Source organism: the organism of the source record quoted next, unplaced genomic scaffold (genome assembly GCF_019419815.1).
Source record: "Pyrus x bretschneideri cultivar Hongxiangsu unplaced genomic scaffold, Pyrus_bretschneideri_v1 Contig74, whole genome shotgun sequence".
Lineage (NCBI taxonomy): Eukaryota > Viridiplantae > Streptophyta > Magnoliopsida > Rosales > Rosaceae > Pyrus > Pyrus x bretschneideri.
In genome coordinates this window covers 770,363-904,210 of record NW_025999814.1, presented here as the reverse complement: position 1 = coordinate 904,210, position 133,848 = coordinate 770,363, and the positions used below count along the sequence as shown (strand labels likewise).

At 36.0% G+C, this 133,848-nt stretch overlaps 15 protein-coding genes, 2 long non-coding RNA genes and 2 pseudogenes across 32 annotated transcripts; 11 read left to right on the top strand and 8 right to left on the bottom strand.

Annotated features, from left to right (window-relative positions):
• The first annotated feature begins 3,529 nt into the window (after nt 1-3,529).
• On the top strand, nt 3,530-8,319 carry LOC103940591 (pyruvate dehydrogenase E1 component subunit beta-1, mitochondrial). Of its 2 annotated transcripts, XM_048574761.1 has the most exons (17): nt 3,530-3,686; nt 3,870-3,946; nt 4,047-4,112; nt 4,340-4,420; nt 4,530-4,556; nt 4,671-4,733; nt 4,937-5,023; nt 5,235-5,360; nt 5,545-5,678; nt 5,765-5,837; nt 5,957-6,022; nt 7,125-7,163; nt 7,239-7,363; nt 7,446-7,560; nt 7,753-7,858; nt 8,026-8,032; nt 8,070-8,319. In XM_048574761.1, exons 2-15 carry the CDS (start codon nt 3,896-3,898, stop codon nt 7,819-7,821), a joined length of 1,122 nt encoding a protein of 373 aa, XP_048430718.1. In that variant the 5' UTR covers nt 3,530-3,686; nt 3,870-3,895; the 3' UTR covers nt 7,822-7,858; nt 8,026-8,032; nt 8,070-8,319. The 2 variants fall into 2 exon arrangements, with proteins under 2 accessions (XP_048430718.1, XP_009349012.2); XM_009350737.2 differs by having other exon boundaries at nt 8,026-8,319.
• Nucleotides 8,320-12,548: 4,229 nt separating this feature from the next.
• Nucleotides 12,549-16,991, top strand: LOC103940592 (uncharacterized protein At2g33490). Of its 2 annotated transcripts, XM_009350738.3 has the most exons (11): nt 12,549-12,737; nt 12,956-13,028; nt 13,277-13,351; nt 13,523-13,584; nt 13,688-13,756; nt 13,947-13,975; nt 14,044-14,254; nt 14,341-14,586; nt 14,987-15,040; nt 15,544-16,531; nt 16,749-16,991. In XM_009350738.3, exons 1-11 carry the CDS (start codon nt 12,624-12,626, stop codon nt 16,757-16,759), a joined length of 1,932 nt encoding a protein of 643 aa, XP_009349013.2. In that variant the 5' UTR covers nt 12,549-12,623; the 3' UTR covers nt 16,760-16,991. The 2 variants fall into 2 exon arrangements, with proteins under 2 accessions (XP_009349013.2, XP_048430685.1); XM_048574728.1 differs by lacking the exon at nt 16,749-16,991 and having other exon boundaries at nt 15,544-16,602.
• A 233-nt stretch (nt 16,992-17,224) lies between these two features.
• Nucleotides 17,225-20,020, bottom strand: LOC103940594 (leucine-rich repeat protein 1). The gene is made up of 7 exons (XM_009350740.3): nt 19,676-20,020; nt 19,399-19,531; nt 18,939-19,010; nt 18,194-18,337; nt 17,948-18,019; nt 17,572-17,643; nt 17,225-17,461 (listed from the first exon to the last, which is right to left on the bottom strand). The coding sequence occupies exons 1-7, from the start codon at nt 19,752-19,754 to the stop codon at nt 17,380-17,382; spliced, it is 654 nt and encodes a 217-aa protein (XP_009349015.2). The 5' UTR covers nt 19,755-20,020; the 3' UTR covers nt 17,225-17,379.
• Nucleotides 20,021-26,854: 6,834 nt separating this feature from the next.
• LOC103940593 (zinc finger protein CONSTANS-LIKE 14) lies at nt 26,855-29,858 on the bottom strand. The gene is made up of 4 exons (XM_048574762.1): nt 28,686-29,858; nt 27,907-28,107; nt 27,180-27,436; nt 26,855-27,096 (listed from the first exon to the last, which is right to left on the bottom strand). The coding sequence occupies exons 1-4, from the start codon at nt 29,571-29,573 to the stop codon at nt 26,991-26,993; spliced, it is 1,452 nt and encodes a 483-aa protein (XP_048430719.1). The 5' UTR covers nt 29,574-29,858; the 3' UTR covers nt 26,855-26,990.
• Nucleotides 29,859-45,774: 15,916 nt separating this feature from the next.
• On the bottom strand, nt 45,775-47,059 carry LOC103940596 (GSH-induced LITAF domain protein-like). Its single transcript, XM_009350741.3, has 3 exons — nt 46,715-47,059; nt 46,460-46,586; nt 45,775-46,094 (listed from the first exon to the last, which is right to left on the bottom strand). The coding sequence occupies exons 1-3, from the start codon at nt 46,906-46,908 to the stop codon at nt 46,011-46,013; spliced, it is 405 nt and encodes a 134-aa protein (XP_009349016.2). The 5' UTR covers nt 46,909-47,059; the 3' UTR covers nt 45,775-46,010.
• A 7,210-nt stretch (nt 47,060-54,269) lies between these two features.
• Nucleotides 54,270-55,981, top strand: LOC103940597. The gene is made up of 2 exons (XM_009350742.3): nt 54,270-54,713; nt 55,401-55,981. The coding sequence occupies exons 1-2, from the start codon at nt 54,426-54,428 to the stop codon at nt 55,749-55,751; spliced, it is 639 nt and encodes a 212-aa protein (XP_009349017.2). The 5' UTR covers nt 54,270-54,425; the 3' UTR covers nt 55,752-55,981.
• A 5,544-nt stretch (nt 55,982-61,525) lies between these two features.
• LOC103940598 (leucine-rich repeat extensin-like protein 3) lies at nt 61,526-62,810 on the top strand. Its single transcript, XM_048574735.1, has 2 exons — nt 61,526-61,920; nt 62,528-62,810. Exons 1-2 carry the CDS (start codon nt 61,574-61,576, stop codon nt 62,574-62,576), a joined length of 396 nt encoding a protein of 131 aa, XP_048430692.1. The 5' UTR covers nt 61,526-61,573; the 3' UTR covers nt 62,577-62,810.
• A 242-nt stretch (nt 62,811-63,052) lies between these two features.
• On the bottom strand, nt 63,053-64,247 carry LOC103940599 (GEM-like protein 5; the record flags this gene model as incomplete). Its single annotated transcript, XM_009350745.3, has 2 exons — nt 63,053-63,473; nt 63,615-64,247. Coding segments are annotated over 2 exons (852 nt in total), but the record flags the coding sequence as incomplete, so codon positions are not given.
• Nucleotides 64,248-67,367: 3,120 nt separating this feature from the next.
• LOC103940600 (protein CYSTEINE-RICH TRANSMEMBRANE MODULE 13) lies at nt 67,368-69,040 on the top strand. Its single transcript, XM_009350747.3, has 4 exons — nt 67,368-67,524; nt 67,717-67,812; nt 67,971-68,211; nt 68,816-69,040. Exons 2-4 carry the CDS (start codon nt 67,761-67,763, stop codon nt 68,862-68,864), a joined length of 342 nt encoding a protein of 113 aa, XP_009349022.2. The 5' UTR covers nt 67,368-67,524; nt 67,717-67,760; the 3' UTR covers nt 68,865-69,040.
• A 1,960-nt stretch (nt 69,041-71,000) lies between these two features.
• Nucleotides 71,001-73,321, top strand: LOC103940601 (annotated as a pseudogene).
• Nucleotides 73,322-79,900: 6,579 nt separating this feature from the next.
• LOC103940602 (protein TIFY 9) lies at nt 79,901-82,579 on the top strand. The gene is made up of 5 exons (XM_048574790.1): nt 79,901-80,393; nt 80,587-80,724; nt 80,977-81,115; nt 81,393-81,450; nt 82,068-82,579. The coding sequence occupies exons 1-5, from the start codon at nt 79,986-79,988 to the stop codon at nt 82,102-82,104; spliced, it is 780 nt and encodes a 259-aa protein (XP_048430747.1). The 5' UTR covers nt 79,901-79,985; the 3' UTR covers nt 82,105-82,579.
• A 3,911-nt stretch (nt 82,580-86,490) lies between these two features.
• Nucleotides 86,491-89,346, top strand: LOC103940603. Of its 9 annotated transcripts, none has more exons than XR_007254715.1 (5): nt 86,491-86,773; nt 87,897-87,972; nt 88,198-88,303; nt 88,629-88,695; nt 88,907-89,346. XR_007254715.1 is itself a non-coding variant. In XM_048574694.1 (4 exons), the coding sequence occupies exons 1-4, from the start codon at nt 86,666-86,668 to the stop codon at nt 89,055-89,057; spliced, it is 342 nt and encodes a 113-aa protein (XP_048430651.1). In that variant the 5' UTR covers nt 86,495-86,665; the 3' UTR covers nt 89,058-89,346. The 9 variants fall into 9 exon arrangements, 5 of the variants coding, with proteins under 5 accessions (XP_048430651.1, XP_048430653.1, XP_048430652.1 ...); XR_007254714.1 differs by having other exon boundaries at nt 88,874-89,346; XR_007254713.1 differs by having other exon boundaries at nt 86,492-86,773; nt 88,887-89,346.
• Nucleotides 89,347-92,039: 2,693 nt separating this feature from the next.
• On the top strand, nt 92,040-104,368 carry LOC108866716. Of its 3 annotated transcripts, XR_007254749.1 has the most exons (7): nt 92,040-92,636; nt 92,729-92,810; nt 93,211-93,448; nt 93,524-93,649; nt 93,901-95,307; nt 102,545-103,618; nt 104,174-104,368. It is a non-coding gene; the product is annotated as an uncharacterized LOC108866716 (long non-coding RNA). The 3 variants fall into 3 exon arrangements; XR_007254748.1 differs by lacking the exons at nt 102,545-103,618; nt 104,174-104,368 and adding an exon at nt 95,696-96,358 and having other exon boundaries at nt 92,054-92,636; XR_007254747.1 differs by lacking the exons at nt 102,545-103,618; nt 104,174-104,368 and having other exon boundaries at nt 92,298-92,636; nt 93,227-93,448; nt 93,901-95,093.
• Nucleotides 98,443-102,532, bottom strand: LOC125472833. Its single transcript, XM_048574745.1, has 3 exons — nt 101,824-102,532; nt 100,742-100,801; nt 98,443-100,661 (listed from the first exon to the last, which is right to left on the bottom strand). Exons 1-3 carry the CDS (start codon nt 101,951-101,953, stop codon nt 100,549-100,551), a joined length of 303 nt encoding a protein of 100 aa, XP_048430702.1. The 5' UTR covers nt 101,954-102,532; the 3' UTR covers nt 98,443-100,548.
• Nucleotides 104,369-106,123: 1,755 nt separating the features above from the next.
• LOC125472805 (40S ribosomal protein S27-2-like) lies at nt 106,124-108,633 on the top strand. 4 transcript variants are annotated; one of them, XR_007254703.1, is made up of 5 exons: nt 106,124-106,678; nt 106,955-107,056; nt 107,159-107,187; nt 107,309-107,504; nt 108,359-108,633. XR_007254703.1 is itself a non-coding variant. In XM_048574654.1 (4 exons), exons 1-4 carry the CDS (start codon nt 106,487-106,489, stop codon nt 107,433-107,435), a joined length of 450 nt encoding a protein of 149 aa, XP_048430611.1. In that variant the 5' UTR covers nt 106,125-106,486; the 3' UTR covers nt 107,436-107,752. The 4 variants fall into 4 exon arrangements, 1 of the variants encoding a protein (XP_048430611.1); XR_007254701.1 differs by having other exon boundaries at nt 106,125-106,678; nt 108,293-108,633; XR_007254702.1 differs by having other exon boundaries at nt 106,125-106,678; nt 108,242-108,633.
• An 800-nt stretch (nt 108,634-109,433) lies between these two features.
• Nucleotides 109,434-111,667, top strand: LOC125472821 (annotated as a pseudogene).
• A 143-nt stretch (nt 111,668-111,810) lies between these two features.
• Nucleotides 111,811-113,930, bottom strand: LOC125472803 (ubiquitin C-terminal hydrolase 13-like). Its single transcript, XM_048574653.1, has 6 exons — nt 113,773-113,930; nt 113,433-113,589; nt 112,972-113,141; nt 112,548-112,836; nt 112,277-112,446; nt 111,811-112,177 (listed from the first exon to the last, which is right to left on the bottom strand). Exons 1-6 carry the CDS (start codon nt 113,798-113,800, stop codon nt 112,143-112,145), a joined length of 849 nt encoding a protein of 282 aa, XP_048430610.1. The 5' UTR covers nt 113,801-113,930; the 3' UTR covers nt 111,811-112,142.
• An 11,347-nt stretch (nt 113,931-125,277) lies between these two features.
• On the bottom strand, nt 125,278-126,864 carry LOC125472820 (ubiquitin C-terminal hydrolase 13-like). Its single transcript, XM_048574707.1, has 5 exons — nt 126,594-126,864; nt 126,146-126,315; nt 125,717-126,005; nt 125,447-125,615; nt 125,278-125,346 (listed from the first exon to the last, which is right to left on the bottom strand). The coding sequence occupies exons 1-5, from the start codon at nt 126,770-126,772 to the stop codon at nt 125,278-125,280; spliced, it is 876 nt and encodes a 291-aa protein (XP_048430664.1). The 5' UTR covers nt 126,773-126,864.
• A 3,514-nt stretch (nt 126,865-130,378) lies between these two features.
• LOC125472809 lies at nt 130,379-131,217 on the bottom strand. Its single transcript, XR_007254706.1, has 2 exons — nt 130,825-131,217; nt 130,379-130,744 (listed from the first exon to the last, which is right to left on the bottom strand). It is a non-coding gene; the product is annotated as an uncharacterized LOC125472809 (long non-coding RNA).
• Nucleotides 131,218-133,848: the final 2,631 nt, after the last annotated feature.

Below are 133,848 nucleotides of genomic sequence, written 5' to 3'. Positions count from 1 at the left end.
CATCATCAATCATTTTTGTTATCATAATCAATCATTTTTGTTATTCCGTAAAAAAAAACTTTATTTAATGAAGACTAAAATGACAAAAATACTCTCAATTTAATAAACAATAGAACAAAATTGTTTGACAAAATTTGAGGACATTTTTGTCATTTTGGTTCTTATTTAACAGAGATTTTCACTTAATGACCAAAATGATTTACGGTTGACAAGTTTAGGGACCACTTCAATCAATTTAAATCTTAACAACTAAAATGAGAAATTATACTAACTTCATAGATCAGTTTGGCTGAATTTTTCTTATTTATTTACAATTATTATTAATAAAACAGTTGCTTCCCTTGGTTGTTGAATCCACGTTGTCACCACCCCACAGTCCTTACCGACCTTGCTTCATTTTCCTTTAGCAGAATAACTCAGCCTACCCCATGCCCCTATTATTGCAAATATTAAGAGAAGAGGTATTGTCAACTTTTTACCCATTTTTTCCCATTTTGTTTTCATTTTTTGATACATAATGTTGACATGCGGAGGGCAAAATAGTAATTTTGTATCTTTTGAATTTTTTCCCTTTTTTTCTATTTTACTCTCACTTTTGATACACAATATTTATATAAGGATGGCAAAATAGTACTTTTGTTTGAAAATATTTACATAAGATAAAAAATATGCACTTATTAAGAGAAATTGTCCCACCATCGTTTTTTCATACATGTAAGTGAAATCATGATGTTTTTTTTATAGTTTAAATGAAGTGAAGTGGTTGCGCTTTAGGAGAAAGTGGGAGGAGGTGGGCAGTTGAAGAGGCTTTAAATTTGTATCATTTGACAAAATGACATCCATATCCATATTTTTCCTATTTTACCCTCATTTTTTTAGAAAATAACAATCATATACCTATTTTTCCTATGACAAAACAATAATTATGCAATACTAAGAAAAAATATGCACTTATTAAGAGAAATTGTTCACGCACACAAAGTGTGTGCTCTCTGCTAGTAAAACTAATAAAAAGATCTTTAAAACTTTGAGTTTTAACGATAAAGACTAAATAGAGGGTAAAGTGAATAGTATCATAATTGACTTTTTAGTGTAAAAACATGATTTTTCGTTAAAGTGAATACTACTGGGAGCTTTTCTTTAAAGTTCCCTTTTTTTTTTAGGAAACAGTGTACAATTTTCAATCAACATTGTACGGCCAACAAGAGATTTCCTTCGAGTAGAAATTCAAGTCACTTAGCATTATAGTCTAGTTGTATTCCTCTTCGCTTATAAGTAAAAAGTTTATGCTCAATTATTGACAAAGAAGAATTTGAACACATTAGTGATAACCCATTGTGAGGCTAAAACCACCTCATCCACTTAGTTTAGATAATATCGTTTGTTAAAAAAAAAAAAAGTAGAAATTCAGACTAAATGATATATGTACGTTATATTTATTTGAACGTTGCTACTTGAACCGCGTTTATTAATCGTATTGTTAATGACCTCTTTAATACAAGTAAGTCTCATATATTTAAGTAGTCACAACTCATTCTCTAGCAAAATATTGTTAGTTTCGGGGTAAGATCGCAAAGTTTTGGTCTTCGGTCTTATACCCAAAATGCGTCTTGCTAGAAGAGATATGATGTACACGTTTAAAATGCATTACCTTCCCTCAACCAAGCGACGAGATGTTGATGTCCACGCAGTGTCATTACCCAAGTGACGTCCAATCTATTAGAGAGGTGTCCGAAGTTGTTAATCCTTTTAACAAAAATATGTTTTTATTAATTAAAAGAGCATGAATACACCAAATTAGTCTTGTCACTAAAACTAAAGAAAAAGAATCAATATAAAAGTTATGAACACTATAATAAATTAAAACACGGAATATATATATTTTTTTTTGCAAAGCCTTCCATCCAATTTATCAGTCGCCCAACTTTCTCTTCTAAGTTTTTCTTCTATGCAAAATAAACTTTTACTGATAAAATAGTTACTTAAAAATTAGAGTAAATTGTAGTAATAATCCCTTAACTTTAACTTAATTGGAGCAATAATCTATCGACTAAAAATTCATTACCATTAGTCCCTCAACGTATCAAAACGTGCAGCTATGGTCCCTCAATTAAAAATCCATTACCATTGGTCTCTTAACTTTAATCTAACAGGAGAAATGGTCCCTCAACTTTAACCCAATTGGAGCAATTGTCTCTCAAGCTTTAACCCAATTGTAGCAATGGTCTCTCAAGCTTTAACCCAACTGTAGCAATGGTCTCTCAAGCTTTAACCCAACTGTAGCAATGATCATTCCAACATAACTCATTTTAACAAAATTCTAATGAAGTTGAAGAAAAAGGTCTTAGCTACACGTTTTGATAAGTTGAGAGACTCAATTGTAGTAATGGTCATTCCAACATAACCATAGCTACACATTTTGATGAGTTGATGGATCAATGATAATGAATTTTTAGTTGAGGGACCATAACTCTAATTTGATTAAAGTTAAAGGACAATTGCTACAAGTTACTTTAAAAATAATGGCTAAAGATATGAACCAGCAACGAAAATTGAAAGGTCGTGGAACTAGGATTCTCTTCGCTCATCTTTCCATTCTCTTTCATTTCCTCCTCTCACATTCTCTATTTTGTCTTTCTCTTTTTATAGAAAATTAATATAAAATATTAACGTGGCTTAACTACAATCGTTCAAATATGAGAAAAAGAAGAAAGAAAAAAAAGAAAAAAAAAGAGAGAATCCTTCTTCAAGGTCGCGTCACCAACAATTTTAACAACCATTTTATATTAATTTTTGAGAATTTTGAATTGTGCACTTGCACGGCATGTGTACAGATGTACAACATGCATGTGTACGACTCCGAATCTTCGTCAGATTCAGATTTTTTCTATAAGAATCTTAAAAATTCGTAAATTGTGTCCGTTTATCATATATTGTGTAGTTAAAAAATATTTTTATTTAAAATTAAATATAATAATATTTGATAAAAAATAATTGTATAATGTATGATAAATATACACGATTCAGAAATTCTCAAAATTCTTACAAAAAAAAATCTGAAAAAGATCTTGTTGGCATGTGTACTACTGCCAGCTGACATTAACAATCAATTTGAAAGCACTCCCTACGCTTTTCACGGCTGTTTGCGCCTCCACGTGTCCGGTTTCAAACCGCCAACCGAGATTGTCATTCATTTATAACCCTATATTCCTACACAATTACGCCTTTACCTTTTGTAATTAATTTTGACGCCAGCAAGGAAATTCAAGATAAATTGTGTTACTTAATTTTGGAAGTTTTAACGAAAAGTTACTGTTTACTTTAACGAAAAATCATATTTTTATACTAAAAAATCAAACATAGTACTATTCACTTTATCATTTATTTTGTCATTATCGTTAAAACTCAAAATTTTCAAATCATTTTCTTTAGTTTTTCTTTTAATTTTTCTATTTGTGGCTGGTTGGCCCTGTCATAATATATATTTTATTTTTTTTTTTTACCAAACCCGCTGTACTTGGCGGAATTTCCGAATAAAAAAACAAAAATCAGTGAAATAAAAAGTCGAAAATATTGAATAGTATTAAGCAATTGAAAGGAAGTCTTGACTGCTGCTGCGCTCCCTCAACGCTCATTTTTTACACATTGCAACTTCGATCCGATCCCCGCTCCAATCCGCCAAACAGGTTCGCCTTCCTCCCAAATCCGGAATCCCTAATATTTATTTCTGTCCGAATTTTGATCTGATATTTTATTTCCATAATTCCAGTAAATCATTTGTTATTCCTCCTCATATCTCTCAATGCTTTCACTGAAATGTTCAGTTCTTAAATCTTGTTTTTTTCTGAATTTTTTTTTTTTGCGTTCAGTGTACTTTTGTGTGAAAGAATCAAAGATGTTGGGAATTTTAAGGCAAAAAGTGGGAGCTGGAAGCTCGTCGGCTATGGTACACCCTGTACTTCTGCAATTTATGAACTTTAATTATATAAAACACTTGTTTAATTTATTATTATGTGATTTACTGCCTAATCTTCGTGATGGTTCAGATTTTGGGGCAGAGGATCTGCCCTGCCACGTCGGCAATGAGGGGTTTCGCATCTTCGGCGAAAGAGGTAATGTTAGTTCTTGATTTTCACTTGTTCTTATTGTTCATATACTTGAGAAAAACCCGTATTATTAAACTCCCAGTTTTCGGGGGATTGGTTTTCTGCCCATGTTTGTTGCAATCATGCTAAAGTTTCAAGTATCACTATGTTTTTCCCCAATTATGTGTTGCTGTAAAGAAGCTTATATTTTCGTAGGCATTTAATATATTTTTAAATGAAAATTATGCACACAGATGACAGTGAGGGATGCTCTAAACTCTGCGCTCGATGAGGAAATGTCCGCGGACCCAAAAGTGTTTTTGATGGGTGAAGAGGTGAGGATGGATGGATAGGGTTTAAGGTTTAGGTTGTATTTTTTGTGATTTGAGAAACCAACAGAATTTATTTTTGATAACCTTGATAGTTGCTCTTTCTGTTATGCAGGTTGGGGAATATCAAGGTGCTTACAAGGTTAGAATTGTTTACTGAAGAAATGCGTTTATTTATTTGTTGTGTTATCTTCATAAGAACTCATGTGAGCATACATGTGTCTAACAGTTTCCTTTTGTCCTCCATTGCATGTAGATAACCAAAGGACTTCTGGACAAGTATGGCCCTGACAGGGTTCGTGATACCCCAATCACCGAGGTTAGTCATATTACTTATAGTGCCGTGCTAATTCTCTTTTATTACTTCTGTGCTTGAGTAAAATCATGAATGTTCTTCCCTTTTATCTACGTGGCTTCTAAGGTTGAGGGCCTTGAGGCTTTGTTGGGCTGGTTCGTTTGTGTACATTAGTGTTAGTAGTTGATAGTAGTTGCTAATCTCATTTCTTTTTTTACCTTTTGCAGGCTGGGTTTACAGGGATTGGAGTTGGTGCTGCTTACTATGGTTTGAGACCTGTTATAGAGTTTATGACCTTTAACTTCTCAATGCAGGTTTGAGATTTTTTTTGGTTATAATCTTTGGAAAATTTTTATACTGTAGTTTTAATGTTATAGTCAGTGTTTGATGTCTTGGCACTGAAGATTCTTTGGGATTCTCTGAAAGTTCCATCCAAATGCTAACCGAAGATTCTTATCATCTGTCTAGACCAGTTGGTCGAATTTATTTTTCTTTAAAAAGACTCTGTTCTGGTGTTTATGGCAGGCAATTGACCACATCATCAATTCTGCTGCAAAATCAAATTATATGTCTGCTGGCCAAATAAATGTGCCCATTGTTTTCAGAGGGCCAAACGGTGCTGCTGCTGGTGTTGGTGCCCAGCATTCTCATGTATTGTTCCTCACGCCCTTTCTTTAAAGTCTATTTAATACTTTGTTACATTGCCATCTTTCATATGTTACCTTTTGTTTGTTACTGATCTATCATTTACCCACATCCACAGCGTATTTAGCCTTCATTTCTAAGTGAATAGCGAATGAATTTTGACAATTCGATGATATGCTTGTCGGTCTAGTGTTATGCAGCATGGTATGCAACCTGCCCTGGGTTGAAAGTTTTGACTCCTTATTCGTCTGAAGATGCTCGTGGACTCTTAAAAGCTGCCATCAGGGACCCTGATCCTGTTGTTTTCCTTGAAAATGAGATATTGTAAGTAATCCACCACAAGGATATTGTGATGTTTGTGTTTGTTATCAAGTGAAACGTTAAGGTCTTGATTCAGTTTTCTGTTTCAGATATGGTGAGTCATTTCCCATTTCAGCTGAAGTTCTTGATTCCAGTTTTTGCCTCCCAATTGGAAAAGCTAAGGTGATTATCAGCTAATGGAATGCTATCAGAAAATGATTGTTGATTCCACTCAGATTTCCAACTTTTTATGTTCTCTACCATCGATGATTGCCTTCTCATTATTATATAATTAAAAACAGATTGAGAGAGAAGGAAAGGATGTCACTATTACAGCTTTCTCAAAAATGGTTGGCTATTCTCTACAGGTTTGTTTACTATAACTCCCTCTTTGCCAGGATGTTGTATGCAATAGGACGTAATTTGATATTAAGTTAGAGCTGGATTGACATATGCATGCTCATTGGTACTTGATAAAATGACAGAAAATTTGAAATGGAAGTTGCGTGGAAAATTGAACGTAGCTTTGACAATAAAGACCTTTCTGCTGTTGTGAATATGTGATGGGGAACAGAGTAGGGGTGGGTGATCAGGGTTTTCGTATAGTGGGATGATAATGATAGAAATTTGAAGAAATAGGATATTTAGAGAACAAAGCAGGTTAGGGTTGCTGTAATCTTTAGAGAAACAGGGAAGAGGAGAAGAATTTAGAAGAAGATAGAGGAGATAACAAGGTACCAAGTTACACTCAAATTTTCATTCAATCCAAACCGATTTATAGGTTACAGCAGATAGGTTTATTTATTTCAATCATAACACTTAATAACTTCTAGAAATATGAAAAGACTCTTCAGAATCCTAGACGACTCTAATAATAGGAAGACTCCTAGAAAATTTTGAAGCCATTGCATTTTCCTAAGGCCCAATTAACTAGACACTTGATAATACTTGACCAAACTAATAAACCTTGATTTTGACTCTCAGCAACTACCCACACCTTCAACCTTGACCCAAAAGGCTTTAGCTTTAGAGTTGGCTGAATGATCTTAGGCTTGGGCCTCTGTAGATGATACTTGTTTCCTAACCAAAGCTGTAGCTACTCTATCCATACGCAGTTGTACTGGGTCACTTGATTATTTGAGTTAATTGTGGTTGTTGAAATCTTTGTTTTTGTGTTGTTCAAGTTGCTGGGTTTGTTGCTTAGATTTGTTCATCGTTGCTTAGTCTTTTGACTGCGTATTTCTCATCTCTTTAAAAAAATGGCCATTAATTCATGAATAATGGGGAGCGTCTGTAATCCCCCACTTTCCTTTTATTTTACAGACCAAAAACAAAAGGCCTTAGAGGGATGTTATAAGTGTGTTGTTTCTAGCCACTTTTACAAAATTCTTATTTATAGTCATTGGATTTCGGTCAGAGTGTCTATCCCTCCCTTACAATAGTGGATTAATTCTGTTGTTTGGTATTCAGGCTGCTGAGATACTCGCTAAGGAAGGAATCAGTGCTGAGGTAAATTTGTGCAACAGCACAATTTTGATAGTACTTTAGTAATAGAGACGGTATTGACCATTTGTGTTATTGTAGGTCATAAATTTGCGGTCAATTCGTCCTCTCGACAGGAAAACTATCAATGATTCAGTCAGGAAAACCAACAGACTGGTGACAGTTGAAGAAGGGTTTCCTCAGCATGGTGTTGGTGCTGAAATCTGGTCCGTCCATTTACTATTAAATGTTACCCTGCTGAGCGATTTTTATACACCTTGTATGCTAACACTGTTTACTTCTTAACAGTGCATCTGTTGTTGAGGATAGCTTTGGTTATCTTGATGCACCGGTTGAGAGAATTGCTGGGGCTGATGTTCCCATGCCTTATGCAGCCAATTTGGAGCGACTGGCTGTTCCTCAGGTTAGTTTCCCTTTCAGATTGTTATGGTTTGTATCCATTATAAGTGTATGGCGTATTCATGTAGTTCTCCAATGAAATAGGGTACTGCGTTGTAGTTGGTCCGTAGGTGCAACAGTCATTCAGTTGCTGGTTTCTTCCCATTGACTTGGTTATAGGCTGTGCCACTTACTTCTTGGTTATCTGTTTTTACAGGTCGAAGATATTGTTCGTGCAGCAAAGAGAGCATGCTACAGAGCTTCCTCATTGGCTGCAAGTGCTTAATTTTACCGCTTCAATGCAGAAATTTCTCCAGATCGAGGTTAGTTACAAGTTATTTTATGGTTCATAGAATGATTTGGTGCTACATGTCTACCGACGTTCTTCGCTTAAATTTTAGGTTATGCTGGGATTCATAGAATTTTTTGGCTTTTTGAGTTTATGCCAGTTTCTTATCTGTGTGATTATGTTGTTTGTGCTTTCTTTCAGGAAGTATAGAGACTGTACATCATTTCTCTCCTCATCCTCTGGGGAGGAACTGCTTGTCAAATAACCAGTAGAAGAGCATCCCGTGCGGGGAAGAACTGCTTGTCAAATAACTTGGGAGAACATTGACAAGGGCGAGAATATTTTTTTGACTGTTTTGTTTATATGTGTGGCTATCCACATTAAACCGATTGTGTTTTGGAAGCCATTTTCTGGGTTTCATGCACTTAAATTTCTGAACCACACCATTTTGTTCCGGCAAACGTCAATGTCCGCTACTTCAGTGTTTCCCTTCCAGTGGCTTTTGTCCCAGTTGGTGTGTTTCAGTTAATTATGCCTGATCGACGTACACTGCAGATGTTTATGATTTTAGAACCGAAACGAATCGTGAATATAAAATGTTAGGAAGGAGAAGGAAATATTTGAATTTTGAAATTAATGGTGCAGTTAGTATGATTTAGTTTTACCCACCAAGCTTTGTGCCTTCTCTTTGTTTTTGTTGAGCAGATAAAAAATGTTAAGAAACACGATGCCAATGGCTATAGAAGTAGCAGCAATTATGCGCACGGCATCCCCTTTCCCCCTTTTTTAATTGAAGGACGCGCATCTCACCAATATTTTAGCTTTTTATGACGCATCGAATCACATTTGAAAACAAAGATGTCGGTATTGTTGCAAATCACGTAACTGTCCTTTTGCTTGTACTGAATTTGATTGTTAGATCGGTTTCATAATTTGACCAATTTGTGAATGCTCCGTATTGTTGCAAATCTCTCTCAATTCCCAAATTCAAAACAATTTCATTTGTTTATTTATACATGTTGATATTGGTGGGTGGTATGGTACTGGTACCGTGGTGGGTACAAATTAAGTTACAGTACAATATCCCACTGAATTAAATAGAAATGTATGTGTTTAATTAAAGAGGGTGGTGATGTAACCCACTCCTATTTATAGTTTATATATTGAAATGCTTTTAACAGGCATTTTGACACTAATTTTGTAATGTATTTCAACAATCTGAACTGTTTATATTTGAGTACATTATTCGTAGATCATCCTTGAAAAAAAATTAAACAAATCCAAAACCATTAAGACATTCATTGGTAGTGAAGAAAATGAACGAATATGGTTCTAAAAAAAAAACACTAAATTTAATCAAACGATCATATTTTGCTTCGGATTGATTGATTTTTGTTGGACATACTCTTTGAGGTAACATATAAAGATATATGCTTTAGATTGTTGAAATACACAACAAAATGAACCCCACAAAAAACATGTGTCAAACTGTGTGTCTCCAAATCCTAACCTTATATGTGTATGAGACTCAAAAAAGCGCGAGTATTCCCAAATTCTAACTATGTTTTTGAGGTCTTGGGATGGTGGAACAGCTGACGGCGGCGGTTGTGGACTGGCTGGATGACAAACTCCTCCTCCACATATATAAACCTGCATGCACGTAACATGATGGTCACATGCCGCAATAAGTTCCAATCAACTCTTTATTAGTCAAATATTATCATATAATATATGTTTATTTACTTATATACGTTGTTTATACCAATAATGTACTTTTATACGTCGTTAAATTAATGCGAATGTGATTAAATATATTCGAATGTGAATTTTCGACGATGACTTTCTGAACCTAATAGCATCATTTCCAGCTGATTTGCAAGACTGCATCGAGCAAATGAATTTCGTTAAGGGTCGTTATCGTTTGTCGATAAAGCGTGTGATGATAATTTGTAAATTGGACCCAGAATTACATTCAAAACAGTGTGGAAAATGATCAATCATAGTGGTATGTAGATGATTTTCGTCGAAGGGGAGATGTAGCCTAGTAAGCACACACCAACTAGTGAATTTTGATAGAATGACAACGATGTGAGGATTTGAGCTGTGACTAAAAGTAGGTAAGAATTTGTTATTCATGACAGTCGGACTTGAGACCTGCCATTTATAAATGAAGAAAAAAAATATGATTTTCGCACGTATGTAGTTATAAACTGATATGCAGTGGGGGATGTGCAATGGGACAAAGGTGGTCACATGACCACTCAGGATTCGGAAAATATACATGTGAAGGTCTTCCGAGAACCCTTTTAATGTTTGGTATAGGTCACTTTTGTGCTCACCATCTAGACATATCTCGACATCACTCGGCAGGTTGCATCGAGAACACTCGATGACACTCCTCAAATTGCTTCGGTATAAGTCGATATCTGTTGACATGTGCGCAAAATAGTTCGGTTGATGGCAACAAGCCCACCAAGTGTTCAATGAAATGTCTTAGTGAATAAACTGAAACTTTTTTACGCACTTTGCGCTCTAGTTTCTTTTAAAAAACTGAGATCTTTAACATTGAGGCCCCTGATATTCAAATTTTGGATTCGCCACTGGCTATATGTGGGTGATTTATCTCCCTGACACTACATAACCAAAAGCAAAACACAAAATGATTGATTTTGTTGTTTCATATGAAGGTGCATGGCATCCACAATACCACAGCACGTTGTCAAAAGCATGCATGGAATGATGAGATAATAGAGAGACTTGAGACTTGAGACTTGCCCCTTAAGAAACGCGCATATATATTTGACCCTAAAAAGGTCTTTGCAGCTTTTCAAAAAAAAAAAAAAAAAAAAAAAAAAAAGGTCTTTGCATTTCCCAAATTCCACCACCGATTCCTTTCCCTTTGGCTTTTGGTACTCAACTCGCTCACGGGCTCACCCTCACCACCTTTGACGCCGCTATTTTTTTCAAACGCACACGCAATTTTACCCTCAACAGGTGTTCCACGCAAAAGATAGTACAAATAAATTAAACCAAATCGAGAAGGTTTTATGCCCATGTTGTCTAACATTTGTATTTATGTATTAAATAATAATATTTTTAGTACAACGATAATCTATGTTAAGGGTTGATGCTTTTAAGTTTAAGTCACATAATTGGTCAGTAATAATAATTAGTTATCGAATTTGTCATCAATGTGGGTCAAATCTGAAATTTCTCACCTACAAATAGAGATAGATACTACTAGCTAAGAAAATGATAAACATACATCATTTTTCTATTCAACACATTCCTTTAATATGTTTGTTGTTTTCATTTGATTCATTTAATATGATGACCATAAATAAAGAATAGTTTTATTTTGAGCTACACATTGTTGATTGAATATTTTCGCCACTTTAGGACACTTGGGCTATACACCTTATTTTGCTTATGCGGATTGAATAAGAATCAATTACAATCAAGTGAAATAAAATTTAAAAGTTAATTTTGTTGGAATTGGGGCTAAATTGGTTATGTGAAAATCAGATCTTATACTACTATACTATAATACTAATAACATAATAATATTATTACTTAGACCAGGTTGCTTGAGGTGAGTGATTCCTATTTTCTAAAAAATGGAGACTTTGTCGGGTCCACTTGAATTTCAACGATATGAACCTTTTATTTTTAAGTCTTTCCTAAATAATCATCTTTGCGAAAAATCACCCAAGTAAAAAACAATATCAATGTTTGATTAAATGGTTGTCATTTTAGTGTTTCTTAAAAGCACTGTAATCATTTATTTTCTTCACTATAATTTTAAATGTCTTAATAGTTTTAAAATGATTTTGTTTCCAAATTTTTTCTATTAATTGAATAATTTATCAAAAAAAAGCCCAAAACTCATGGGTTGAATTAGACTTATCAAAATTGAAATTGAGACTGTTTTAGTAGGCACATTGGAGGTAAATAGGTGTGTAAAAAGTGAAATTTCCAAAACACCCTTGAATTTGAGGTTTCTTAAATGGAATGGGGTGAAGTAAGACCAAATCAGTTAAAAAATGATAGTTATAATAAATAAAATGACACAAAACGAAAATTTGAAAAGATAAATTGAGACTAAATAACAGTTTCACGGCTAGTCCAATTCATAAGTTAAGTTCATATAACATTATGCATTAATAATTGAACGTTGGCGTGACAATTGAAATACATATAGGTATTTGATGATGATCGTAGAATTGTATAGTAGTCCCAAAAATGCAAATCATCTTTCAACGAAAAAAGAAGAAGCAACAAACGAAAAAGCAAGAAGCAACAACGAAGAAGCGAAAGCGAAAGCGAAAGCGAACGCAAATGCTGACGCACTGACTCGGTAGGATTCGTACCAGTTTAATTATTCTTCCGTAGAAGAAGACGAGTCAACGGAAAGCCGGTCAACCTCGCATAATTTTCGGATTAGCAGTTAATTTATCGCCACCCCAAGAGAAATAGACCAACTTCTCTTCTTCTTCTTCATCTTTCCGTTGGTCCTAATTTCCTTAATTGACCAACAAATTATTCTAATTTTCACATTAATTAATTAATCATAACCCAATTACAATCGTGATGATGATGTAATAAAGCACTTAATAAACATTTCCCAATTTACTATTAATTTGCCAGATTAACATTTTAGCCTTCATTCGTATTAAACTCCTTCTTCTTCTTCTTCCCATCGGCTGTTGAATTGAATTCGCGCATTTGCAGGAAAAGCTCAGAGCTTTGGGAAGACTTGTGGGGTAATTTCAATTCCGTGAATTCAAGAGGAAGGGCAAATGAAAACCTCTCTCAGAAAGCTGCGAGGTTTCGCACTTCACAAGCACGATGCCAAGGACCGAAGTGATCTCCGGCCGCTGCCGCACTTGGACGAGCTCGCCCAGGCTTCCAAGGTACGCCGCCGTCCCCCTCCTCGTTCCTTGCTCGGATATTTTACGACGACCCAAAACCAAAGCTTCCGACTTTACGACGCTCGATGCGTAAACCCCCAAATTTCATCAAATTTGGAATTGTAGGGTTTGGAAGCAGGGCGGAGTTGGTTAGTTAGGTTTGAGAATTGGTGGTGGATCTGAGGGTTGACCTAATCTAAAAATTGGGTTTTTGATTGCAGGATATGCTCGATATGAGGGACTGCTATGATAGCTTACTTGCTGCAGCTGCCGCCACAGCTAATAGCGCTTATGGTATTTCCATTTCTGTTTTTTCCTTTGGTTTGGTTTTTTGTTGGTATAAAATTATCATTTTTCTTAACTTATTTGTATGACTTGTACACTTTTATAATTCACATCAACTGTATTCTATATGAAACAACATTTATTAATTTTAGCTGATAATAATTGTTTCTGCATTCCTCCAATTGGGTTTCTAAATTTGATCATTAGAATGCTGATTTGATGAATAGTATTCTTATACATTTCCAATTTGTCTATAGAGTTTTCGGAGTCGCTGCGAGAAATGGGTTCTTGTCTTCTTCAGAAAACTGCACTAAATGATGATGAAGAAAGTGGTAAGATCAAAAGTTCCTTATGCGGATATTTCTGAGTTATCTTCAAGTAGTAAGCAAACCGTTGGACTTTGTTTCTCCCCTCTGGCATCCTGGTCACCTATAAGGTTTGTCTGGTCTATCAAATTTGAGGAAAAGTAACAAACCCGTTTTTACTTGTCAATTCTCTTGCAGGTTCAGTTCTACTGAAGCTAGGGAAACTGCAATATGAACTCCATAAACTTGTTGATAGCTATGTGAGGCTTTATCGTTTTATGTAAAAAAAAAAAAAACAAAAAATTTAAGAAACCTTTCATTGAGTTTGCTTTACTAAAATTTTCATTGTTGTGCATACTGCAGCGCTCTCATATATTCCAGACAATTGCGGTTCCATCAGAATCTCTTCTGAATGAACTTCAAACAGTTGAGGTGTGTTTGCTTGGGCTCAATCATTTAATAAGCTCATACAAAGTGTTGTATATGCATTTCTATGCACAAATTCTGTACAAGTGTATCCAATCTATGATGTAATTAACAATTTTACATGGGTTATTGCTTCTGGGTGCACATATTATTCGCATAATGTTAAGATGATGTTTGTTCTTTGATGTTGATGCAGGAGATGAAACTACAATGTGATGAAAAAAGGTATTCCAAACAATATTTGCATATCTGTTTTTAGTTGAATGTGTTCTCATATGGCTTATGATCTACAGAGATGTATATGATTTTATGATAAAGAGATACAAAGAAAAAGGGAGGTCAAGAGGTGGTGGGAAAGGAGAAAGCTTTTCTATGCAGCAAATACAATTGGCTCGCGATGAATATGATGAGGAGGCAACATTATTTGTTTTCCGGTTGAAATCTCTGAAGCAAGGACAATCTCGTAGTCTTCTCACGCAGGCAGCTCGCCATCATGCTGCTCAGGTTTTTATTTTTTGTTTCCTCCCATTTTTATTGTTGTTCATCTTAGTTAAAGTGCTCTTACTCCTTTTGTTTTCCTCTTGAAACAGTTGTCCTTTTTCAAGAAAGCACTTAGGTCTGTTGAGTCAGTAGAGCCACATGTGAAATTGGTAACTGAGAAGAAGCATATTGATTACGAGTTCCATGGGCTAGATGATGAAGGGGATGGTGACAACGATGATGATGAGAGTGATGACAATGATAGCTTTGGTGTGAATGATGATGGAGAATTGAGCTTTGACCTTGAAAAACATGACCAAGATCAAGATGTTTCTACTTCAAGAAACTCAATGGAGGTATTACTTCAGTGGAATTTACTTATGCTAAACTGCATTTGTTCCCTTGAAAGGCATTTAAAATGGAATAAAAAATAGAGCTGGTAAATCCAGCTGCACATGCATACAACTCATAAGCAAGACATGGACATATATATCTGTTGTGCAAATAATGGTGTATTAACCAGATGAATATTGAAGGAAAGAGTATAAAGAATAACCAGAGTTTGATTTTTCTTTTTGGTCTTTTGTCATGGCGAATGCTTCTATTGGTGTAAGCTAGAAAAATCTTATTCGGAACCACTTTGGTAGTTATTGTTGTGGACGTGGTGACCTTGTTGTCATGTTTTACTTTCAAGTTGCTGAAACATTTTGTCATGATTATTATGTTACTTTGACATGAAACGTATCTGTAATGCAGTTGGATCAGGCGGACATTACCTTTCCCAAAGTAGCACATGTAGAAGCTCTAAAGGTAAACATCTGCTCTGTTATCAATTCATCTATTCGCAAATATTTCAGGTTTGTGTCATGCACTTTGTAATGCACTTAAAATGCATGGTTGGATTTGGTTGGTCCCATAAAAAATAAGACTATAATTGGAATTAATCTATCATATCCTTTTGATTGATTGCATGAAGGTAAATTCCTGCAGTGGTATCTCTGTGCGGATAACTAGTTTTAGAAGTTCGTGTATTTTTATCTAATCAACAGTGTCTTGGTTATATAACTTAAGGCTGTACTGTAATCCCCTACGGTTGTTGACTGGTTTGGTTCTTGCATGTTTTCAGCTCTGCCCATCACATGCTAAATATACAACAGTCAAACTTCTGTTATGCAGTTGTAGAAACTGTTTAACTTTTTACTATGCTAAATTCCGATGTGGATGACTTTTTGTTTATTTATTTATCTTGAAAACGCTTCACATTTCCAATTTGTTGTAGCTTACATGTCTTGTATCGTTTTGCCTACTTCCAGGACAGACTCTGCAGGAATTCATTTTCATTTAAGCGTAGGGGAGTCAGCCAATCAGCTCCGCTCTTTGCTGAAACTAATTTAGATCGAGCTGAAAAAATGAGACACAGGCAGCCATCATTCTCACAGAAGTTCCACTCATATGTACTACCAACACCAATTGATAAGAAACCAATTTCTACTGGATCAGGTATGCCAGTGCCCCACACTGTACAGACAACTTTAAGTGAGCGAACACAGAATTTGTGGCATTCGTCACCCTTGAAACCAGGGAATGAAAAGACGGGAGAGAAGAAAGTTGCTGGAACCAATTTTATAAATGTGCCGTCGGTACTCAAAGAGAGCAACAATAATATTGCACCTTATCGATTACCCCCTCCTCTCCCAGGTCAGGTTCTGTTTTCGGGGCAGGATCCACTGGTTGCTTCTGACTTAAAAAAAATGAAAAGGCAAGCATTCTCAGGTCCATTGACAAGTGAGCCATGGGCTTCCAAACCTACCCCCTCGTTCCAGCACCAAATGTTTTCTGGACCTATTTTGCCCAATCCAGGGTCTCAACCTCTGTCAACTTCACCTAAAGTGTCTCCAAATACTTCGCCTACTTTTATGTCCTCTCCTAAAATAAGTGAACTTCATGAGCTTCCTAGGCCACCGGTTGCCTCCAAGGCTTCAAGACGTGTGGGTTTAGTTGGTTATTCAGCTCCCTTGGCGCCCAGACGACAAATGCAATCAGCAACAAATAAAACAGTGGTGTCACCAAAAGCAGCTCCTCTGCCAAAACCTCCTCGGGTCCTTGCTCGTAGTTACTCTATACCTACAAGGGATCATACAGCGGGGGAATTCCATGTAACTGAACCACAGGAAGCTTCCCCTACCCCTATTCCTGAAATGCCAGACAATTCACCTCCTTTGACTCCAATAACCTTACCTAACACAGCTAACCCACTGTCACCCAGCTCTGAGATTGTCACGCGGGCTGTTCAATTCAGAGGTAATTTGAACATTCTTATACCCTTTCTTTTTTATGCCGCCAAATATGAACGTTGAGGTCGTGTTCTATTAGACTAACGCTATTATGCACTTCATGACTGAAAAGCAACTTCTGGGACTAAATATTTATCAATTTATCATGCACCTTGTTCTTCAATTACTGTTGTTGTGGCACCGAATTACTTGTTTCTAAGTCGAAACATATTCGTTGAATGCAGGCGGAGACTGATTAAATTCACCGGCGGCGACATTTGTTTCTAACTAGGCAACAAACTGTTGTGGAGAGGTTCAAAAGATTGCGTTCTCTTCCACATCTAGAGGTGCACGGATGTAAATATATCTTTATTGATGATATTTGATGATTTGTCAGTTTTAGTAGCTATTTGCACAGATGTAAATATATCTGAGGAATTTTGTAATTCATCCCCAGCAATCAAGTGTTTACTCATTTTTTTATGCAATCGTAGATTGAGAATTCTTTTATATAATCGTAGGTTCAGAATGATCATGTATTTTGGCAACAAATAGGGGTGAGAATTCCGGACATGCCTAACATGATTAACACTCTCATTTTTCGACGGGTAAAAGATACCCATCGACAAAAGTAACCAGGCTCAAATTGAACCATTTCCACAAGCAACCAGGCTCAAATGGAGAATATCTGTGCTGAATTAGTGTGAAGACTCGCTTGATGTAGTAATTAAGTTGTAGTAATCACATTGATTAGTGAAACACAAAAACCCTTCCCATAGATTAACGGATTATCTAAATACAAGTGTAGATTCCCAATTGCTAAATGGCAACCCTTTGTTGCCTTTTGGGTAGCAGTAGTAGTGGTGGTGGCACACATCATTTGCAGCTTCCTCTGGTACTGTCATATCTCACAAATCCCATCAGTTCTGGCCCTTCCAATCTTGGGTTATTCTTGAAACTGCACCCAAACAAACAGTAAAGACACAAAACCCACTAAGAATCCAGCCTCCAAAGTCCAAACAAACAAAGAAAAATAAAGGTTATTAATTATGTTTGTGTGTTAGTCACCTTTCTTCTGAGAAATTGGAGAAGGAGCCTGTGGTTGGGAAAGTACCACACAAATCGTTGTTGGATACATCACTGCACAAATCATTTAATTTAATGTAACCCTAATGAGTTAGAAGGAGAAGGAAAGGAGAAAGGATTCTCGTCAGATCCTCTAATCATATCCGTTCATTGTGTATCGTGCGGTTAGTTTCGTCAAGTACTGTTTATATTCAATTTTAAATAAAAATTTTACAATAATTTATGACCGCACGATTTGCGAGGAACAAATATGAATTGAGGATCTTCGAAATCCTCACAAAGAGAATCCGACGAGGATCCTCTCTCGAAGGAAAGTAATGAAAGGTTAATGTGGGGAATGCATAGAGAAATGACTCACAGTATCTTGAGGCTTTGAAGTTTGGTAAGCTCTCTAGGTATGCTTCCAGTCAATCTGTTACCATTCAGTCTCCTGCATGCAACGTACTTACATGAGCTACTAAGCAAAGGGTATCTTTTGATATAGAAAGTCGTCCATGTACGAGTGGGTAGATTCCAGCCGTTGATTAATGGCTGAAATAACATAAACGAACACTTGCGCATGGGCGACTGACCAGTGCATTGTCTCAGATAAATTATTGCTTACAAGAATTTAAGATTGGAGAGGTTGGATAGGGAGGGTGGGATGGACCCAGAGAAGTTATTGTGGTAGAGATCCAAGCTCACAAGGCTCTTCAATCCTCCAAGTTGTTTTGGTATAGATCCCATCAAGTTGTTCATGTACAATTCCCTGTAATACATACAACAGACACACACCAACCAATACTTTCTATCAGTCACTAAAACTAAATGCTCTCGCTGATCACAAAATACAGGAAAATCTAGAAATATATCATTAAATTCTAAAATTAATGGTGCATGATGATGGTCCATAATCTGACGGTGATGGACTGTCTGGCTGGTGGGGTTGGTGACATTAATAATTTATTCGGAAAGAGATTATTTCCTGATCTCTTTCACCAATGTCCCAGATCAAGTAATTAGAGTCTTTGAAATTTGATCCAACGGTTAAAATTATTATAACTGTTAAAATGGTCTCTGTTTTAAGTCGTTGGATCAAATTTTAAAGATTTGAATCACTTTATCCGAAGACCTTGGTGAAAGAAATCCGGAGAAGATCTCTTAAATTCCACCTCATATCGATTGAAGTTTTTTTATGAATCAATAAAACCTTCACCAGGTCCACACTACAGAGTCCAGACCGACTCACTTCCAAAGAAACAAGAAAAGTAAGAAAAACGAAAGGGAGCTACTATCGACACTTGGAAGAATGCATGGCGATTTTTTTTCGAACGCTAATAACGAGTTCCGAATAAAATTGCGAGACTCACAGGTACTGAAGGCGCTCGAGCCTCCCCAACTCGGGTACAAGATTGCCCGACAGGTTTGCATTTCCAAGGTCTCTGCAACACATTATTTTAAGCACTAATTACTTCATCTGTATAGAAATACATGATTAAGTTTATAATACAAACAAAAATTGCAACCCAAGCAAAAAAATTAAATAACCAAGAACTTAAGCTTAATAGGTTCATGATAATTTGCGTTCAAACCAACATAATTTAAAAAAAATAAAAATAAATAAATAATAAAAAGATGAAAAAAGCAACAACCTAGCTCATTAATGTAAAACAAGTAGAAATCTTTAGAGAATCTAACAAGCAGATAAAAGTACACAACATATCTAAGCCAAAGCTATAATTACCAAAAAGTAAAAATAAAGAAAAACTTGAATCAAATTTTAAAAAAAATTGAAAAAATAAAATAGAAGAAAGGGAGTAGATGAATTACAGTCGAGTAACCCGATTGTCGCCGTCGCAGGTGACATGAAACCAAGTGCAGGGATCAACCAAGGTCGGATCCCAGCTCTGCAGAACACTGTTCGGATCCTTCACAGCTTGTCTCAAAGCGTACAAAGCATCTCCTGATTATTCCATTACAAACATTACAAGGGTTTTAACACATTAATTAATTGGAGTTAACATCTGAATATATAGTCTAAAAACATGTGTTTAAGAAAGTGATTAACTAATAAACTTAAACAGTTAAACTTGTTTTGCATGTTTACCTTCTAGGTTTGCAGTTGCGGGTGACAGTAGAACAAGGGCAGCAGCAACAAGATGAAGCAGCAAAACCCAGATCGCCATTTGCAACAGAGAAGCTTATTATTTGAGAGTTGGGGTTGAAACTTAAAAGCTGAGCTTACTGGACTTAAAAAGATTCAGAGAGATTTCTGATTTATGGGAGAGTGAGTTTTTACTTCTTCCTCCAAAGCACAAAGCAAGGAATCAAAATTTGGTGGGGGAATTTATAGAGCCCATAAAAAGGAGAAAGTTTTCGTTAAGAAGGTGAGATTTTTCATGTGTCTAGAATACCGACGGTACGCTATATGTTATTATATATAATTAGATCAACGCTTAAAATAATCTTTTTTCAATTGTATAATGATACATGGTGTACCATTTCATGTTTCGACACATATCATTATACAATTGAATAAAACAAAATTCAAGTATTCCTCTAATTATATAATAACATATAGTGTTTAGCACCGTGCTCGAGTCAGATTGAAAAATCTCTCTCCTTTGTGCAAGGAAAAGTAATTACCAAAGCTTTAGTGGCGTGGGACTTTGTATGGTTCTCTTTTTTATTCTATATCTTTATATATAAAGCCAATGGCTCAATGAACAGTGTTTTTTTAGTGTCATAAGCTTCGTTATAAAGAACTGGACAAAAATGCTCTTCAAATAAAAAAAATTCAAAAGCAATCCAAAATAATGCATCAAATGTGACATGAGTATTTTGGTCATTTTAACAATATTTTTTTTAATAAATAAATTTTTTTGTACAATTTAAAAAAATAAAAATAATTAGTACCTCACAATAGACTAATAATAATGTGATTCAATTAGTTGTTTATTAAATATTATTTTCTCTATTTTTAAACACTTTCAAAATATCTTAAGAGGTGTGTAATGCCGGTTATAATAAAAGTCTTTTGCACACGGATAATAATGTGATCAAAATTAGTTGTCAAATGATTTTTTTTTAAACAAACGATATTATCTACAGTAAGAAGGAGGGGTGGGCTTAGCCTCACAATGGGCTAGCAATAATGTGATTCAATTAGTTGTTTATTAAATATTATTTTCTCTATTCTTAATATAAATTCAACAGAGATCGATTTTATTATGTGGATTCAACTGCTTTAATTGGTTTATAAGGGATTTCTTTTAGCATGATCTAAGATTATTCATTTCCTTCAAATATTTGACTTTCCTTTTATCAATTTACGTATATAAATACATTTAAAACGTGTAAATTACGTATATCATACAATGATTTAAAAAATACCTTCGCATGAAGATTAGTATTTATATTCTTGCTCGTATTGTTCATTAGATACCCCTATCTTTTTCTCAATAAGACAAATCTGCCCATCTCATTTTTCCTTTTATGTTTTGTTTTGGAGCTAACCTTTTGTCTCATTCCATTTGCCACAATTTGCAATCGAAATTGATCCCTAATTTCTAATTTTCTATAATCACGTGTTGTAAGTCGCATAATTTTCTAATTCAAGTGCTTCTTCGAACAAAAAAGTGATATATGTAATTTTGAAAATATTGCTTATACTACAGATGACAAAGGACTATTGATCTAGAGGTAGCTGCTTTTAGTTACTTAGAGAAATTTTGGGTTCTACTTATCCAGATGTAAGAGATTTTGAGTTTTGATACGTACCTCATTTTATGGATGACTTTATTGTGGTGGCACAACTAAAAACGTATGTTAAATCTAATTTAATTTTTACAAACTATTTTTCTTACATGTTTTATTTGTTTGTAACATTTGAATTGAATAAACCAAAGTAGTATAAAAAACACTAAAAAACGAAAGTGGCATAAGAAAAAAGGAGTGTCCCGAAATGATTTTGTTCCATTCGGACCATTCCCTCCCAATGTGTTCAATTTAATTTTCTATTTTTCTTTTATGTGTGAAACCTGACGATAAAAATGGACAGGGTAGAGGTTTGCGTGCATGGCAGCTTTGAAAAGAGAGATGGGTGGGAGAATCCAGACATATCTTTGAACCTCTGTCGGAACCAAACACAAGACTTAACACTTGTGGGACGGACTCACACAACAAAACTGCAGGGACGTCCCCATAAAGTCACAAAAAATGTTTACAGTGGTGCAGTGCGTAAGTATTGAAGGATGATGATGTATCAATATCATGTAAGATTACTGATGCCGCAACAGAAGGAGACTTGTTAGAAACTGATGCTTTGGTTTTTGTTTTATTCCCCAAGGTTAAAGCATAGATAGGGACAATTATAAAGAGCATATATATAAGCATTGGGGAATAATGCAACTTGGAAATCTGTGGTGGTCGGGAATACCTCTATACAGAGACTATATGCTTAATTTATTATTGTACACAGTAGGCATATATAGTACAGATTTGGATGAATATAAGTACATATTTTATACCCACATTCGGCATTGAGAGGCCTGCTTTTAAAGGAACATAGTTCCATTAGCATTACCAAAGTCAACCAAATTGCACCAAGCAAAGTTCTTGACCTCGGTTTATTTTCAACTTTAGAAGAAGCTGTTTCGATTCTCAAGTATGCACAAGGTGTTAAGAATAATGTGACTGTAAACAACTTAAAGAAAGAGGTACAATGAAAATTGATTTGCAAAATTTTGATTCATTGCAATCAAGAAAGAGATACATACCATGACAAATTTCATTCATTATCACGGATATTTGACATTTATATATTGGAGAGAATTCCCCACTACACAATTAATCACATATTTAGAGAAGCCAACATGACAGCCGATGCTTTTGCTCTTGACACATAACAATAGTCAGTCTTGTATTTGATTTGCTAATTTTTCTCATATTAATAATTTTTAAGTTACTTTTTGATAATTTTGGAAATAGAATCCTCTACGTATTCTATGTGTAAATTTTTTATCTTTCAAAAAACAAAGAAAACTGATTGTAAATTGTGATTCTTATATATTCTATTAACTGAAATGAAAGGAGAAAACTGCATAATGCATGTTGACAAGAGATCAGTATAATTTTTTTTTTATTATTAAAAGCGATATCCTAACCATTGATATGATCGGCCACATGCAAGACATCAACATAGTGAAAATACTACATCTTGCAAAAGTCGACATAACACATAAATATGCATAGACGGAAGACCCTATAGAAACCCTAATTGGTGACCCCAAAAAAATGAGAAACCCTAATTGCAACAATGGTTATATACACAGGTCGACCGTAGAGAAATCCTAATTGCTAATTATTCTAACAATATTGACAATATTGATGATTGAGCTTTGAGCCAATATTCACTGTTAGAGAAAGAACCCATATATACTTACAATCCAAGTTTTCGGTTCATTTATGTGATCACAAATACACAATCGGCAGTTATTTGTTTTGGAGTTAGTAATTATATATGGAGTATCTGGTCCACTCTGCATCTAAGAATTATTACAAAGGTGTGGTGATTGTTGTAGGCATGCATGTGAAACTCGTCTTTTAATGGAATGGCTAGTGTGATAATATTAATAGGGGTCCATCTTCTAGTTTAAATTAAGAAGTCTTATCTTATAACTTTTTAGTATGATTTGGAGTATAGTACATATCAAAATTCTCATAAACATTGATTTTTTTTTTTTTATCAAAGATTCAATAATCGATAACACCAACAACTTAAAATTCCAGTGGATACTATACTTTGAAGAATATTATAACTTTCGGTCTTATTCTATCTTCATGATGAGTCCATGACTTTTCTTTTGGTTGATCCGCGACAACATGTGCATGTGTGTTTTGTAGGGTTCCATTCATTACATGCATATAGAGTAATATAGAGATGGGTGGGTGAGAGTGGGACAAGGCAAAGACCTTCTTGTATAATAGACATTAGACATGATTCATGCATGGTCACTTCCTTCTCCTTAAAAGAAGTGACTTGACCAACCCAAAAGCACTTAAATCGCAAATCTTCCCCCACTTTATTTTTTCACTTCATCATAGAATTGGAGAAAGGTGGAACAAAGTAACAAACTATAAAAAAAGCCATCCACTTAATCTTCTTCAAACGGAAAAAGCTTTCTATATATATGGACAATTGAGTGTATAATCACTACCTCACGAGTTTTGAATTGTCAAAAAGTTTCCCCCCATTGTCCCCGGTGATTTTGCGAGACTCATGAATTAAGATAGGATTTAGTTTTACTGATCTTGCGAATCACATTTATAAATATAATTCAAATAATAAATTTAATATATGTGAAATTCACATATTAAAATTTTCATCAGCAGCAAATAAGATTCAAATAGTAGTAGTCATTCAAATAAGTCTGTAATTTATCAACTCGATTCAAAAGTAAAGAGAGAGAGGATCTTGCCGGTTTCTTTTTGTGAGGATCCCGCAGATCTTCCGATCACATTCGTTCATCGTATATCAGGCGGTCAGTGTTTGTTAGGTATTGTTTATATTCAATTTTAAATAAAAAAACTTTACAATGATTTCTAACCGTATGATATACGATGAACGTATGTGATTGGAGGATCCTTAAGATCCTGACAAAAAAGATCCCGCGAGGATCCTCCTGGAAGTAAAGATACGCGTTTGGCAGTAGGGATTTGATTTTTGAGATTGAGGTGGAGGGTCATGATCATGATGCATGATACAATTGATTAGTTAAATTGAAGAGAAGGAAGAAGAACAACAAAAAGTATCTTTATAATAGTTTTGAATAATGCATCATATTTGACCGAGTGACATGCTAATGAAAAAGGCAAACAGTTTCCCGCTGCTTTTGACCTTCCCTACTCAAAATTTGATTTGTAGTTTTGTACTTTATTTGCTTTAGATTATAATGCTTGCTTGATCATCCAAAGTCACCTTTGCTAGTTGTCTATGGGGTCTCTTTAGTTCACATTTCAGAATGAAAATAAAACAAAGCAAAACAGATTAAGGTCGATTTTTATTATTCATCAAGTTCACATCTTATGTCACATTTAGTGAAAAATGAATTTTCTTTTCTTTTTACTTTTATAATAAAAGAAACTAAGAATACACTATACAACACAACCAGTTCCAGCCATCACAATTATATTGATCTGCATTCACAACTCAAACTCACATAGTCAAACATGTATGTATTTTGGAGCTGCAACAGAAAAATGACCATTATATTATTGTCAATATAGTTACTGATATGTATAATCAAGGTTACACATACGATACATATAAGATTAAAAATCTGACCAAGAAGCCGATGAAGAAGCTATGAAACCATGATCTTCCAAAGCTGACGTTCTCCCCTCTATCAGTTTTTCAATCAACTAACAATAAGTTTTAGTCCAAGAATGAGTGGGATAATAAGTATATGCCACCTTTATATAGACAAACAATTCCTATGATTCTTCCATTAGAATCCTTGTAGGAAACCAACATTTGTCTCCTAGTTTTAATATCAGTGAGTAATTTATGATTCAATTTCAATTTTAATCGTATGTAAACTAGGACATCCAAACCTCTTTCAATACGACTTTTCTGAACTAATTTGAACTCAAACCTAGTTCAATAAGACCTTTCTAAATAACATAGGCTTAAGTTTATTGGGCTTTCGGAATCCCAAGTTTCATGTTGGTATTCTAACTCGCCATCTTCGTTTATTTCCGAGCTTTACGATATTGTATTATTCTTGTAATTGTAGTCCCATTAATACATGCCAATAAAGAAGAAGAAAAGAGTAAGGAGCAGATCAAACTGACTCAGCTATAGAATTTAAACTAAGATCAATAAAAAATAACTTCGTAGTAATAAGATACGTAGTAATTTGTTTGATTACTTGTTACCAAAACTTCCAAGGGAGGCTAATTAGTGGAAGGAATTTGCAGCAATAGCAAGGTGTTGAGTTCAATGTCAATAAAACCACTTACACCCTTGTAACACGGTACCAGCTGCATGGATTTGGCGACGTTGGATTCCAGTCCTGGAGGACATTTTTTGGGTCGGCTAACTTCATTTTCCAGACATTAGAGCATACCTTCCGAGTTGCAACCCACTGATGCAATGGCTACTGCAACCGCAAGTAGAAAACCAAGCCAACCTGGAAAACACATCAGTTATACAAAATGATAGAATCTAAGCGGTAATCAAAGTAGAGCTTGAATTGTTCCTTTTATAGAGGAACTGGGATTTCATACGTAAGATAAACCAGCATTGACATTGATAATTTAGTATATATAGATGGGGATCCCTTAAGGACACCGGTGTTGTTGGGATTATGAAATTGGCGACCACTGGAATGCATCAGGAATTAAGGTTGACGGGAGGAAAAGTCCACAGTCATCTCTCAAAAGTTTAGGGAACACATCGCACATCACATGTCGTTATTTCTTTCGACTTTTCAATTGGCATCGAATAATAAATTTGAGATACTGCCATCACCTCGAGATCCCTATTAATGAGTTAATGTATAATGATATATAAGACCAAAAACCAATAGAAGAATCAGAGAAACTGTGACCAAAATGCATAGATATATTATTTATGCATTCTGTATTCTTTTCTCTATTTATTTTTTTACTTTTATTTTTTCATTTTGTGGTAACTGCAAATCGTATATAGCAAACACCCAAAAAAAAAAAAAAAAGCAGCCGATTACTAATGGAAAATGCTCATTCTCATAGAAAACGAGAAGAGAGACGTTATAGACGTACATGAAACAAGACTGAAGGTGGCGATGTCCTTTACATAACACATGTTGCCATGTTTTTTAACTTCCCCAACTAGCGACCCACAATATGTTATAGACACCACAACCTCAGGTCCCCGTTTCATTTAAGTCTTAGAAAACGAAGGAATATCAAATAATAAATTGTGAGTTTTCGACTTGTAAGTCGAAGCCGCCACCCCGTAGATATAAACTGTAAACCAATATAAAAAATAGAGAAATTGTGACCAAAATGTGTAAGATCTGGTAAAACTTCCGAGGGTGTTTACTAGTTCAATGGAAGTTTCTTTGTCTTTAGAATGACAACTTGGATTGTCTTCTCTTTCGATTCCTTGGCAAGAATCAAAGTGTTGATTTTGTATAAAGTATTGTTTTATTGGATAGCTTTGATTCTTTTCCACCTATTGTCTTTGTTCTGGGAGAGCAGTGGAGCTGTTTATTTGCAGGCATGCACGTCGCAGACAAAATAGACAGAACAAACAAATAGTATTTGATCTCATGGAGTTAACGAGTGCATAATTATACATTTGCCTAGCGACGAAAGTAACAAATATTTACAAACAAAGAGCTAGGAGAAGCCCAAAGTCGACATGGATCATGGATCTAACCATCGGGAGCCTCGGTAGTAGCCTTCACAAATCGACCCTTGACTCGCTTCCTAGTATCAGCTCTTGCCTTCCTTGACTCGTACCTTATGTGCTTCTCATATCTGTTCACAAAAAAATGGCACAAGTCCTGTTATACAGTGATGGTGGGAAGGGTTGAGTAGAAGAAGATAAAAAGGAAATGTACCTTCGGGTTTTCTTCTTCTCTTTATAACGAAGCATGGCGTTGCCTCTGTTTTGTGCAAGCAACTCCATGTCCGCCTTTGTTCCTACTGTTCTCAGACTGTCACCCTTCATAACAAATGATTGTTCCATAAAATTGATGTCGGTAGAGGAACCAGAACATTTGTCTTCGCCAAATACCGACCCTGATGATGGCTGTCCAATAGGGACGTTGCTGCTTGCGGATGTTGCTGGACCCTGATGATGGCCGTCAAAATTCAACTGCAGCCCTCACAATTAAAGAACCAAAGTCATAAATGCTTCAATATCAATGTCTAAAATATGCGAGTTCCAATCATCAAAAGACAACTTGCAAAGTTTAACACTCATAAAGACTTCTGTTTACAATATTCACCATTTTGTGCCATTCAGTAATAGAACATTGGTTCATTACTTGCTACATAAAGATTTTGAATTTCTAGTTAGATTGCAGAAAAAGCAAGAGGGATTACCACATATGGAACTTATACATCTCTAAAACAAAAGTGAGGTTTAAATCACATATAGGGGGTTCTAGAGTGTATTGATTTCGTAACATTTTCCAACTATGACCACTAGATATAGAAAGCTGTCGAGATTGATTGGAGTACGAAATACTTGAACATGACAAAAGGTTCCGTATGAGAACAGTATGGTATTGATGTATTTACAATGCCTCAGTGAACAAACAAATGAATACAGAAAGGACTTACATTGAATTTTATGTCCTCATGTCCAGTAGGGCAGTTCACCTGGTACATTTCTCTGAACATTTTTGTATCAGTCAATGATGTTTCTTTCACAAGTTCGCTAAAATTCTTAATCATAAATCCTGAATCGTTTGAACCATATGTGACTTCCAGTGGACCTGACTCTTCATGATCCCTCAACCGTCCTAAATTAAAATCCCATATCTGCGAGCCAGTAGCAAGTTAGCGTGACTATCATATTCGCACACATCTTATTGTAATGGAGAACTTACTATTAATGCTAATCCATTAGTTATGCAAAGCCTTCACAATTAAGGACAAGATACTATAGCATATAAAACCCTTAATACTGGAAAGGAATTGAGTCCTATCAAAGCCAAAAGATAACTTGCAGAGGAAGTAAACAAAAACAAATTGGGAACCACAAGAGGAACGAGTTCACAACTGAAATCTCATCGACGAAAGGAACTAATTTCTTTGCTCTTTGCTCTCATATTCCACTATATGAAGTTCTAGAGTTAGGTGTAGACAGATGGTGGAACTAGTAAGAGTGAGAGTTGTTCAATATAAAAGGAAGGAGTGTGATAAGCTAGAAGAGAAACGCAAACACAGATTAAATATGCACAGGTGAAATCTCGGTTAAACCTTGCTTCCATTGTCTTGTAAGATTGAAATCTCGATTAATTATGTAGATTCGTTATCAATGTGTTTTGACTAAAGCTCAATTCAGGAATTAAGTTCAATTGACATCAAACAAACTAAAAGCAAATTCAGGATGATACCTGAGTGTTGTGTCCATGGGGATTGCTATCCCACAACATGTCACCGTCACGGTTCTCTTCCGGCATCATGAGCAGAGTCGTAAAGGGTGTTTGCTGCTGCAACACTGGCTGCGAAGCAGCAGCTGGAGCTACAACCCCGTCAACACCTCCATTCTCATTCCTCACATCAATTGAAGCATGCCCTTCCATATTCTCACTCCCATTCTCCTCCTGCCAACCATTCCTTGCTGGCGTACCTGGCACCAAATTCTCAGCACCACCGCCTCCACTGCCACCTCCACCTCCACCATCCAAGTCTCTCTTAAACAACTCCAGCAGCTGCTTCTGTATCCCGTGCTTTTGTTTCCCGCCTATGCCCCCACTATTCTGTCTCTTCATTTCACCAGTCGGGTAAACGACGCAGTTCTGGTTGCGATTGGGCACCATCAAGTCCTGCAGTCCAAACCCGTTCCAAGACGAATCCATGGACGGCAAACCCATATCCCAGTTCTGGGACTGCAGGTCGGGTCGAGCCGGCAGAGTCTTGTCCTGGAGATCCAGACCCAAAAGAGAGGCGAGCTCGAGCGCCGAGGGGCAGCCGGAGAATCCCTCGAGAGGGGTGCGATCGTGCGCCGGGGAGACAGAGCAGCTACCGTGGGCGTCCCAATCGCACTCCTGGCAGAGAACGAGGTTGTCGGTGGAGCAGCGGACTGAGACGGCCTCCGAGGCGCAATTATCACAGATCAGAGAGCGCTCGTGCTTCCGGGAGAGCAAGTTAGCGGAGTGGACGAGTTGGTCGCAGAACAAGCAGAGCTTGGCGGAGTCTGCCCGGCAGTAGAGAACCGCCGGCTGGTCGCTGCAGAAATCGCAGGACACCCCTTCTACACCTCCAGATTTGGGGCTCACCATTTCTATATCCCTAATTTCCCACCTACCAGTATCTACCAGTATCAAACTACTCCAAAATTTGCAGAAAAATTCAGAGTTTCAAACTTTGAGAGAGATTTTCTCAAAATTCAGGGAGCAGAATGAATTATGAGAGCAAAAAATGACTAAATGGAGTGTCTGCTTTTCCATTTAGGCTTCGGATCGCGATGCTGATATTTTTTTACTATTTTATTTGTTGTTTAAACGGAAATGGATGGAAATAGGAAGTGGATCGTACGAGTATGAGTAAGAGCAAATCATTTTTACTATCTATGGGGAGGTTGCTGACATGCTCTGTTATTATTAAAAGGCCTCCGGGAAAAAAATATCTTAGAGATGGAGCCCATTCGAATAAACTAGTGATAACATCGCTATCGTCGACCTTTTTGCTGCGCTGTCATCTACATTGGCATGTTAATTATTGTTAAATTTCTTTTTGGTAAATTTTTTTTTGCACCGTCTTGAAATTTTTTTTTCTTGGTCATTGGGATTTTTAAAAGACGAAGTCGAAAAGAACATAATATAGAGACTCCGATGACGAAGGTGGGCAAATAACAACTGCTTTATAAATGGGACATGTACAAATGAGACTCTATTTATGCATACAACGTATGAGTAAAGATTCTCATCTATACTAGAATGTGTTTTAACATAAGAGTTAAGACCATACAAAAAGACCTAAAAGTGACCATACAGAAAGATCAAAAAATTATAAATGAAAATTTACCTGCCACCTCCTCGGCCGCATAATTGGTGGCAACGACCAGCGAACAAATATAAAAAATAAAAATCTCTGTAGAAAGCAAAATTCAAGCTTATTCGTCTCAACGCTAGTGAAAATGAGCCATATCTGCATATCAAAATAAACAATGCCCATTCCAATTGTCACAATTCTGGTCCTTAACTGAAAACAAACACATAATTGGCATCTAAATGCTCAAATCCAAGCTAAAATGAAAAAATTCAGGTGGTGAAACACCAAGTCAAGGAGACCTTAGACATTTGTAAGGGTGACAACATATAGTTGCCTTAATCAAAGAGAACCATGGATAAAGCAGCGAATTAGTGTTGAAATGATATCCGTCAAATCTGAAGGGGATGTCAGTGATGGATGTAAGTGGTTGGAGGGTTGATTTGAAATTATGGGCAGAGTTTGAGCGAAAGGCCCCAAATCATGGCGTAAAAGTCCCAAATCAAAGGTTTAATACCTTGAACAATGAGCAAATTGCCTAGAGATAGAGCTCCATCCACACCACCTATAAAAGGTGGGTTGGTCCACCGTTCCTTGACGGGAATTTGGGCCAATACGATAAAATAAGTCTTTCACGCTGATGTTCAATGATTTGTTTGATATACTATTATTTTAACATTCTTGTTTGATCTAAGTTTTTCTCTTGATAAAATTTGAACATTTTGATCCTTGTGTTTTGAAATTTAGCGAAAAGAACTCCTAAACTTCGAGAGAAAATAAAATCTTAAACTTATCAAGCCGTAATCACCAACACCGTCTCCTCACTTGCAAATAGAAGGTTTTAAGTTCAACTGTTGTATAATAAGTTTGATATCCAATTATTGTGAATTCAACATTAGTGTATACTGTAAGCAATAGTTCTTCAACTTTAATTCAATTGAAGCAATGGTCTCTCAACTAAAAATCCATTACCATTAGTCCCTCAACTCAACAAAACAGTGCAACTATGGTCTTTTTCGCCAACTCTATTAAAACTTCTAGTCAAAATGAGTCATGTGTCATTCATGTGAGGCTAAATTAAGGGGCAAAGAGGAAAAGTCAAATAAGAAAAATTATATCAATGGTCCATCGACTTTAATTCAACTAGAGAAATGATCCCTAAACTTTAACCCAATTGGAGCAATAATCCCTCAACTTTAACCCAATTATAGCAATAATCCCTCAACTTTAACTCAATTGTAGCAATAGTCCTCCAACATAACTTATTTTGACATAATTCTGACAGAGTTGACGAAAATAATTATATCTACATGTTTTGATGAGTTGAAGAACCAATAATAATGAATTTTTAGTTCATATACAATTGCTACAATTTACTATGTAACATTATATGCCTAGATTACTTCTCCAACCTTCACAGTACATAGAATATCAAGGGTGAGCTACGTAAGGACCAGTGGAGGCACGTGCCCCCACTGCATTTGTTGCCATCATGTGCCCCAACTGCATTTTTTTGTCATCACATTGTGTTTATCTTATGTTACCTAAGTACCCTTAAGTAACATCAACACTTTCACGAGGCTAACTATGTTATCCTATTGAAAAGGGGGGGGGGGAAAAAAAACTATGTTCTATATTTTTGCACGATATTCTAACGCCAAACATGTAAGGGTAATATTTAGGAGTTCAATTTTAAAATTAACTTGTGTAAATCAAACGATATGGTTGTTGATAATTGAATTATAAATTAAGTGTCGATTAACATACTTATTTTTTATTAGTGGCACGTTATTTATTTACACATTATATTGAGTACTTAATAATATTGTACATTTTCACATCATCTCTTTACTTATGTAACTCTATGTGTATTTGCCTTGCAAAATCTTAGCTCTTGTTTTTTAGAGTTGTAATTATAGAGGGCAAAATAGCTCACGCACACAAATTGATGAGCAAATAATACGTCCATTAATTGAAAAATAACAAGTTTATAGAGTGTATATATATACTCAGCTTGCTGCACACACTTGTGCTAACAACATATCATAACCATCTAACTGCCTATTGACAGTTGTAACAAATCTAACAGATTACAATACAAGCTAAGTTTTATCTTTTAAATTTTGATCCTTAATATGCCCCCTCAAACTGAACTGAGGTATCCAAAGAGAAAGTTTGCTTCTGAGAAGGAGAAATCTAGGCTTTGGCAAGGATTTTGAATAGACATCAGCAATTTGATCCTGAGAACAGATAAACTGCACTGATATGGCTTTGGAAAGAACTTGCTCTCAGATATAGTGATAGTCAATTTCAACATGCTTCGTTTTTTCACAAAAGACTAGATTTTTAGCTAAGGAAATTGTATAGATGTTATCACATCATAGTTGTGGAGGTGCTGGAAGAGTCAAACCAATATCAAATAACAACTTACAAATCTAGGTGATTTCTCCAGCTGTATTTGCCAATGATCTGTACTTAGCTTCTATAGATGATCTAGCCACTGTTGGTTACTTTTTAGCACTCCAACTAAGGAGATAATTACCCAAGTATATACATAAACCACTGGTACTTCTTCGATCAATAAAACACCATGCCCAGTCAGCATCAGAATAAGCATGAATACTGAGAGATTTGGCATTCAGAAAACCAAAACCTAAGTCAAAAGAGCCTTTGAGATATCGCAGAATTCTTTTGACTGCTTGGAGGTGTGATTGTCTTGGACTGTGTATAAATTGACACACAAGGTTTACTGCAAATGAAAGATCAAGCCTAGTCCAAGTCAAATATTGCAAACCACCAACTAAATACTCAGTATGATAAAGAGTAATGGAGATAAGTGATCCAATTTTAAGGTGCTCAAAGGAGTGGCGGAGGGCTTAGTATCATCCATTTTGGCTTTTTGCAGCAAATTGAGTATGTACTTTGTTTGAGATAGAAGAATCCCTTTGGAAGACCTCTTGACCTTAAGTCCAAGAAAGTAGTGCAAGGGGCCAAAATCCTTGATGGGAAACAAGGAACTAAGATGAGAAATGGTAGCTTGACAAGCTTGAGAAGAGGGCCCTGTCACTATTATGTCATCAACATACACTAACACAAACACTAATGCATTAATCCTTTTTAATAAACAGAGAGTGATCATTTTTAGAACTAATGAAACCCAGAGAATATAGAGCACTATGCAGTTTGTCATACCAAGCTCTTGGAGCTTGTTTCAACATAAATAGAGACTTTTGTAAATGACACACATAAGTTGGTTAGTTGGATCTTCAAAGCCAGAGGGCTGCTTCATGAATACATTTTCAAAAAAGATTATCATGGAGAAAAGCATTACTAGCATCAAGTTGGTTTAAAAACCAATCAAACTGAACTGCCATGGTCAAAAGAAGCCTAATGGTAATAGGCTTTGCAACTGGGCTGAAAGTATCCGTGTAATCCAAACCCTCTTGTTGGTGAAACCCCTTTGGCCATCAGCCTTTTTTTTATATCCAAAATACCCATTTGCAGCCTACAACATTTTGAGATGGGTGAAAATGAACCAATTTCCAAGTTCCAGTTTGGAGAAGTGCATTGAATTCTTCTTGCATAGCTTGTCTCCACTGTGGTAATTTGGAAGCTTGAAGATAGGTAGAAGGTAAGTAGTTTGGGGAAACATATGATGGTAAAGGATGTTTAGTGGAAACAAAGCTTTAGGTTTATAAATTCATGCTTTGGATCTAGTTTGCATGGGATGAGTATTAGACGGGGGTTGAGATATAATAGGCTAAGTAGATGATACAAGGATAGTGGTGTCTGGGATTGAAGGTGAAGGACAATGAGATGATAAAGGTAAAGGTATAGCAGAATGAGATGAAAGAAAAGGTGGAGGTGTAGGGTGAGAAATAGTTAATTGAGGAAAAGTAAGGGTAGTAGGAATAGTAGGTGAAGATAATAGTGGAGAACTTTGAGTAGAGGATAAATCTGGAACTTTGGAATGGAATGGAAATGTATACTCATCAAATTGGACATGTCTGGAAATGTAGACTTTCTTAGTATGTAAGTCAAGACATCTATAGCCTTTATGATTGAGGCTATAACCAATGAAGACACAAGCTTTACTTTTAGGCTCCAATTTAGATGAAGTATATGGTTTTAACCATGGAAAACAGCTATAACCAAATACTCTTAGAGAAGTATAATCCGATGACTTTTTAAACAGTAACTCATAAGGAGAAGGATGATACACAGTAGGACAATCTATTAATGATATACATGGCTGTGGAGAAAGCCTCAACCCAACACACATGTGGAACCATGGAAGCAGTTAAGAGGGTTCAAGCAGTTTCAACCAAATTCCCATGTTTGCGCTCAGCATACCCATTTTGTTTTGGGGTGTGAGGGCAACTTAACTGATGATGAATACCATTATCCTTGAGATAAGTAATGAACATAGAATTGAGATATTCTACCACCAGAGTCAGATCGAAGAGTAACAATTTTATTTCCCAACAAGTTTTCAACAAGAAGTTTGAAATGTACAAATGTAGTAAACACATCAGATTTACACTTAAGAGGAAAGAACCAAGTGTACTTAGTGAAATCATCCACAAAGATGATATAGTACCTATATCTTGTGATAGTAGGAACTAGTGAAGGTCCCCACACATCTGTATGCAAAAACTCCAAGGGTTTTCAAGAAGTACTAGTTACAGACCCAAAAAAGAGTTTAGAACTCCTGCCTAAAGCACAATTAGAGTAGAAAGACTTGGTTATACTAGCAGATACATGAATGCTAGATGTTGAAGTCAACTTATTTAACACTTTGACTGAGGGATATCGCAAGCGTTGGTGCCAAACATCCTGAGATGTAGTGATAGATGCAGCAAACATATGTTGATTTCTAATAAGAGGGAGAGATACAGTGATAGGATAAAGCCATCCCTCACAAAGCCTTTAAAAAGCATCATTTCTGAAGAAATATCTTTACAGTAAAATGAGAGGGATAAAGGTGAATAGAGCACCAATTATCAATGGTAAACTGATTAGCAGAGAGTAAATCTTGTTTCAAATCAAGAACATGTAATACATTATTGAGATTAAACGTGTGAGCATATGTATGAATTGTAGAAGAGCCATAATTTAGTACGGGCAAACATTTGCCGTCACCAATATAAACTGTTCTAGACCAATATATGGCTCTAGATTTTGGAGATTGGCATATGAATTTGTCATGTGAAAACTGGCACCAGAATCAAAGAGCCAAGTAGGAGAACCAAATTGAGAAGACTTGGCGCTGGCACACATAGCAGATTGAGAAGATTTGACGCCAATATTAGGATTCATGCACTGAGGACATTGAATTGCTTCATGATTATATTCACGATAGAGTTGACAATAAATCCTTCTTCCAGAGCAGCATCCACTATTATAGGTTTGGCTTTGATTGTGTGGACGATTGTAATTCTGCGCTGATTGTTGGATCGATAAGTGGAGAAATTGCAATACATTCCACGAGATTGAAACTGCCTAGGGTTGGAAGAGTTGCAATCCATTCCATAACCTTGGTGTGAGTTGACATTGTTGAAATTCTGAGCAACACATGCCTGAGGATTAGGGTTTGGCAATGGCGTAGGAAGAAAGTCAACAGAAGATGATCCATAGGTCGAATGAAAGGCCTGAAAAGGAGATGGAGATACTGATTTCTTTCAATTTGCCAATTGAATTTCTTTGCTCAGTAACAGTCCATGAAGCTCATCAATTGTTGTAGATCCAAGCCGAAATTGAATTGCATCGATGAAGGAGTCGAATTCAGGAGGAAGACCATAAAGAGTCATCGAAATCAACTCAGAATCCTCAACCGAAGCACCAACATTTGCAAGAGCATCAGCAATATCTTTGATTTGCTGAAGATAAAATGTAGTAGGAGAATCACCTTTTGTAATATTGCGAAGTCGAGAACGAAGGTCATGAATATATGATTGAGAAGAAGCTGCAAGACGCGATTCAAGTTCGGACCAAAAATCACGAGCAGATGTGACTCCAACCGTGTATGGAATCAGCGATTCAGAGATAGTAGAATTGATCCAAATGAGAATGTTTTGATCATTTTCAAACCAGGCGACATACTCTGGATTCAGTGTGGTTATGCAATTTCCGGTAGAATCACAAAGAAACTTCGGTGGAGTAGCCATTGATCCATCAATAATTCCAATGAGATTGTACCGGTGGAAGATCGGACAAAGAGAGCGCTCCCAGTAAGGTAATTTGTTGTAGTAAGCTTGATCGGAACAAGTGATCCAATATTCTGAATCGTGATGGATGAAATCGAAGAATTGCCAGATGAATTAGGACACAGAACCTCAGTAGGAAGGAGATGAACCTGGGAACCAGAATCGGAGGACGGAGAAGGTTGAGTCGCCATAGCTAAGGTTTGAGAAAGAAAGCAAAGGAAGCGAGGAAGCATGGGCATCGAGAGAAGGTCGTTAGACTGAGGCAATTAATACCATAATGGGAAAAGTATTTTCCATTAATTGAAAAATAATAAGTTTACCAAGTGTATATATATACTCAACTTGCTGCACACACTTGTGCTGACAATAGATCCTTACCATCTAACTGACTATTGACAGTTGTAACAAATCTAACAGATTACAATACAAGCTAAGTTTTATCTTCTACATGTTGATCCTTAATATTGTCGTTTCCATTTTGTTTCAGTAATGTAATTGTGTCTTATATATTTCATAACACTATTTGACTGGACGATGAAGATTAGTCTACCGTAGAATTGGATTGGTTTGCGACTCAGCGGATGAAAAGGCAAAATCTCTGTTAATACGGATTCGGGTATGGGAAAGCACGTGACTACATTGTGGGAAGAACGAGGACCCCTTTAATTTAAGATTAAGTTTTGATAATTCTATTGACACACTAATATTTTCTTTCCACACTTTTTTTTTTAATTTTCGATCATCGAATTGGTTAAATTGACGAAGTTTAATGATAACAAATTAACGAGAGTGTGAGAACTAAAAACAGTGTATGAATAGCACTATCCTTAAGTTTTATATCCCTTTTTAATATATGAAAACAAAGTTGCCAGAAAGTATTTCAAAAGAATGTTACTCACAATATACTAATAAGTACAAGTAAATATTGAAACATGAAAGTATATAAGTATTTCAGGAATCATGAGTCTCTATATTTAATTTTGTACATTTAGCTACATTTCAATCATTTTCATAATGCAATGAATTAAAACATGACTCATCAAAATTAATAGTTAGCTCTAATTCAACGTTGTTAAGTCTACATAAAATTAAAAAATAATAAAAATTAAAAAATTAAAAAAAAAAAAAAAAAACTAGCAAAACCTAAGGCCTTCCTCACCGTCTGCATAAAAATCTAACATCTGTGTTTGAAATTATATGAAATTCAATGAGATAAAATTCTATGCAGATTTGGGATGCTAACTAAGTATTAAATTTGGGTGGTGCTATCCACACACTTCTTTTTCCTCTCACACACTTATCTTAATTTTTTGATGTCTAATCATGTGAAAGAAAGAAGATCAATAGACAAAAATTAATAAGAGTGTGAGAAGTAAAATGGAGTGTGAGAATAACATTACCCTAAAATTTAGTCAAGCCTAATTATCAAAGTATGCAAAACATAAGTGTGCCAAATAGGAAAACTAGTGAATGTTTAGCGAAAACAAAACTAAAACTACTTTTTGTTCATAAAAATAAAAAAATAAAAAAACTAAAACTACTTTAGACAAATTAATTGCAAAAATATGTTTTTTATATGAATCATGTATGCTCTTATCAGTCACTGAATGCTTATAGTTGTTTAGAATGGTGGTATAATTAGACCATCTCTAATGATATTTTTATATTGGATAATACTAAGAAGACAAAATTTGTAAGTTAAATGATGTATCAGCATAGAAATAAGTATATTTATCAACGTTTAAGTAATAAATCAATCATCAACTTCTATATTTTTTAATTTTTAAAGTTTTATTTATAATTTTCATCTTCTTAACATTACTTTATTATATTTTATAGCTTTTAAGAATATTGAGAAATATTGTGGACATCACTCACGCATCAGTTACAATGTATTATTTATATATGAAAAATATTATGGTACATCAATTCCTAACACGATTCTCATTCCATTTGTAAGGATTTTAAAGATTCTTGAATTGTGTCTGTTTATCGTACATTGTACGATCATTTTTATTAGATACTGTTTATATTTAATTTTAAATAAAAATTAAAATAATATTTAGTCGCACGATTTAATGAACATAATACACAAATTTCTAAAATCTTCACAAAAAAGATTCGGATTCCATCAATTCATACTTTTTAGCTTTTTATGATTAAAAAAAAAAAGAATAACGGCTGCTGATGTCATTGCTGACATCAATTGTTGTGTTTTTTAATTCCAAATCAGTGGACAAATCAATGAGGTTGCATGATTTAAGGTTTCATGCGCTACACCGAAACACTGCAGACCATTCTCTCCAGCAAGAACACATAGGCAGACCCATTGAACAGTGTTGGGATTGAATATTTTTTTGGAAAGGGTATCCTCTTGAATCCATTTCACTAAATTCACAAAATCCACTCATCCGGATAATTAAAATTTGATTTAATAACTAAAATTATTATAATTTTTAAAGGAGCTCCTGTTTATAATTGTTTGATCAAATTTCAATAGTCCGGATGAGTAGACTTGGTGGAAGGGATCTGGAGAGGATCCCTTTCTTATTTTTTAGGTCGACGGACCAAAAGTCCACTTTAATAACACCGTTACGTCCATACTTGTTTTCAAACTCACACTTCTTGATGACAAGTCAAAGGCCACACTTTTTGGTGACAAGTATTTTGGCTTGCACGGCCCGAAAACTTGGCTCTGATATTATGTTGAATTTTTCTAACAAGTTGACAGGCCGAGAACTCCACGTCACCAATACTATTCGTAACCTTAATAATTACTACTTGACTAATTCATCAAATGTAAAATTTTATTATAAAAAAGCTCGATATTAATTAGAATAGATACATTATATTTAAACTCTCTCTACTTCCCCTCACCAACGCGGGGTAGTCAACAGTTGGCGCGAAGGATAAATTGTTTGCAGTGATAACACTTTAGCGTACTGGTTACATACTTACATATAAGTTTTTTTGTCAGTTAGTGTAAATGATTTTACAATTGTACCGGTCAAATCATGAATGACGATGAAGTGAGGCTTTGCTGCCTTCTCTTATGTCAGTCTGCGGTGGTCGGCATCCACCGCCGTCCTAGAATTTCCAGCAGCCTTCTCTTAAGTCAGTCTTTGGCGGTCGTCCTCCACCACACCGTCCAACCGTCCAGGGAAAAGTTCATTTTGTTTGCTAAGTATTACCTTTTCGTTTTTAATTTAAGAAGATAATTTTGATTACATTTTTTTTTTTTTTGTGTGAAGATGCTCAATTTTACCCGTTCATTTAAAGTTTCATATGAAAGTTCCTGACATTTTTATGTATGTAGAATATCGACACGTGCTTATGTTATCAGATCGAACATCTGAGTGCAATTATGACAAACATGTATATATGTAAGCACTTGGTATTGTTTGCAGGAATGGTCATTTGCATGTAAACATTGTTTTGTGTTCATTGAAGACTCGCTATACATCTTTTTCACTATAAAAAGGAGAAAGAAAGAGTGCACAAATGAATGCTCCATCAAAGTCTCCATCTTCATTAGAAAGAGTGCATGCCCAAGGTTCGGTTGCGCCTTACGAGAAGTACTTTGTACGCATCGTGAATAACCTTGATATCAAAAAGCTCGGTTCTCTCATTCTCGCTGCCACTATCCAAAACCAATTTATACACACCCATAAATATCAAAGTAATTTGATTTATGGATTAATATGTCCTTTGGTGTATATATGCGTACATGTACTTTACATCTATTAATATACATTTTCAAAAAGAATTATATTGTTATATTGATTTTTTATTCAATCAAAATTTTGAAAAAAATTCCATATTTTTTGTTGGCCCTTTTTTTTTTTTTTTTTATAGCTCATTAGATGTGAGATTTTAAATACCATAAAATCTCAAGTTTTATTCTTGACATGAAAATATATTAATATTAATATGCTGAGGTGTACAAAGTTAAAGAACTTTGATCAAAAATTTAAAACGATTAAGGTTTTAATCAATGAGTGTTAGTGGCGAGGAACCACATCAAAAGTCTTCCTTTTAGAGTTGATCATAATTTGTCATCCAGGGCAAGGATTTTCCTCCTTGCTCAATAATAAACAACGACGAGAGGTACACAATTCCTAATGACGATGGTCATATATAGGTAAGGGCCTGTCTTGAAACGCTGGAGGGCCAAAAAAAGTTAAAAACAACACATAGAAATCTCAAACCAGTATGATTACGTATGAGACACAGACCACCTTATATTCATTGGGTGCATTCAAAAGGATTTGCCCAAACTTTATCATCATTCTTATGGGGAATATAATTGTTATTGAAGAACATGTTTATATATATATATATATATATATATCGGTCCAAATTTCAAAATTGAACAGGATTTGTCCAGCGATCATGTCCTAGTACTGACGAGGTTCTGAAAGCAGAGAAGACTCACTTGTGAGTGAAGAAAATCTAGTTGGGGGTGAATTTGGTGATCTTTAATTGCCGAAGACATGACTGTAGGCGACAAAGCAAATCTTGATAGGCCGCAAGCAACCAAGGTGGGAATAAAAAGACCTGATTGACCATACAAGCAAGTTTACACGGCAAGAAGAAGCTTATACCTAAGCTGGCCTGTAAATGTCCATAAGATATATGCTTGACACGTCAAGGCTCCAGGCACTGTATTTTTCTTCTTATTCCATGGCAAAAAGGACATCCAGAAAGATGAAAAGACGAAATTGTGTTCAGAAAAATAAAATGGAATTTTAAGGTTCTTTTATTGAGAAAGCTTGGTATATATATATTTAGCTAGTGTTCAAGCTTTTAAGCGTTGAAATCCCGAAGAACTTCGAAGAATTCGTATCATATATCTATATATATATATATATATATGTGATATATGTGTGAGTGTGACACTTATACAAGTCAAAAGAAGTTATCATACCTCACAGCCAATCACAATATTACACATACCCCTTGGACGCAACCCCAAAATTGAAAAGATTAAGGGGCCACTGAGACGTGCTTTTCATGCTTTGCTTTGGTGCAAAGAGATGGACTCGTTGATTTCTCGTGGGGTGGACATCTGGTACTGTGGCTTTCGGTTGACACTAAATGTCGGAATTTGGAATAATGTGACCAGTGGATGAGAAAAAGAATGGAAGAAGAAATAACTCAATCCAACAGCATTTTATGTTACGACTTGAATCAACTTAGCAAACCCAAAAGGACCACGTATATTTTTGGAAATTTTGTTCCTCGCAATCTCAATGTCCATCGTTGACCAAAAAAAAAAAAAAATCTCAATGTCCATCTCCCAAGTCCAACCCTTCAAAGTACAGGTCAAATCCATTCTCACTCAAAAGCTCCAACTAAAATCAAGATTTAAAAAGGAAAAGAAATAGTGTTTAGTATGTATGCATAAAATTAAATATGACAAATTCAAATTTAGCCAAGTTGGTTAAAGCATATTACTCTTCTCTTTATATTTAAATTTGAATCATCTTCACTATAGTTTAGAAACATTTAGTATAAAATATCATTTGTATTGAACAAATTAAATGTGTCCCAGACACCAAATGACATGAAATCAATTTCCCACGCTCGGATAGCCTTTGGAAAGGGCCAAGAGGCAGGCAGAGTGGGGAGTCTGAGCAATGGCAGAGTGACATGTGATCCGTGCTTTTTTATTTTGGAGATAATGAATGGAACTTGATGGGGAGAGAGGAAGTGCATAATTATCAACGGATAGATAGATATCGAGACCCATCATTGAACATGGACGGCCTACGTTGGGCCATGCAAATCCCCTTCCCCACGAGAATATATTCCACGACAATATAACTTTGATGATTGAATCATGCAGAATACTATTTCTTTTACGTACAGATGTAGTGATATATGAATCTACTGCAGGTCGCTGATTGGCTATAAATAGAGGGCTCAGCACTCAGGAGCATTTGCATTGGACCAAGACGAATAGATATATATGCTTATATTATATCATAACTGATGAGGGAAGAAAGGTCCTACATGAGGATAAAGAGCCGTGTTTTGTAGCCAAGGATGACTTGCCTGCAACCTCCCAAAGGCCTCTGAAAAATTTATATGTACTGTGAGAGATATGCTTGGTTAGCTTAGCCACTGTTAGCTAAGCTAGCTAGCTAGTTTGCTAGGGTTTAAGAATCCTTGTGTGGTATACAGGCAGTCTCCTTGGCTATCGAGACAGGTTCTTTTCTCTCATGCTGGGCCTCTTCTTCCATGGGTCTCATGCCATTTTCTACCAGGATAAGAACTTCTTAAGGAACTCTCAAGGAAGAAGAAGGTACATATTTGATTGTTTTCCTAATATTTGTTGTGACAATTAATTAGCATTTTTGTTGATTTATCGAAGACTAATGCAGGACAACCTTACGCTTTTAGTTGGTTAACTTTTTGCGTGTAATAGGCAGTTAAATCGTATAGATTTGTTGCAATCCTAAAGCCACGCATGAATGAGAGCATGGGTTGCTGTAGTCTGCAACTCGACCTTTCCTTGTATTTTTCATACGGAATTTGCTTAATTAAATTCTTGTTTTGCTTGTGGTGACTTATGGATCCTAATGCTCGAGATCTTTTGGTCAACAGGAGCAATGTGGTATCCGATATATGCTTTATGTTGCAATGTTGCATAGATTATAGATTAGATGTGGTATATAAAACTAAATTTTTGAGAAATCGTCAGAATTGTGTTCTACTTCGGTTGTGTTTCGTGTTTCCTTCGGTTGGAGGAGTTTGAAAGAAAGGATTTGAATATGATCAAAGGTCTAAATTATCTATACAAAGGAATGAAAAAACCTGGAAAACATTGTGTTCAATGTATTTGAAAGGGTGGTGATATCCACATACCTTTTTTTGCTTCCCACATACTCCTAGTTAATTTTTATTTGATTTTCTTCAATTCATTTGATTTAACAACCAAAAATTTAAAAAAAAATGTATGAGAAATGTGAAAAGAGGAGTGTGAATAGCACCAGCCTATTTGAAAAAATATGATGGCCAAACAATCCAACTTGTGGAACATACTACAACGGCACAACCCTAGGTAGCGAAGAGTCGACATGGAGGCACCCAACCTTCTCGTTAATGTGAGTTTTTGGAGAGATCAGCTTGCTATCCTACAGAAACTTTCGTCATTGCTTTACGGGTGGGTCTTGTAGTAAATTCGGGAGCATTTGAAATCCATTTATTTTCTCTTTATATACGAATTGTAATGATACACAAAATTTTATCTTTTTTTTAGAACTTTGGCGATACGATGGCAATTTATTGATATGAAAAAGAAAAAAAAATTTGACATAATCAGGCTAGACATAAACTTTACCCCTCATATGGTAGAAAGCAAAATACAAGAAAAAAGAGGAAAGACATACATCTTACCCCTCTTGAAAAAGAAAATACAAGAAAAGGAGGGAGCATAAATCTTACCCCTTTTGAAAAAGAAAATACAAGAAAAAGAGGGGGACATAGGACCAAACCCCTCTAAAATAAAACCTAAAACGTAAGAACTTGTAAGACAGGTGGCAAAACAAAAGGAAACTCCAAAATGATTAGGTAAAAAAGAAAATCATACATCAAGAAGGGTAGATAAACATGTAGGCTAGCATGCCTAAGAAATCTGAATGTAGAAACGGAAGAATCTCTACAGGAGGAGCAACATGCAAAACAAGGGAAGATGAGACAAGCCATAAATTGACTAATTTGTTGGTAGCTGTATTCCTGTCTCGAAATGTATGACAGTAACAGAATACCATATGCCCTAAAATGGTTATTTGAAGTTTGAGGTGTGACACAACTCTCCTAGGGCTGCTGTAATTTTTTACTAAATTTTAGGGTCTCATTTCAATTAAATTTTTAATTACCGAATCGGTAAAACCATTCCAATTATGACTTGCTCATTAAAAACTTAATTAGATTAAGATTCTTAAAATTTATTTGGTTTAAATTCAATAATGATTTGAGCATTTGATTCTCAAGATTATCCTAAATGGTTTAGAAGAAGAGTTAAAAATTGAATTTTAATTTGGATCCCTATCTTGTAGAAAACGTATCCCTACAAGAAAACCTACTTAATTTGCTCAACTCTCAAACGAGTTCATGCAAGTTCAAGGTGTAAACAATCATACTACTAAAGCATTCAAGTTCATGTGTATCAATCAAAGTTCGATGTTAAAAGATGTTTAAAAAAATGTTTTGGTGAATTTAGAGGATTTCATAATGTATTGTAGGCCGTAACAAATTCAGTCTCTCCCCTTGCAATTTTGAAGAAATTGACTAAAAATTCACATGAAGTTTATGAAAGTCCATTAGAACTCCATCATAAGATGTCAGGGCCTTCAACAACGCCCATGGGCTAGCGTTCGTCTGGTCTCAAAGAACTCTCCGTTTCAAAAATTTTGGTTTGAGATAAATATAAACGAATAAGCTTCGAGTATTAAGAACTTATGCAAGGTGCTTGTAACTCAATTAAGAAAGAGCATTTCTTGCACTCCAAGTCCTGAGTTTGATTTGCGCCTCTCCAATATCATTTGTATAAAAGTTAAGAAAATTGGTAAGATAGAGAATTCCCACCGTTTTCAGTAACTGGGACTCAAAACTCTCTAGTCCTACCCAACTTCTCAACTTTCACATCATTCTTAGTTTTAGGCTTACTTTCACACCTGACATTGTCGATTTGAGATTTTGAGATACCGAAGCAAGGTCCAAACCCTAAGCTAATACACACATTTCCTTTGGTTTAAGCACCTACACTGCAAGTCTGCGAGTACAATCCCTTTTCTCATGCTGTTTTCCGATGAACATATGAAAAGCAAGTTCCAATGATAGCAACTTGAATCACAACTGATGTACATTCCGATCTCATGCCATAACAAGACATCTGTTTTGATAATTGACAAAATTTGGCACAAGGTACTGCATAATTTGATAATATAGCTTATACTGCAGTTGTAATCATCGGAACGAGGCAGGAAGTTTCACATAATCCAGCATCCCAATTGCATGTAATGTGAACTAACCATTGCTCATGATGATTGCAATATTGCTTTTCAAGGAATGCTACTTTCAAACATTCCTATAGTTCCTAACCATTTCAAAAATTAGCACCGTCGCGGTTGAACAAGAAGTGCAACATAACCCTGCCGAGAACTAGACCCTAAACACTAGACCTCCGAGGACTGGTTCGGAACCTTATTGATGAACCTAGCATGTCCCTCAAACAACTCACAACTCCCATAAAAACACTTGCAACACAACAGCATGCACGTACAAAATTAGCAAAAGCATTTTATTAAAAGCTTGCACATATTTAAAAATTACAGTCAAACTGCATTATTATGAAGCCAAGCCACCATTTTTCCAAACTCCATATAGATGCCATAGCCAAATAGTAGTTCAATGCAGCATCTTAAAACTATATTTATCTACTAACACATCTTTAAAGGTATACGGGGTTCAAAGAAGCAGAGAAGAAGCCGCATACAAAGTGTGAAATACAGATCATCATGCAGGCAGTGCAAAGCTGTGCTCTGTCCAGTGTGGAGGATCCGCAACAATGCAAATATCCGACTTCTCAAAATCAGCAACCTACAATACAACCCATGTCGAATTTCTAAGCAAAAATGAGAAGCAACATAAAAATTTTGAAAGTGCACAGCACAGAGCACTCATAGGTGGGTTTTCAACCGTGTTTGGTAGAAAAATTGAAAGTGCTTATGGGTCATAGAAGTGTTTTCAGAAGAAGCACCGCACTCTTCCAGAAAGCACTTGAACTTTTCCAGAAAGCACTTAAACATTCAATAAAAATTTCGATGTGTTTCTAATAAAAGCCCATCCAGCAGAAGTCCTAATGAGCAAAAAATCTAACATGTTTCTAATAAAAACACGTCTAGCAAAAGTGATTGCCACCGAATTAGCCCCAAATGTGTCCTGAATAGAGAGAGTCGTCTTACCTTCTCTTGGCAACTGGGACAGTAATGATACTTATGCCAGAGGCAGTCACAGGAAGGCATAAGAAAGCAACATCCAAGCATCATAGGCATCATACAAGCCACCACAGATGCCACACTCGGCTTTGATCTGTCGATTCATTCAACACCAATAAACATCAATCAAACATATCTCAAGTTTCAAACTTTGAATAATCAAGAACACAAAATCAAACCCAAAATCCCAATTGCCCAAAGGGATCAAATTTTGTTATTTACCTGACTTGGGTGAGTCCGGTATCGCCACAGTAAGCGCAGTTGAAGGGAGCGGGAGTGTCTCTGTAAAAGGTCTGGTGGAGAGGGACGCCCTTGGGGTCGCCGTAGACGGCGTTTGGCGGGATCATTCCGGCCTGGTGCGGATTCTGCACCGTGTAGACTGGAACTCCCATCACCGGTTCGTCCACCTTCGACATCTCTGCCTTTGTTCGTGACTTATGAGTGCGATGAAATCCCGCGATCTTGTGAGTGGTCTGGTCTGGATATTGGAATCGGAATTGGAAGCGATTCGAGGGAAGATGGAAATTTGGTTTTCTTGTGGTGACTAGAATGTCCTTGGGCTCTATCTATCAATGGGATCCATTGAGTTATATATCTTCTAGAGAGAGTAGTGACTAATCAAACCCGCGGCCCAAACCCCCCAACAATGAACTTTCCAAGTTTTCTTGCATTAATTGCCTCTCTTATCACATCCCTTAATCATCTTGAATCAAATTCTTTAATTTACTTATCAGTTGTTGTAAGCCTATTTAACTGAGAACTTATAGAGAGGGAAAGAGGGGTGCCGGCAAGGAGAGAAAGAGAATTTGGTGAATTTTGAGATGTGTATTATCTTACTCTCATTGTGCCTATAAATCGCTTACCTTTTAGGTGTTACAACTAAATCATGACACTATCTAAAAGATATCATAGAATCTTATTAGGATTTACACAATTACATTCCTAACCTAATTAGGACAACAACACTCCCCCTTGAGTGTGTAAACACTCAAACAAATTGTCGCATTAGGTATCAGTGATAAGTAAGTTTAGTTGATGAAGTCGTCGGCACAATGGCGAATATGAGTCTCAAATTAACAAAAGGATGCATTGGTAGTAAAACTCACAAAATCTTGCTATGGTAAAACCCGATATGGGAATAAAACCTATAAACTAAGGAGAAACGTGAGAAGCATGCATAATGTCAAAACTAAACGTCTAAGGGATGAAATTAGGACACGTCACAAGGGTCCAACCATCCCAATATGGATGCTTTGTTAAAACCTAGTTAGGTAGCAAACCCAGTTGGAAAAAATCCTTCTAATTGTAGGAAAAAGAGTACATTAAGATCGAGTAAATATACTTTTGGATATTTTTGATAAAACTTCCAAAAACGAGAACTACATCAATTCATATCAAATAATTTAAGTATACATATTCCTTGGACGAGCTTTTGAATAGTAGATTTTGGTTATGACTTCGTCAAGAGATCAGCAAGGTTGTCCTAGGAACGGATTTGCTTGATTTCAATGTTTTGATACTTTTGTTGCTGACGTGAGAAGAAGAATTTCGATGCAATGTGCTTGGTGTTGTCTTATTTGATGTATCACTTCTTAATCTGGTCGATACATGTTGCGTTGTCTACATAAATCGTTGTAGGAATGTCAACGACTAAAGAAAAATCTTCGGTGTTTCAAATATGTTCCAATACTACCCTCATCCAGAAGCGTTCATGAGTAGCTTCATACAGGCCAAGAATCTCAGCATGGTTTGAAGAAGTTGCAACTAAGGTTTGCTTGATGGACCTCCAAGATATTACAGTGTCTCTAACGACAAAGACATAACCCGTTTGAGGGTGTGGCTTATGCGAGTTAGATAAGTAACCTACATAATGTAACCAACATGGTGAGAATCAACCAGAGGACCATAAGGGCGGCGGTTCCTCTCAAGGATTTGTATAGGTAGAACACGCCCAATATGTCATACCTTTAAGGTAGCAGAAGATGTCTTTAACACCAGTACAGTGTCTGCGTGTAGGCGTATTGCTATATCTTGGCAAAAGATTAACAGCAAAGGAGATATTCGGTCTAGTGCACTAAGGTAAGTACAATAAAGCACCAATTGCACTCAGGTATAGAACTTTGGGCTCCAAAACCTCCGTAATTTAGTATAACCTCATGCGTAGAACAGTTGAGTAAACGATGGTCGGATCCACATTTGGCTCATTACTTTGTGCCCATTTCCTCTTTTGGGGTTGTGAATCATTTGAAGCAATTGGTCTACCACACTTCAGGGTAGGAGCATATGATTGACTAGCTGCCAATGTCCCGGGCCACACAACAGTTGGGTTGACCTCCATTCCTGAACGGCTCGTCCTTCCTACGCCATATTACGGCGTACGTTGGTATGTTTATCCTTGCAGGTGCATTTGCAGCAAGTATTATGATCTCGCCACCTTTGTTAAATCGGTAAAAGTATTTGATATGCTTTGAGCAATGCTTTATAGATCTAGAATACGATGCACTTAAATTTCAGACTAGGCAGTTCCGGGATCTAAATGAGACATAGTAAGGGGTAATCCATGACAATTTGAGGTATTCTTCAGGAACGATAGCATTCTTATCTCCCTCTAACGAAAGGAAGACTATCTCATCGAAATGAGAATCCACAAAGCATGCGGTAAAGAGATCGTCTATCAATGGATCAGTAAGAACTAAATGTGTATTAGCCACAAGATTATATTACTTTACATCCAAAGGCTTAAATATTTGACAAGTTAATAAAGCAAAACAAAAAAAGAGTTTTCTAATGGTTCATGGATTTTAAATTGGTTTTGTTTTATTAAGTTGTCAAATATTTTAAATCTTTGGATCTAAACTATTATAATCTTGTGGCTAACATGCATTTAGTCCTCACATGTCCTCATTTTGAGGACCTTAGGAGAGCATAACCACAAGAAAGTGATGCATGAGATTTGGTGAGTCCTAGTTTTATTAAAAATGTGATGTAATACACATATATAGTTTCTCAACGTTGGATTCAACCATAATCCCTAAACCCGCCAAAGGACTAAAAATAATCCATAATAATACAAATATAGTCAGATGTAAATTGATTAAGAAAGCATATTTATAGAGAAGAGCAGTTTAGGTGCCGTGCAAGAAGCTTTATGGAGCTGCCCTTCCAATAAAACAAGGTTTGTTCCACAATATGCATATTAAAAAAAAAAAAAAAAAAACAGTATAGTGCGTGCGCACCCACCAACACCACCAGAAGAAGCAGCAGCAGCAGCAGCAGCGAGGGGCACGCCCATGGGCCAAGGCCACTAGCAGTCTAGCACTTGGGCATGTTCCCTTCACCCTCAAATAAAAATGATAAAAATAAAAAAACTCATCGCTATATGTGCAGAGAATGAATTGGAAATCTCAATAAAACATACCATCATTATTCTATAATCTTCCTTTAGCTTTCATCGCAATTAACCTTAATTAATAACTTTTTTTTCACTCAATTAACTAGTTACGCTTACCATATTAAAATAATGTGATGTTGCAGCAGAGAGGGACTGCATGTGTTGTACATATTTAGCCGTTGTCTAGCTAAAGTTCTCACATGCTCAACACAACCAAACCATATTTGACCGTATACGTACGTACCACATGCAGATGCAGTATGACAATTGACACTCAGTTGTATCAATGAGTTTGAAATAATAGTTCTTGTATACATGTGTATGTATATTGTTTGTTTTGTCCAATTCAGATGGAGCTGATTTTTTTTTAGGGTTACGAAATTTCCTTCAATTTGACGCGTTTTATCACGAAAACTGTGAAGATATGTTCATCTTCTTGTTTACAGAAATTTGAAATGAATTATGTAGATTTTTTTTAAAGGATGAATTTGAAAAATGGATTGCGATGATATCCGTGATGGATTTCTGAATCTGCATACAAAAACAAAAGCAGTGGAACATCCCAAGGACTCCTTCGCTTGTCGCAGCAGCAGAGGGAATATTAATGGAGAGAGAGAGAGACGGGGTGAACTGCTGCTGCTGAGATGGTGTCAGATACAGGAGGAGGAGGGAGGACTGGTAAAAGTTGAGTGAATAGATTCCTCAAAGAGGAAAAGTCCGAGTCATATTGGGTGTCGAAGTTCCCACCAGTAAGTGACCAGACTTACCTTGCAATATTGCCAACGGCCCCCCCAAAACCCATGAGCCTCATAAGCCATCACGTGAACTTGCATATACATCAACAGAAAACCCTAATCGCTATCTTGCACCAGTAATATTGCTGCCTTTCTTCTAACACCATACATGATGAAAATAATAATGTTTACACATTAATTTTCTCTGAAGGTCCACTCACGCTTCGGTTTATTTTTAAACTTCTGAATCAAATAAAACAAATAAGAATTAAATTATATAATAAGCAGAGTGTATAAAAATAAGAAAACTTTAACGAAAATATCCTGGTACGGTTAACTCTAACAAAAAATCTCATTTTTAGACTAAAAAGTCAATCATGATACTATTCACTTTACCCTTTATTTTGTCTTTATTGTTAAAACTCAAAGTTTTCAAGTTATTTTCATTAGTTTTCCTTAAAAATAAAACAATGATGTGCAGAAATTACTTCTAAACGTAATACACGTATAAATACTTAATTAGTTTTAACAATATTTATTTATTTATATTTTTTTAACAAGCAATGTTAGCCTCACAATAAACTAGCAATAATGTGGTTCAAATTTGTCATTGACGAAAATCGAATCTAAAACCTCTCACTTATCCGTAAACAAATAAAAAATAATACCAACCACGGTACCAAAAGCAGCATTTATTTATTAATATTAGCTTAGTTATATAGAGGAACAGGCTTGCAGCTCCCCCAATACATTCGCTCTTCCTCTGATCTCTTACTTATATGCGAACTCGTCCTTTTGTTTGTGTCCACTATTTCACATTCTCATCAAATTTTCTACGAGTTTATTAAATAATTTGTCTTGAAATAAAATAATATACTGTTAACATTCTCTCTTTAAAAATGTTAAAGAATCTACATTTTTGTATGAAGAGTTAATATTTGAATCTTAATTTTATATTTCATTAAAGATAGAAAAATGGTAGAGAAATTATATTTGTGTACCACATTGGTGTCTTACTTGATGTGGTAAGTGATGTATACTTGACACGTCAATTTATAAATACTTGACCAGTCAATTAATAAATTCTTCTGATTGACTAATAATTGTATGAATCATTTGCTAGGTACACTATTGTATTATAAATGTGTGATCTCCCTCACGTTACTCTTAAAATAAATACTAACTTTAAGAGTTGGAAATTCAGAGTAATTTGACTATCAATTCTCAAGTAATATATGTGGTCCTACACTCCTGAACTTATGATATTTACTGTTTATAATCCTTGATTAATTGAACACCATATGCCTAGGTTTGACTCTAACGTCTAAGTTCGAGTTCTGGTGTTAGAAACCTCCTTTTGGTGGGCGAACTGTAAATATGAAAAAAAAAAGGGATTGAGACCCTCTTTATAAGTTCGCAAAGAAACTTGTGGTATTTCCTAACTCTAAAATAGGGTAACATCCTCTACCCCTAAACTTGTTTTTGAAAAAGGATAGTGCTTTTGCTTTTTTATTCATGAAGGATTTCATGGTTTGGCTGTAATAGTCATGAATAATAAATCTAAATACCATGTTTTGACTTTAAATTCATAAACTTTACAAACTTTAGGGCGTGTATTCAATTGAGAATTTGAGAGATTTAAATGGATTTTATAAATCCATGAATTTTTATGGAGTTTAATTGATTTATAGGGATTTCATGCAAAATTTTGATTCAATTTTGTCGAAATCTCATGGGAGGTGAGATTTGTGGATACTTAAAATACACTATGAAATCTCTCAAATTATCTCTAATTCCTCAACTTTTTCAAATTTTTTAAAATCAAATTCTAATTGAATACACCTAGAATGTTATAAACTTTTTTAAGATCCTAATTAAATGCATCCAGATTTCTAAGGATTTTAATAAACTATCTTAAAATTCTGATTGAATACACATTGAATTTTAGAGAATTACTTAAAATCCTGTTGAATACATACAAGAAATAAAATCCCTCAAAATCTCAATTGAATAAACCTCCCTTCATGTGTGAGACGAGACACCCACGGAATTGCTCTAAGGCAACTAGGATACATTGGACTTCAATCGCTGGCATATGTCATGAATACATTGTCCATAAAATGATTTCTTAAGTCTAATTCATGCCCTCGTCCTAACATTGTTGATATTTATATGCACATAAATAATATATTTCATAATAGTCAACTTGTTTTTTTCGGGTCAATTACGTGTTAGTCTTCAAATCATATAAAAAGTGAGAAAAATATAAATATTTGTGTGAATTTAATACTTAATTGTGACTGAATTATTATAATAATGTTGTTGGATAAGAAAATTTTCTTAAAGTATTTCGTATTTAAGCAGGATACTTTATATGTCATAAGCTAAATAAAAAAACACACAAAAAAAATCATTTTCTCTACTTATATACATTAAGTAGTATCTAATTTATATAAATATGAGTAAAATATATATTTGATGTTTAATTGCGACTGGTCTTTTAATAAGGGGTCCACACACCTTATTTTACTTCTCACACACCTTTTTAATTTTCAACCGTCGGATCGAATGAATTGAAGAAGATCAACGGACAGAAATTATTAAAAGGTGTGTGAGAAGTAAAATAAGTTATGTAGATATCACATTCCTTTAACAATTGCGTAGCTCGATAGTAGGTGAATGATTTTGTTAAAATATATGGGCAGTCCGCGCGTGGTCGGACGGGCTGCCAGAGCCACGTCCCACCGTTTCAAAACCCCACCTTCTTCTTCTTCCTTTTTTTCTTCTTTCCGGTTGCAGCAGAGAAAAACATAAACTGTTTAATTGTTAAAACAAAGTTCCGGCATCCAGTTTCGGTAATTGCGTTTTTACTTGGTTGTCTTTGCTTTTCTTAATTTAGTTAAGCCTCCCGAGACAATTCCGTCAGCTTTACTTATTAGCTTTTTCAATAATATTACGCAAGACTAAATAATTAGACGTCTCGCTTGCTTGCAGATGTGAGATTTTCAACTAAGAAAGTGATCAGTGAGAAAATAAAAGATGAACTGGCTAAAATACTCGCTATTTGTTAATTTCAATAAAAAATAATCACTTTGGTACGGTATATAGGGTTAAATTTTGGGGTTTTGAGTTTGTTTGCTCGTTGAACAAGCACTTCTTTTCATAAGATTTTTCACAGTCGTTTATGTGAGTTTTGATTTCTATATATACAAATCAGTTATTTTGAGCTTGATTGCCATGACACAATTGCCATAGTGGTGGGAGTTTTATAAGAGTCAGTTCTGTCTATCATTTATGACTCTAATCTAATCAGGTCATTTATTGTATAAAAATCACACTCGTTAGTTTAATATATTGAAATCAGTTTCATCTAACTAAAATTTTACACGTTAACAGCTACAATTAAATCGGCACACAGCGTCATGCCAATAAAACAAAGAATTTAACAAAAAATTTCATAAGTTTTTATATGACATGTAAAACTATCTTCCACGCGTGTTATGTAAGTCTCGTCGTTTCATTGAAATCTCTCCACACTGTAAAACGAAGTTCTCTAGCCGGGTCCCATCTGGTACTCCCTAACAGATTCCCACGCGCATTTACAGGGCGTGAACTCCATCATTATTATTCCCAACTCCATCTATCTGTTTGTGACTGCCCCCCTTCCTCCTGTTATATTTCCCTTTCCAAAATCACACCTAATCTCTCTCTCTCTCTCTCTCTCTCTATTGTTTGTGACCGGTGATTTTGTTTTGATTGTTGAAGCTCATTTTTGCAATCATATCCTAGGATTTTGTTGCCGAGTCAGATGACAGCTCCAAACATGGCGAAGATCGCCGCTTCTCTGGAGAGGTCTCTCCAAAATTGCTCCCTAAACAACCACAACCACCACCACCACAACCACAGCAGCGGCGGCGGCGGCAGCATCACAGTCGACGGCGAAGGACAAGGCTCGAGCGTCACTGACGGGGTATTGGCCGCCACGGGGATGCAGGGCAGGTCATCGTCTTCAACCTCATCAACCTCAGACGCCACTTTAGAGCTCAACTCCCATGTCTCCCTTCCATACCATTGGGAACAATGCCTCGATTTAAAGGTTGATTTTTCGTTTAAATTTTAATTTCTCTCTTTTTCCCTGTTGATTGTTGGAAGAAACACAATCCATTAATTAGTTAGTATTTTTTTTTTCCATTTTTGAAGCTTCAATAAATGCAGTAAACACAGCAGATCTTGCAACTCCTTAAATGAAATTCCTTGTTGTATTTAATGCTTTATGCTCTCTGTAATTTCGTTAATTTTTGCATTTAATGCTCCATGCCCTTTGTTATAAAATCTCAGAATCAAGAACTTTTCATACCAAAAATCCAGAGAAAGGGAATAAATGGTTTTTTATTATTTTTGATTTTATCAAACTTTTACTTTAGGCGATAGGAAAAAGAGAAAAGCTTTACTGGGTTTGACCATCTCGTGTTGCAGCAATAAAAAGATATAAACTTTTTACTTTTCTGTGTTTAATCTTTTGTCAGATTTTCGTCTCCTGGTTATTTAGTACATTTTCTTCGAAGAGTAAAGGCAAAACCTTTTTCTGTTTGAATAATTGCATTGTCTCAAACAAGAAAAAAAGAATATGGGTTCAATCACATGTAGTCGTTTTCGAAATAAAGTTTACATATTGTGAATTAATTCCTTCAAAGAAAATAATTGTGTTCTTGAAGCGTTTTATATAAAACTTATAGTTCTCGGGCGTTTGTTTTTAATATAAAGGTTGATTAATTATTTGCAGACAGGGGAGGTATACTACATAAACTGGAGGAACGGGATGAAGGCGAAAGAAGATCCGAGGACAAGAGGAGAGTACAGTGGAGATTTCTACTACTCGGAAGAAGATGAAAACAGCTCGTATGACAGCGAAGAGTCTTCGACCGAGTCGTCGCCATCTTCGTGCAGATACGAGCAGCACCAGCAGCCGGTAGAGAATCTCAACAGCAACAACAATAATAATAATAATGTGTTGGTAGTGGCTGGCTGCAAAGCCTGTCTCATGTATTTCATGGTCCCGAAACAGCTCGAGGACTGCCCCAAATGCTCCGGTCAACTTCTCCACTTTGATCGATCCGAAAATGGCTCCCCATGATCATCACCCGCTCACATTCATTTTCTTCTTAGTTTCTTAGTTAATTTTAATTTGTTTTTAATCATGTTTTGGCTTTTTTCACCTAGAACAAACCCTTTTGTGCTCTGAGAATATGAAACTACAGACAAATCACAAATGGGTTTTTAGTTTTTAGTATTTAGTAATTTTGTAGTTTAATTTGTTGATTGCTTAGCTCCTTTATTTTATTTTATTTTATTTTTTCTTGTCAATTATTTTGGAATATTGAGGGAGGCCATGGGAAGTGGAGGAAGAGAGGAGTCCTACAGTGCCAGCATAGCACCACAAACAAGGTCAATGGTACAATAGTTGGTAATGATTGCGACGTGTAGGTTTCCTTCTCTTTTATTCCATGAAAATGATGAATCCATGATGGTCTCTCTTTTATTTTATGTTTATCTTCTCATTTTTCTATATTTTTTATCCGATTTATTCGTTAAATAATTTATTTTTGGTAAATTAATTCGTTGTTATTAATCAAAGTACTCGTTAATTATCATGCGAAGCTCCCAATATCTTTGAATTTTCCTTTTGGAAGAGGACAGGTACTAATCAATCGTACGCTTTTGTATTTGGTAATTTTTCTTTCTTATCGATTGATTTGATGTCAGTTTATCATACTAGATCAGGGCAGATTCATGAACATCCTGTTATGGTGTCAAATACAAGGGTTTTCTCCAACAAGGAGGTATTTCAGCGGCTAAATTGTGACTGTCAAATTTTAATCATGTAAATCTAATCGTTTCCTACATTGGTGCTTATCATACACTGATGGATTATAAAATTATGGCAAAATTCGGTGCATGTTTGAATGTGGAGTGTTTGATAACATGCTGGATTAACAAAAATGTTAAACTTACTATATTTTTCTTACCACATTTGTATCACCTATCTAATATTATTTTATGCTTGTAACGGCCAAAATAAAGGTGGTCATACAAAACAATATTTGTCCACACCCCACATCCAAATTCAAAGGTAAAATCTCTCCCTCTTTCCATTTTCCCTTACAACTCTTTAATTCGAATTATTGGTTAATTTTTGTTTTCCAATTGAAGTAACAAACGACATGAGTAATAAGTATTTCTCTCTCTCTCTCTCTCTCTCTCTCTCTCTCTCTCTATATAGATAGAAATAGTCTTTTTGCAAAGTAAAGATAAAGCTGCGTATGATATACGTTCTTTCCCGACCTTCAGAAAACGAAAAACCTTGTTAGTTTGGAATCACCCTATATATAGCCCAACAATTCCAAAGTTGTGGATTGAATTTGCACGCGTGAAAGTACCGGATGGGGCGGAGTGGAGTTCGACTTGGTGGCCAAGGTAGGTGGATAAAGCGATGGCATTGGCATGTAGCTCAAACCAAAAGCTTTTGGAGTTCTGGTGACCAAAAATCTCACAAATTAAAATAAAAGTCAAAATTTAGGCTGTCCAAACAAATAAATTGTTAGCCTAACCAGCCACCATGCCTAAATGCCTATGCTGCCGATCGAGCTGTGTATGTTTAGGCTTTTTTTTTATTTTTTTATTTTTTTTTTGGAAAAAGCCTGTGTATGTTTAGTTTGGTCAACTGCTTGACACAGGAGAAAGAAAACCATGTAACCGTACTGTGGAAGAGATTAGGGGCACGGAAGACAAACCCTGTCGACATAAAATTCTCAGTCCCACAATATCTTTGCCTTTTTTTTTTTTTTTTCACTGTCAAAAGATGACAACTTTGGGGGTCCCACTCTCCCAACTTCTCCATGATGTGTCCATTTGTCAATGATGTTTTAACTTTTAATTGACCCTGTAATCAACTCAATAATTCTTTAGTAGAAATAATTTGGGCCCTTTGACCTCCAAGCCATTTTAGTCATTCACTTTTTTCTGCCGTATGTTGTAAGTGTTGGTCGATGATTTGAGGGAAGGTGGTTTGTTCTTGTCATTGCGTCTTTATGTATTCCTACGTGACAACTATATTTTCATCCACAAGATTGGACATATCATCCAACAAAAATGTTAGAGAGATATTCGTACATCAGTAGATTATATTCACACATCCCAAATTACTTCTTTCATATTCTTTTAATTTTTTTAATATTTTTCTATCAAGTGTTAGTGGTGTGTAGAAAATATTAAAAAATTAAAAGAGTGTGGGAGAAGTAATTTGAGGTGTGTGAATATAATTTCTCCTGTTTTTATCTCTGCATATCTAGACATTCTTAATTAATTTTATAGCTAACTACATTTTACATCTTTCATGTTTGGGATGATTTTAAAATGGGACACGAGGTTTCAATTTTCTCATACGGCTCCATTAGGTTTTGAAAATATTTGAATTTTCGTTGAATTGATAACCTAGTTATCATGAAAGCCGTTACTAGGTTGATATATAAGTCACATTTGCATCACATTGACTAAAAAAATTCATCAATCTATGAATAATTAGGCATTCAAATATACAAAAGGTGTAAATTGATATGGTTTTTAAAACCATAAGAGGCAATGTCAGAAAATTAAAACTTCATGACCTAAAAATCACCTCAACTCTTGACGATATAAAAGGTGGTTAGCCCTTAATTTTATCTGAATTAAAGAAAAATCAAATGACATCAACGAACGAGCTTATTTGAAGATAAAACAAGTGCAGGAGTCATATCTTAAAAGTTGAAACGCTTGTGTTGACCCATGAAATTTGGCAAGCACAAAACGATGAAATTAAGCCCAAACAGCAAGAGAGAGAGAGAGAGAGAGAGAGGATGGTGAAGCCATGGTTTACCTGGCCTAATACGGCAGTGTTGGAGAGAAACCAAAGTTAATTAGTGACTCTAATTAAGCAAAAGGCACACTAAGTAAGCATATCCAATTAAACCAAAAGGCCCACTAAATAAGCATACTTCCATGTCACATCTTGCAACCCTAATCCTGCACCAATTTTGAATTGGTGTAGGTAAAAGTTACAAAGAAAAGCAAATATCTGAAGCGAATCCAAATATCTCTTTCAAAACTTTACCTGCTGCAAATCACAGGTACCATGTCCTTATTTTGATTCCACCAGCTGCTAAGCACACCACAAGAAAGACTGCCTTTGGAAATAGAGACATTTTTTTGTATAACTGAGATATCTCTTGTAATGTTTATGCTAAAAATAACAAGTAGCATTGAAAAGTAACTCGCGCGCCCCATCAAGATTAAAAAGTAATTATATGATGCTGTATATGGTTCTCATTTTTAATAATAGCAATACTAGTTACGTGATCATATATGTGGGTGTTATGTTGGAAATTCTAGCTTCGAAGTAGAATTGAATAGCAGAAGTTGAACTGCATAAAAGTGTAGAATAAATATCGACATATATGTGGTGTGTGAAAGCGAAGGAAGAGGCTGTGACAAGTGACAAGGTGTGGTGCAGGGTGCAGCTAGCGGTTGGATGTGTGGACGTGAGGCCCTCCGTCCTAAAAGATTCGAATTTCAGAGAGAGGGAGAGAGAGAGAGAGAGATAGTGATGCTTAATCAAATTGGTATAACTGAAAGAGATCAAGTAAGTAAGATGCATGGATGCGTATGGTCCAAGAGGGAGGAGTAGTACTACCAGTGATATATATGGTACATACGGGGTCTGAAGACTGGCGGGTGTGTGGGGGCAAACAAAGGAACCTTTCCTGCAGGCTTTCGTTGCCAGAAACCAGAAAGGAATCTATGCGTCGATCGAAGAATGCAGTGAGTACTGTGGAGTGTGGACTGTGTAAAAAGAAGGAGATGAATTATTATGCAGCTAGGAGATGAAAGGTGAATTATTATTAGAGGAAAGAGGACTTTAAAGATATATCGTCCTTTGTGTCTTGGTGGTGAGTTGGTCAAAGACAAAAGGACTGACAGATACTAGTAAGTACTGCAGGCAATTTGATAAGGACTCTCTTAACTCACTCGAAAATTCTATTATGTTCTAGTGTACACATGCACACCGTTTGAATAAGGCATCAAATAAACGTACAGATAAAGATCCAACAATCAAATATTCAAACGCTCCAGTGATTTGAATAAGGCATTGGATCAAGATGTGCAATTAAAGATCCAACGGTCATGAATTCAACCCACACAGATGACAGTGTATAATACATATACACAGCTCAGTTGTCTATTTATTTACCATCTCTCTATATGTTTTCCTTTGTGATCTAGACGTTTCTCTGCACAAATGGAATCTCTGTCAATCTGTCCCTCTCTCTTTCCCTATCCCCCGTTTGTTTCTTCAATTTTGCATCTTTTCCCAACCCTCAATTACTAATACACATCACTTAAACTAATTGGACAAATATATTCAGTCTATTCTACTTAATATTGTTAACCCTTTTAGCTACTTTCAATGTTGTTAACCCTTTTCATGGATCAAGCCATGCAATTGTTAATTTTACGATTTTATTATTTTAATTTACACTAGAAGAATGTGATGTTTGAATTCAGAACGCAGTGATTTAAAGAAGAATATTCCTAATTATTAAAGCAATTATTTTAAGAGAAAATTTGATTGAATTTCAACTTCATTAGCCACTATCAGTGCCTGTTCGAACCTTAAAGACTCCCTCCAATATCCATCATTCTTCCAGTCCCATATATCCTTCCATTTCAAGTATATGTTGGACCCCAATTTCCAATATTAGTTTACGAAAACAATATTGGGTTATGTTACAGCGTGTGACTCTCCAAACTACAACTAGCCATGTACAAGAATGACGAAAAAACCAAAGATGGTCCATTGGGCTTGCCCACCTTGGATGAGTCCATTTGCCGGTCTTCCTACTTAATTTTCACGAGTCTAAAGAAGGTCCAGTGGGCTTGCCCACCTCGTAGTTTTTTAATTCATATTTTCTATTTAATTTTAAATATTAAGAAAGTTATTTAGTACTACAGTCTAGTGATATTCTTTTTCACTTGTAAATTAAAGGTCTTAGGTTCTATTTTTCCTAAAGACAAATTTGGACCACATTATTGTCAGCCTATTATGAGGCTAAGACAGCCCCCTCTTAGTGTAAGTAATATCGTTTGTTCAAAAAAAAAAAAAATAATTAGAAACCTAATTTACAAGTTTCATATGCCTCACACTCTTTGGGTAGCTGACTATACTAGCAGGAGAAGATCTAAAATGAGCATTATTAAATTTTAGAGAAGTTGATTGAGGAATGTTGCAATGTTGTCAGCTCTTCGTATTTTGTTTTCTTTTTCATAGACTTATTTCTCTGTTTTAAGCATCTAAATTTCTAATTATTGTACAATAAAATAAAGGAAAAGGATGTTGAAGAATGCAGTTCCCACGTCAAAAACTTAACAGAATAGATTGTATTTTATATTAAATGGTTTCGCTGCTAATCAAACCAATAAAACCTTAAACATATGCCAGATTATACATGCGATTAAGTTAGAATAATATCAACGCAGTTAGTAGTGAACCATTAACACATCTCTTGAATCTTGACTAAAGAGCCATTTTTAATCTTTAGTCATTGTGGTTTTGGTAAAAAGACAGATTTGTTTTTTATTTCTTCTTTGTAATTGGTAAACGATGGAGTGTTAGGTGTCAAAGAAAAGTGACAGTGTTTCTTGACTGATAGGTGAAAGTCTGTTGAGGATGGATGTTAGGTTAAACTCGTGGATGACTTTTGACTTTGATCGACCTGGTGCAACACCAGCTTTATTTATTACCCGGATTTTCATGGGGACGGAAGATGGATACTGTGATTAATCAGGTGTAATGTTGAGATGAATGCATGTGGAAGAACGTTACCAAAAGAAAAAGGGCTTGATAATTAGTACTTAAGCAAAGCAATGAGGTACCAACCAGTTCCCGGTGAACCTCCGCCTCCCCCAGAGTACGGGCAGCCGCCACCGCCACCTCCACCTCCACCAGAGTACGCGCCACCGCCACCTCCACCAGAGTATGAGCCACCGCCGCCACCTCCACCGGAGTACGGGCGACCACCACCTCCCCCAGTGTATGCGCCACCGCCGCCACCACCAGACTACCCTCCCCCTCGTCCTCCTCCTCCTGGCCCTCCACCACCTGGCTATCAGGGTTACTTTTATCCTCCGCCGCCGCCAACCACGACCCCACCACCGCGGCCTTCAGTACAAGACAATGATGGCCCTGACTGCGGTTCAGTCCTTAAAGGCTGGTATGTACACGCTCTCCCTCTCCCTACTTCTTTCACTTGCTAGCTTTGAGTTCGTTCCATTAATAGTTTGATCATATCATGTTTGTCATGAACTGAGTAATTGTGTGTTTTACTCTTTTGCTCCTTTGCATTTCTCAACTTTTTAAGGACAAAATAAATCTAATTTCTTGATGATAATCAGCTCCAAACTTATAATTTATAGTAAAAACTGAAATTATTTTCCAATTGACACTAGGATTAATTACAACAATATAACAAGTTTTCATTTTCTCATTGCTTATGAGTCATGACAATCATATTTTATTAATTTTTATTTCTATTTTCATCCAGTTCCTTAACTTAATCTAAATTATGAAGAGGGGGATTAGAACTTTGGTGGATATCCAGTGTGACTACGTTAACTTAACCTAAATTATGAAGAGGGGGATTAGAACTTTGATGAATATCCAGTGTGACTACGTTCGCGTCTGCAATTAAGCTTCTACTTTTAAATGCCTAAATTCTAGATTGTAGGACAGTAAAATCTACTTTTTGGCTTCCTTAATTTGTTCTTGTTCCACTGCTTCACCTCCACTGACCCCTTCTGTCTTGTATACATCGTTTTCAGTTTGGCTGCAATTTGTTGCTGCTGGATATTGGACGCTTGCTGCCCTTAGGCCATTACATACTACATACATCTGCTCGACAAGCAAGCACATTAACAATAACAATTGCACGGAGATAATTAAACAGGGGAGCGCTTTTAGGATATGAAACCCTTGTGCTTACTTTATTTATGCCCAATAAAACTACCCAAATTAGGGATCTTATCTTAGATAACCTCAGTCCGATTCATACTTAATATATTATTTATCATCATAATAATAATAATTTATATTGTTGATTTCAAATACTTATTTGAGGAATGCGGAAACTCCTGTATAATTAATCGCTGTGTTAAAGCAAACTTAGCTAATTGATGGCCCCTTGTTGCTGCTGCTTGTTGGAGAACCGCTAGCTGCTAGTCGGCAGAGGATATATGCATCACCTCTTGTCTATATGTAATTCTGGTTTCGTCGTTGGATAAAAGTGTGCATCTTTTATGTAGTTATACATTATATATAAGAGACTTTAAAACTTACTCCATACTCCGAACACTCGCAATACCGTCACGTAATTTTACTATTTCACTAAACAAACGCTATAAACATATATAATACATGAGGTACAGACGAAAATGAACCATCTACTAAACATACAAAGAAACAAATCAAAGCTAAACTACGTAAACAAAATCTGGAAAGGAAGATGACGATCTTAAGCATCCAAAACGTGAAATCTTCCTTCTAGTTGTTCTAGCCAGGAACCGGCTGCACTTGCTGCACCGCATTCCCAGCAGCTCTGAAATCTGCTACAGATTCGAAGATGTGATGGGATGCCTTGTCGAAACTAACAAAACCCATAAACCAGAATTCATGGCCATCTGTGGTGACGATCTGAATGTACTTCTCCGGCGGATTCTCTTTCATCACCACAGGGTTCACGGTGCTTATATTTCCCAAAGGTATAGTCACCTGTTCAACATTAATACAGATTTACAGTCAGCTCAAATCATAATGTTAAATCGCGACAACTGAAACTTTACAAGCATAGTAAAACATGGCTCAAATTATAGAGTAAAACCATGATTGGACAGTTAATTTAAAGTTATTTACCTTGTAGTAACTCCAAGTTGCTTGTCCAGACGGAGCAGTAAAAGTCAGAGGACGATCGCTGCAAAAAGCCAGTCTAGCAGTCGACAGATACTGAGTCCCGGCAACCGGCCCCGTCGACGTCGAAAGATAACAGGCAAACGTCTTCTTCAACTTCTCGTTCGGGTCAGTCGCGAAAATCTGCTTAAACAGCGACTCGAATCCGCCTTCGGATAAGGCTTTCGCCGTCAAGTTCACCTTCCCCCACGCCGCTTCAGGAACAGAGGGCCCCGTTTTGAGGTTGTACCAGATGTTCCTGGCCATGGTCTCCGCCTTAGCGCTCCAGGAATTGAACGCTTGGATAACCGGCTCAAAGGGGTTGTTGGTGGGTTTGTCGATCGGAGAGTACTGGACGTAGGGCTGCTGGTGGGGGATTTGCTGGTGGTCGGCGGCTTTCCATAGGGCGGCTTGCTGGTTGTCTGGGTGGACGTTCGGGGCTGCTGGGGTGCCCATGATGTGGGTCCCCCATTTCTTAGTGTCCTCCGCCTCTGGTGGTGGTGGTGGTTGCTGAGGGGGCTGTTCGGAATCGGGGGTGAGTTTGTTCAGGTGTGGCTGCCATGGTAAATTGGACGGAGATTGGAGGGTAGAGTTGTAGTGTGGAGATGATGAAAGATGAATCGAAGATATTTGTTTGGATTGCGGATTGAAAGGAGGTTTTTATAGAGGAAGATTGAGGATTTTGGATGCTTCCGGGGGGAAGGAGTTGCGGGAGAGTGGATTAGGAAGAAAAGAATCTCAAAACAGTCGTTTTTTATTGGGTTATTTTGGTAATTTGAAAGGGCAAAGGATGCTTCGAGTTCCCCGTTACAAGATTAGTTCGTCCTCTGTCACCGACTCACCGTCATATAGCATTTGTGATCGTCTTTTTATATTTATCCTATTTTAAGTTTTATTGCTAGCAATCTTTAGACTAATATTTCTATTCGGATATTTTCACTTTCTTCATAATTTTAAAAAAAAAATCTTTAGACTAATATTTCTATTCGGATATTTTAAGTTTTATTGTTATACAGCCGCTTACAATTAAAGAATCTTTGAATTCGAATATCATAATTGAAACGTTCATTACCATTATCTAAAAATTATATTTATAAAAAATTTATTCAATTTGAAAATTATTTATTTATAGGTGTTAAATGACAATAGTTTTAATCAAGTAATATATTTACAATGAAATGTCTTTTTATTTTATACATATGTATGATTCAAAAATCTTTAAATTGAATTTTTTTCTTTCTTTCTTTAAACTAGCATATGGGCACACACAAAGTGTGTGAGATAATTTTTTATTTTTGTTTTTGAAATAGAAGGAGAGAGGAATAGCGTGATAGAGAATGTGGGAGTGGGAAGGTTTTTTTTTTTTTTTTTTAAATTTTATTTTGATTAGAATATATTAGGATTACATGTATGTGTGGTTTTGAAGAAAAAAAGGTAAAATTTGATCGTATGAAATTACATTTCTACCTCATATTTCTTATTCATATTCTGTTTTATTTAGATGGTTAAACTGGTAATTTTATAGGATTTTGGTTGACAATAAGTGTTTTATTAATTAGTAGAGATAGTATAATTTTTAAAAAATTATATTTTAAAATAATAATTAAAAAAAGAACAGTTTTAATTAGGACATTAGAAAACAAGTAAGTCCCTATGAAGAGACATAAGTATTAGGAAAATTTTATTTGAACCCATCTAACTTATTTCTACACTCAGCTTACTCTTTATACCCATATTGTTTTAATTAAGCTATCAATATCTCTTTAAACCCAAATTTACTACCTCAACTACCCACAGAAACCCAATTCAACATGTAAATTTATTTTTATACCCATTTGAAAAATAAAAAACCAAAATCAAAGCATTCTCTCCTTGTCATTCTCTCCTTCCAACAATTGCTTTTGATGGCCATTTAGTAATACGGTCTGGTGATATTCCTCTTCACTTGTACGTGAGAAGTCTTATGTTCAATTCTTGCCGTAGGCGAATTTGAACTACATTATTGCTAGCCCATTATGAGGCTAAGCCCACCCCCTCCTGTAGATAATATCGTTTGTAAAAATAAATAAATAAATAAAACAGTTGCTTTTGATGGAGTCTCCATCACCCACTACAACGTTGCTCTGCATGACCATATTTGAGTTGGAGAAAGGCCTCATTGAATTTGAGTTTCATCCAACTGTTGTAACGTTCTTGGGAGGTCCGCATAAACAACACTAATGAACTTAAAAGATTTTCTAATATCTTTTCGATTTATCAATCTGCATATATTTTATATGAATTATATGTAAGTTGTCATTTTTAAGAGAAACTTAAAAGATTAGAAAGACGAAAAAACGAGAACTATTGTGATGTCAAAGAAAGAAGTATTAAAAAATAATGAACAAGTACACAAATGTAAATTGAAAAACCACATTTTCTTTTAACATTATGAGTTTATGAACACCACATTAAGTTCAACCAAAAAAAACCTTCAATATCATGTGATTTCTAACTAATCAAGGAATTGTCAACACAAAATTCAACCTTGTCAGATAATTAAAAGCATGTGACCATAATGTACTTGGTTTAAAATCATTACTGACGGATCTAATCTCAAAACTCATCCCGGAAACAAAGTGTTAATTAAATTAAATAGGTATAAGCCAATTTATTGAGTTTTGTGAATAGAACGTAGAAGAAAAATTATATGATGATTAGGATTCGATTATTGGATATGGGTTTATTGATAAGTTAATTATTTAATTTACCCTTATAACTATTTATCCCACATATCTTCCACATTTTAATATAATTGGTATCCTATATTTAGTCTGGGTCCAAATAACCTTTTCCTAATTTATTATTAATAATAAAATGTGACATAGGGAGGGGCATGATCTAATGTATATTCTAAGATACTAACGTATTAACAAATTGGGGGTGGGAACCACGTACTTTTTGTTGTGTGAACCACACAAACCCGATGGTCCCTCCTAATTTTTCTGTTGCGCTCCTCGTGTAACTTTGGAGTTGTACAAGGTAAAAAGACAATGAGTAAAATTAAGTCGGCCGAAAGAATTGGGCCCCTCCCCACCTGTTCACGATATTTCGCTTTGGGCCCCAACCACGCCCTCACGGTTTGTTTCTGGGAACTTACACGAGAACTTCCCGATGGGTCACCCATTCTGGGAATGCTCTCGTGCGCTACTCGCTTAACTTCGGAGTTCCTACAGAACCCGAAGCCAGTGAGCTTCCAAAAGACCTCGTGCTAGGTAGGGATGAGAATATACATATAAGGATCACCCCTGGGCGATGTGGGATGTCACAAATATCTTTAATGCTTTTGCCAAGAAAGTAACGATGAAAACAAAAAATAGAATTTCAAAAGTACAAAAAAGGGTTTTTTTTATTTTTTTTATTTTTCCTGTAATACAACACCTATCATAGAAAAAGTGAGAATAATGCAAGGATCATGACAAAGGTTTGTGCCACTGTTTACCATATCTTATATGCTTAGGGTACACGTAATATTAGAGAGATTAAATTTTTTAAATCGAATTGCATTTTTTTTTTCGTTATATATTGGGCAGCTGCCACGTTGCGTTCTTTTTTGAAAAAATGGCATTGCGAGGACGGTGACAGTTGGAGAAGTATGCCTTGGCCAAGTGTCAAACTTTTTTCAACCGACTGATGACACCTAAGGGAATGAAATGAGCCCTTCCAAATTCCAATCCAACTGATATTTCCTGAAAGTTGTTTTTTTATTAGATCGGGCAAAGCACGAAGCTTCTTGGCAGTTTCCTCTACGTACGCCAACGTTATTATATCAGTGAGTCGGCGATTAGGATAAATGGTGCGCGCAGATAAACGTTTGCATTAACTGGATCGACGTAACGTAAGATCCCAGCTTAGTTTTTTAATTTGATTAATTAGATCCTTATTGCAAATAGAATTTCATCAATGGTTAACCTGTATGGAATTCCTACTAGGGTTTTAGATTTGATGCTTATATAAACCATAATCTTTGATTTATTATTTTTGTTGTTTTTAACTTTCCGTTGGACTAATTCTTTACGTTTAACTTTAGTCCCTCCCATCTGGTCATCTTCTACAGTTGGATTAAGCAAAAGAATGAGTTACAACGTTGTCCATGTTCAACATGAGCAGCATCATCTTCCACCAGGCAAGTCACCTGCTAATTCTAAATTAATTTCCCCCCATTTATTTGTGTGATTTAATCCATTAATTTGTGTGGTTTGTTTGGTTTAACTGACTGAATTAATTGGTTTAATTTTAAAATTCTTTGGTGGTGGTTGTGAGTCTGTGACAATGGAATTTCAGGGTATCCGCAAGAGTATCCTCCGCCGCCTAATGACTTTCCACCTCCTCCGCCACGGCCGGGATTCCCAGATCCCTATCCTTCTGCTCCGGGACCTTTTCCGCTACCCCATCATCAGGAACATGGATATCAGGGTTACTTCTATGAGGGCTACCAACCGCCACTTTCGGCTGCCCCGCCGCCTCTCCGCCCGTACCATCGCTACCACGAATACGATGGCTGCTCTTCCCTCCTTAATGGCCTGTGAGTCTTTCCGTCCACTTCTTCGATTTATGCCGTCCAATTTACTTTTTATTAATTATTTATCAAATTGATTGTGAATTCCAAACCTTTTAAAATGACTTTTATGAAAATGTTTTTCAAACAAATTTTTAGTAAAAGTACAAAATACGAAGTGAATCATGAAAAATTTGAAGTACTTCTAAAAAAAGCATCAGTTATGTAATGTTGAAAGTACTTCGCAAATGAGCACCAGTATGTGACGTTGAAAGCACTTCACATGCTTTTAGAATTTACAAACATTTTTTTTTAAAAGCACTTTCAAGCAAATGATGTATCTTTTGTGCTTGAACCGCATAAATTAGTGTTTTCTCTTATCTATCCCTTAGTCATTCTCCAATTGATTCTTACTTGTTAAATTTCTTTGGTGCCCCATTACAAAGTAAACTGGGCTTTTCTCTAACGATTAAAATATTGAGTTTGAAGTGTTTTTCTCTAATTAGATTATCGCAGCCAAATGCCGTATTTTCCTTGGGAATTTGATGCTTTACTTTCAATGATTGAAACAAAAGTATCGGTTTTGCTTTGTTGATTGATGTCTCCGTCTTGTTGTTTACAATTTGTGCAGTTGCGCTGCACTTTGTTGCTGCTGCCTGTTGGAGAACTGCTGCTTATAGGCCGATCGAGTATATATAAATATAATTGTGCTTGTGAAGCCAAAAAACCTGCAGCGTGTCTGTATGATTGGATTCTGTTTTGCTCCAATTCCATCAATTTGTATGTTAAAACTTTTTGTTGTTAAACGTTCAACTTCAATAATATATTAACAAGTACATTCATTTTTGACAAATTACATATTCTTGTTATCTATTATATGTGTCTATATATTCATTCTCAATTCATTTCATTTTAATTATAATTAGTAAACGAGCCATTAGGTTATTTAAGTTAGAGAAAAACAGAAAGACATGGGAAGTTGCAAAACCCCACACCACTCCTACAATGCAGAGGCACATAATAGATCGATATGAACACCACGCGCTGTGCCGTAATAAAGTCGGTTGTTGCTGATATTTTCTTCTTGGTTCTTTCTTCTTTTTGTTTTATAATCTGAATTCAAAGAAGGAAGAGATAAGAGGACCCTATAGAAACCATACGTACATAGTTGTAATGTTTCTCTCTTTCTGATCTCTCTCTCCTACAATTTGTTGGAAAGCCCTTGGAGTTAGTCTTGAGGCGGAGCTCATAGCCTTTCTTGCTGGTCTGGAATTTAATGGTAATGGAATGGTAAACAAGTTTGAAGGGATGGCAGAGAACGATTGAGGCTCTATATGGAACTAAAAAACTAGTGGATATAGTTCAATTTGGAGTTCTGAGGTATCTTTGGTGCTGAAATTAGAGTCTCTTCCAATGAAGGGCTTTATACCTTTGCGCTCTACATAGGGTTATAGATTTCATCACTTATGCACCATTGGATTAGGTTATATTGTCTCAATCTCATCGTTAGATTTTATTTCATAACAGTCATTGGCCTAAATTATGTCTCATTTGTTGGTTTATTTCTTTAATTGGCACATTCTCCGACATGAAACAAGATAAGATTTCATTTCATGACAAATTAACAACCATTAGGTTGGATTATCGTATCTCAATCTTATCTGTTGGTTTATTTTGGTCAGTTTATTCTTCTGATTAGCACATTCTTCGAAATCGTACAAGATAAATTTCATCCGTTTATGTTTTGGGTTTGCACCTCTAACCTATCAATATTAAATTTCATCACTTTTTTTATGAACTTTTTAATCTAGAAAATTAAGCACAAACATAGTTTTCTCTTAATCAATCAATAACATAAACAAAATGGCTGTTGTTTGTTTATGTTTTCTTAGTCAAACAAACAGTTGAAAAATAAAGAGAGTTTTAACGAAAAATCCATGGTACTATTCACTTTAACGAAAAACCACATTTTTACACTAAAAAGTCAATCATGGTACTATTCACTTTATCCTTTATTTTGTCCTTATCATTAAAACTCAAAGTTTTCAAGCCCTTTTCATTAGTTTTCTTAAAAATTAAATCCTTAAAATCATGTTTTGAAATAAAAAATGTGACCCATCCTATGTTAGGATCTTTGTAAAAGTGGGGCAGCAGGTGACGAATCATAGTTGTCCACCATTTATGGGCACAGAGGATGATAGCTGAGAATTGCACCCTACATGTGGTCACAATCAAGCAAATTCACAGCTTACAAAGTATCGAACCTAGATATTCCATTACAATTTGTATCACTTGAACTTCATTAGCAAGTTAACTAAAGTTTGATTAAATCACTAAAAGCTTTAAATGTTTTTCGTCTAATAAAATCCAACAACCAAACATATAGATAAAGATGCCCCTAAAAAGGTCGAAGTGTGGCGCACGTAACCCTTTTTAGGGTAGCTTAGACAATAAAAACATTTTAGACAATATGAAAGTAAAAATTGCAAAAGTGGTCATTTATCACAGGATGAAAAGGTTTGAATCCTTGCATAACAGCGTCAGTTCAAATAGAACGTTTGGCCAAAAATAAAAAAATACAAATAAAAAAGAAAGTGAAAATTGTATTTCTTCAACCAGCCTGTGACAGTTCACACAGAAAATTTAATGAAATCAATTTCAGCTTTTCCGTTTGTAGAGATACTTTTTTCCTTTTTCGTATTTATTTTTAATTTTTGTTATAGATAAAATTCAATAAATCTCAAAAGAAAAATATAAAGCAGTAAAAAAATTTAGAAATTCGCAAAAATAGCCGAAAAACGTGGCGCCCAAGTAACGTTCTATTTAAATTCGGCATTTCAGGATGAAAGTTCTCCACACGCGCTCGCCTCCGTGACTCGGTCGATCGGCGATTTTTCACACAGCTCACAACCATGGCTCCTCCCAGCCTACTCGGTCCTCCAGAGCTCAGCAACCCCACCAAGACCACAGCCGAGCCCGAACCCCCCACCGGCGAACCCTTGGTCGACTTGTTGGTCTCGGATTTCAACAACAAATCGATGGAAGATAAGCCCGAGATGGGCCTGACGGAGAACGAATCCGCCACCTACGTCTCCACCGGCAACCCCTGCCTCGATCTTTTCTTCCACGTCGTTCCGGACACCCCCGCCTAATTACCTGAACGAGCAACTCGCACAGGCCTGGGACCAAAACGCTCTGACCACGCTCAAGCTTATCTGCAACCTCCGAGGCGTGCGCGGCACCGGGAAGTCCGACAAGGAGAACTTCCACACGACAGCGTTTTGGCTCCACAAGCACCACCCCAAAACCCTCGCCTGCAATCTCAAAGCGTTTGTGGAATTCGGGTATTTCAAGGACCTCCCGGAGATTCTATACCGACTTTTGGAAGGCGAGGACGTGCGGAGGAACCAGAGGGAGGTGTGGAAGACCCAAAAATCGTGCGTTGGAAATAAGATTCGGACTTGGGGACCGTTCAAGAAAATCGGGGGGAAATGGGAGAAGAACCCCGTCAAAAAGGTGCTGACGGAAGAGGAAAAGAAAGCGAAGCAAGCGAAGTTGAGGGAGTTGGCAAAATCGGAGAAGGAAAATGCAAGCAGGCTGAGGAAGGAGAAGAAGGTCGCCATGGCCAAGAAGGCGGTGGCCCGGTACGAGCACGATCCGGATTTCAGATTCCTGCACGAGCGCATCTCGGATATTTTCGCCGAGTTTCTGAAGGCCGATATGGAGAGTTTGAAGTCGAATCAGCGCAACAAGATCACCCTCGCGGCTAAGTGGTGCCCTTCGATTGACTCCTCCTTCGATCAGGTCACTCTGATCTGCGAGAGCATCGCGAGGAAGGTTTTCCCGCGCGAATCGTACAAGGAATACGACGGCGTTGAAGAAGCCCATTACGCGTACAAAGTGAGGGACCGGCTGAGGAAGGAGGTGCTGGTGCCCCTGAGGAAGGTTCTGGAGCTTCCGGAGGTGTACATGGGGGCCAACGAGTGGGGTTCAATTCCGTACAACAGGGTGGCGTCGGTGGCGATGAAGAATTACAAGAAGTCCTTCTTGAAGCATGACGAAGAGCGGTTCAAGAAGTACTTGGAGGACGTGAAGACAGGCAAGGCGAAGATTGCTGCCGGAGCCCTACTGCCCCACGAGATTATTGGGTCTCTAGGGGACCGTGATGTTGGGCAGGTGGCGGATCTTCAGTGGAAGAGAATGGTGGAGGACATGTTGAAGTTGGGGAAGATGAAGAACTGCTTGGCTGTGTGTGACGTGTCCGGGAGCATGGAAGGGACTCCAATGGAGGTGTCGGTGGCGTTGGGGCTGCTGGTATCTGAGTTGAGCGAGGACCCGTGGAAAGGGCTGGTGATCACATTCAGTGAGAATCCTCAGCTGCATTTGGTGGAAGGGGATGATCTGATGACCAAGTGCCAGTTTATGAGGGAGATGGATTGGGGGATGAACACTGATTTCCAGCAGGTGTTTGATTTGCTGCTGAGCGTTGCGGTGAAGGGGAATTTGAAACCGGAGAATATGATCAAGAGGATTTTCGTGTTTAGTGACATGGAGTTTGATCAGGCTTCGCCCAACAGCTGGGAGACGGATTATGACGTGATTCAAAAGAAGTTTAGGGAGAGCGGGTATGGTGATGCGATTCCGCAGCTGGTGTTTTGGAATCTGAGGGACTCGAGGTCTGTACCGGTACCAGGGAACCAGCCTGGGGTGGCTCTGCTGAGTGGCTTCTCTAAGAATCTGCTGAAGCTGTTCATGGATAATGACGGGGAAGTTCGACCGGATGTTTTCATGGAATTAGCCATCTCGGGAGAAGAGTATGAGAAGCTAGTTGTGGTCGATTGAGTGATGAAGCAACGATGAGTTGAGTTTTGCATGATAATAAAAGTGAGAGGGAGAATAGAAGTGATGCAATGCAGGTACTTTCTGTTTTGTTGCAGAGTTTTGTAGAAGGATAAAAAGGAGAAATGAAAAATGAAATTGTATGTTTTTAGTGAAGTTGTATATCGGGTTCGGGTTCTATGTTGATATCTGCAATTTAGAAGATGTTAGAATCATCCAATAAGCTTGAATTTGTTGGTCTTCTCTGATGAATATTTTGATGAATTTTATGGTGGGCATCTTACAATCCCCTTGGTAATTGCAGCGTTTTTGTTCAGTTCTGGCGTGTAGCTAGTAGGAACGGAACAAGTGCCTCTAAACGTATTCCCCAAATTACATGCCGTTTATCATGTCATTTAATCACGATAACCAAATAGAAGTAGAAACCTGCAATTTGCAATTCATTATCCGACGAGTTTGAAGAAGTTGAGGTTTCACCGTAAAATCAATTGGCGATATGAAGAGTAGCCTGGCTACTTATAAGCACAAGCAGGGTCCTTTCTCTCATCAATGAGAGATTCATTCTCAACACGTCCCTTTACGTATAATGAATTTTCACGAGTCGGGTGACGTGGGACACTTGTGGTCATTGGGCAGCATATGCAAGACTTATATGAGATTCATTTTGTAGAGTTGAGCTGGTTGTATATGGACTGATGAAATGAAAATGAAATCATGTGTTTCGGTGGATGTGTCTCTTCGTTGTTGAGTTTTTTTTGTAGATTGGAATTGGCTCAGTCGTAGCTTTTTACATTCCAGAGTCTAGATATCTCTCTGACAATAGCTTTTGTCAAATCATTTGGATTATGTTAGTCTTTGTTGTGAAAAGTGATTCTGGAATTGCTTTTTAATTTTCTCTAACAATCGTTGAATTTATTTAAGGGCTCTAAGTGACGGAGCATTCAATACTCCCCGAGATTGTAGATATTTTGCAACGGATGCTTTTGCCTAAAATATAAAAGTAAAAGAGACACATTTTCTTGTTTCTGCTTCTTTGGGCCATAGGCTGGGGAATCCCTGGCCCTCTCCGCGGCGGCATTTTCATAGCAGCCCAGAATCTGGTCAGTACACCGATTTTGGAATCAGCCCATAAGCTTCTCTTTTTTGTCAACAAAGCTCATAAGCTGGGTGCATGTGACCATTTGATTTAAGGAAAATTAATGAAAATGAATTGAAAACTTTGAGTTTTAACGATAAGGATAAAATAAAGGGTAAAGTAAATGGTACCCTGGATTGACTTTTTAGTGTAAAAATGCGGGTTTTCAGTTAAAATGAACAGTACCATGAGCTTTTCGTTAAAGTTTCCTTTGATTTATCTTGTTTTCATAATAAGTTGACATGATCGTTAATAGGTTAGGTCAGTGTTTGTTCACGAAATACAATAGTGATGTGTTATCTTTGTGAAATATATATGTAGTTTTTAGCTTACACTTCATTTTTTTTTATCCATGCCTTTTGATCAATTTCTCTTGGACACTTGTTACGTAATGCAGTTTACATAAGGTTTTTTTGGTAATTGATTAAAATTCAAGAAATAATTGACAACTAAAATAAATCAAGAGAGTAATCCACTAAAATTAAAATTTAAAAGAAAAATTGATAGCTCTTTATAAATTCGACGAAAAATCAGTTAATACAGCTTCATGAATATGTAGTAGTGAGTGGATATTTATACATTCAGATAGATCAAGCACGTTAAAATTGCAATGGTGTTTGCAAGAACAGGTCTGACAAATACAAGACGCTGCCACTTCCAGTTGTTGGCTCTCTTCCGTCACCCAACGGTGTCATATAAAAAGTAATGGAGGCCCCCTTTCGCACTTCACACCTCTATGACCGTGCCGCAGGCACGTTGTTTCAATGTTACCTATTGGTACACTTTTATTCTTTTGATATAAGGAATAGAAGGACAGGAGCGAATTCAAGCGGGATTTTAGTTGTAAGAGTTAATGCTTTTAATCAATTGTGTGTAAGAGCACTTCCATCGTGTGCTCCAGCCTGAGGGACAGGCTCAGGAATAGGGCTTGAATTCTTGAGTGATGAAGCCCAGTGTGTGCTGGCAAGTGAGCCCAAGCAGGCCCAAGGGAGAGGCCCGACGATTCGTGCCGGCCCAAGCACCCGAAGGAAGTATGACGTAAGGGCGACGTTAGCCACAATATAAAAATTAAAAATATTAATAAAATTTTTAAAAATGAAAACCCAGGCTTCGAACTCAACGACTTTCGTCGGAGTTCGTAGCCAAGGCTGATGATACACCCACAGACAAATGGCAGAGACTAAACCCAAGGGTTTCAACTCGAAACACATAAAAAACCAGAGAATAACTCAAGCAATTGAAGTAGGGCAATAACCTCATCTGGGTTTGAGCAATGGAAGCTTGAAGCTCTCGGCTTCAATGGTGGATCACCCAAATGGTGCTTTGATGATGCATGCAAGGATATATTCGAGTTCCTCTCATCCAGGGGATTGAGATTTCAAAGTTTGTTAGTTTGATTTGCTTCGGTTTCAAAGAAGAGGTAGGATGAGAGCCCTCAGAGCTGAAGAAAGAGAATGAGAGAGATTAAAGAGAGAGAGAGAGAGGTTTCAAAAATGAGAGAGAAGGGGTGTCGGTAGAGAGAGAGAGAGAGAGAGAGAGAGAGAGAGAGTAAGGGAAATGAGAAAGGGTAGGTGAGGGAACCGGTCAAATGAAAGGGACAAAGAGAGTGTTCTGGAAAAAAAATGAAAAGGAAAAGGAATAGGAAAAAGGGGATAGGAGAAAAATTAAAAATTATTTTGTATTATTATATAAATAAAAAAAATACTAATATTTTATTGTCTATTGGCATGGCTATTGAAGTGCAACGATGAAGATGCAAAATGCGATTACTGTTTATTAAGGGCAGTTATTGTTCACTAGGATGGATAGCATAGTGTATTGCCTAGGAGGGCCTTTCTCACGGTGGAACTGCTCTAATGTTGGTATACAGTTTTAGCTGATAATACTTGTGCTCACTCCATTTATGCACTTCATTGTCAACGAAATGTGATGCATGTGTTTTAGCTGTACAAATATCGTAATCATAATCATTTATTTTTTAATCACATCATTTGAAACATAACAATGTGTGTTCGCTCTCTTACACTCAATTTTCCATATAGATTAGCGTAGTTTAAACTATTAGTTTGCTAAACCTTTTAGTCATCCATATCTCTTAAACAAATGAACGATTCATCATGATAATTATACTTTGTGCCGAAATTTGATTTGTGCCATACATTTGAAGTGTATATGAACTTTAATTTGAGTGATTTTATGTTGCAATGGTCTTAAACAGTCTTAAAAAAAAGGAAACTAATTTTGCGTATAACATTTTCACAGTTAAAATACATTTTGCACAACAAAACGAGCACATAACTAAGTACATTCATAAAATAAGGGAAATAATAAACATGCACATTTTTTATTTGTTAATTTTGTTCAATTTATCTAATTGATAATAATAATTAAGAGCAGTGTAAGAAATTGCAAGTCGCTTGTTCGAATCCACGTGTGTTAAAATCTATCCGGTAAAATAATGCAAGTAATGTTGTTTTTATATTTCCGAAAAAAAAAAAGAAAAAAAAGAACACACAAAGGAGAAGTGATTAGTCAATAAGGATTTTTTTTTTTTCGTTCAAGTCTGAGATATCCCACATCCTGATGGGCAAGTAAGACTAATATCCAATAAGGCCCATAAGGCTAAAGACATTACAGTCCACTTATGGTTACACTCAAATGACACACGTTCTTCTCAAGTTTTTAACCAGAGAATCACTTGTGTTTTTGCTTGATTTGTAGCTCGAACCTAATTGGAAAGTACTTAATTTGTGGATTTGAGTTGTGGTGTCAGTTTTGATTCGAGCTTGGATCATTGTGTTTTCTAATCCAAATCAAAACTATATTTGCAGAATTGGCGATGAATTGTAATTTTGAATTGTGATATCTGTTTACTTCAAGTTGACTAATCGCTTTGTCCTAAGTTATAGTTACATGTTCTCTGCTCTTTTTCTTTAACCCTGAAATTTTGCCCCACGTAATTTTCTTCAGAAAGGTTCTTAACGAGATCCACATTAATAATGTGCAAAGCTTTTACTGAAGTATAAGTATTTTGGAGGGTTTTGTATTTTAGTTATAAGGCTAAAAATATACTATTGTTAGGCAACATTTGTTTTTTAAATACAACTTTAATTATTGAAATTTACATTTAAAATTTGTACCATCTTATAATATTTAAGAATAAAACATTTCTTTCGACCAAAAAAAAAAAAACTAAAACACGATTTCAATTAGAAGGTAATCAAATACCTCGAAACAGAAAGGGATCTCTGAATTCTTTCTTTCTAATTCATAAAATTAAGAAATTCGTACTGTTAAAATTTGATTAAATGATTATAAATAGATGTCTACTTTAAAAGTTATAATAACTTCAATCGATAGATTAAATCTCAACGACACAAATTCTCTAATTTAATAAATTAAGAAAAAAGGATCCGGACCCTCGAAACGACTTAAACACAATGACATGGAAAAAATGTTGATGTTGCCCGTTACACTGACGCATCACATCACAACCAAAACACAATTCGCGAAGGACGATATGGCCGACGACTTTTGCCGTCACGTTAGCAAATTAACCGAAAGTGGCCTACAAAATTGAACACGTGGTTACAGTTCCCCGGGAGATTATGGTAACGTGATTTTTGACATTACCTGTTCCTATTCCCGATTTCCCCTACACCTTCCTTTCGCCAACCGTACCTTGAAAATTCAGCATCCCATTTTATTTTATTTATCTTTTGGTCCTGAAACTTCATGCTATTTGCAGATCGACAACGATATCCAAATTTTTTAAAGAGAATAATTTTTTAGGTCAATAATTAATTTAAAAAATTAGGACGATTTGCTTTACCTACTTTTTGTACAGCCACCCCAAATTGTCAAATTTCTATTAATTAGTGCTCGCTCAAATTGTTGACGAACCAAGTTTAGATTTGTACATGTGCCTTTGGATATCACTGTCTTGCTGGTCAGTGCCTAAGTATCTAATTCCTTAACCAAATAATAAACGTGATTAATAAAAAGAAATTAAAAATTCATGCAAGTTGATTTTGTTAATTTATATTATGTCATGAAGGCCAATTTTTTTGTTGTAGTTGTCGCCCATGTTGGTAGTTATGTGGACGATGCTTGTTGTTGAGGGAATGATGATATCGAGCAGTGCTTGTTTGACTGTGTAGTGTTAGGTTGTGAGTAGTGTTTAATTTTTTTTGATACGGTCAATATTTTTGTGAAAATATTAAAAAATTAGAGAAAGATACGGTAAGAAGATATGGAGTTTAGCTTCATCTCATATCTGAGAAAATCTTAAATTTTGATTAAAATCGGTAGATTTCATCAATATTTTTTACATATCGATTAAATATAGACAAATTGCCATATTAGAAAGAGTTGCTAGAGAAAAAATGTATAGCGTCAAGTGGGGAGTCTCCCATTTGAGCAAAACACTCTTTACTTTTTTATCATAAAAGAAAAGGCAATTCACATACTCAAACACCAATAGGTACCTCTTATGCCCGGAAAGCAGAAGGAAAAGTAAAAGAAAGAGACCATTCCAAAGCATTAAAAAAACATTGCTGAAACCAGAGGGCATCTAGAAAAGCAGAGAGACCATGAGGTTTTACTTTGCCGACGACCAAGTCTCAATACCTTGCCGGCTAATTCATTCTCAAAACCATGAAACTTTCCAATTAATTAATTGAGAACAGTTTGATTCAAAACACACGGGCAAGCCAGTGAACAAGGGTTGTTTTTATTTGTTTTTTTTTTTTTTTAAATTTTAACAAACGATATTATATACGCTAAGGAAGAGAGGTGGGCTTAGTCTCACAATGAGCTAGTAATAATGTAGTTCAATCTCGCCTTTGGCGAAAATCGAACCTAAGACTTCTCACTTACAAGTGAAAAGGATTACCATTAGATCGTAGTACTAAGTGACCGTTTTTATTTGTTTTTAGAATTGTTAAAAGTGCTTTTGCAACGGAAAAGAATTTAGGCAATTAGCTGAAATCAGTTTTTAATACTTGATTGCAAAAATGATCAGTTTTTAGTAAAGATGACATATAAATCGTATATTGATGCATTGATATAATGACGACAATCACATGGTAAAAATTTATCATTTCTGCAACCAAATCTAAAAAACTGATCCGTTCTAGCTAATTGTCCAAAAACCTCTCAGGAAGCTACTTAAGTTTGCATAAAAATTTCAACATGTTAATAATGAAAGCACTTTTATCACAAGACTTACGAGCAAAAAAACTTTTAACAAAATAATTAAACATGAACCCGAACATGATTCGTAAACAATAAAACAGCAATTTTCTAAATGCATTCCACACTTTCAATTTAACTTTCTTATGTAACAATACATAATTAATTCAAACTCCATACCCATCTCAGATTTATGTAAGTTTTTCTCTTGACAATACGTGTTGCCCAACGCTTCAGCATACAAGTGATGAACGACGACAACTGCCAAATTGCCAAATGGACCATGCCCACTTGAACCCCGGTACACAGACAACTAACACAGCAGTAAGTCCAATTCATTTATATTTTATTATTTGCATTTATTGATAAAAACCTTACTTTATGGATAGCGCCTCCCCGTGGAAGACGTGTGCTTACATAGCATTCCAAAAACATCCTCTCTCTCTCTCTCTCTCTCTCTCTCATCACTCACATAGCATGAATCTCGTGCCCCTTAAAAGTCGCTCCTCTCTCTCCCGCCTTTGTATTTTAATAAGTTGCTCATCTAATCCAAACATCCCCAACCCCAACATTCCTCCAAATTTCAAATTCCAAACCAAACTCTTTCAAGCAATTCAACAAACACCTTCTAAACATGTCCAGACCCACCGTTGAGCTTGATTTTTTCGGCATGGACCAGCACCACCGCGATGCCCCCTCCTCCTCCTCCTCCTCCAAATCCCAGTTCCAGAAATTTCTCCACCGCCCCAAAAGCTTCCGAGGCATTCACACCGCCATGTCCAAGATCAATCCCGAGGCCTTCAAATCCGTCATCGCTTCCGGCGATGCCAGCCCCAGTGTTCCAAATCCGGGGAAATCGTTTTCGGTGCCGTCGAGCCCCAAGGCGGAGCAAGTCCCGTTTTCCTCGTTGCCGCTCTATGTTCCCACCGGCACTTCCGTCTCTTCTTTCACGGCTGCTGCTTCCGAGAGCCTTCAGGAAACGAAGCCGCTGACGATTTTCTACAACGGTACCGTTTCTGTTTTCGACGTCCATCGTGACCAGGTTTGTTTTTCTTCTTCTCCCCTTCTCTCTTTTTTTCATCGTGTAAAGGTTTAACACATTTTCATCACTCTAGCAAAATGTCATTTGCTCTTCTTTTTCTCCCCTTCCTAATTAATAGGAAAAATTGTTTTTTAATTTGTTGATATTTAGTTTCTAATTCTGATTAATTAAATGACTGGGTTTTGTTGTGCAGGTGGATGGCATATTGAAGCTTGCCTTACAAGGAAACTCCGGCAAAGCAGCAGAGGCATCGGTAGCCGTCGATCCAAAACTTGCTTTTCATCCAAGCGAGCAGCATCAGACTCAGCAGCTTGTGGATCCTCGTGACAAGGTCTCTTCTTCTTCTTCTTCTTCTGCGCTTTATTATTTATTTTTTTTTTTCCTGTTAAACAATAGATTATGTTAGATTAATCACCGACAGAATTTGAACTCATGTCATTATGTAAAGGCTTACCATCTTTCCATTATGATAAAATCTCCTCTTTTTCTCCCCCGTCTTAATTAATAGGAAAAATTGTTTTTTAATTTGTTGATATTTAGTTTCTAATTCTGATTAATTAAATGACTGGGTTTTGTTGTGCAGGTGGATAGCATATTGAAGCTTGCCTTAGAAGGAAACTCCGGCAAAGCTGCAGAGGCACCGGTAGCCGTCGATCCAAAACTTGCTTTTCATCCAAGCGAGCAGCATCAGACTCAGCAGCTTGTGGATCCTCTTAGCGGATGTTAGTCTCCACTTTTTCTAATAATATTTACTTTTTACAGCATCTGCTTATATTTTTTCACTATTGAGGAAACTTCTCTTAAAAGTTAATCCTTAAGAATTATGCTAAAACCGTTACGTAAGTAAAGTGGCAAATTTTCAATTAAAAAGTGGTAAAGAAAGTTCATATGTTATGTGTACTAGTATCACTAATATCCTACAGTATTAACGCTCAAACACTAACAAGTTAGTATTTTTAGTTGGAGTCTTACATAATTTTTATTTTATGAATCGTGCAGATCTACCAATTAGTCGCAATAAGTCATTGCAAAGGTTTCTTGAGAAACGCAAAGAGAGGTAAATTTCCACACAAATTTCTTGTTTTGTATGTTCTTAATTTGTATAAGTACTTTTTAGGAGCGTTTTTAAGTATCAGATGTTTAAGAAATATTCTATATTTCATAATACAAATAGAAGAAATAATATATTTGTTTATATTACTTCAATAATGAATAACACGTAAAGTACTATTTGAATACTAGAAATTTGAACAAAAAAAAAAAAACCTAGTGATTAACTTTGAATCATGTAATTCTGTGTCATTATCTCATACTCATAGAGATCATGTGACACTGAAATCATTTTACTTGTGAATTATTATGGCACCATACTTAGTTTATAATTAATCAAGTACCATATTTAGGGTTCGTTTGGATGTGTTTTTAAAATTACTGAAAACGCTTTTAGAGAAAATGTTTTTTTTGTTCCAAAAGCACTTAAAGTGCACCTTAAGTGCTTTTTCCAGAATTACTTGCATTTTTACTAAGAATTGGTTTCAAAAACATTTTCATCAGAAATACTTTTAGTCATTTCAAAAATATATCCAAATGAATTCTTAGTTCATAATTAATCTAGTGGTAAATAAATAGTAAATGTAAAAATAATAACGCGTTTGGTTTTTTATACGATTACAGGATGAATTCGGGATCTCCATATGCCTGCCAAACCTAATTATTGACAACCAGCAAAAGTAGGAGGAGGAGGAGACGTGTGTCGCAGATGACTGATTCCAACTTGCCTTAGGAAGCAAAGTACTCATTTTAGTAGAAAGCGAAAGTTAAGACCGACAATATAGTAGCATTCTCTATAATGTTTTCCTCGTGAAGGGGGCAATAGCAAAAGCACTAGTCCTATCTGAAAAGCACTTCTTGTTAAAATCTCTTTGCACGTTTTAGCGATGGCCGTGACTCCTTAGGGCAACCTAAGCTTAGCTGGGAGTACTTCCTCGAACTTCCAGGTGGCCTTCTAATGTGGATTATCTGAGACCATTTTTTATTTGTAAATTATTATTATTATTTATTAATGTTAGCATTGAATTTGGTGGAACCATGTGTTTTGGTTTCCATTGGAATCAATTCACCTTGTTTGTGTTGTAAAGTAATGGAAATCCGAATTCAACTTTTTTAAAACGTGTTTGGTTGACTGACTTTACTTTTCACGCACGGCTACCAAAATATGATGATACTTACCATTTATTATTCCTTGCCTGCAATACAAAATATATAAGATTTCAACTTGGCTTTGGCTCTTCTTCTTGTTCTTATCGTTCACATGGTGTATTCCTTTTCTGATTTATGATTTCTCTCATGATTGTCTTAGTCATGGTCAGAATATTTTTCCTACAACATGTTGTATATATTTTCATCTTTATCGTCACAAAATTCATGAGCAAAAAGACAATAAAATTATAACAATAATTCTTTAATTTTAACTCAATTGGAATAATGATTCTTCAATAAAAATCTGTGACCATTGATCTTTAACTCGTCAAAACTTGTTATGCAAGTGAGGCTAAATTAAGGGGCAAATATGAAAAATCAAATGAGAAAATTGTAACAATGGTCCATCAACTTTAACTCATTTGGAGCAATGATCACTTAACTTTAACCAAATTGTAGCAATGGTTCTCCAGCATGACTCATTTTGACAAAAGTTCTGACAGAGTTTATAAAAAAGACTACAGATGCACGTTTTAAAGAATTATGAGACCAATGTTCACGGATTTTTAATTAAAAGAGCATTGCTCCAATTAGATAAAAATTAGGGATGTGCTATCCACACATTCCATTTTACTTCGCACACATCCCTTGATAATTTTTGTCCGTTGATCTTCTTCAATTCATTCGATCTGACGCCTGAAAATTAAAAAGAAACCACCGTTATAATTTTCTCAAAATAAACATTAAAAAACTAGACGCATACAACAAGTGACATGATAGTTTCAGCAATCACGGAGATAATACCAAATACTGTCAGTAGGAAAACAAAACGCGTGGAACGATTATTGCCCTTGTCCATTTTACTCCACCGTCCCATTGTACGTGGAACGTGGTTTTCATACATGCTGGACAAAAACAATCGAGAGACAGTATCCATGACAATTAACAAACCTTCTCCTCGAGAAACAGATGGTGTTATCTGGTTTGGCATAAGTGGGATGATTATTTGTGGGAAACTTGATTATATTTTGAAATGTTTTGAGTTTTTGGGTTGGTACTGGTAGGCCACGTGCTTATTAGTTTGGCTGTCTGTAAAGATGACTAGACACGTTACCCTTCCAAAATATTTCTCTGAAATTGGACTTTCGAACCCATATGAAATATAAAATTTTCTCCCATAGCGCACCAATTTTGTGTGTATCGGATGTGCATAATTCGGTTGAGTCTAATCACGCTATAACGACATTGTAAAAACAATAAAATCATGTTGAAATTAGGTTATGCACAATTTATGATGCTGTTGTCAGTTGTTTCGTCAGTATTTGAGTATCGTTATAGTATCTTAATAACGTAGTAAATTGTTATTAAAATGTCATTATGACATTGTTATAATGAACCGGATCATGCGAAACTTATACAAACGCGACTCGGTGCGCAAGAGAGAACATCTTTGTGAAATAATAAAGTGAATGAACGTGGAGATGGTAAGTGAAAAAGGAGAGGTTGGACAAGTAGGTTAAGTGTTATCATTAGTATCCCAATTGTGATAGAAAAACAGAATTATTGGGCTTTGCCCACGGGCCCAAGGTTCTCTATTCGGATGATGGTGCTATCTACACATTTATTTTTTAATTCTCACACATATTTTTCAATTTTTGACCGTCGGATTGAAGATTAATGAACAAAACTTAACAAAGGTGTGTGAGAGAAAAAAAAAAAGTATGTGAATAACACTACCCTTCGTTTATTGTTTCCATCAATCATCATCATCATACAGAGGAATGCCTTGCCTTACAATTGAAGGGAATCCATACCTTAAAACACAGGAGGTTTGCTCACCCATGACCCACCTAGCTGGGTTGTGCGCCTAGTTTGCCAGTTGCACACAATTTAGGTAAATAGTGTATTGACAACATCAAAAGCTAGTGCTGCTCATGCCTGTTTTACTACTATAGTGGACTTGTTTCAAACGCTTCCTTAATACAAATTTTTTTTACAAACAATAACGTTAGTGGATTAATTGTTAGTTGTTAGCAGGGAAAAGGTTGGTAGGAATAGTACCTTCATCAGGTTGCATAAATATAATTATTTTTCGTCACTGCGTAAACCTGTCATTTACAATATAATTCATTTTGTGCTTCACAAAAATGTCACATCCGCACAATAAATGATTGTTTAACCAAGTAGATGACAAGGATACTTTAATGACCATTGAAATGGAAAGGGATCCTCTCCGGATCCCTTCCACCAAATCCACTCAAGGGCCTAGATTAAATTTCAAGGGCATCCTGTTTTTCAGCTGTTTAATTAAATTTCAAGTGTCCGAATTAATTGAGGGTGGAATAGATCCGGAAATGATCCCTTTCCCCAAATAGAAGAAATACAAAACTAATGAGTTGTCAAAACATAAAAAAATCATTTGTTATAAAAATTATATTTCTAAAATTTGTCTTTTCTCTTTTACCCACCACACTATTTTGATTTTATTTTATTGGTGAGTAGAGAGTGATGTTCAGATAATTTTGCGAGTGATATCCAGAAAATATTATATATAAGTTCAATTAAATGTCCAAGTGGTGATATCTCAACTTAATACATCAAGCTAGGAAATATAATATTTAAGTTCAATGAAATGTCCAAGTGGTGATATCTCAACTTAAGTACATCAAATTAGGTGAAGAAATTTAAATTTTTTATGACGCGTATGATAGATTTAGGATACTAGCTCATCGAAGTTCTAGTTGTATTTGCATATAAGTTCCTCTCAAGTTCTAGTTCGAAAGGAAAAAAGGAATGTCTTCTTTCTCTTGGAAGGGCAAGAAGGAGGAAAGTGGATTGTCATTGACATTGTTATGTTGCGCTTGTTGTAGGATCATCGTTTTTGGTTGTCGAAAACTAGTTTTGATTACGTACTCTAGTTATGGTATGTTTGATTTTTTGCATAAACCCATGCACCACTATATTCGTCGAAAACTGAAAATTGTTTTGTTGTTACGGAAATTTCCATTAGCCATACGAGGGCTCAAACTTTCCGTGGTGTGTATTTTGACTAAATTATTGAATGACCAAGGCCATTTTTGTGTTTCCTAGTAGAATATATGAATCTTGTACTTCTGTATAACATTTGCCATTACATGAATACAATCACTTGCAACTGAGCAACTTAAACTTTAGCGAAAAAGACCCAGTTTTATTAAAAAAGTGATTGTTTGAGCAATTGCAACTGAGAAACTTAAACTTTAACCCTACATGAATACAATCACTTGCAAAGGTTTTATTTTTATTTTTTTATTTTTATATTTTTTTATATTTTTTATTTTTTGTGGTATCCACTTGTGTAAATGTTTTAAATTGACGATCGAATTAGTTCATTGTATTCATATAGGGTTAAAGAGTATAGATGTAAAAACTCATCAAAATCGGAGTTAAAATAACCGTTAAATCGTGATTTTTCGTTTATAACCGTCGAAATGTTCTGTCCCGTTACTTGATATTTGAACGTTTTTTTTTTTTGTGATTTTCTGCATATCCCATCAAGTTCAATGGCATATATATTTATTAAGTAGATTTAAATTTATTTATTTTGTACGTATAACACTTAAGAAATTGAATGATATGTATATTTACTAAGTAGCTTTAAATTTATTATTGTAGTTTGGGTCGGATTTTTGTTAGAAAAATATATTATTGTGGGTTTTATGTAAAAAAAATTGAATTTGAAGGAATAAAATCACATTTTCAGTAAATTTTATAATATTTAAAAAAAAAAAAAAACCTTACGCGACATAAAACCAATATGTTACGCAAAGGTTATTTGCACCACGTACCAGCTAATACGTCACGTAAAGGAAAGTGTTAAAATTTTGGCGGGATTGGAAAAAATGGGCGGTTTTTTTTTTTTAATTTTCGGCATTTTGTTTTGTATAACCCTAGGCTAAGGTGTTCTCATTCTTCCCTTCAGAGACCACAAGTCCTCCCTCAGTTAGTTCAAGTCTTCTTCTCCGTCATCTTTCTCTGGTTCGTGGTTCTCTGGCATCGTCTGGGGCCAGTCAGAACGGTCCGCGTCTGTCAAGATGGGAGCAGACTCCCTTTCGGGCGGTTCTGCCGACAATTCCGACTCCGTTGTGAGGAAGAATCAATTCCGAGGCGTGCTATTCAAGTACGGCCCCAAACCTATTCAGGTCTGTCTGTTTCTTATGTCAGTTTATGCTTTTTGTTTCTGGATTGTGCTGCATTTGAGTAGTGATTGAGTTGCAAGAGCTCGATCTCTGTTTGGAAGATGGTAATTTGAAATAATTGGGGCTATTGGTGCCATTTCGTTGTTGAAAAGTGCAAATTTTTAACTGTTTGGTGGTCTGAATTATGTTAATGGTGAGTTGGGAAGATTTGAATTTGGTGGTTAAAGTATTTTTTGAGCAGTTTCCAATTACTGAGATTGGTATTTTGAAAGAATGGGGATAATTGGTGCCATTTTACTATCGAAAAATGCGATTTTTAACCGTTAGCTAGTCTGAATTATGTTATTCGGATGTTGGGAAGATTTGAATTTGGTGGATAAAGTTTATGCCAATTACTGAGATTGGGATTTGAGGTGAAATGCTGGAGCTTGGGTGAGAACTTGGAAGGTTAGGATGGGTTTTGGTACCATGCGAAAAATAGATGTGTAGTAGTGCACTGGCAGCTATTGAGGGATAACAGCATTTCAAGAATGATAGGATTTTCAAAGTCATTTGTTTCGATGCTATTTATCTATGGAAATAAGAGGAGAAATTACCTGGTTCTGTTGTTGGAAGGTTCAGTTGTGTCTACTACTCTGTAGACTGTACCTATTCCTTTTTGTTCAATAAAACACATTGCTCCCCATAAAAAATGTTGGGAGGTTCAGTGAGCTGCATCAAGAACACAAGTTTCATGCCTTTGTGGTTGCAGTGGTTTGGTTAACATTTTGCAAGATTAAACTTGTAAACTAGATTTCTGTGTAAATTGCTCATAGAATTAAGTATTTTGGATTTTAGAGTAAAGCCCAGCATTCAAACAAAAAAAGTTACTATCGTAGTAGAGGCTAGTTCAACCGGATCATACTATGGATTTTTTCTCTCTTTTTTCCAGCGCATGCCTTTTATAAGTCAATTTTTTTTTTTTTTTCGAAAAATCATCAATTTTCATTTAATATAAAGTTCATGCTGTTTGTTATTGTTGTCGAGTGTAGTTCATTCACTTTCATTGTGCTCACCTATAGGAGTCTATCTTGTATGCTTATACATATAATTTTCTTGATGATTGAGAATTATCCTTCCCATGCAGGTAGCATTTAAAACAGGTGATCATCGACATCAAGTCATTTTTATTGGTGGACTGTCTGATGGTTTTCTGGCACAGAGTATGTAACACTGCTTGTTAACTTTCTTTTGAAGAGAAGTGATATTTTGTCTTCCATCACCAATGCTTGTTTGTGTGACTAGATTGTATCATATGTATGATTTTCACTCACAGTAGTTTTCTTCATTTAATAAACGCAAGTTCACTGTATAATGTTGTGAGGTGCTTAAAGAAAATTTTGATAATGTGTTATTCCTTTCATATCTTTCTTTTATGTGATTTACAGATACTTGGAACCTCTTGCAATTGCATTGGACAAAGAGAAATGGTCACTTGTTCAACCACTCTTGTCATCTTCATACATTGGATATGACACTTCCAGCTTGAAACAAGTAACTATTCAACCAATCCCTTGCTTTATTTTATAGGTTCTTGATTCGTGCACCGTTTCCTGTGTTTTTTGTAGAGTACGGTAAACAACATATCCTTGCAAGTTGCAAGACAGTTAGTTTTACTTGTATTGTATCTATATGTTTTAAGTATCCATGGTGACTGGCCTGGACTTTTCATCAAGTTTAGTTTGTTACATGTTTAAGCTTTCTGTTAGGTTTGTGTTGATTGCATTTAGACTTGAGCATCTGAAGTTAATGAGAGCACTCATCGTGTCACTTTTTGATGGATTTAATTAGAATACTATGTTTTTGGTTCTGACTCTAGGATATTGTACATTACATGCGCACAAATGCTGCTTGCTTCCCGAGCGGTCCGTGCTGCCATTCTTCAGGTAGTACCCTTTCCATACTCTGGTTCTACTATATTGAAATGAAAATTTGAATGTGAACAAATTCAAGATGCTAGACGTGAAGCACCTTGTTCAGAATTAAGGTGTTTAAGATTATCATCTTGCCATTTGGGTGCAAGTTGGCTCCCTTGTTTACTTGTCAATTCCACCAAATGTTCAGTTATAAATTGTAGGTGATTGATGTTCTGTTGAGATCCTGGATCAAAAGCTTGGTTGTCGTCATGGCAAGGTTTTTCCGGGATATGGGAAAGATGCGGGTTTCTGAGACGGGTGTCTCCTCTTCCAGACCGACCACAATGATAGGTCATTGCCCTAACGGAGGAAGTGGAAACCCTAAAAGATAAGATTGCGGCCCATGAAGCAGCCCGGGATACCCGGGAAGCAAATGAGGGCCCAGGGTGAGCAAATGAGTATGATTGTATGGGCCTTAGCGATGTCCGGTCTCCAAATCCCGATGCCAGCATCTGATCTTGCTCCACCTTTGACCTTGTAGCCGCTTCACCTAGCCGATACCCAGTAGTTTGATGTATCAAACCTAGAAGACTACATATTGTAGTCTTTTTCTTTTTTTGTTCGGACATCTTGTATGTACATTTTCATATAGTTTATAATTAAATAAATTTTCTTGGTTTATCATTTATTGTTTAGAATTTAATTACAATATTTATTAATTTATTGTTTAGAATTTAATTACAATATTTATTAAAAATTAAATCAAAAATATTTTTGTAAAAAAAAAAAAAAAAGAGTTTTCGCGACAAAGAAGTTCCATAGGTCACACAAAGTGTCTTTGTGTGATGTAGGGTTATGCATCGCGCAACCCCACTTTGCTTGACCTATGGAACTTCTTTGTCGCGCAAGGACACTTTGCGTGATGTAGGGACGGCATCACGCAAAGTGGGTTTGCGCGACGCACAACCTTACATCATGCAAAGTGGGTTTGCGTGACGTACGTACCTACGTCTCGTAAACCCACTTTGCGTGATGTAGGTCACTTCTTCGTTGCGCAAACCCTGCTTTCACAGCCTTGGCGCGCGACGAAGGTTCGTTGTGCAAATTTTTACGTGACGTTTTTTTGACTTTGCACGATGAAGGACTTACGTCGCGCAAAGTGTTTTTTGTACTAGTGATGTTGTGATTTAGGGTTCTTGTTAACTATAAAGTTTCCAACACATAATTTTTAGCACGTATTTCATATTTAAATTTCTCAAAGTTAATATTCCTCCCATTTATGCTAGCCGTACAGCAGCCTTTCTCCCTCAGTCTGTGTTTCCCGGTAAAAGGTTTTACGTCGATGGGCAAAATAGACCTGAATCAAAGACATTAATTGATGAAGAAGCAAAACTGGGTTTTCCCCAGAGATGTGTAAGTAAAAGAAAGTTTCACAGAAAAGGAAAAAGAGAAAATAAATGAAGGAAAAGGCACTGTGAGGTTTTACATGGTAAAAGAAAGCTTATTATTATGGACAAGAGTTGCAGAAGGTGTCACAGGCCCTAGCCCTAGCCATCTCATTTTTCAACCCCACGTGCTATACAAACGCTACGCAGATGTACACAAGCGTCCGCCAAAACCTTACCGTGCGAGGACATGCCTCGATTATTGCCCATGCCATCTCCAAACTATGCAATCACCCGAGAGCAAAAACGAACATGATCGACTTAAAATGTAATCGGATACTTTAATGCATGTGGGAGGCTTTTTTATTATCTCGGCGTTACGCATTTTTAAATATTTTTTTATTTATGTTTCTTTACCTTCGATTTTGAGTCCCGTATTATTTCTTTTGTTTTTTTCAAATATTTTTGTCTTATTTTGTGTGCGTTTGGCAAGTGGTTGTCATTCATGGAAAAACAAAATAATTAAAACTGAATGAATAATGTTTATGCAACTAATCAAGGCTCGTTTTAATTTTTTGGTTTGAATGTTATGTGTTTAGAAGTGTAAATTTGGATTTCGAAATGATTTTTCTGTTCAAAATTTTGTTTCTATGATTTTGGGGGGTTTTTTTGTTGAAATTTCATTTATATTAGAAAGAATCATAATTCTTAAAAACATTTGTGCTTACAACAAACTCTTTTGCAAAATTAGGAATCGAACACAAATATGAACATCAACTCCTTATATAGAAGTCTGTTACGAAAATTAATTACTCATGCAAACCTTTTTATTCTCATATCCAAGGTCGAATCATGCGTCCACATATTCTTAATTCGTTGACACAAAATGTCACATGACAGTATAATCGTGTTATGCAAGTTATTTTCCTGAACCGGCTACAATCCAACTTAATTTCATTATGGAACTTTTGTTCTTGTTATGTTCGACCATTAAATTTAATCTGGAAATCCAAGAACAATCCATACGAGATCTAAAATACATTTAAGACAGGTTTGTGCAACAGGGGTGAAACTCAACCCCAACCCAACCGACGCCCTATTAAAAGTCACCGACAATGTCTTCAATTAATGTAAATATCCAAGTGTAACACCAAGAAAATTTCAACTAGACAAATAACCACAATGTACTTTTAGAACAAGCAGGGAGCTTGGTGATGTTAAAGATAAAATGGCAAAGATTTTCATACATCTGGAAATTGATTATGCCCGTTTCGTTGCTGGTTTCTTCTCGGAGTTGTTCTAGGGACGAATCTTCACAAAAGCCTTGTCCAAATCATAAACAAATAAAAAAATTAAAAAAACAAAAAAAAAAAAGAAATTTAGAGGACTCTTGCGCTCAAGATCTTTGCATTTACATAATGTTAGCTGAACAGATAAACAAAATATCAATAAACTGGCAGCGTCAGTGGCAACAGAATCAATGGTAGCACGAGCAGCAATGGTAGCAGCAGCGTCAGTGGCAACAGAATCAATGGCAGCAGGAGCAGTGGAAGCAAAGCCTTGTATAGATAAAAAATTTCTTAATATAAAAAGAAATTTTCTAATTAGTTTACAGAAATAGTTATATAATTCATACGTAGATATTTGGCAAGCCATGGATTAGCTTTCTCAGGTGGCTTATTTAGTTTAGTCGGTTTATATTTAATTAACAGCTAATGATAATTATATAAACTGACTTGTAATTATTATTTCGTTCAATGAAACTTCACTTTCTACCAAGAAACGTGATTTTTTTTAGTAATCCTCTTTTTTAAATAATCCTTTAGCCTATAGTATTTCTTTATTTATTTTTGATAATTTTTGTGTGTAAAATTTAGAATTCGGTCATGACCGTTAATGTTGTTTGACTCAAACTTTATTAATCTTTAATTTTTTTTTTTTATCAAAGTACTTTCATTAAAACACCAATAACACCCTCGTCACTCTCTCTCAATCATACTATGCAAACTTCGCCATTTCAATGGCAGCCCTAACCCGCCTGTCCAAATCCGTTGATTTGGGGATTAATTCTCCAGTAATGACATCGAGGTTGTAAGTGGCGACTCGGATCTAGGAATTAATTCACCAACAACAACTTCGTGACTTCCCCAGATGTTAATAATACAAATTATATATGTATACACACTAAAAGCCAGCAAAAACTTACTGTTCATTCACAGTGAAAGGCTGAAATGCCCTTGGTTTCTTCTTTGCTTTACCCACTGTTTATGATTTGCTACTGTATTATGTCTGTTTTGTCCTTCCCGGCCATGCGTCTTTCATTGTTATATTTTCTTTCTTCGACCGCATCTTTTTTGTTTTACCTTTCCTCTTCGTTTTTCGCCTTCGTTAGGCTGCGATTTTCTCCCTCTTCGCCAGCCCCTCTTTTGCTCTCAAATCCTTGATCTTTCTTTTGTAAAATAGTCTCAGAAGAGATCCTGGGTTTAATTTTTTCGGGATTTAGTTTCTAGTCTTTTGGCAGTATCGAATCCTTTGTTGTTCGGCGTTTTGTTCTCATCTTGCGATCGTCGGGGCAGTAGCTTTAAGGTAAGTTTGTTTTTAATGATTTATCCTCATTTGACGAAGTCTGGGCTAACAAATTTAAGGTCTTTATTTTTCTTTCTGCTGCGGATCTGCAGGTTTTGACAAGTTTTTTGTGAAATTGGTGACTAATGTATGCTGCCTCTTCAGATTGTTGGCAAACAAATTATACTGAGTTGGGTATGTTTAAAACAACGGTCTGATTTTCGATTCTAAATTTGTAGCTTCAATTCCATATAAAGTTTCTATTTTTCATGATTTCTTGAATTTGGGTTTTAAACAATGGAAATAAGAAGTTTTAACGAAAAATTCAGGGTACTTTTTATTTTAAGAAAAAATTACATTTTTACTCTAAAAATCAATCCGATACTATTTATTTTATCTTTATAATTCAAAGTTAAAATTTTTAAGCTCTTTTCATTAGTTTTCTATGAAATACTGCTAGATTCTTATCATTATGTGCAAATTACTGATTATATCTCATTAGTTTGATTCCAGTCCAATAAATTTGAGTTAGGGTTTTGTTCAGTTCAATTTCATTAGTTTGATTCTAATTCGTCGAATTAATTTTCTTTCATAGTTGATTCAATTTGTAGATGAGTGAAGGTTGGTGCCTCTCTGCTTCCTCTCCGTTTGTCCTCCTCTGCCTCCACTCGTCACCTGCCACGTCTCACCAACCACAGTGCACCCCCTGGCGTCTGCTTCAGCACCTCCACAAGTACAGCAGCACTACCTTCTCTCTCATTGAGCCCTAACTCAACCCCTCCTCTGCTGCCGCTAACCTGCGCCCTCCACAGCCCGCACTTCGAATCGTAACTGTCAGCTCAAATCCCTTTTAGTTTATTTTCTCATAATTATTGCTCGACTTGATTTAAATTTTGTTTTACGTTCAGGGTATAATCAGGTGCTCTAGGTGTACGCACGAGTTCAATCTCCACCGTCTGGTCATAATCGATGAGGCGACAGAGTTCTTCAAGACAGTTGGAGTCTCAGATTTCACTTTTGATAGTTGCAAATTGGTGCTTTTCTTAACTTCTTTTTCCCCTTAATTTCGTAAAGTTTAGGCCTTTTCTTAAAATTGAAATAAAAAGAAATATCTTTTTGGTATTGGTTAGGGTTTTGATCTCGATATTATCTTTCTGGTATTGCAATGGTTTTGAGGAAGTATTGACACGATATGGAGACATTGTTCCCCATCGTTGACTTGCAGATGTTGCTGCCTCTAGCCATTTTAAGAGTTAATTTTTATCTTTTTTGTTTCTTACTGTAGGACCTACATCGTTGCACCAGCTATTGAAATGACCATGACAATATAGAGCTAAAGAAAATGTTACTCATTTGTATGTTGTTGCTCTTAGGCTTTATATATTCCTCATCTGCTTTTTAACACTCTATATGTTGCATTGTTTGCACTGGATTCCTTTATGAATGGTTTCTTTGTGAAATTAACCACATCATATGAAAATAGAGTGAAACAAAAATATCTTTCGCACCTTCTTATGTGTCCGCACCAAGGTTCTAAAAAATCTTAGGCGCTAGTCGGGCGGCAGGCTGGCGTTTGACGCCTAGGCGGCTAGGCGGGGTTAAGACGGGCGCTTGGGCTAATTTAAGTAAATTTCTTGTATATCTTGTAAATAAGTGCATATTGACACTTACAAAAAATTATACTTGTATGAAATTCATGTATAAGATAATAAAAGAATGATAAAATGTAAAAAAATGTATCCAACAAATCCAAAATTTAAAGACACATTAAGCATATATGTCATATAACCATAGTAACGAGTATTGTAGGATAAACATATCGCTAAGCAAAGCAAATTTCAATTAATTATTGTAAAACAAAAATTTGAGATAATTGATTTTATGTCATACTTTAATAAAAACGCCTAACATAAATAAACTAAAAGAAAGGAAAAACATAAAAGAAACAAATAAATTAAAATAAACAAATAATAAAACAAAAAGAAAAGAAGAAAAAGGAAAGGGCTCGCCTTGATTTGAATCAAGACCTGGAGCCATGGGAAAGGCACATAAAAAAGAACGAAAAATATGATGGGCGCAGGGTTCGAACTAGAGATCTGGTAACTTGTAAGGATGCGCTGACCAACACTACCAAGTCCATATTGGTGTCAATCTTAAGGAACAGCTACAATGTATGCTAATTTAGCAGCAACATGTTCATTTTAAAAAAAAGAACCCTAGCATTTGCGACACTCTCTGTGTCAGAACGTCCTTGTCAACAGACATGGTATGCACACGTGTCATGCATCCATGTGGTGAACTTCTTAAGATTCCAAAATAAAGGCTTAGATGTGCCCTCATTTCTCTCATTTCTGATTGCTTTTTAGAAACCCTAGGCCTTTCTCTCTCTCTAGAATATGAGAAATATCTCTCAATAATAGCAGGACCCTCTCATTTCACTCGGCCCTCTTCGATTTCTCTCAAACCTCTCTTTAAGATTAAAAAAAAAAAAAGCTCTCACTTCCCTATAATGAAAAACCCTAGCCGCTCCTCATCTGTCGTTTTAGCTCCAATGCTTGACCCTTCTATCTCATTTCACTACACCCACTCACCTTTAGCCCCTCACAATAGTCAATCTTGTCTGCAAAAACCAAAACCAGCAAGTCCTACCATGGAAATGGTGGCACATTGAAGCTCCAATCTTCCCACAGAGGTAAACATCCCCCATGCCATTATTGAATATGTGTCCATTTGATGATTTCAGACAGAAAAAGAAAGGAGACTAACACATGCCTTATTTATTTATTTATTTTATTTTATGTATGAGGGTAAGGAACTGCCTAGCCGCCTAGCACCGCCTAGAGCCTAGTCAAATTTTCCAACCGATCTTTTATTTTGATCAGAACAAGAGTAGTATACTATATGTTTTTATATAAATGATGAAGTATTTATTCATTTATTTTATTTTTTAACGTACATATTTCACTATTTATATAAAAACATATGATTTGTCATTTCGTGTTTAGACCATACTAAAAAAATCTTTCGTACGCTAGATCAAATTAAAAATGTTATGACTTAAATTGATATTTGTTGCTCAGCACCTCTACAAGAATATATGCAGGAAGAATAACAAGACAAAATTAAAAGGACCAAGAGGATTGGAGGAGGGCACGGAGGTACTGTACACTCTCTTTAGACAGAGAGCTGGCTGCCACGTTGTGTACTCTCTCTCTAGACAGAGCTGGGGCGGCGTCACGTATTGTACTTTATCTCTAGGCACAGAGCTAGGAGTGCACTCTCTCTAGATTAGGTATCACTGTATAATCCCACCCTCTCTTAAAGAGCTACAACTACCACATAATTTTATAATTTTCATTTCAGCCATGGCAACAGCACCACCCAACACCGGAGCCAATAGATCATCCATCTCACCTAAAAACCCAGAAATGAACCCCAAGACATTGGCGGTTTCTTTAACCAATGTCCTTGCCTTTAGAGGGTTATTGTTCGCTATCGGTAACAGTGCTTTAGGTACATTTGTGCACAGCAAAGCCCACAAAAAGTTGGTATGGATTGTGGGTTTCTCAATGGGTTTCATATTTTATGGATTGTTATTTTTATCAGCCAAATTAAAATACCCTTTGTACGTATGGCTTGCGTTATCCGTGACTAGGATAATGTTCTGTTTTGGCGTCAACGAAAACGTCCATCCCAAGAAATATTTCGTCAATATGGAGATAATCATTAACTTTATTCTTTCAGCCTTAATCTTTTTTAAAACACTCTTCCTTGTTGGAGTGTTTGAAAACTTCCGGTTTCTAAAGAAAAACCTATCTTTCTAGGGTCCAAGAGGTTTTCTCAACCACCTAGAAAAAGCTAATCCATGGCTTGCCAACTGTCTTGGTATGATCTTTTATATAATTATTTCTGTAAAATTATTAGAAAATTTCTTTTTATATTAAGTTTTTTTATTTATTTATAGAAGGCTTTGCTTCTCCTACTGCCCTTGCACCCTCTGCACCCACTGTTGCCGTTGATCTTGTTACCGCTGTTGCTGCTCCTCGTGGTGGTGGAGGTCAAGCAGGTCATGTTTAGTGTTGGGTTTAATTATTCTATATTTAAAGACTTTTTGTTGGATTACTGTTCAAGTTATCAGTGTCCTGAAATCAGCTGACTTGTAAATTTGTAGAAATAATTTATTTATATTAACTGATTTCATGACATTGATAACTTGAACAGTAATCCAACAAAAAGTCTTTAAATATAGAATATTTAAACCCTACCTTAAACATGACCTGCTTGACATCCACCACCACGAGTAGCAACTATAGTAGCAGCAACAATGGTAACAAGATCAACAGTAGCAGCGGGTGCAAAGGCAGCAGATGGTGCATGGGCAGCAGGAGAAGCAAAGCCTTGCATAAATAAAAAAAAGATCTTAATATAAAAAGAAATTTTCTAATATTTTTACAGAAATAATTATATAAAATATCATATCTAGACAGTTGGCAAGCCATGGATTAGCTTTCTCTAGGTGGTTGAGAAAAGCTTTTGGACCCCAAAAAGATAGGTTTTTCTTCAGAAACCGGAAGCTTTTAGACACTCCAACAAGGAAGAGTGTTTTAAAAAAGATTAGGACTGTGAGAGTAGAGTTAATGATTAACACCATCTTGACGAAATATTTCTTGGGATAGACGTTTTCATTGACGCCAAACCAGAACATTATCCAGGTCACAGATAATGCAAGCCATATGTACATAGGGTATTTTAATTTGGCTGATAAAAATACCAATCCATAAAATATGAAACCCAGTGAGAAACCCACAATCCAGACCAACTTTTTGTGGGCTTTGTTGTGCACAAATGTACCTGGAGCACTGGTACCGATAGCGAACGATAATCCCCCAAGGGCAAGGAGTGGTGAAAGAAGTCGCCAATGTCTTGGGGTTCAGTTCTAGGTTTTCAGGTGGGATGGATGATTTATTGGCTCCGGTGTTGCGTGGTGTTGTTGCCATGGCTGAAATGAAAATTATGAAATTATGTGGTGGCTGTCATTCTCTGTGAGAGAGGGTGAGATTATATAGTGGCGCCTAGTCTAGAGAGATTGCAAGCCCAGCTGTGTCTAGAGAAAAAAAGTACACTACGTGTTGCCCCCGGTTCTTTGTCGAGAGAGAGTACACAATGTGGCGCCCATCTCTTTGTCTAGAGAGAGTGTGTACAGTACCTCTCTACCCTCCTCTAGTCCTTTTGGTCCTTTTAATTTTGTCCTGTTATTCTTCATGCATGTGTTCTTGTAGAGATGCTGAGCAACAACCAAAGCATATTGCAAATCACATTAAATATCAATTTAAGTCATAACATTTTTAATTTGATCTAAGTGTACGAGAGATTTTTTTTAGTATGGTCTAAACACGAAATGATATGTCTTTATATAAATAGTGAAAAGGTACGTTAAAAAATAAAAAATTTCATCATTTATATAAAAACATGTAGTATACTACTCGTATTCCGATAAAAATAAAAAATTTCCCCTAATGTACCCCCAAAAAAATGGCCAAACCACACAAACATAAGTGATTTCCAAACATGAGCTTTGTAGTCATGGAAAATGACCTTGCATGATCCTTTTCTTAAAGATCCCGTAATCTCATCCGTTCATTGTGACATCCCACATCGCCCAGGGGACTGATCCTTAAATGTATATTCACATCTCTACCTAGCACGAGGCCTTTTGGGAGCTCACTGGCTTCGGGTTTCGTAGGAACTCCGAAGTTAAGCGAGTAGAGGGCTAGAGCACTCCCAGGATGGGTGACCCACTGGGAAGTTGCTCGTGAGTTCTCAAAAACAAAACCGTGAGGGAATGGTAAGCCCAAAGCGGACAATATCGTGCTACGGTAGTGGAAGCGGGCCCGGGAAGTGATCCGTCCCGGGCCGGGATGTGACAATATTTATCTTATTTTGTGTGCGTTTTCCAATTGGTTGTTATTTACCATTTTAAATACAAAGAATGAAAGAAAATTCATGGAAAAGAAAATAATTAAAATTGAATGAACTGTATATGCAACTGATCAAGGCTCATTTAATTTTCTAGTTTGAATATTATGTGTTTAGAAGTGTAAATTTGGATTTCAAAATGACTTTTCTGTTCAAATTTTTGTTTCTGTGATTTTTTTTTGGGGGGGGGGGAAGGGGCGTGGGTTGTTGAAATTTCGTTTATATTAGAAAGAATTATAAATCTTACAAACAGTTATGTTTACAATATACTCTTTTGCAAAATTAGGAATCGAACACAACTATGAAAATCAACTCCTTATATAGAAGTCTGCTACAAAAATTAATTACTCATTCAAACCTTTTTATTTCATCTCCATGGTCGAATCCCGCATCCACATGTCTTTATTTCATTGGTACAAAATGTCATGTGACAGTATAATCGTGTTATACAAGTTATTTTCCTAAATCGGCCACTATCCAACCTAAATTCATTATGGACCTTTTGTTCTTGTTATATTCGACTATTAAATTTAATCTGGTAATCCAAGAACAATCCAAGTACATTCTCTCCTCTTAATATCACTTGTATTAAAACTCAATACAAGATCTAAAATACATTTAATACAGGTTTGTGCCACGGGTTTAAACTCAACCCCAACCCAACCGATGCCTTATTAAAAGTCACCGACAATGTCTTCAGTGAAAATATCCAAGTGTAACACCAAGAAAATTTCAACTAGACAAATAACCACAACGAGGCTCCAAAGTGTAGTGCTCTAGCGTTCTCATCAAGAGCATGAGCTATCACTTTGCCTAAATAAATAAATAAATAAAGAAACCCAGTATTAAAACCCAAAGAGAAAGGAACTAACAATATCAATGAGGCATGTAATGGCAAATGTTATACAGAAGTACAAGATTCATATGTTCCACTAGGAAACACAAAAATGGCCTTCGTCATTCAATAATTTAGTCAAAATACACACTACGGAAAGTTTGAGCCCTCGTATGGCTATTGGAAATTTCCATAACAACAAAACAATTTTCAGTTTTCCACGAATATTGTGGTGCCTGGTTTATGCGAAAAATCAAACATGCCATAACTAGAGTAAATATGTAATCAAAACTAGTTTTCAACAACTAAAAACGACGATCCTACAACGAGCACAACATAACGGTATCAATGACAATCCACTTTCCTCCATTTTGCCCTTCCACACTGGGAAGGGCTAGTCGCTCAGCTCCTTGCTGCTTTTGCTCAGACTGCTCAGATAAACACACACGTGATCGAGTTCATCATCGAAAACCTAGACAATAAAGCCGTGTTAATCATCAAGCAATAAAGCCTTGTTAATCATCAAGCAACAATGTAAATAACATAAAGAATTTTATATTACCGTTTTCCCTGTCAACTAGGTAAATCTAGACTCAAATTTTCTAGGCAACCAAACACAACTCAGGAATTGAAATTAAAGAGAAAATTGGACCTGCCTTGTAAATTAAGGCTTGAGCAATGTTCTTGACGTTGCCACGTGGACCTTCCGGTAGTGAAGACCATGAAATCCGCCCACTCGCAGTGCTTATCCGCCGGTATGACCTTGACGTCGCTAACAACCTTCTCGATCTCTTGGAGGTAAGGCCTTTGCTGACGAACCCAGAGTACGTGACCGGAAACCCTAGCTTCCATTGTTGAAGGAGCGACGAAGAAGAAGAAGACGAGAGAGAGAGTGATCGAGACCGCATAGCCGCCGCGTTAGTTGTGGCGGTGTGCGGATGCAGGGTCAGTGAGTATATTTTGGCAAGAGGAACACGTAGAATATTTAATTAAAATAAAATCCAAAACAACGTCATTGTGCTACAGTTTTTAAATAGTATTCAAATACCATCATTACAGTAATGCCAACAAAGTCTTAATAAATATAGACTACCTAAACCCTATCCCAAGCATGACCTAGATTCAAGATGCTTGACCTCCACCACCACCATGAGTAGCAATAGCAGCAGCAGCGGCAACAGGATCAACGGCAGCAGGGGGTGTGGCGGCAGCAGGAGGAGCAACGGAAGCAAAACCTTATATAAATAAAAAATCCCTTAATATAAAAAGAAATTTACTAAATATTTTATAAAAATAATTATATAAGAATTCATACCAAGACATTTGGCAAGCCACATAATGGCTTTCTCCAGGAAGCTAAACCTCTTGTTGGACCCTGGAAAGACATGTTCTTCTTCAGAAACAGCCAGCCTTAAGAAACTCCAATGTGGAAAAGTGATTTTAAAAATATAATGGCTGCTAGAACTGAGTTAATGACTACCATTCTCCGGACAAAGTCTTTCTTGGGATGAACATCTTGATGGATGCCGAACGAAAATATTATCTAGGTTTCATGCTAGCTGTGCCTTCAGCCACCACATAACCTCACCATATTCATAGCTGAGTTTTCAGCCATGGCAACATTACCTATCAGAGCACCACCCAACACCTCAGCCACTGAACCATCCATCCCCCTGAAAACCCAAAAACTTTGGCCGCTTCTTTCACAAACTTGCTTGCTCTTGGAAGGATGTTGTTTGCTATTGGTACCAGTCCTCAAGGTACCTTTGTGAGCAACGATGCCCACAAAAAAATTGGTTTGGGTTGTCGGTTTCTCTCTCGGTTCTATTTTCTAGGGATTGGTATTCTTATCTGCAAGATTAAAATACCCTCTCTATATATGGGCTGGGTTATCCGTTACCCAGATAACAGACAACCCAAACCAACTTTTTGTGGGCATCGTTGCTCACAAAGGTAACGGATAACCCAGTCCATATGTAGAGAGGGTATTTTAATCTTGCAGATAAGAATACCAGTCCGTAGAAAATAGAACCGACAGAGAAACCGACAATCCAAACCAACTTTTTGTGGGCATCGTTACTCAAAAAGGTACCTATAGGATTGGCACCAATAGCAAACAACTGCCCTCCAAGAGCAAGGTTGTAAAAGAAGCGGCCAAAGTTTTTGGGTTTTTAAGGGGGATGGATGTTTCGGTGGCTGAGGTGTTGGGTGGTGCTCTGATAGGTAATGTTGCCATGGCTAAAGACCCAGCATGAAAATGGTGAGGTTATGTGGTGGCTGAAGACCCAGCCAACATGAAAATGTTGAATAAACTTCATTGTATTCTAAAACGACGTCTAAAAATATGATCATGGAATAAACTATTGGGGATAAAATAATCTTCCAAGAGATCTTTACCTTGTCTTTTCCTCTTTTTATCCAAGTTTGCAGCACGTTTGGGTTTGGAGATCTGATCCACATTTTGCATGACACGACGAGAATGTGAGGCTCTTTGCCTTCTATGTTCATCATCCTCATCATTTTCCATGAAAAACGCCTCATGTCCACCATCCTCGAGATTGAACAATTCTTCCTGTTCTGCCAACAATTTTTTTTGTTGCTTATCGATTTCATACAATCTCCTTTTAAGACATTGTAAAAACTCAAGATTTAAAAACGATGATGAAGAATTATGAGTTAGTTTGAGTGTGATGTATGAATTAGGATGGAGGTAGGGTTTATATGGACAAAAAAAGAAAGGATGAGGTTCTGGATAATGCCACGTGGCAATACGTGATTGATTGAAAATCTTATCGAAATCTTGACTAAAGGATTGTAAACAGATAGTGACACGTGGCGCGTCGGAATTGGTTGAAAATCTTATCGGAAATCTATCCACAAAATAGTACTTTCGGATAATGACACATGACTTGATAAGATTGGTTAAAAGTAATATTCAAAACTAAAATTAATTTTTTTAATTATTTTATAAAAGAATAATATTTTAATACGAATTGACAAGACTTTGTGTCAGCTCATTTTTTAAAAGTGAAAATGCATTTAATCAATTACTGTTTATTTAGATCAATTACTATTTATTTAAGTTGATTAAATAAGCTTAATTTTTGTGCATTTTTAGGGATGGACTTGCTCTGAGCAACAAGTAACCATCCATGCCGGTAGTCATACCTGCGTAAAAGTCAGAATTGTAAATCAAATATTCACCCATATAATATATGTATGGTATAAATAAATAATATTATATATATATATATATATCACGAAAACCAAAGCATATTGCAAATCACATTAATGGCATGTTTCAAATATCCAACAAATATCAATTTAACTATTTAAGTCATAACCCATTTGTTATTTTTAATTTGTTCTAGTGTACGATAGATTTTTGGAAGTCTTAATCAAACATTTTTTATATTATTTACTTTTAACACTAATAATATTTTAAATTTAAAAATTTACTATTCACTTATACTTTTAGTTTGTTCATTTGATTAAAATTAAGGTTTTTTAGGACGTTTTATTAGTTTTTCTTAGATTTTTTTAGTGTGGTCGGAATACAGAGTGATACATCACGTGTCTCCATATAAATAGTAGGATATGTGCGTTAAAAAGTTAATAACTTAAAAAATAAATTTTTTTATTATTTATATAAAAATACGTAATATATCATTCGTGTTTCAATTAAAATAAAAAATCTCTCCTAGTGCACCCACAAAACAAATGGCCCAACCACACAAACATACTTGATTTCCAACATAAGGGCTTTTCAGTCGCACTATAATGTTTCATATCGACGGCCACTGCCTTTGTAGTTTGTGATGCGACTCGGATGTTTTAGATCATTTTCAAATAAGATGTTAAATTTTGAATATAAATTTTAAATTTTGACAACTTATGTGGCACTTTGATATTTTTTAAAGTTTTGTTCTCCACCCGATATGTCAAATTAAATTATTATTTTATTATTTTATAAAATAAATTATTAAACTAATTAAACCAAGCTATGAGGCGTGAGCAGGCCAGTGTGGAACTTCAGCAGAGGTAGAGTGGGACTGCCGCCGCCGTTGTTGGTGCCCAAGCGCAATGGTGATATTGGGTATGCGTCGAAAGTGAGTTTCTTGGCAAGAGGCAATCAGACCGCTTGTGGGGATTGTTGCTGCTGTTCTAGCGCTTCAATTTATGATCCCTACAGGTATTCAATTGAAAAATGAAAATTGGAAATTGAATGCTCATAGATGTGAAATGGGTTTTTGAAAATTTTTGAACACTGGGGATTTGGGTACCTGATTGATCCATTTGTTCACCTTCCTACTAATTAAAAATTAATAAAATACATTTAATAATTAATAAAAAAACATTTGAAGCTGCTAGCAAATTTGACAGCAACCTCTTTTGTTGCCAATCCATGTCATCGTCACATAGGATTTGGTACTTCAGTTGGAGAATATTTGTGTAGTTTTTTTTTACTGTTATAACTGATGTGTACATTTTGATATTTTCTTTAAAGATGCTCTTAATTATCGGAAACCAAGACTGACACCTTAAGTGATGGCTATGCTGCTAGTGACAACAAATTATGAGCAGCGTAGCCCATTATTAAGTGTATGATCTTTGAATTTCGAAAGCATAGCCCATCTAACGACATTTAAATGAGAAGCTTCTTTAATCCTTGGATAATTCTGTTTTACTATCCTGCTTTCTTTTCTTGTCAAATTCTGTTTAATTACTACTTGTTTTAGCAATGCAGATTATGGAGTTGCATCATACATTTTCAATTGAGCTTTAATGTGTTAAGATATTATGCATTGGCACATGTGTTCAGCACAACGGTCACGCCTGCCTCATGGGTTAAACCAAAATATGTTATTTTTATATTTAACTTAAGTACCCTTTTATACGTGGAGAGACTTATGAAAATGTAAAGTATTATTTCACATATATCTAGAGAAATTACTTCCAAGTTATGAATATTTCTAAATTTGAAGGAATTACTTACGCAAGTTCTACGCTTTTGATTTTTATTTACTAATTAATTTTAGGATTTCGAAGGGTGTGTGGTGGGGAGTTGTTGGGGTTTCGGAGGTTCAAATGGTGTGAGGCCATCTCCAACCGATCCGGCCAAAAGATAATATGGTCGAAAATAGCTCGAAATGACACGAAAACCGTCTCCAACCGAGGGTTAAGTCAAAGGGCTTGTGGGCCTCATGGGGCCAAAAAAGGAGAAATGGTCAACCAACTAGCCCAACCCAGCCAGCCAACCAGCCCCGGTGGAGGCCAGGCGTTTAAAACCAACGGCTAGTCGCAGACGTTAGCTAGCTGTTATATTTGATTTAATTTTTTTTTTTTACAATTTTTTTTTTCAAATTATTTTTAAATTTTTTTTTTCCCTTATAACTTCCTAAGTTATTAAACAACATTAAATAACATTAAGTAACATGAAACAACTATAAACAATATTAAACAACATTAAATAACATTAAGTAACATTAAACAACATAAAAAAAACATTTAACAACATGAAACTTAAACAACATTTTAAAAAATATTTAACAACATAAAACTTAAACGCCTACTCCAAGCTTCTTTTGGTCCAAAGATGTGCAACAAGATCATGCAAAGTTACTCACACCTCGACACATGACACTTGAAATCTGAGATGTAAAATTATTGAGATTCCTTATCGATAAGAAATCTACAAAGTTACTCACACATCGACACGTGACACTTGAAATCCAAGACATAAAATTATTGAGATTCCATCTCGAAAAATTATTGGCAATCCATAACGTAAAATTATCGAGGTAGTTTAATCTAAGTAACCATATTAATTCAATTAAAATAATAAATTATGTTTGGCCCTATGACCCTTTAGCCCCCTCAGTTGGAGATGATTTTTTGTCACAGGGCTATGTTTGACCTATGACCCTCTGGCCCCTCGGTTGGAGATGGTAAAAAAAATGGTCTGACACTGTTCATTAAAATATTAATTTCTTGGAAGGCTATAGGGCTAAAGAGATCCCTTTGACCCTCCTTCGGTTGGAGATTGTCTAAAGGTGCGGAGGAAGAGGAACAAGATGAAGAAGAAGCAAAAGAGTGAGACACATAAGAGAGGGAAAATTAATATATTTTTAAAATTTTAAAGACATTTTAACAACGAAAATAAAATATCATTAAATGACATCGATGACATGCGTCAAAAATTGATCAGCTCGCCCTGAGCCCATAGACAACTGTCACTATTCTGTATAACCACTTGTCAATTGACTGTACAATTTCATTTTCTTAAATTATATCTTTAAATCAGAAAGCTCATTGTTTGGGCTAGCAGTCTTATTGGAATAGTTTGATGTTAAACTTGTCCTAACCATTAAATAAAATTAGTAAGTATTTTTTACTATACTTCTCCATAAAACGCTTTTACTTACTAGCGTTTTTTGTAAGTAGCACTTTTATAAAAAGAACAATTTGTTGTTTGGCAAGCAACCAAATAGATGCTATTAAACTATACAAATACAAGTGATTTTGATGCTAAGTAGAATGTTAGGCAATAAGATCAAAAAGGATTTAAGTAATGATAAACTAAGGATATTATTTTCTCAAGATTTCTCGCATCCGGTCACATAATTTGGCCTGACCTGGTCAAAAGGGACAGACTTGTACCAATGGTCATCAGTCCAGATCATTTGCTAACTCGTTACTCCAACATTCCTGCCAGCTGGCGGAGTAATGCAGGTCAGGCACACATCCGTATGTGTGGTGTTTGCGTGAATTCGACCGTTAGTGCCGAGCTGACTTCCCTTATCAGAATTTGCGGTACTCCGGCTCTCACCAGCATGCCGGGAAAATAAAGTATTTGGTTGGGGTCTAGTCATTTCCTACGGAGCAAAACTCAACGCGGTGTCTGGTCATATCCTGCGGAGCCGTCGTAGGACGAAGACACTATAGAAGAAGAATCGGTAGATCGCGTTATTTATGGAGGGGAGGAAGAAATCCTAATTGCTTCTGCTAATAACTCACATCTTTACTCGACGTCGTATTGTCTAGTTATGATGTTTAAAGGATGATGACCGTAAAGGCGGAGAATAAGTTAGTGTTGGATCCGACGGCCCACATCACCCAGACACTCGTTTATATTCATAGCCTTATAAAACCCAAATCTTCTCAGTCGCTCCTCTCACGCACTCCAGCTCTCTCTAAAGGTTCTTGCGGCTCTGTGTTCTCTGGTTTGCTACAATCTGCATCGATCAAGATGGTTAGAACTTAGAACCCAACACATAAATATTTTGTTTTTCATATATTTTCAACCAATTTTTCTGATCGGAATCCGTATTTTCATTCGGCTCACAGATTTATCCCCAGTTTCCCATATCGCCTGTTCTTTTTTAAACTCGTTTAATGTGTTGAATGTCACTGATGAGCGATTTTTTGAATTGGGTCGTTCTGTTTTTGTTAAATTAATTGGGAAAGATAATGGTTTGTGAGAAAATGGATTGATTAGTAGTGGATTTTGATGGCTGGTTGTAAACAGGTGCTTCAGAACGATATCGATTTGCTTCACCCACCTGCTGAGCTCGAAAAGAGGAAGCACAAGCTCAAGAGGCTTGTGCAGACGCCCAACTCTTTTTTCATGGTAACTAATAGTACGCAATTATCGATTTGACGTTTGCGTTTTCGTATAATTTTTGTTTTCTTTGGTGAAGATTTTAATTTTGATTGTTTTAAATGCGCCCAGGATGTTAAGTGCCAAGGATGCTTCAGCATGTAAGTAATGATGCCTATTTCGATATCTTCCTGTATTCGTTGAGATGATTTTGTTGAAGTAGTTTCTATATATGATTTAAATTTGAGTGTAAGTGTAACGAAGTGAAAATCATTTGCGCAGAACAACCGTGTTCAGTCACTCGCAAAAAGTTGTGGTGTGTGGGAATTGCCAGACAGTGTTGTGCCAGCCTACTGGAGGCCGAGCCAGGCTCACCGAGGGTTGCTCTTTCAGAAGAAAGGGGGACTGATGCTCGTGCTTTGATCGCATTTACATGTATTCGGCAAATTGCAGAAGAGCTTTGTGAGGGTGATTTAAGGTTGAAATCTTGGTTCTCCTTGTTTTTGCCTTTGCTTTTTTATTTGCTTTTTTCTTTGTAGTCTTTTGAATATGTCATTTGTTGGGGCAGCGGTCTGGACCTTTACCATGAGAGTGTAGTGTCATGAATATTTAGTTAATTTTGGTGGTTACATTACCTTTTGCACTTCTTATGGATTGTTTGAAGTGTTCATATGCCTGCCCTTTTCAGTTCCATTTACAGATTATCATTGATCAATTTCTCCGTCATGGAAATGTTATATAGCTGCTACTTTTGTTCATCGATGCACCAATTTGTTTTCAATGTATATTGTATGTATATGCAAATGCTTTGCAAGTGATTTGGCCTTGAATGTTGGGTTTCACATTGTTTTATTTAGTCGGAGGGCTGAATACTGAATCACTGATTCAGCTTGTGCTCCATATCTATCTTTTATTTAAGGGAGTAAGGCTTTTAGTTTGCATACAGGGAGCTTTTGTAGTTGAATCTGGAATTTCCCTTGTGTAGCGATAACCCTTTGGTATTACAAGCGAGTGTTCTGATGATTAGAATTAGATCATGTGTTGTAGTTGAGTGCATCTGAGTTTTGTAGATTTCATTCTCTTAAGCTGCTCTGTACGTAGTGTTTGGTGCTGATTAATGTTGTGTGTTGTCATTTTCGTCTATCCTTACATACTGCACTTGCGATCCTTGTTACTCGGGCAAGTACCGGAATAAACCTTGCAACCTTTGTGTAGGAATGTCTCTCAAATTGCATTGGATTGGCATCTTGTTCTTGATGAATTCAGGTTTTCTGTTTCTGTTAAAGAGCTTTGAGATTTACCAGCAACTGCGATACAATATTTTGTTTGCAGATTTTATGGTTTCGTTGCAACACAATCCTTCCTGCATGTAACTAATCATTTGCCGGATTTGTGTGCTTGCCTACTTGCTGGTGGATTTTAGATCTCTTCGTAAATTTAGAGTAATTTAGGATATCGTTGTACCAAAAAAGAAATGTCCTTCCATTCAATCAATCTCTCTTTTGTTTTAATTTATGCAAACGAACCACCTGTCTAGATCTAAAAATCTAAATTGTACGGAGCGAATTGTTTTGCCTGACTAAGCTTCAGCTGGTTTTTACTGTTTATTCGCTATGGTCTATCAGTGCTATGATTGTCGCGAAAGGTAGAGTGAAAAATGTTATTGTCATTTCAAAAGATTTTTCTGCACTTCTCTAACATGAAAAATGGAACTCCGAAAGAATCATTCTACATTTCTCTTACATAAAAATCATTAACTACTAAAAGATCATTTTGCATTTCATTTGAGAGCCGTGAGAAAAAATGCATTATTTCTTTATTAAGAAAATGACAAAGAATTGCAATGATTTAAACATAAAATACTTATAATGACTTCTCCGGAGCAAAAATACTCATTTTCTAATGACATGTTTGATAACCATTTCGTTTTCTCCTTTTTAAAAACTAAAAACTGCTTTCTTGAATTTCAAAATTTTAAGCTTTAGTTTTTACTTTTTGTTTTCCTTTTTTATTTATTTATGCGCTTCAAGAACTTATTGGTGTGTTGGTGGGTATGTTGAGGCTCGGTGTTTTTTGGTCTTCGAATTCGATACAAAAGTAGGTTGCCCATTATGTGGTTTAGCAGAATTTCTTCTCTTCTCTTAACGTAAATGTACCGTTGTACTATAACAAAAAAAAAAAAAGTGGTTAATGCCGCGAAGGTGACTATCCTTCCCGCTGAAACATATTGCCCTTTCTCAAAGTCTAAAGGGAGAGTGGTGTTCCCTACAGGAAGCCAAAGTTCACAACTTTACGAATTTCTTCGTTTTCAGTTTTCGTTGGCATACTTAGATTGCTGCCAAAGAACGTTGTAGTCTGCAAATCTCGCCACTCAATTAACAACCACCGCCGTGACAACTTTTTCACGATGTGGGTTCGCCGCCCAACTGGTCCCACAACACTGCACCTTCCACCCAGAGCTTCCCAGCTCAGAGTTCGATTCTCACGCATACGGCGCCGTGCTCCAGCACTGTCTGTGAAACGGCTATTCAACTTCCGCAGTGGGCCTTCATTGCGAGATTTTGAAAAAAAGGCGGCTGCTTGGACTTGTTTACTGACAACATTCTTCTCAGTATGTATGTCAAAGTGGGTATGCTCGTTGATGCTGCTAACCTGTTTGATGAAATGTGCGAGATAAATGTTATTTCGTTCGTTATTTTGTTAAGTCGATGTCGCTAGAGATGTTTTGTTGATATTGTTTGTAAGGATATGGTTGTTTGGACTGGGATGGTAGCATGTTATGCCGAGAATGGTTGTTCTGAAGAAGCACTCAAACTCTTCTCTCGAATGAGGGTGACTTGGATTCAGGCCAAATAATTATAGTTTTACGGGTACGCTTAAGGCTTGTGTGGATTAGAGGCCTTAAATGGAGGGAAGAGTGTCCATTGGCGTGTAATAAAATCATTTTATGAAGGGGATCTGTATTTGAGTACAGCATTGCTTGATATGTGCACCAAGTTTGGAGATATTCAGGAGGCTCGGCAAGTATTTCAAGTGATACCCAAAAATGATGCGGTTGCTTGGAGCCTCATGGTTTCACGGTTTGCTCGGAGTGACCGCTGCAAAGAGGCTCTGGACTTGTTTTGTTGGATAAGGCCAGCATTTGTTGTTCCCAACCATTTTACATATGCAAGCTTGTGCAACTATGGAGCATTTAGTTTTCAGGAAGCAAATCCATTGCCATGTAACCGAGGTTGGTATTGATTCTGTTGTCTATGTTTCAAATGTCCTCATGGGTGTCTATGCTAAATGTGGAAAGATAGAGGACTCTATGGACTAATTTGTGGAGATTGGGATCACCAAATAGAAATTATGTATCTTGGAACACGATGATTGTTTACGCCCAGTTAGGTGATGGAGAGAAGGCGTTGATGTTGTTTCAAGATATGCTTAGATGCCAAGTCGAGGCAACAGAAGTGACGTACTCTAGTGCTCTCCGTGCTTCTTCTGGCCTAGCAGCGTTGGAGCCAGGAGTTCAGATACATTCTGTAACTGTCAAAACCATATATGACAAGGATACTAGTGGGTAATTCATTGATAGACATGCATGCCAAATGTGGGAACATTAAAGATGCTGGCCTGGTGTTTGATAAGTTGAAGCAACAAGATTAGGTTTAATGGAATACCATGATCTCGGGATATTCTATACATCGCCTTGGCCTTGGGACTCTAATTTTTTTTGAAATGATGCAGGAAACAAATTGCAAATCAAACAAGTTAATTTTTGTTGGTGTCCTGTCAGCATGTAGCAATGCAGGATTGTTAGATCAATGACAAGCTTATTTTGACTCTCTGGTACATGACTATAATGTTGAACCATGCATGGAGCACTACACTTGTATGGTCGGGCTTTTAGGGAGACAAGCCATCTTGGTAAGGCTGCGAAGTTGATTCAGGAAATCCCATGTGAACCTAGTATTATAGTGTGGCGTGCCTTGCTTGGAGCTTGTGTTCTCCATAATGATATTGAACTTGGAAGGATGGCTGCCAAGCATGTTCTTGAAATGGATCCTCAGGATGAGGCGACCCATGTGTTATTGTCAAACATATATGCCACCGTGAAGAGATGGAATAATGTAGCGTATGTTATCAAAAACATGAAAAGGAAAGGAGTAAAGAAGGAACCTGGCCTAAGTTAGATTGAGAACCAGGACACAGTTCATTAATTCACTGTGGGCGATACTTCACATCCTGATATGAAACTGATCAAGGGCATGCTGGATTGGTTGAAATTGTGAACCTTGAAGGCAGGACATATTCCCAATTGTAATGCCATTTTGCTTGGTGTGGGTCTTATAAGAAAGAGGGCGTCAATACGAACTTGTAATTTTGTACTATACGTGATTTTTTTACTGTATGAAAGACTTATGAAGAATCTAAGATTGAAAATAATGAAATGAGGGAGAGTGGTTGCTTGTGTTCCCAACATGAAACAGACCAAATAAACGGGTACAAACTTGATGTTAGAAGCAAAATAAAAAAGCTCATTGCTTGGGCCAACAATCTTATTGGAATGGTTTGATGTTGAGCTTATCCTCAGCGTTAAATAAATTTATTAAGGGCTTTTGTTGTGGCTACTTCATAAAACGCTTTTACTCACGAGCATTTTTTTGTAAGTGGCACTGTAAAAAGCAAAAAAATAATTTGTTGTTTGGCAAGCGACCAAATAGATGCTTTTACACTACACAAATACTGAGTGCTTTTGATGCTAAGTAGAGTGTTGGGGCAACCAAATGAAAAAAGGATTGAAGTAATGATAAACTCAGGACATTATTTTCTCAAGATTTATTGCATTTGTTATTTTCGAACCATTAATTCCCAAAGACAAAAGAAATTAAGAAAAAAAATGTGCCAATTCAAAAATAGCTTGAAGAACAGCTAAGAACTCAAAAACAATTCAACCAGGAGAGAACAGCAAAGAACTCAAAAGAAATTAAGAAATAATGTGCCATTTCTAACATAGTTGTTTACCAATTCCATGGACAATGACCTCTGCCTCCATTGAGCAAGTATTCTTCAACAAATAACATCTGTCTGCCCGGCTTAAATATTCCAGCGGCATGAAATAAGTCCAACCTCAAAATGAACCCGAGGTACTGAACAGGTGCTTGCCTGCAAGCAGCACAAAAAAAGGGTTCTGAAGATTCAGATTTCTGCTGCAGCCAAAACGGATATTGAGTAATTGTATATCTCCTTAGGCCAAATCTTTACCTTTGCGAACAAAATGGTCTCCATGCCCTTCGTGATTTATAATGCGACACGTTACCTCTGTAAGTATTTTGGAGCCAGGTGATAGTGATTTTGGATCAACCAATGCTAGGTAAAGAGCAACATAATTGCCCTTTCCACCGAAACGTCCCTTGGGATAGAGCACTAACTTCCTGAAATAACAAACAAATTAAAGGAAGAGTAAACGTTAATTAACCGGTTTTACAATTGAAAACTTAATACTAAAGCTTGATTGTCGGAGATATATACGTGCCATTTCATGCCAACAGCATTGAATGGTTTCGACTCAATCCATTCATATTTTAACTTGGAAAATTTCTCAATCCTCCAAGGATGCTTGAACGTCAAACGAGCGTTGAGTGTGATACACTCTTCTTTGCCTCTTCTCCTTTCCTTACAAACAAAGACCTCCGCTCCAAACACACAAGTGTCGCCAACAAGATAGCCATTGGAAGGATCGGTAAATGCTTCCAGGGGGATAACTCTATCAAAACTGGCATCAAGCATCGCCGCGTGAAAGCACATCTTGTTTATATTTTCGTCTATAATGAACAATACAACGCCAGACCAAAAAGAAAAATATGAGTATTATATTGCAACACAAAATTAACTGGTATATCTGATATGGATGCATGAGAAGTGATTAAATTCAAATGGATGTATATATACATATATACCCTTAAGGACCAAGTAGATTCCCTTGTTCTGATCAAGCAAAAACAATCTAAAGTCAACAAATACTTCCCAACCAGGTTGAAGTAAATCTGCTCCGGCCATTTTTAAGCAGACTGAGATGTGATCTTTCACGTTCTTCTCCTTGTTTCCATTCGGGTAAAGCACAAGTTTCCTGTGAGAGCACACATAACAATGTATTCATATGCTGTAAATTTAAAAAAATATATATTCCTTCAAATCACAAGGTATGCATTATAGGGAAATTGTCTGAAATCATCAGAGATAAACTCTCAAATACGAACACATCATAATTAAATATCGATGACATAGGGATCAGTTGTTAACGACACCCACAAAAAATTTCAACAATCGGTATTTTAAAACGGATCATTTTAGCCAGTTTCCCAATCCACTATCCAGATCGTGAAAAAAAAAAAAAAAAAAAAAAAGAGAAAATATCTACCACTCGTATCCTCCAGCCTTGAACTCCTCCGACTCGAATCCATCCGGCCAATTTTTTAGCAAGGAAAATGACTCTATTTTTAGAGTGTAATGAGTCGGCGGTGAATCCGAAAATGGTACCGGGGCTCTTCCAACTATAAAACACGGATCTCCTGCAACTATAAAACAATGGCCACACATGCAAGAAGGTATAGTAGTGTCAACACAAGTTCAACAAACTGCATTGAGACAAAAAGACGTATATCTACCATCTCCTTTAAGAGTAACCATATATAAACACCCCAGCAATCAAGAGTAAGTTAACAAATCACAAATATACACGAGAAGAAGAACTAACTAACCTGCAGAACTCGAAGTCAAAGAACCCATGACTCAACTTCGATAGCAAACCTTCTCGTTGCTTGATTCAATATGTAGAGCGTGTGTTTTGTGAAAGCAGAGACCTGCTATATACATAGGACAATAATGATTACATAGACTAAGAGTTTCAGTCCTACATATAATTCAAAACCTCTATATATTAGAATTCTATACGCACCAATTTGAATCCAAATAGTCGGCTATAACACACATTCCTACTCATATTCTAACATCTCCGTCAATGTTTGGGGTTGACCATCAAACTCGTGGTCAATGAAGAAATAGGAATTAGTAGAGATTGTGTCCCATGGGAATATGATTCGTAGAGTCCTAATTATATTAAATGACACTCCACCTCCATCCTCCAAGACTCATATTTACTGGTGCTCTTTTACTAAAGACTTCTTATGTTAAATGCACTCCACAAGGAAAACTAAGACCTGAACAAAAATTAGGTAGGACATAAACACGCACGAAAACTTTAAAGTGTTACACGAACCATGATTAATAGAAAAAACATGCATGTTTAGTGACATGAAATTAAAGAGAAGTAGGTCACTGAGTACAAGAAGTGTAGTTAGAAGTTTGTTAGAAGTACAGTTAGAACTATAGTTAGAAATTTGTTATTCGTCTAATCCTTGTTTAGTTTAGTCGGTTTATATATCATTAACAGCTAATGATAATTATATAAACTGAGTTGTAATTATTATTTCGTTCAATGAGACTTCGCTTTCCACTAGAAAACGTGATTTTTTTTTTGTTTTTAATAATCCTTTATCCTATTGTATTTATTTATTTATGATAATTTTGTGTGTGAAAAATAGAATTCGGTCATGACCACTAATGTTGTTTGACAAACTTTGTTAGTCTTAAAATTTTTAAAACACCAGTAACACTCTCGTAACTCTCTCCCTATCACACTCTGCAAATTCGCCGTTTCAATGGCGGCCCTTACCTGCCCATCAAAATCCATTAAAAAAAAAAAAAAATGAGAGACTACCGTTATAATTTTCTAAAAAAAAAAATATTAAAAACTGGACGCATACAACAAGTGACGTGATAGTTTCAGCAATCACGGAGACAATACCAAATAGTGTCAGGAGGAGAACAAAACGCGTGGAACGATTATTGCCCTTGTTCTTTTTACTCTACCCTCCCATTGTATGTGGAACGTGGTTTTCAAACATGCTGGGCAAAAACAATCGAGACACAGCATCCGTGACAATTAACAAACCTTCTCCTCGAGAAACAGATGGTGCATCTGGTTTGGCATAAGTGGGATGATTATTTGTAGGAAACTTGATTATATATTGAAATGTTTTTAGATTTTGGGTTAGTAATGGTAGGCCACGTGCTTATTAGTTTGGCTGTCTGACATTAAGGGTAACGTGCCACGTGCTTATTAGTTTTTGAATTTCAGGGTCCTCGTTATCGGAAGGTCCACATGGCACGTCAAGAACATCGTTGAAGCCCTAATTTACAAGGCGTGTCCGATTTTCTTTTTAATTTCAATTCCGTATTTGTGTTTGGTTGCCAAGAATAGGAGGGAAACGGAATAATGAAACCGCTGAGTATTAATGTCGATTGACTGGAAAAAAGGAGTGAAATATTGTCATCTGTTTGGTTGCCTAGAAAATTTGAGTCTAGATTTTCCTAGTTGACAGGGAAAAGGGTAATATACAATTCTTTTTATTATTTACATTGCTGCTTGATGATTAAGAAGGCTTTATTGCTTGATGATTGACACGGCTTTATTGTCTTGGTTTTCGATGATGAACTCGATCACGTGTGTGTTTATATGAGTAGTCTAAGCAAAAGCAGCAAGGAGCTGAACGGCTAGCCCTTCCCAGTGTGGAAGGGCATGAGGGAGTAAAGTGGATTATCATTGACACTGTTATGTTGTGCTCGTTGTAGGATCGTCGTTTTTGATTGTCGAAAACTAGTTTTGATTACGAAATTAATCTAGTTATGGTATGTTTCATTTTTTGCATAAACACTTGCACCACAATATTCGTGGAAAACTGAAAATTGTTTTGTTGTTATGGAAATTTCTAGTAGCCATACGAGGGCTCAAACTTTCCGTAGTGTATATTTTGACTAAATTATTGAATGACCAAGGCCATTTTTGTGTTTCCTAGTGGAATGTATGAATCTTGTACTTCTGTATAACATTTGCCATTACATGCCTCATTGATATTGTTAGTTCCTTTCTCTTTGGATTTTAATACTGTGTTTCTTTATTTATTTAGGCAAAGTGATAGCTCATGCTCTTGATGAGAACGCTAGAGCGTACTACACTTAGGAGGCTCTTTGGACCTCGAAGAAGTTGGAAAAAGAAACATTGGAAGTGAATTGCGATACAAACTTTGAGTCATATATTACTTCTTTACGCTACCCTCCCAATTGGCACAACTAGAATATTACCAATGATGTTTTCAGGGAGATCAGATCACCTTTTGAGTCATACATGATGACACAAAGTTACTATTATTAAGAGAACCCTCCTTGTTAACTTTTTACCACTTTTTTTTCCTATTTTGCCTCTACTTTTGATACACAAAGTTTACATAAGGAGGGAAAAATAGTAATTTTGTATCTTTTGAACTTTTTCCCCTTTTTTCCTATTTTGCCCTCACTTTTGATACACAATATTTACATAAGAAGGGCAAAATAGTAATTTTGTATCTTTTGAGAAAATGACAATCATATCCCTATTTTTCCTATTTTACCCTCAATTTTGATACACAATATTTACATGAGATAAAACATATGCACTTATTAAGAGAATTTGTCCCACCACCATTTTTTCATACAGGTAAGTGAAATTATAATGTTTTTTGGATAGTTTGAATGAACTGAAGGGGTTGCGCTTAAAGAGAACGTGGGAGGAGTTGAGAGGTTAAAGAGACTTTAATTTTGTACCTTTTGACAAAATAACAATCATATCCCTATTTTCCTATTTTACCCTCATTTTCTATACTATTATTAAGAGAACCCTCCTTGTCAACTTTTTTCCATTTTTTTTCCTATTTTGCCCTCACTTTTGATACACAAAATTTACATAAGGAGGGTAAAATAGTAATTTTGTATATTTTGAACTTTTTGCCCTTTTTTCTTATTTTTCCTTCACTTTATATTTACATAAGAAGAGCAAAATAGTAATTTTGTATCTTTTGAGAAAATGACAATCATATCCCTATTTTTCCTATTTTACCCTAACTTTTGATACACAATATTTACATAAGATAAAAAAATATGCACTTATTAAGAGAAATTGTCCCATCATCATTCTTTCATACAGGTAAGTGAAATCATAATGTTTTTTGGATAGTTTGAATGAACTGAAGCAGGTGCGCTTGAGGAGAACATGGGAGGAGGTGAGCGGTTGAAGAGGCTTTAATTTTGTACATTTTGACAAAATAACAATCATATCCCTATTTTACCCTCATTTTTTTGGGAAAATGACAATCATATACCTATTTTTCCTATTTTACCCTCATGTTTGATACACAATATGTACATAAGGAGGACGAAACAGTAACTATCAAGAAAAATATACACTTATTAAGAGAAATTGTCTCATCATCATTATTCCATACTCTCTTTAAAATTTTAAAAACTAATCACACTCTTTAATCAATAACAAAAACTAAAATGAAATCGTTCACACACAGAGTGTGTGCTAATCTGCTAGTACCAAATAAAATTATATAAACTCACCAAATAAACTTATATAAACACGACGAGAATGTGAGGCGCTCTGCCTTCTATGTTCATCACCCTCATCCTCTTCCATTGCGAAAGCCTCATCTCCACCTTCCTCGAGATTGAACAATTCTTCTTGTTGTGCCAACAATTTTTTCTGTTGCTCATCGATTTCATACAATCTCCTTGAAGAAGACATTGTAAGAACTTAAGATTTGAAAACGATGAAGAATGATTATGAGGTAAATGATTGAGTTTGGTGTATGAATTAGGATGGATGTAGGGTTTATATGGACAAAAAAAGAAAGGATGAGGTTTTGGATAATGCCACGTGGCACGACATGATTGGTTGAAAATCTTATCGAAATATGGGCTAAATTATTGTAAACAGATAGTAACATGTGGTTCGTCGGGATTAGTTGAAAATCTTATCGGAAATCTATCCACAAAATAGTACTTTCGGATAATGACACGTGGCGTGACAAGATTGGTTGAAAATCTTATCGAAATCTTGGTTAAATTATTGTGAACATATAGTGACACATAACGCGTCGGGATTGGTTGAAAATCTTATCGAAAATCTATCCACAAAATAGTACTTTCGGATAATGACACATGGCGTGATAATATTGGTTAAAAATTATATCCGAAATTAAAACTAAATGTTTTTTTTTATTATTTTTAAAAAAAAATTAATAATATTTTAATAGACTGAATGCTAGCGTATTTTTTAAGGATGAGCAGCGTAGCCCATTATTAAGTGTACGATCTTTGAATTTGGGAAGCATAGCCCATCTAACGACATTCAAATGAGATGCTTCTTTAATCCTTGGATAATTCTGTTTTACTATCCTCCTTTCTTTTCTTGTCAAGTTCTGGTTAATTACTACTTGTTTTAGCAATGCAGATTATATACTTGCATCATAGATTTTTAAGTGAGCTTTAATGCGTTAAGATACCATGCATTGGCACATGTCTTCAACACAACGGTCACGCATGCCTTACGGATTAAACCAAAATACTTGAGTACCCTTTTATATGTGGAGAGGCGTATGAAAATATAAAGTATTATTTCACATATATCTAGAAAAATTACTTCCAAGTACTGAATATTTCTAAATTTGAAGGAAACTTACTTACGCAAGTTCTACATTTTTTTATTTATTTACTAATTAATTTTAGGATTTCGAAGGGTGGGTGGTGGGGAGTTGTTGGGGTTTCGGAGGTTCAGATGATGTGGAGGTGCAGAGGAAGAGGAAGAAGATGAAGAAGAAGCAGAAGAGTGAGACACGTAAGAGAGAGAAAATTAATTTATTATTTATATTTTAAAGATATTTTCACAACAAAATAAAAAAATATATATATCATTAAATGACATTGATGACACGCGTCAAAAACTGATCAGCTTGCGGTGAAACCATGGATAGCTGTCACTGTTCGGTAAGCCACGTGTCAATTGACTGTACAAAATTCTTAAGTTATCTCTTTAATTTTTATTAAAAATTCCTAACAAGTAAAATTACTCTGCACAAATTGTGAAAAAAATATACCAACACTCGTGCTGCATTCTATACACTTTGACGATGATTACATCTTCATTTGTGATTTTATAACCGTAAAGCCCTTCATGAACAATGTTTTAAGGGGTGGTTAAAATGTGCAAATATTCAACGTTAATAATATTTTTTCGATGAGCTCAAAATATTTAAAATACCTAATAATTAATATACAAGCGTGAAAAAAATTATGTGTCAATTGACATTTTCTTTAAAGATATTCCGATACGTTGTTTTGTGGCCTCTTTGAGTGGATGGTTGGGCTTCAGGCCCATGTTCGAGGGTTTTGGGTGGGCTATGTCTAATGGGCTATATCTAAAAAAAATTCCTTCACTGGACAGTGAAAGCCACATTTCGTGACTACGTGTTCAAGAAAATATTTAATGGAAACGTGACTTTACTCTTTCAAATTTAATTTTTTCTAACGTAAATACTATATAATTTTTTTTCTTAAATAAAGTCTACGGATTACTAAACGGTATACTTATAACAGTTTATTTATCTAAATGATTATCCATAACTGTAATCGTGAATTTTAAATAAACGGATAATCATGGTTAACCATACCCGCAGGTATTTTATACATCCCTATTGATTAGGCTCCATCTAAGCACATTCTTTAATAAAGTTTGACTTCACACACTTCGTATTTTTCAGATATCTATAATGCACCTAATTACTTGTTTGCTGTCTACCATTTTTTAAACTATGCGAACTGAAAAAATTTACCTGTGTTAACAAATATTTTACATATTGTTTGTCAAAAAAAAAAAAAAAAAAAAAAACCCTATTGTTTAGTTTACTAAAATATTTTTTATTTTGTATTTTTACAAAAATAATTTACCTTTTGTTTTATTTACAAAAATAAATTACTTAAAATATAGATAAACTATTTACACAAATCTAATAATCTTAACTTCATTAATAAAAATATTTTGGTCAACCAAAAGAGGGGAAAAAAAATTGTCTTCTACCACAGTACAAAATGATGGGCAGTAAAGGAAAATCACACAAACTAAATTTTATAGTTTTCTTTTTTTCAAAGCCTCACCCAAGGGAGAAAAACTTGTATGGGGCTTGGCTTGCCACTAGATTTCGCTGAATGACACTACAATCCACTTAAAACTTGCCACATGACAAGTCTTAAATATATTCTTTTATATTTAAAATTTTTATGATTATTTTTTTAACTAATTAATATATATATATTAATGTTATGTTTCCTTTTTTATTTCTTTCCCCCTATTTTTTTTCTTCCCAAATCCCCCCCCCAACGTGGCAAGTCTTAAATATATTCTTTTATCATTCTTTTATATTTAAATTTTTTATAATTATTTTTTTAACTAATTAATATATTATATATATATATATATATTAATGTTATGTTTCCTTTTTTATTTCTTTCCCCTTATTTTTTTTCTTCCCAAATCCCGCCCCCCCCCCCCCACACTTTGTTTTGCCGTAGGTCATAGGACTCCCTCCCCTTTCTTTCTTACCCAGTTTCATTTATTTCTTTCTTTAAATAAAATAAAATAAAATAAAATAAAGTTATGCACCCACTCCAAGTTTATCATGGAAAGCAACCAAGTATCTGTAAGCTTCAGCGTTTGAATGCACTACCATTCCGATTTTCAAATCTTCTTCAAACTCCATTGCCTCAGCAGCAACCTATCAATTGAAAAAAAAAAAAAAAATCAAAGATTAGACTAATGTATTAATTAAAGACTCGTAATAAAGAAGGTAGTAAACATAGAAGATACCCTAATTCATATTATAATTATAAAAAATCCAAAAAACCTCACCCAAACCCAAAAACCCCCAATTAAAAGATAAGAAAATAACCCTACTACATCTATATATGTGGGTTATTCATGTCACATGATCAAAGCAACTATTGTATAAAGAAAGAAAAAAAACTTACAAATTCTTAGTTGCTTTCCATGATAAAATTGGAGTGGGTGTAGAACTTTTTTTTTTTTTTTTTAAAGAAAGAAAGAAACGAAACTGGGAAAGAAAGAAAGGGGTGAGAGTATTGAAACCTAAGATCTACGGCAAAACAAAGTTGCCCGGGGGGGGGGGGGTGTGGGTGGTGTGGGGTGGATTTGGGAAGAAAAAATATAGGGGGAAAGAAATAAAAAAGGAAACATAACATTAATATATATAATATATTAATTAGTTAAAAAAATAATTATAAAAATTTTAAATATAAAAGAATGATATTTTATATAAAAGAATGATAAAAGAATATATTTAAGACTTGCCACGTGGCGAGTTTTGAGTGGATTGTAGTGCCACTCAACAAAATCCAGTGGTAAGCCAAGCCCCACACAAGTTTTTCTCCACCCAAGGGTGATCCAAACATCCTCTAATTTTGAAAAAATAAAATATAAAAAAGAAAACTTCTTTCTTTAATCCACACTAGCATTTGCCTACACACTTTGTTTGTATGAACACATTTTTTTAGAAAATGAGAAGGAGAGAAGGAGAGCGGGAGGTTTTTTTTTATTTTTTAATATTGGAGGTATTTTAACATCACATGTAGGTGAGGCTTCAATAAAAAACAGAAAAATTTAGACATATAAAATTACATTATTTCCCATCATTTTTTTTTTGTGTGATAGAAGCCTAAGTAGTCTTTTCACTCTCTTTTAGTTGACAAAGAGGGTTTCATTAATTAATAGAGATTCTTTTTTTTTCTCCCTTTCTCATTCACATTTTAAAATAAAGATAAAATTATGTGTACACTCAAAAGTGGAGCATATGCTAGTAATAATAACAACAACATTACTTTCCCATTGACCACAAAAAAGTTATTCACTCTCACTGAAATAAAAAATAAAAAGTTATTCATCCACTTTGTCGGTGCACAAAATGATAACATTATGTGCACGTGACAATATTTTGATTACACACAATATTCTTCGTTTATGATTTTTATTGCTTTCTGTTGTTTTTGAGATTTTATTTATTTACGAATGCATCCATCTTCTAGGTGATGGATAGAACGTCAAAAAAATTCACCCCAGTTGAATGACAACTTACAATAACATAAACAAAGAATGTAGCCGTTGCAAGCTATCTGCTGTCACATGCTTTTGAAAGAAAGTTTCACAGTAATACAAAGAGAGAAAAGTTTGAGAAAGGCGTGCTGAATGTTTTCTTTTCTCAAATTGACTGCTACCTTTTTCATGTTTTAAAATTGATGCTTGATGATCCGTTCATGCCTTTGAGAACTTCACTACAAAATGTATACGAGGATATCGCGATTGATTTTTTATTTGTTCGTTAAGCCAGGAAACAATTTGCACTCTGGATCTCAACATGTAACGATCACATTATTCCTTTGAGTTTTTAGTCCAAGAGATACTGTAAACTCAGACACGAATCAAGCAAAATTATCAAACATGATTAACAAATTAGGTTCGGAGTAAGATCGATAGAACCAAACCTTGTCTTCAACAATCGTACGTGTAACCCTCACAATTAGTTTCTAGCCACTTCGCAACCAACGCCAACGTCTTTAAAGGCATCACTGGGACCTGCCAACGGAATTTGCCGTACTCCGGCTCTCACCAGCACGGCGGTGAAAGAAAGTGTTCGGCTAGGGTCTAGTCATTTCCTACGGAGCAAAACTCAACACGCATTTCGGTCACTATGCCATTGTGGAGACATTGCGTGGAGCTGTCGTAGGACGAAGACGCTACAGAAGAATCGGTAGATTGCCTAATATATAGAGGGGGAAGAACGAGGACCCCGAAACCCTAATTGCTTCAGCCAGTAACTCACATCTTTACTCGACTTCGTATTATCTGTTTATAATGCTGAAAGGACGAAAATGCCATATTTGTACCAAGAAGAGGGACCTGTCCCACTTGCAGACAACTGCCTTACCCGGCCCATCAACAAAGCAGTTACCTATATTTTTCATTAAGCCAAGTGTTCCATTAATTCAGATGTGACTTAATTTACATTTTCCCCTCCAATATGGTTTACTTTATCCGGATACAAAACCCTAAGAAGTCTAACTATATGTAGAGCTAATTCACTAAGCTTGACTGCAATCCATAGCTTGATGAACTCACATGAATCCATGGAAGAGGAAATCACATGAATATTCTTACATTTGCCATATATGTCTCAAAGATATGACATGTTAGATCCCACATCGTCCAGAGGAGAGGATCCTCTATGCTTTATATGTACATGCCCACCTCCATATAGCACGAGGCCTTTTGAGAGCTCACTGGCTTCGGGTTCTGTAGGAACTCCGAAGTTAAGCGAGTTCGGGCGAGAGCATTCCCAGGATGGATGACCCACTGGGTAGTTTCACTTGCGTGAGTTCCCAGAAACAAAACCGTGAGAGCATGGTCGGGGCCCAAAGCGGCAAGTTCGCACGAGAGCAATCCCAGGATAGGTGACTCACTGGGAAGTTCTCGTGTGAGTTCCCAGAAACAAAACCGTGAGGGTGTGGTCGAGGCCCAAAGTGGACAATATTGTGCTACGATGGAGTTGAGCCCGGAATGTGGTGGGGGCTCGGACCGGGATGTGACATGACACGAGCATGAATGCTTCTTTAATTTCAAGGACTTGTAAGACATGCATTTATGCATATTTAAACTAGTTTCACAACAAGGGTAAGCTGGAGAAAAGAGAGAAGAAAATATACCTTCTATTTCAAGACAGTTCTTACAGATTGTGTATGGTTTCTTTTGTTAAATGAGGTTCATGTTTAAGAAATCGTTGTTGTGTATAAACTCCAACTTCTACTGCGGTAACTTCTGGAAGGCATTCCCTTTTTTCTCTTCGAACGAGAGCTTGAGAGAAACTTATATGCAAATGCAACCAGGACTTTAGTGGTTTGACAACTTATTAGTTTGGTATCTCATCTATTTCTTTGGTCATTAAGGTATCATTTCATCCACTTGGTTAAAAAATCATTTAGTGCGCAGATATGACATTTTTATGAGACTCACAAAACGAATTGTGTTGTAAATGACGCTTAATGCAGTGACGAAAAATAACTATGTTTATACAACCTAATGAGGGTACGATTCCTACCGATCCTTTTCCTGCTAACAACTAACAATTAATCCACTAACGTTATTGTTTGTAAAAAAAATTTGTGTTAAAGAAGCGTTTGAAACAAGCCCACTGTAGTGGTAAAATAGGCATGAGCAGCACCGGCTTTTGATAACGCGATATGTGCAGTGGAGGGCATATCATGAGCATTGTAACATTTCAATGAAAGGTACCCAAGTTAAGTTTGACTATTTAAAAAAAGGCAAAGGTCAAGTTTTCTGGACGCTCCCAAATCTTCACTTTTTCAATGTAACCAAATTTTTTTTTTTTTTTTTTTGAGAATTTGGAAATTAAGAGATTACAGACCCCCGAAGGAGAAGAAGGTGGAAGGCTGGAAGCATCATTTTGGGAGAGCGCGATTTCCCTGGACATTGAGTTTCGTTGTGTGGGTCTTATTAAAAAAAAGAGGGCGTCAATATGATCTTGTAATTTTTTAGTATATGTGATTTATTTACTGTATAAAAGATATATGAAGAATTTAAGATTGAAAATAATGAAATAAGAGAGAGTAGTTGTTTGTGTTCCCAACATGAAACAGACCAAATAAACGGGCACAAACTAGCTGTTAGAGGCAAAATAAAAAAGCTCATTGCTTGAACCAGCAATCTTATTGGAATGGTTTGATGTTGAGCTTATTATAAGCGTTAAATAAAATTATTAAGGGCTTTTGCTCTGGCTACTCCATAAAACGCTTTTACTCACAGAGCATTTTTTTGTAAGTGGCACTTTAAAAAAAAATAATAATAATTTGTTGTTTGGCAAGCGACCAAATAGATGCTTTTACACTATACAAATACTGACTGCTTTTGATTAGGTAGAGTGTTGGGGCAACCAAATGAAAAAAAGGATTGAAGTAATGATAAACTCAGGACATTATTTTCTCAAGATTTATTGCATTTGTTATTTTCGAACCATTAATTCCTAAAGACAAAAGAAATTAAGAAAAAAAATGTGCCAATTCTAAAATAGCTTGAAGAACAGCTAAGAACTCAAAAGCAATTCACCCAGGAGAGAACAGCAAAGAACTCAAAAGAAATTAAGAAAAAATGTGCCATTTCTAACATAGTTGTTTACCAATTCCATGGACAATGACCTCTGCCTCTATTGACCAAGTATTCTTCAACAAATAACAACTGTCTGCCTGACTTAAATATTCCAGCGGAATGAAATAAGTCCAACCCCAACTTGAATCCGAGGTACTGAACCGATGCTTGCCTGCAAGCAGACAGAAAAAAAGGGTTCTGAAGATTCAGATTACTGCTGCAGCCAAAACGGATACTGAGTAATGGTATATCTCCTTAGGCCAAATCTTTACCTTTGCGAACAAAATTGTCTCCATGCCTTCTTGATTTACAATGCTAAACGTTACTTCTGTAAGGATATTGTAGCAAGGTAATAGTGATTTTGGATCAACGAATGCTAGGTAAAGAGCAACATGAGTGTCCTTTCCACCGATATGTCCCCTGGGATAGAGCACTAACTTCCTGAAACAACAAACAAATTAAAGGAAGAGTAAACGTTAATTAACCGGTTTTACTTTTGCAAACTTAATACTAAAGCTTGATTGTCGGAGATATATACGTGCCATTTCATGCCAACAGCATTGAATGGTTTCGACTCAATGCATTCATATTTTAACTTGGAAAATTTCTCAATCCTCCAAGGATGCTTATACATCAAACAATCGTAGAAAGTGATACACTCTTCTTTGCCTCTTCTCCTTTCCTTACAAACAAAGACCTCCGCTCCAAACACGCAAGTGTCGCCAATGAGATAGCCATTGGAAGGATCGGTAAATGCTTCCAGGGGGAAAACTCTATCAAAACCAGCATCAAGCATCGCCGCGTGAAAGCACATCTTGTTTATATTTTCGTCTATAATGAACAATGCAACGCCAGACCAAAAAGAAAAATATGAGTATTATATTGCAACACAAAATTAACTGGTATATCTGATATGGATGCATGAGAAGTGATTAAATTCAAATGGATGTATATAATATATACATATATACCCTTAAGGACCAAGTAGATTCCCTTGTTCTGATCAAGCAAAAACAATCTAAAGTCAACAAATACTTCCCAACCAGGTTGAAGTAAATCTGCTCCGGCCATTTTTAAGCAGACTGAGATGTGATCTTTCACGTTCTTCTCCTTGTTTCCATTCGGGTAAAGCACAAGTTTCCTGTGAGAGCACACATAACAATGCATTCATATGCTGTAAATTTAAAAAAAAATATATTCCTTCAAATCACAAGGTATGCATTATAGGGAAATTGTCTGAAATCATCAGAGATAAACTCTCGAATACGAACACATCATAATTAAATATCGATGACATAGGGATCAGTTGTTAACGATACACACAAAAAATTTCAACTATCGATATTTTAAAACGGATCATTTTAGCCAGTTTCCCAATCCACTATCCAGATCGTGAAAAAAAAAAGAGAAAATATCTATCACTCGTATCCTCCAGCCTTGAACTCCTCCGACTCAAATCCATCCGGCCAATTCTTTAGCAAGGAAAATGACTCTATTTTTAAAGTGTAATGAGTCGGCGGTGAATCCGAAAATGGTACCGGGGCTCTTCCAACTATAAAACACGGATCTCCTGCAACAATAAAACAATGGCCACACATGCAAGAAGGTATAGCAGTGTCAACACAAGTTCAACAAACTGCATTGAGACAAAAAGACGTATATCTACCATCTCCTTTAAGAGTAACCATATATAAACACCCCAGCAATCAAGAGTAAATTAACAAATCACAAATATACACGAGAAGAAGAACTAACTAACCTGCAGAACTCGAAGTCAAAGAACCCATGACTCAACTTCGATAGCAAACCTTCTCGTTGCTTGATTTTGAGGATTAAAATCCATTGATTTTGGGGATTAATTCTCCAGCAATGACATCGGGATTGCAAGCGGCGACTCGGATTTACGAATTGATCCAACAACAACATCGTGACTTCCTCAGATGTCAATAATACAAACGATGATCTAATCATCATCAAAGACTAAAGGATGTAACCACGAGGGTTGCATATTTTTTAAACTTGTAGAGCAATTATTAAGGATTTTTATTGTGTTTTTAGTGATTTGTAGAAAAACAAAATAACACGTGGCCTTATCAGGTGCTGCCGCGAGTCGTTTAAAGCTTCTAGTGACCCACCTCCTTTTCTTCCCTCTTTCGCCCTTTAAATTTTTTTTGACATCATGGGCCCCGCCCCCACTATTCATCTTCAACCTCCCGATTCCCAGCAGCAACCCCTCCTTATTTCCTCCTCTTTCTCCCTTCCCCCATCCTTCTTCGAATCCACCCCAACTCCTTCGTCTTTCCTCCATAACCACCGTGTCCAGGCTGTGATCTTCGACTCCCACCCCCAATCCATCCCGCCGCACGTAACTGCATCCAAAGACACCCCAGTCGCCACTGCAATCCCTCCATCTCCAGTTTTCTAAAAATTAGGCGGGTGCTTTCAATTGTGCACCGACGGCGAGGGGAAGTGAATGAAAAATATGGTCTGAAAAGTGGGTTGCGAGTGGGCTTGGGGTGGTTGGTGTAAGGATATGAAGGTTCCAGATAGTGACAAGTGTCAAGAGGGTTAAGCAATAAGTTGTTAGTTTGTTAAAACAGTTAGTAGAGTTTACTTAGTGTGTAAGGAAAGCTGTGACTATATATACTTGTATTGTTACTGTAAGAATTCATTTTCAATACAATTGAGGTATTATTCAGTGATGGATTTCTTTCTCTTCACGCTTTCTACTTCTCTCTCTCTCATGCTCTATTTCTCTAAGATAACACCATTGCAGAAGCTTCACTTTCTGCATCATAACAGTGGGGTGTGTGCGCTCAGGTTGGGAACGATGGTGGCTTGGGGTGGAAGGAATGGCGGGTCGTTACGGGGATGCAGAGAGCGAGAAATTTGACGGTGTGGGTTTGCAGGAATATCTGACGGGGAATTCCAAATCCGTTGCGGGAAAAAAATCAGTCTGAACAAAAAAAAAATAAATATAGAGTGATCGAAGGAGATTATCAAAGAGTAATGCAATGTAGACTAACTTTTAAATTAAATTGACATATTATATAATGTGTGACTAATAAAAAAATAAGCATCATATCGTCTTATTACCTTTTTTTTTTCTTCTCATCAAGTTAGACGTTTTCCACTTACGATGTGGAGGAAAACTTGTTTGGGGTGTAACATGCCACGAGTGGCATTAGCAACCACTTAAAAGTTGTCATGTAGTAAGCTATGATTATAATGTTGGAACCCTAATTAGACTTAACTAATTATCAAGGATAAATACAATGAGATAATAAGAATTAATAAGTTATTATGAAAAATAAAACACCACCCAACCACATGCATGTTTTGAACGTGGATAGGTGAGAGTTGGTTATCGTTGTGTATATAAAAGAAGCGTCCATGCTCACATGAAAAATACATTCTACATTCTGGGTCTATCACCATTAAAACATAAAGCATCATAGTGAGTAGAAGATCGTTCCTTTTCATAGTGTCAATTATTGGACATGGACCAGTTGGTCATTGAGATGGTTGATGATCCAATATGGTATTTTCCTCTTTTCTGGTAGGAGGCTAAGGTGAGAAACTGTTGTTTCTTTCTTTTCCAACTATTTGATTTGGGGTCAAATTGATAGCCAAATTCTTTTTCAGATGCAAAATAGACCATTAAATTTTCACCATATATTTCATTAATTTCTCAAAGTTAATATTCCTCCCATTTATGCTTAGCCGTACAGCAGCCTTTGTCCCTCACTCTGTGTCGAGGGGCAAAATAGACCTAAACCAAAGACATTAATTGATGAAGAAGCAAAACTGGGTTTTCCCCAGAGATGTGTAAGTAAAAGAAAGTTTCACAGAAAAGGAAAGAGAAAAAAAAGGAAGGAAAAGGCGTTGTGAGGTTTTACATAGTAAAAGAAAGCTTATTAATTTATGTACAAGAGTTGTAGAAGCCTAGCAGGTGCCACAAGCCCTAGCCCTAGCAATCTCATTTTTCAACCCCACGTGCTATACAAACGCGACGCAGATGTACACAAGCGTCCGCCAAAACCATATCATGTAAAGACATGCCTGGATTATTGCCCATGCCATCTCCCAACTACACAATCACCAGAGAGCAAAAACCAACAAGGAGCAACTAAAATGTAATCGGACTCTTTCGTGCATGTGAGAGACTCTTTTATTATCACGACGTTACGCGCTTCTAAATATTTTTTTATTTATGTTTCTTTACCTTCAATTTTGAGTCCCGTCTCATTTCTTTTGTTTTTTTACAAATGTGTTTGTCTTATTTTTTATGCGTTTGGCAAGTGGTTGTCATTCATGGAAAAGGAAAATAATTAAAACTGAATGAACAATGTATATGCAACTGATCAAGACTAGTTTAATTTTTTGGTTTGAATATTATGTGTTTAGAAGTGTAAATTTGGATTTCGAAATGATTTTTCTGTTCGAATTTCTGTTTTTGTGATTTGGGGGGGTTGTTTGTTGAAATTTCGTTTATATTAGAAAGAATTATAATTCTTAAAAACAGTTCTACTTACAACATACTTTTTTGCAAAATTAGGAATCAAACACAAATATGAACATCAACTCCTTATATAGAAGTCTGCTACGAAAATTAATTACTCACGCCAACCTTTTTATTCTCATCTCCATGGTCGAATCCCGCATCCACATGTCCTTATTTCATTGACACAAAATATCACGTGACAGTATAATCGTATTATGCAAGTTACTTTTCAGAACCAGCCACTATCCAACCTAATTTCATTACGGAACTTTTGTTCTAATATATTTAACCATTAAATTTAATCTGGTAATCCAAGAACAATCCAAGTTCATTCTCTTCTCTTAATATCGCTTGTATTAAAACTCAATACGAGATCTAAAATACATTTCAGACAGGTTTGTGCCACGGGTTGAAACTCAACCCCAACCCAAACGACGCCCTATTAAAAGTCATCGACGATGTCTTCAATGTAAATATCCAAGTGTAACACCAAGAAAATTTCAACTAGACAAACAACCACAATGAGCCTGCAAACTGCATGAGCTATTATTAGTAAGCTCTAACGTTCTCATCAAGAGCATGAGCTCTCACTTTGCCTAAATAAATAAAGAAACACAGTATGGAAACCCAGAGAGAAAGGAACTAACAATATCGATGAGGCATGTAATGGCAAATGTTATACAGAAGTACAAGATTCATATAATCTACTAGGAAACACAAAAATGGCCTTGGTCATTCAGTAATTTAGTCAAAATACACACTACAGAAAGTTTGAGCCCTCGTATGGCTACTGGAAATTTTCTAGGCAACCAAACAGATTGACAATATTTCACTCCTTTTTTCTAGTCAATCGGCATTAATACTCAGCGGTTTCATTCTTCCGTTTCCCTCCTATTCTCGGCAACCAAACAGATGACAAAAAAGTCTTTTAAATGTAGATCCTACCCTAAACCCTACCTACCCTAAACATGAGCAGCAATGGCAGCAGCAGCGGCAGGATCGCCAGCAGGGGTTGCGGAGGCTGCAGCGGGTGCGGGGGCAGCAGGAGGAGCCGCGGAAGAAAAGCCTTGCATAAATAAAAAATTCATTAATATAAAAATAAATTTTCAAAACATTTTACAGAAATAAGTATACAAAAATTCATACCTACACACTTGGCAAGCCAAGGATTAGCTTTCTCTATGAAGCTGAGAAAACCGTTTGTTGGACCCCAAAAAGAGAGGTTCTTCTTCAGAAACTGAAGGCTTTCATACACTCCAACATGGAAGAGTGTTTTAAAAAAGAATATGGCTGCCAAAATGGAGTTAATGATTAACACCATTTTGACGAAATCCTTTTTGGGATGGATGTCTTGATTGACACCAAACCAAAACGTTACCCACGTTACGGATAACGCAGCCCATATATACAGAGCGTATTTTAGTCTCGCAGACAAAATTACCAATCCGTAGAATATGGCACCCAGAGAGAAACCCACAATATAGAGCAGCTTTTTGTGGGCTTTGTTGCTCACAAAGGTACCTGGCTCACTGGTACCTATGGCGAACAACAACCCTGGGTGGTGAAAGAAGCTGCCATTGTTTTGGGGTTAAGTTCTGGGTTTTCAGGTGGGAGGGATGTGTTGGGTGGTGCTGTTGCCAAATTTGCCATGGCTGAAATGAAATGATAAAATGTTGTGGTGTCTCCAGCTCTCTGTGAGAGGGGGTGGATTATGTAGTGGCGCCCAGTCTAGAGAGAGAGCATGCCCAGCTCTGTGTCTAGAGAGAGAGTACACGTGGCACTCAGCTATTTGTCTAGAGAGCGAGAGGACAGTACCCTGCCCTCCTCCAGTCCTCTTCGTTTTTTTTATTTTGTCCTATTATTCTGTGTTCCTGTAGAGGTGCTGAGCAACAGATAACCATGCATACAGGTAGCCATGCCTGCGTAAAAGTCAGGAAGGGTAGCATTGTTGTAGATCAAACATTCACTTATATAATATATGTATGATACATATAAATAATATAATACATATATATATTTATATATTTATATAACGGCAGCTCTTACGTGAAAACTTAGCTATTACACGACAACCAAAGCATATTGCAATTCACATTAATGGCATGTTTCAAATATCCAACAAATATCAATTTAAGTCATAACATTTTTAATTTGTTCTAGTTTACACGAAATGAAACATCATGCGTTTCTATACAAATAATGAAATATAAGAATTAAAAAGTTAAAAAAATAAAATTTTTCCTAATTATATAAAAACATATAATATACTACTCGTATTCCAATTAATATAAAAAAATTCCCCCAGTGTATCCCAAAAGAAATGGCCCATCCACACAAACAGAAGTGATTTCCAAACACAAGGGACTTTTCAGTCACACTATAATGTTTCATATCGACGGCTGATGCCTTTGTAGTTTGCGATGGGACTCGGACGCCTTAATTTTCGAAAACCAAGACTGACACCTTAAGTGATGGCTATGCTGCGAGTGACAACAAATTACGAGCAGCGTAGCCCATTATTAAGCGTATGATCCTTGAATTTCGAAAGCATAGCCCGTCTAACGACATTCAAATGAGAAGCTTCTTTAATCCAAGGATAGCCCATCGACGGTTGTTCTACCACATCAACCTCTTCATATGTAATTCATCTCATATACATAACTATATACATATTGTGGCTACACTGCCATGTGCCAAGTGCCAAGTGCCAAGCCAATGGCATGCTCTCACTCTATTATTTTTTTAAATCACATAAAATTAATTGATGTATTATCCCACTAAATTAATATATGAGCAATATAAAGTACAAATACATGTATCTTGTTTTCTGTTATACACGGTACGAAATATGAACACATCCAATTGTAGTGTACAAAATATATCATTGATAAGCAGCAGCAAGAAGGTAAAAAAATAAAAAATAAATAAAAAATTGTTCCGTTCCGTCCAAGCCTAAACATTGTACCAAACAATAGACATAACAGGGGTAAGTTAGTCATTTTAATCTTTTGGTTCCACTCCGTCCTGTGCGTACCAAACGCAGAACAGAACAACTCTCCCGTTCTGTCCTACGCATACCAAACATAACATGGAATCACTATTCCGTCCTGTCCTGTTCCGTTCCGTCTGCGTACCAAACGGTACCCCAGTGATAACAAATTATTAGCAGCGTAGCCCATTATTAAGTGTATGATCCTTGAATTTCGAAAGCATAGCCCATCTAATGATATTCAAATGAGAAGCTTCTTTAATCCGTGGATAATTCTGTTTTACTATCCTCCTTTCTTTTCTTGTGAAATTGTGTTTAATTACTACTCGTTTTAGCAAAGCAGATTATAGAGTTGTATAATAGATTTTTAAGTGAGCTTTAATGTGTTAAGACACTATGCATTGGCACATGTATTCAGCACAACAATCATGCGTGCCTCACGGGTTAAACCAAAATATGCTATTTTTATATTTGACTTGAGTACTTGTTTATACGTGAAGAGGCGTATTAAAATGTGAAGTATTATTTCACATATATCTAGAAAAATTACTTCCAAGTTATGAATATTTCTAAATTTGAATGAAACTTACTTACGCAAGTTCTACACTTCTGATTTTTATTTACTAATTAATTTTAGGATTTCGAAGGGTGGGTCGTGGGGAGTAGTTGGGGTTTCGGAGGTTCAGATGGTGTCAAGGTGCGAGAGTGAGACACGTAAGAGAGAGAAAATAACACGTAAGAAGTAGAAAATTAATATATATTTTTTTAATTTTAAGGTTATTTAGCTAAAGGTAAATAAAATCTTTATTAATTAGTCATAAATCAATACTCAATTTTCTTTCATGACAAAATCAATCAAATATTTATAATAATTATTCATAGGTCAATAAAGCATTTCACATGAGTTTAAGCTAATTAGAAAATAATTATTATATCCTTACACTCTTCTTTCTTGACTTTATTTCTTTTTTTATTTTCTCCCTCTTATATTGTTATCTACTCCCTATCAAAACTCGTTGCTCAGCTCCAAAATCCATTGAGTTTGAGGATTAAATCACCAACAACGACACGGATTTTGGGATTAATTCACCCGCAACGACATTGGGGTTGTAAACAGCAGCTTGAATATAGGGATTGATTTACTAACAACAACGTGTGACTTCCCCAAATGTCAAAAATAC

Coding starts and splice junctions, on each gene's coding strand:
- LOC103940591 (XM_048574761.1), top strand. CDS start 3,896: ATGTTGGGAATTTTAAGGCAAAAAGTGGGAGCTGGAAGCTCGTCGGCT. Junction 5,024..5,234: donor CCTTTAACTTCTCAATGCAG/GTTTGAGATTTT, acceptor TGTTTATGGCAG/GCAATTGACCACATCATCAA. Junction 5,361..5,544: donor TTGGTGCCCAGCATTCTCAT/GTATTGTTCCTC, acceptor TTGTCGGTCTAG/TGTTATGCAGCATGGTATGC.
- LOC103940592 (XM_048574728.1), top strand. CDS start 12,624: ATGAAAACCTCTCTCAGAAAGCTGCGAGGTTTCGCACTTCACAAGCAC. Junction 13,352..13,522: donor AAATGATGATGAAGAAAGTG/GTAAGATCAAAA, acceptor ATTCTCTTGCAG/GTTCAGTTCTACTGAAGCTA. Junction 13,976..14,043: donor CTACAATGTGATGAAAAAAG/GTATTCCAAACA, acceptor TATGATCTACAG/AGATGTATATGATTTTATGA.
- LOC103940594 (XM_009350740.3), bottom strand. CDS start 19,754: ATGGCGATCTGGGTTTTGCTGCTTCATCTTGTTGCTGCTGCCCTTGTT. Junction 19,011..19,398: donor GACAATCGGGTTACTCGACT/GTAATTCATCTA, acceptor AATGTGTTGCAG/AGACCTTGGAAATGCAAACC. Junction 17,644..17,947: donor CTTCAAAGCCTCAAGATACT/GTGAGTCATTTC, acceptor TGATTTGTGCAG/TGATGTATCCAACAACGATT.
- LOC103940593 (XM_048574762.1), bottom strand. CDS start 29,573: ATGGTGAGCCCCAAATCTGGAGGTGTAGAAGGGGTGTCCTGCGATTTC. Junction 28,108..28,685: donor CCCATGGACACAACACTCAG/GTATCATCCTGA, acceptor ACTGGCTCGCAG/ATATGGGATTTTAATTTAGG. Junction 27,437..27,906: donor ATGAGGACATAAAATTCAAT/GTAAGTCCTTTC, acceptor TGAGGGCTGCAG/TTGAATTTTGACGGCCATCA.
- LOC103940596 (XM_009350741.3), bottom strand. CDS start 46,908: ATGTCGAAGGTGGACGAACCGGTGATGGGAGTTCCAGTCTACACGGTG. Junction 46,587..46,714: donor ACCGGACTCACCCAAGTCAG/GTAAATAACAAA, acceptor ATGAATCGACAG/ATCAAAGCCGAGTGTGGCAT. Junction 46,095..46,459: donor GTCCCAGTTGCCAAGAGAAG/GTAAGACGACTC, acceptor GTTGTATTGTAG/GTTGCTGATTTTGAGAAGTC.
- LOC103940597 (XM_009350742.3), top strand. CDS start 54,426: ATGACAGCTCCAAACATGGCGAAGATCGCCGCTTCTCTGGAGAGGTCT. Junction 54,714..55,400: donor AACAATGCCTCGATTTAAAG/GTTGATTTTTCG, acceptor AATTATTTGCAG/ACAGGGGAGGTATACTACAT.
- LOC103940598 (XM_048574735.1), top strand. CDS start 61,574: ATGAGGTACCAACCAGTTCCCGGTGAACCTCCGCCTCCCCCAGAGTAC. Junction 61,921..62,527: donor GGTTCAGTCCTTAAAGGCTG/GTATGTACACGC, acceptor CATCGTTTTCAG/TTTGGCTGCAATTTGTTGCT.
- LOC103940600 (XM_009350747.3), top strand. CDS start 67,761: ATGAGTTACAACGTTGTCCATGTTCAACATGAGCAGCATCATCTTCCA. Junction 67,813..67,970: donor GCAGCATCATCTTCCACCAG/GCAAGTCACCTG, acceptor ATGGAATTTCAG/GGTATCCGCAAGAGTATCCT. Junction 68,212..68,815: donor TCTTCCCTCCTTAATGGCCT/GTGAGTCTTTCC, acceptor CAATTTGTGCAG/TTGCGCTGCACTTTGTTGCT.
- LOC103940602 (XM_048574790.1), top strand. CDS start 79,986: ATGTCCAGACCCACCGTTGAGCTTGATTTTTTCGGCATGGACCAGCAC. Junction 80,394..80,586: donor TCGACGTCCATCGTGACCAG/GTTTGTTTTTCT, acceptor TTTGTTGTGCAG/GTGGATGGCATATTGAAGCT. Junction 81,116..81,392: donor TGTGGATCCTCTTAGCGGAT/GTTAGTCTCCAC, acceptor TGAATCGTGCAG/ATCTACCAATTAGTCGCAAT.
- LOC103940603 (XM_009350751.3), top strand. CDS start 86,666: ATGGGAGCAGACTCCCTTTCGGGCGGTTCTGCCGACAATTCCGACTCC. Junction 86,774..87,896: donor ACGGCCCCAAACCTATTCAG/GTCTGTCTGTTT, acceptor CTTCCCATGCAG/GTAGCATTTAAAACAGGTGA. Junction 88,696..88,906: donor TCCGTGCTGCCATTCTTCAG/GTAGTACCCTTT, acceptor TGTTCTGTTGAG/ATCCTGGATCAAAAGCTTGG.
- LOC125472833 (XM_048574745.1), bottom strand. CDS start 101,953: ATGGAAAATGATGAGGATGATGAACATAGAAGGCAAAGAGCCTCACAT. Junction 100,802..101,823: donor TAAAAAGAGGAAAAGACAAG/GTAAAGATCTCT, acceptor ATGTCTTTCCAG/GGTCCAACAAGAGGTTTAGC. Junction 100,662..100,741: donor GTGGCTTGCCAAATGTCTTG/GTATGAATTCTT, acceptor TATTTATATAAG/GTTTTGCTTCCGTTGCTCCT.
- LOC125472805 (XM_048574654.1), top strand. CDS start 106,487: ATGATGACCGTAAAGGCGGAGAATAAGTTAGTGTTGGATCCGACGGCC. Junction 106,679..106,954: donor AATCTGCATCGATCAAGATG/GTTAGAACTTAG, acceptor GGTTGTAAACAG/GTGCTTCAGAACGATATCGA. Junction 107,057..107,158: donor CGCCCAACTCTTTTTTCATG/GTAACTAATAGT, acceptor AAATGCGCCCAG/GATGTTAAGTGCCAAGGATG.
- LOC125472803 (XM_048574653.1), bottom strand. CDS start 113,800: ATGGGTTCTTTGACTTCGAGTTCTGCAG. Junction 113,142..113,432: donor AAGGCTGGAGGATACGAGTG/GTAGATATTTTC, acceptor GTGCTCTCACAG/GAAACTTGTGCTTTACCCGA. Junction 112,837..112,971: donor AATCTACTTGGTCCTTAAGG/GTATATATGTAT, acceptor TGTTCATTATAG/ACGAAAATATAAACAAGATG.
- LOC125472820 (XM_048574707.1), bottom strand. CDS start 126,772: ATGTGTGGCCATTGTTTTATTGTTGCAGGAGATCCGTGTTTTATAGTT. Junction 126,316..126,593: donor AAGGCTGGAGGATACGAGTG/ATAGATATTTTC, acceptor GTGCTCTCACAG/GAAACTTGTGCTTTACCCGA. Junction 125,616..125,716: donor AATGCTGTTGGCATGAAATG/GCACGTATATAT, acceptor TTGTTGTTTCAG/GAAGTTAGTGCTCTATCCCA.